Here is a 105,786-nt window from a genome sequence, read left to right as displayed (position 1 = left end):
TGTTGTCTGAAGCAGTTCTAGATGAAAGAGGAGAGGATCAAAGTGTCCTTTCTCCAGTGGATCAGAGACGTCATGCTGAAAATGTGCACACGTCTGCTACAAGCTAAGTTTTGAAAGCAAACACAAAGCTGTAGCATCCATTGACGAAAAGAGATTAGTTCACTTCTCCTGTCCCACGTAATCCGCTTCAAACTCCAAGCCGCGACTCCCAGCTCCAAATCCGCATCGGCACTCCGTGCCAACGCTCCTTTCTTCTCATCGTCGGCTCCTCAAGACCTCCATCCATCCAGCCGCAGACCGTTCAACAGCACCGATCTCTCCGCTGAACAAAGCGGGGCTGTGAAAAATGCTGCCCATTATAGGCGCAAGACACAAGCGCCCCGGGACTGTCCAGCAACGACAGTCAAATGGCGCCGACATTCCTCCAGTCAAAAACAGTGCTGGTATACCCATGCTGCCGAGAAGGTGCAACCACCAAGCACAGAGTCTCCTCCTTGATGAATGTCGTGGCCAAAAAATGCTGAAAAAGGTCCACATCAAGTCCACACGACGTAACAACAAACACAAAGTGACAAAAGAAACACAAGAACAACAAAAAAAGCAAGGCTCATGAGAGCACTTGCTGACGGCTGCCTACTCGGGCGCCATCTTGACTTCAAAGTCAAGTCACTTTTGCATCTTCTTGGTGGGTTGGCGTGGTGTATCCAGGTCCTCCAGTTTTTTCCCACATTCCAAAAACAGGCTTGGGAGCTTAACTGAAGACTCTAAATGGTGAGGGGGGGAGATATTATTATTATCACAGTAGTTGTAGTATTTTTCCCGGTTGTGTTTTTTTTTTCATTTGGGTACACAAAAAGTTAAAACTACATGCTACAGTTTTGAATGGAAACATGAAAGTATGGGCAAAGACAGATGTGATCAAAACAGTAATTCTGATACCCCTTACTGTTTGTCTTTTTAAACATTTCTTCTCCAAAAAAGTAAATGCAGTAAGAGAAATGAATGGAGGGAGATAATGCGGCAGGAGAGGGGACAGAAAAAAAAAACTGACTGCGGAAGAAAAAACATTCTGAAGGGAAATGAAAACTTGAAGGACATATGAAGATACAGTATGCAAAGGAGGAATGAACACAGGGGGAGGAAAAGAACAGAAAGACAATGAAGGTTATACTAATGAGTGGTTAGACTGAGGATGGAGGAAAGTAAAAGTAAAGAGTGCGTGCGAGCGTGTCTGTGTGAGAGAGTGAGACGGTTTGAGACCTTGAGCAGTGTAGTCCCATGCCTTTGTACTGTGTGTTTCAAGACACGCACTTTGAGCAGAGATGATCTAAGAGATGATCTTAACTGTTGTAAATTGTCTGCAAGACTCATTTGTGGAGTGCTTTAAAACACCAATCTGTGACGTGCGCTTCAACACTGTTGTTCATGGCCTAAGCGTTTCAATGCACATTTGTTTTAAATGTGCGAGTGTACATGTTTGTGCGAATGTAATACTTGAATGTATGTATGTGGACATACTCTATAGCCTTATCATCCCAGCTGTGACATAACCTTTCCTCTAATTGACTCTACATACTTGAGCTCTGCCGTTTCTAAGGCCTCGAAAGACATATGATCTCCTCTTGACTCACAGCACGCTCCTAGTAGACCTTCATGCACAACAGGATGCACGTTGTCCTTCAGAAAATGAATTTGAATGCAGCATGTACCAGACAGTGTATAATTTGTAATTCCACCTAAAAATGAATTAAGATGCATGGATAATGTAATAGTGGCTAAATTGAAGGCAACAATGTAATCAGGCTGTTCTATTAGATCGTCATTAAAGTTCCCTTTTTAAAATTACACTGTTTTGCACAATTTCCTTGTCCCGTCTCTCCAACTCTTTTTTTTTGCCAAGGTTATGTTAAATAACTACTGCTGTACAATTGTCAGTTCTGAAACCGTCATTACTTTTTCTTACATGGCATACGTATCTACAACTCTATTCATCTGCCTCTCATTCATTTTAAAATCTATCCTCAGATCATAAGCATTTTAGATCTATCTCAGGTACAGTAAGGCAACAGCAGCGATAGTTTAGACAAAAGGATTATTGCTCTTTTTTTAATGTCCACATACAGCCAACAAATCATCCACTTGGACATAGGGTGGGAAACATAACAGTACCGTATTTTTTGCACTGTAAGGTGCTTCTGAGTATAAGGCGCACCTTCAATGAATGGCCTATTTTTAATCAGTTTTCATATGTAGGGCATTATAAGGCACAGAGAATAGAAACTACAATAGTGGCTGGGGTTGCATAATGCATCCACTAGATGGAGCTACGCTAACGGGAATACAATACATACAGCTTTATTTATATAATTATATTTTGCTATGCTAATGAGGTTGTACTTTAGCACAGATTTATTTAATAAATGCTTGTGAGAAAATCATAAGCACATGTAACTGAGTTTACAGGTGACTAGTTCATAATGTGGTGAGTCAAATAAAATACGCAGCTGTTATTTAGCAACTAGCCACCGTTTTGCCGTCAAATGCATGAGAACTACATGTACAAATTCTGCGCTGGTTAAAGGTCCAGTTCGTGACATAGTCGCTACAACTTTTGCGCCAAAGGTGCTGCTTAATTCCTTTTCATCACGAGCTCGCTCTGTACCTTTTTGTTTGATTTTATTTATTGATTAGATGTTGGAGCGGCACGTTCGCGGGTGTGCTGGTGCCTAGCCCAACTGTCTTTGGGCAGTAGGCGGGGGACACCCTGAACTGGTTGCCAGCCAATCGAAGGGGCTCTCATCAGTGTAAAATATGGGTGAGTATAAAAGTTAATTTTAATCTTTCAAAGTTCAACTCAGTCACTAATTTGAATACATTTTTTTTCCTGTTCATATTGGGACCAAATAAAATATTTTTTTGGTGAAATAGAATCTACGAAATTTAGTGTGTACTTATAAACACTTATTGTGATACAGTAAGGACATTTAGTTGAATTTTTTCATTTTTCATCAAATACAATCTGAATATGGATGTTGGAGGGAAAAGTAACCTATTGTCGCTATTGATGCACAAATAAATCATACATATCCATTCAAACATTGTGAACGAAAGTGTGGGCTGGTCTGAGCTATGAATCGTCAGGGTTGAAAATGACTCCCACTCCGACCCTGATGCATACAAATATGCATGCGGCAGCTTCTACTCTACACAAGCCTGTAGAGAAAGTGAGGGCGGTGACATTCAAAGTGCATCCCAGCTTTCCTCTGATTCACTCAAGGAGCCACTCGATCGCTGTTTAATACTCTCACTGTCCGCACTCACACACACACACACACACACACACACACACACACACACACATACACGCACACACCAACAGGCACCAAACAAACAGCTCTTAGCAGTATGATGTTTAGTTGTAAAATCGCCCCACTGTCTTCAATGTGCGGTCCTGTTTGAGCTCCATCTTGCCTTCCTTGTTTTGCCCATCTAAATGTAGAAACAACATGCTGAAGCATTCAGTGGTTATTCAAAAGCAAAAATGAATTCATGATATGGTCACTGTGCTTAACATTTGTGTTTATTCTCAGTCACGTATGAAACAATAAAAAAATTGTAAGAAAGTACAGAGGTTGGGGAAAATTGTACTGCACTGGGAGGTCGACGCGCTGTATGTGTTTGTGTGTGCTTTTATGGGTTAGAATAAGGTGACCTTGATTAATTTCCCTCTGTAGCTCTGGCTCTAATTCCCGGTTGGGTGGGAATGGTCCCTGAAAGAGTCCCTGTGGAAATCACAGTAGGCAGGAAGGCAGCAGCTATGAGCAACACTGATGAATTATCTATAGCTGGAGATCGAGAGGGGAAGGGTGTGAGGAGATAGTGAGCCATAGAATGGCAGAAGGAGAGAGACGGGATTCGGTAAAATGTTAGGTTGATAGAAAAGGAGGAATGCTAGCAAAAAGCATTCGATAAAGGATGGCATTCTAGAGGGTAAAAAAAAAGAAGTTTTCTTTCCACAGCAGCAAAACAAAACAAAAAACAGTGTAGTTAATTCAGGTAGCACTAGGGACACACAACTGCACCTTTTAGTTCTGAAGTTCGAGAATCAAATCTTTGCTTTGGCTGTCTCGTGTGCAGTTTGTGCTGGTATAGATATTAGGCTCATTCAAGACTCTAAATTGTCCAGGGTGTACCTCACCTCTCACACGAAGTCAGTCGAAAGACTATATTCTATGCAGCCCGTCTAGTCTAAACACAACATTCTAATTAATGTTGCATATGCGGAATATGAGGATGCGGCCGTTTTGCCACTTGCTGTCGACAGAAAACGACATCACAGTTGCGCAGGGCTCAGGTAACAACCACTCATAACTCTGCTTCAGAAAACAAAGTAACGGTACTATAGTGTGGTACTCCCATAATTTTGATCCGAATAACTTATTTTGTGTGTAAAGTATTTCCATCCATCCATTATCTGATCAGCTTATCCTCACAAGGGTCGCAGAGGGTGCTGGAGCCTATCCCAGCTGTCTTCGGGCAGTAGGCGGAGGACACTCTGAACTGGTTGCCAACCAATTACAGGGCACACAGCGACAAACAACCACTTGTGCTCACAATCACACCTTGGCAGGAACTAGAATGTTCCATTAGCCTGCCATACATGTTTTTGGAACATGGAAGAAAACCGTAGTACCTGGAGAAAACCCATGCAGGCACAGGGAGAATAGGCAAACTCCACACTCATGCAAACTCAGGAATCGAACCCTGCACCTCTGCACGGTGAGGCAGAAGTGTTAACCCACCCGGTCACCCCAACATGAAATCAGTAAATAAAATAAAACAAAAAAAGTACAGAGCTGGACTCGAGCTTGTGATGTTAAGGAATTAAGTAGCACCTTCGGAACTACAGCTTGAACCCTGTTCTTTCATCAGGAAAAAAAATGTACATTTGTAAGTGCTGGCAGGCACAAACAAGCCTTAAGGACCCAAGCACGAATGTGATCCGATCCCGCAGCCTTGTGATTATGTGTAGTCCCAGTGATAAAACTATATACTAATTACTCAAAACTGAAGCTCACCTTTTGGTATCTTGTAGTTTTTGTATTTTCCAGATGCAACAAGTACCTGGTTTCATCCATCCATCCATTTTCTGAACCGCTTAATCCTCACCAGGGCCGCGGGGGGTGCTGGAGCCTATCCCAGCCGTCTTCGGGCAGTAGGCGGGGGACACCCTGGATCAGTTGCCAGCCAATCGCAGGGCACACAGAGACGAACAACCATCCACGCTCACAATCACACCTAGGGACAATTTAGAGCGTCCAATAAGCCTGCCATGCATGTTTTTTTTGGAATGTGGGAGGAAACCGCAGCACCCGGAGAAAACCCACGCAGGCCCGGGGAGAACATGCAAACTCCACACAGGGAGGCCGGAGCTGGAATCGAACCCGGTACCGCTGCACTGTGAAGCCGACGTGCTAACCACTGGACTACCGGGCCGCCTACCTGGTTTCAGTGATTTGTTAATGAGAAGTCTCACTATGCATTTCTGTTAATCTTCATCTATTTTACCGTGATGATAGACAATATGTACTGTATGCACATTTTCTTTATTATCTTACATACATTTGTAGTTTCTCACCACTCCCACCAAAGGATTCTAATGTACATCCTTCAATCCATTTTTTAAAATGCTTATCCTGTTTAGGGTCACATGGAACCTGGAGCCCATCCCAGTGGAACTAAGGTAAGAGGTGGGATCCAGCCCGGATTGCTCACCAGTCAATTACAGTGGAATTGTTAATGGTTTATTGAGTGGGAATTTATTCCATGACAGCTGCATGAAAGTCATGCATCTCAATTACTGTGCCATCAACAGCAGTGCAGCACACTAATCCTGTATCAAATCAACGCACTCATTTGCAAGCGACATTACCTTCACAATTTCAGACCTTACATGACAATATCTATTCATATTCAAATATGGCCCAAGGTGATATTTACATATTTTCATATGTAAAACATACATGCCACGTATCCTTGAAATCGTGAGGTTTCTATTCGGTCTTTTATGCATGAAGTAGAAGGGACTGTACTTCAAGTTAGTGTACAGCATGTTTGTAATTGGTGGGTGTAATATGGGAAAGACTTATGTAATGATGTCATTTAACAGTCACTAAGATAGCTAAAATGAATGGATATTACAGAGCCCCAGACATGACAATTGGCGGAGAAAAACTTGGTGCACACGCTTTAACTCTTATGTATACACAAGGAAGTACTTTTGTGGGCACTAAATACTCCAAATTGCGCATGAACTACTCGTATCGCATCGTGTTGCCAGAAAATTCCATGTATCGTTTAAGTATCCCATCGCTGGTAGTGCATCGAGATGTGTATCGAAGCGTCCTCAGTGCTGAGATTCACATCCCTAATACACACACGCGCACGCCATGATGAGAAACAGCCTGTTAACTATCATAGCTCACACGTACCGTTTTAAAGTGCTTGCCAGGGCCCTCCTAGATTCCTATTCTTTGCCCGTGCCCTCGGTGAATTGTAACTCTGAATGAGAATAGTGACGATAAAAGATGGAGCTCTGATCACATCCTGCAATTGCAGACTGCTGAGTGCTAACAACTTCCGGTGATGTAATCACACAACACCGTAAATTCAAGATTTACCTGTTTTATTTTATTTTTAAAATATTTTTTTGTGAAAATGAGACTGATAGGATGATTAGGGTGCAGCGTACATTAACATAAAAAGATATATTACTAACATGTACAAAGACACACAAATGTTTGTTTGTTTTTTCTCCTTGACACTCCTCGGATCTACTTGGGACCTGTCTTAGATCTACCGGTAGATCAGGATCGACGTAATGGGCACCCTTGATTTAGACACTAGGACAATTGCTCAGATGATTGGAATTTTGTGATCTTGTGGAACAAAGACATGACGGTGTTAAGGTTTCTTGAGGACATAAAATATGCTCCTATCTTAGAATCTGAGAAGCGTGACAAGAGACAAGCTTACTGCTCACTTCTTTTTTTCATTAGCTTTTGTAAGTCTGGGCAGTATATGGAGGTCCATGGCTCATCTCTGGACCTCCTTTCTCAGTTTGGACAGTTTCTGCTTCAGAGGATTCCTTCATGAAAGTCATACTTGACCACAAATCCTACACTCCCTTGGTAATGTCCATGGGAATATAGTCCGAAGGCAATAGTATTCAAATTTGATTTATCTTGGTTTTCTACCTTTCTCTTCAACCTCAGCTGCTTGTGTGCTGAGCATAAGCCTTCATGCCACGGATCTCCCCCCAAGTCATGATGAGCCGTACCATGTAAACAGTCCTTTGAGAATTGTACTTTGATTCCAGTCCTAATGTTTAATTAGTGCTGTTTTCTCTGATGGTAATACACTGACCTATATAGATATACTAGCTGGTTCGCCGCCCTCCGGGCGGCTCATCAGCTAGTTCCTGCGGAAGGCTGGTAAGGTGGTGGTTCGCCGCCCTCCGGGCGGCTCATCAGCTAGTTCCTGCAGAAGGCTGGAACTAGCCCACAAAAGTGTTGTTGCTTGGTTGAACTTTTTGTTCATCTTCATTGCTTATCGCGAAAATAAAGAGATGTTTAGCTCTACTAAATAACTAACAATTTCATTGCAATGCTTGTGGGTAGACAACATTTTTTCACTAAGATGCCCGCGCGATCGTAGTGAGCCACTGCCTGAGCGGCGCAGCGGCGCGGTGAAGTAGGTACGTTTTGAAAAGGGACAGACGGAAGGACAGACCGCGTGCGGGACGACGTGCAATATATATATAAGATATATTCCCAGAAATTCTGGTTGTTAAAATTGTCTCAACGGAATCAACCATTGATTTTTTTTTTTTTGAAGCGAAATTAACAAGGTACAAGGGCACTGTTGTGAGGCAACTGCATCTTTTGTTGAAAAGATTGCCTTCGATGTTTGCTGGAGATTTTATTTCCAATTGGGCATCGGGCTCACCCATACCATTTTCCCATCAACTTTAATCCAAGTAGTGAAGAATAATCCACCTCTGCATTCATTTTCTATACTCTTGATTCTGTTCAGGGTTGCTGGAGCCTTCCCCATTGACAGACAACTTTTCACACTTAAATTCAAACCATCACTGTCACGTCCCGTGCCCGCCAGCAGGTGGCGGGCTTTTCCCCCCGCCAACTGCACACCTGTCCGTAATTTCGGGCTGATTATCTGCCTTTATTAAGAGGCTGCGGCAGTCCACTCACTGCCGGAGAATTCCATGCCGTGCCATTGTTCTCTCGTGCTATTTACTCGATTGTAGACTACTCGTTGCCTTCTTGCCTTGCAGCCATCACTGTTGTTATTCGCGTTGCCTCTAAATTGTATACATATATATTACCTAAACAGTACTTCCTCGCACTTTGTTTTTTTTCAGCGAGCGTTTTCGGTTGTTTCCTTATTTCCTGGTCCTTATTTGACCAGCGCTTTTTGTTACCGTTTTCCCTGTCGGGCTCTTTCTGTTAGTCATTAAAGACTCTTTTGTTTTTCTGACAAGATCTTTCCGTGTCTGCTTTACTGGGAATCCACCCCTTTATTTTGTTCTGTACGAGGCGATCTGTTCATCGCCTCGGGCAGAACGTGACAATCACTAAGTGGGAACTGGACATTTGCTGTGTGCACAGAAGTCAGATGTTTGAAACACTTAACCGTCATTGACTCTACAATAAGCAATAAAAGTAAAACAGAGTCAATTGGTTTATATAGCAAGTATTTTGAGATCACAGTAAGCAGAAATGTGACATTTTGACTAAATGCAATTTGCTATGGCTAAGATATGAGCTAAAAATCTATCAGCATGAGTTGAAAAGTCAAACCTCCATTCTATTGAGGCACCCTTCATGTAAGGTACACATGGTCAAGGATGGCTGAACATGTTACTGCAGTGTGTCTTTCTCCCAAAAAAAGTGGCGACGAGATATGCAGCAATGAAGTCCCTGAGGAGCAGACCCCAGTCCGTGTTCCCTTCCACACTGACATTTGCATTGTGTTTGTGTGTTGTTTAAGAAGGCAGTTCTGCCAAACAAATCATGCAAGTGAAAAAGTATTACTTTCATGCAAATACGAGTGTTGTTGTTTTTAAGATATGTATTTTGTCTTACGTTGAAATTGAAGATGGTGTTATGTAAGAAATTCATCAATTACATGAGCCGCTTACCAGATGTACCCACGCCTACGAAACTTGAGTGGAACAATATTGTGTGGCACATGAATATTTCTAGTATTTGCTGTATACAGATATAGCATAGTCTCTGAAAAACAGTTTTCTTGCGGTAAATATGCACAAATAACCTTGTTTGGATCATTATTATGCCTGAAAAAGTGCTCCCCACTGATACCGGGAATCCCAACAAAGTGAACAGACAACCAGTACTAGTACCAATGTGCTGTACAGGTATCTGACTTGAGCAAATGTCGAGGGAATCTTAATTGTTATAATCCAAATTTGTTTTGGTTTCTCTCCATCCCCCGAAAGGAAAGTTGTTAGTCGTGGTTAAAAAAAAAAAAAAAAAAGATTTTCAAGAATGAACTCCTTTAGCCACATTATTGCTGAACCTACAATTGTTGTTTTTGAGATAATCATTCAAAGGTACACTATCTGCAATGCTGCAACATTAGTCAACCCACAAGCACCAAGGCAATTTCATTCTCAGAGATTCTAGTTAGATATATATAATACAATAGTGTCCTCTGGGAACTTCCTTTCCTCAGTTGTCCATGTATATACACATCTCCAGTGCTACACTGCTATCACTCACACTACGCAAGAAATAGTTGTTTTTTTTCCCCACTGTGATCTCGCTGTACATGCTTCCTCATTGACATTTCTGCAGTGTTTTTTTTGTTCAGAGATATCATATCTCTGTTACACAGATGACACCTTGATGTACTCCTTGGAAATGTAAGAATTTATAGTAGCCATTTGTACTTTATGATTGTCCCTTGAGGCCATGCCTTGAAATGTCTTACGTACAGACTCAATATCTGCACTCTTTGACCTTGCCTAATTAATTTACACACAAATTTATCTAGTTCTACCTTCAATCCTTCTATAAATGCCACCATCAATATCCCCAGAAGCCAAAACCTGCCATTGGCCCCCTCAGGCGCCAGGTTAAATCCAGAATCAATGAGAAGATAGCGCAGACACCTATCCGACATTACTTGACCAAGCTCGATTTCAGACCAATGTGTTCACTACCCAGGTAATCTCACGCATGAACGTGCTACAAAACCATAAACGATAGCATAAGATCTGCTAAGTTCTCTTCAACACTCGCTTTAAACTTCCCCCTGTTTCGGGTTGTAAATTCAGTGTTGTCTCTTAGATTTGTTTTTGTTTTAATTTCATTTACCTGCTCCGGTGTTTGCTTGCAAAGCACTTTCCCTTCTTCTCAAACCTGTCTAAGGCTCACTATTCTTTATTAGGTTTGACTTTGTGCCTTAATCCTTTTTTCCTGCTCTTACATTTGTTTTAATCGCGCTTGTTTATTCATTCCTATGGTGCTTTACAAGTTTAAACACTGCTGTTCAAATAAGGTTTCTGCACTTCCATACTGATACCTGATACCAGAAAGTCACATTATTAAGCCACATGGATGGGCCTGGTCACAGTAAGTCTCCAGAAATGCCACATGGTGTTTCAATAGCATGAGTATGATATAGGACAAAACACATTTTGAAGAATGCACAGCACTACAAATCTTAGCCCACCATTAGAGATGCCATTTTAACTATGCCAGGGACCCTAACCTCCAAAATAAAATATACTTGCCTCGCCAAGTACCATCATCGTGACCAATATAAAAATACAGTCAAGGGCCGACATGTCGTCATCAAAAACAAGGCAGAGTTTTTATTCCGAAAATTTAAAATGATTTTGATTGTAAGCCACTGTGACATGATGTCGAGTTTGAACATTAAACCTGTGCTTGACTAAAGGAAAATAAAAATACTGTTCTGAAATAATTAATTGCAATTGAGTTAAATTATTCATTCAATAATCGAAATAAAAATTGTTGAAAGAAAATTTTGACATGAAACAATTCAAAATGATTAAATGTAAACCTATTCCAACAAAGTTACAAGTCTAAGAAAACTGAAATGTTCCGAACCATGTGACGGAATTTAGCGGTTCACACTCAGCGACGAGATGAATGTGGGCGTGAAAGGTCGTTTGTTTCCATATGTGCTCTGCGACTGACTGGTGACCAGTTCTGCCTTCTGCCTGAAGTCAGCCGGGATAGGCTCCAGCAACTCACTGCGACCCTCCTCAGGATAAGCAGTGTTGAAAATAGATTTATGGATTTTACTTTGATACCCCATCCCAATGTGGAATATGAGCCACTGCTGTGTTGAGGTTAATTGAAAGTCAGACAGCAAGAGAGAGTCCCAGACCAATTTTAATATATACGGTAGGGAGATGCAGCATCTGCTGACATAAATAGAAAATCTCTCTAATGAGCAAAACACTCCCATGTATCGTATATGAATAGCTGGCCTGAGCTATTGTCATCTATTGTTACCATCAGCATACTGTATTTTATGACATCTTTATCTCTTGCGATGTCTGAGTAGTAGTCAAACAATATCCCCTGAAGGAAAGCTGGGCTTATAGTAATCAATAGTGAGTCTTCTGCTTCGTGTTTGAAAAGACACTGAGAAGTAGTGGAGTAAAGTCTGAGTGGCTTTGTGATGCTCTTCAAGGAGACTTTGTTGTATTTGTAGTTTGTGTGTGTGTGTGTGTGTGTGTGTGTGTGTGTGTGTGTGTGTGTGTGTGTGTGTGTGTGTGTGTGTGTGTGTGTGTGTGTGTGTCAATGCTGAGAGAGAGCGAGCCCTTTGGTCCCATGACTTGTGATAACACTTTGAAAGACTAAAGTGTCCATGGGGATTTCAATTTTATAACAAGATTTAACAAGATTATAATTTAAACGGCTGTAATAAAAGAATGTTTTCCCAGCCTGCTCCTGCTCCCCCTCCCTTTCTTACTATATCTCTGTCTGATGCTCACCATCCGTCATCGTCACCCCTTATCCCATCCCCACCCCGCATTTTCACTGCCTCAATCCAATTCAACGAGGTTTATTGGCATTAAAATGTGATTTTACCTTCTCCCTGGCTCTCCTTCTACTAAAATTGTCCTGTTAATAATTCTCAGCCATCAGTGCTTCACCAAGGAAGTCTGCAGTGTCCTACTGTATGTATAGGGGGCTACCCAAGCCACGGTCAGCCTCAAGTGAGGCCAGTGCACTCTCTCACATAAATATTCAACTCATTGCCATGTATTCTTTATTACGTTGTCCATGTTCACGAATAAGAAGGGTGAGCTGTACGCTAAGTGATAGCAGGTTGTTACAATCATAGTAGAACGCGAAGGACGCGTGCGATAAATATAACTCAATAAAAAGTGTTGCGGCAGGTTGGCAGTCTTGGAATCGGCTTTTACTGCACAGTGACATCATGTGGACAAAGCCTGGTACTGATTAAGTGCCCAAGATGTATTTTTCCCTTACATCCATCCATTTTCCGAAATGATCCTCACTAGGGTCGCGGGGGGGGGGGGGGGGGTGCTGGAGCCTATCCCAGCCGTCTTCGGACAGTTGCCAGCCAATCACAGGGTACACAGACACCACGCCCACACTCACACCTAGTAGGGACAGAGCGTCTAATCAGCCTGCCATGCATGTTTTTGGAATGTGGGAGGAAACCGGAGCACCCGGAGAAAACCCACGCAGGCCCGGGGAGAACATGCAAACTCCATGGGAGGCCGGAGCTGGAATCGAACCCGGTACCTCTGCACTGTGAAGCCGACGTGCTAACCAATGGACTACCGGGCCTTTTCCCTTACAGTACTGACTAATAAATATTCTTTCCATGACCAATTTTCACCATTCTTCTGTGTGTTTCAAACATTGCTGTGGTGAGTAACTGTAAAAAAAAGAAATCTGGTTCTGAGAAAGTAGAATAGAATAGAAGCAACATTGAGAGGATGCAGTATCTGTTGGGCTGTTGGTTTTTCAACGATGACACAAAACTACAAAGTTATGTAAATGTCGTGTGAGACAATTTTTAAAAATGTGGTTAGGATTCAAATGACAACAATAATAACAACACAACAATCATCATCATAATAACAGAAATACAATTTCCCCTTTTTCTATATACAGTCCACTTGCTTTGGAGTCAAGTGGGACGATGACCAACCCGATCTAGCAAATAAACACTGCATTGCCAATCATCCAGTCATGATTAGCAAAACCTTTTGCTGTTTTGTGACAAAAGTGACAGAAAAACGACTTTTCATTTTTGTAAGCAACCAAATCATGAACTGTCACATTAAAACACAAATTTCCCTCCAAAAGTATTGTAACAATGAGGTCAATTCCTTTATTTTGCTGGAGAATGGAGACTGAATATATTTGTATTTGAGATCAAAAGATTAATATGCTATGTTTAAAAATACACTATTATTTCTATATCTATGTATCTGTAAGTTGAGGGGTTCGCAGGTTTTAAATGGATTGCTCTACGTTTAGAATGGGCAAAAAGGAGAGGACGACTTCGTTTGAACACAGCTCTTTCTCTTTTTATTTTTTCTCTCCTCAACCGCTCCCCGCTAACGCTCCAACCAACACTCCCCCTTCCGGTAACGACCCGCCTTCCTGTTTTTCTTCTCCAATCACATGTAAGCAACCTAAGAATATTTCAGGACGTATTAAACAGAGTATAATTAAGGTAACTAACATAAAAGAATATAATGCATGAATATAAAATGATAATAATTAACAATTTAACAAAAGCTTACATATCTATACCCATCTGTCATATATGGCAAGATTTGTGGTATTTTAAAATGTGAAATGTGACTACTGGGAAAACGTAATACTGTACTGTACCTCCTCATGTATGCACTGAATTAAGGCTCTGAGTTGAGCCCAGAAAAAAAAAATCTCTGGAGCACCAGAGGGCTATATGATGGCACTCTACTGGGATCCCCACCACATAAGGCAATACATAATAAAGAATGTTATCAGTTCCATATTGTTTAGATTTGAATCAGATGCTTGCTGAACAGCTCTGGTACAGAACCGTAGCATCACCAATCCATTATGTCAGATGGTGTTGATTGAGACTGGATCTAATCGAACAAGGGTCAGATGAAAGTCATCCTGCACCAACTTGAACTTTGGCGTGACGAGGATAACATAAGATAAAATATCCTTTATTTGTCCCACACTGTGGCAATTTACAGCCACCAGCAGCAAGAATGTAGGTAGAAAGAAGAAAGAAGAAAAAAAACAACAAACACCGTTCAATTAAGTGCAATATAAACACAAAATGGATAAATCGCAGTGCTATTTACAATTGTCTTTCACATCATTTAATTATTATTATTATTATTGTTATTGGGCGGCCCGGTAGCCCAGTGGTTAGCACGTCGGCTTCACAGTGCAGAGGTACCGGGTTCGATTCCAGCTCCGGCCTCCCTGTGTGGAGTTTGCATGTTCTCCCCGGGCCTGCGTGGGTTTTCTCCGGGTGCTGCGGTTTCCTCCCACATTCCAAAAAAAACATGCATGGCAGGCTTATTGGACGCTCTAAATTGTCCCTAGGTGTGATTGTGAGCGTGGATGGTTGTTCGTCTCTGTGTGCCCTGCGATTGGCTGGCAACTGATCCAGGGTGTCCCCCGCCTACTGCCCGAAGACGGCTGGGATAGGCTCCAGCACCCCCCGCGGCCCTGGTGAGGATTAAGCGGTTCAGAAAATGGATGGATGGATGAAACCAGGTACTTGTTGCATCTGGAAAATACAAAAACTACAAGATACCAAAAGGTGAGCTTCAGTTTTGAGTAATTAGTACATAGTTTTATCACTGGGACTACACATAATCACAAGGCAGCCTTGTTAATGAGAACCACAATGTGAATTTTGTGGGGATGAGTGCAGTGCAGATTGGATTAAAGATGAAAGTGCCTGACAGGTCAAATCAGTTCCGTCTCCAGATCAAATATTATAGTCAATATGATGGCTAACCAGTATGGCAGACGTGTTGGCATACCTCGGAACGAGCCACCTGGCTCAAACTGGTGTCTGCAGCCAAAAGAAAACAAGTCAACTACAGTAATCCCTCGTTTATCAGGGTTAATGGGGACCAAAACCACCCGCGATAAAGGAAAATCCGCGAAGTAGCGTCCAATTAACATAAACAGGTTAAAAAAAAATATATATATATATATATATATATATATATATATATATATATATATATATATATATATATATATATATATATATATTTTTTTTTTTTTCACTTCACAGTGCAGAGGTACCGGGTTCGATTCCAGCTGCGGCCTCCCTGTGTGGAGTTTGCATGTTCTCCCCGGGCCTGCGTGGGTTTTCTCCGGGTGCTCCGGTTTCCTCCCACATTCCAAAAATATGCATGGCAGGCTGATTGAACACTCTAAATTGTCCCTAGGTGTGAGTGTGAGTGTGAATGGTTGTTCGTCTCTGTGTGCCCTGCGATTGGCTGGCAACCGATTCAGGGTGTCCCCCGCCTACTGCCCGGAGACAGCTGAGATAGGCTCCAGCAACCCCCGCGACCCTAGTGAGGATCAAGCGGTTAGGAAGATGAATGAATGAATTATTGTTATTATTATTGTTGTTGTTATTTTTTATTCAGCAGCCTGACAGCCGTCGGTAGGAACGAGATGATTTTCCTCTCGGATTTTCTAGTACTTTTCCAAGACAGAAGTTAGCACTTTTGGCAGAGACGATTCCCTGTATCCAGGAAGTGACGGAGATGACTTCGAGGGGTCGAGACAACCCGAGGGAGGTCGTCAAGTCTCTCCAAAAGAAGTTCGGGAGGAAAAGGAGCCCCGCGTCAGGCTAACGATGGGCAAATACACTCTGCACGGAAATTGAGAGCCTAGTCTTCAAAATAAAAGCACAAGCATGGGTCGTGAGTTAGTCATACCGTAATCACCACGTTTCTGCATGAAAGAAGCTCAGGCATCAGCGGGTTCGTTTCATAATATTCATTCATTCATTTTCCTAACCGCTTGATCCTCACTAGGGTCGCGGGGGGTGCTGGAGCCTATCCCAGCTGTCTCCGGGCAGTAGGCGGGGGACACCCTGAATCGGTTGCCAGCCAATCGCAGGGCACACAGAGACGAACAACCATTCGCACTCACACTCACACATAGGGACAATTTAGAGTGTTCAATCAACCTGCCATGCATATTTTTGGAATGTGGGAGGAAACTGGAGCACCCGGAGAAAACCCACGCAGGCCCGGGGAGAACATGCAAACTCCACACAGGGAGGCCGGAGCTGGAATCGAACCCGGTACCTCTGCACTGTGAAGCCGACGTGCTAACCACTGGACTACCGGGGCGCCTCGTTTCATAATACAACTTCTGGAAAGAGGAGAGGTTCTTTAATTTGGACTGCCCTTCACTTCACCAATTTTCTGTGGCGCTTGTCCTGATTATGGAGAGCTAGAGCTAAGAATGGTCACAAGCCGATTGCAAGGCACGTACTGTACACTGTACTGTAGATTTACAATTCCCATCACCTCCCCTCCGACGCAACCCCACCTATAATGGTATTTCGATATTAGGTATTTGCATTTGATCACATTAACTCCTTTTTCTGTCCACATATTTTAAAATAAATACAGAAGATAGATAAAGTGGACATGACACATACAAGGTCAAGGAAGGACTATTGGAGTGTCACTTTTAATATACAAGTACGGATTTATTGCTTTCCAGCAAGCTGGAGTCAGGTAGAGGTGATGGTCAACTGAACAGGATGAAATGCATGAGGATACAAGTAGAGATTTACAACTGGATGAGACGACAGGAATAAATAAAACAAAATGTTCTAAAAATTCTAATATGAGGGTTATTGTAGCCATTTGTATTTATTGTTTAAAAAATGGGCGCAACAATTACAATACTTTGTTACTGTACTTAACTTATTCTTATGAACCTATCCTTTATTATCTTGTTTTCATCCCTTTTTGCACATTATCTTTTAATTTATCTTGACTGGTGATTGGTTTTTAATGAAATTACTTTAGTTGATTTACTAAGATTTTTGTAACGTCTTTTTGGTACCCTGCCTACTGCCCAAAACAGCTGGCATAGGCTCCGGCACGCCCCGCAACCCTTGCGAGGAGAAGCAGATCAGAAAATGAATGGATGGATAATGTCTTTTTGATTCTCTTTCGTGATGCTTTTAATGTTTTATGTAAAGCACTTTGAATTGTCTTAGACATAATATGTACTCCACAAATAAACTTGCCTTGTCTTGCCTTGCCTAAAGACAATTTTCAAGTATCTGTACTTGACCTGTTTGACTCCTTAAATTTAAAAAAACAGAGATCTGTACTCATCAAGTTCTTTTACAAATAAAGGATATCTTATCTTATCTTAAATGTATCAACAGATTATGACACATACTGTAAAAAAAAGAAGAAGAAAAAAGCAGTCACTGCAGAAATGTTCATTCAGTTGGAGTCCAGAATTTGATTGACGGATTGAGTTTGACAAAAATACTTTTTTTTTTAACTTTTGACTTTCGTGTTTGAATAGATTTAATATTCTGTACATTTGCTTTTTATTTCGGTAGAAGAGTTGAATCAGTACTTTTGCGTCTGCCACATCGTTGAAAGGCGCTTATAAATAAAATGTATTATTATTATTATTATTATTATGCACACGTCGTAATTGTCCCTGTAGTGAGAGTGTGCCACATCTGGTCTTGGCGACGACGTCGTCCGAAAATATTTTAATTTGAAAATATAAAGCGGAAAGTTTGATTGAGTGCGTTTGTGCCTATCCTGGCTAAAAGAAGGTGGTCCTGCCCGACAAACACCGACCTGAAAAACATCCGACGAGGAAAGTTTGCAAAGTCTAATGATAACTTTAAACTTGACAACGTATACGAAGGACGCTGTCAAACGCGGATTTCAGTCAGACCGTTGTTCTGACAGTGTTGAGGAGTTTTGACGCTTTCATTTTGAGGATAGAATTTTAAAAAATCCCAAGTTGAAAATGGAGAGGCCAGCTGAGTGATAGTGGGATGAGGAGGCTGGATTTGGCAAATTTGGGAGTCCTGCCCTGCTGCTAGCATGCTAGTTAGCCTGCTCAACTTCGCCATCGCTATTCAGCACGATTAAAGTGAGAATTCAACTTTTGTTTTTCATGTGACGCCGACGTAGTGTGTGGGATGCCTGAACGGGACACGTTACACTCACCAAGTTGATTGAAATGTTGCGTTTTAATGTATGCTTGGAATTTGAGCATCAGAAGGGCCGGACTGCCCAGTTTAAACTAACTTGTGGACTTCTTCTCACTCAAGTACTCATGACAACGTTTGTAGATAATGTCGTCTCAATTTGTAGGATGTAATCCACGCCATAATGCCATTATAATAAGTACAGTATTTGCATGTAGCTCTCCGAGTAGTATCGCATACATTTGAACGTTTTTATAGAGAAACGCAAAGCAAATTATTCCGCAATCATGTTCTGCCCAATGGTTTGACATTAGGAAAATATTGCGGTGTTTTATTGTCTTTACATTACAACTAATTCGAATTTTAGCACTGCATAAACGGATGGATGCTGAATGTCATAGAACTGATACAATTATGTTTGGTGATGTTGATAAGAGTATTGTGTCCATCTTCACTTCTACAGGTTTGCCTTTGAAGATACTGATTTTGACCTTGCACCCTCTTCCGATGGAGTAAAGTAATGCATACTTTCAGTGGGAACTCTCACCGAAGTTTGCACTTGCCCAAAAGGCAACTCCTCTCAAGTTTAATTTTGGATCCTGCAGGGCGTTGATCCCTCCTATTGTCAGTGGATTTTGTGTCCCAAGCTTCCCTGCTAACCCACACAATTTGATCTGACATGCTCAAACAATTCGGTTGTCTGTTGTAGACTTCAGATATAGTCTTTGGGGACAATGACTGGGTGCAAGTATTTCAACAAAAGTGGTTGATTGTGACATGAATTGATAAGATATTACCTGGAGGGGGGAGACCAACATGTTTGTGATATTGCAGGAATGATATTGTGGACGTTTTGCATTAGTGGATGGATCTGATGCATTCAAGATCAGATCAGACTGCTGATGCCAGCTGATTGGGACTCCAACTCGATTCATGATCCCTCTGTATGAGTCGGGAAGCAGCTTGGACGACGCAGAGTCGGCTGATGCTGTGATGAAGCAGGGCTCTTGGTGGCCTGCGTGGCTGGCTGGGCTGAGTCCCCGAGTTATGTGATGGGGTGCAGGAACAGTAAGGTCCTCCCTGAGCCTCCAGGGGACGTTCAGTTGGACCTGGTCAAAAAGGTCAGTAAAACACATTGTTTAAACCACACTCACCAGACACTCAATTAGGTACAGCTCCACAACCAGTAATAAATGGACACAACTTTTCCTTAAAACTGTCAGAAAATTACAACACACATTGACTATTCATTAGTTTTATTCTGCACTCATGTGGAACTGCATTGCATTGAAATGAGAAGTGCCTCTGAGATGTTAATTTTATTGATGACGCGACTAAAAAAATGGCCACAATAAATACTGTTAATAATAACGAGTTAGCATTGTTATTCAGAGTGACTTTTGACCACATTTCGTTGGTTGACTATGGGGAAATTGTGTACGTTATTTTTAACGTTTTGGGAGGATCGAGAACCTACAGTATATCTGAATATTCTCAGTTCCTGCTTTCATGCCAGCATGGAGAATAAGTGTGTGTGTGTGTGTGTGTGTTTGTTTGTTTGTGCGGGGTGGATATACAGGTTGTGATTTTGTGTTGTCCAAGTTTAATTGTTTTCTTGTTGTGTAAGTACATTGCAAATTTACTTTGAGTTTGTAATCTTTGCACACAAACAATATATACAGTGTACTATACTACACTACAGTATTCATAATGATACAAAGTAATTGAGTGAAGGCGGCCCGGTAGTCCAGTGGTTAGCACGTGGGCTTCACAGTGCAGAGGTACCGGGTTCGATTCCAGCTCCGGCCTCCCTGTGTGGAGTTTGCATGTTCTCCCCGGGCCTGCGTGGGTTTTCTCCGGGTGCTCCGGTTTCCTCCCACATTCCAAAAATATGCATGGCAGGCTGATTGAACACTCTAAATTGTCCCTAGGTGTGAGTGTGAGTGCGAATGGTTGTTTGTTTCTGTGTGCCCTGCGATTGGCTGGCAACCGATTCAGGGTGTCCCCCGCCTACTACCCGGAGACGGCTGGGATAGGCTCCAGCACGCCCCGCGACCCTAGTGAGGATCAAGCGGTTAGGAAGATGAATGAATAATTGAGTGAACAGCACGTTTGCTTGATTAATCCAGTAGTACGCTCCATGTTGCCTCAGTTTCTCTAAAACATTCATTCATTCATTCATTCATTCATATTCCTAACCGCTTGATCCTCACTAGGGTCGCGGGGGGTGCTGGAGCCTATCCCAGCCGTCTCCGGGCAGTAGGCGGGGGACACCCTGAATCGGTTGCCAGCCAATCGCAGGGCACACAGAGACGAACAACCATCCACGCTCACACTCACACCTAGGGACAATTTAGAGTGTTCAATCAACCTGCCACGCATGTTTTTGGAATGTGGGAGGAAACCGGAGCACCCGGAGAAAACCCACGCAGGCCCGGGGAGAACATGCAAACTCCACACAGGGAGGCCGGAGCTGGAATCGAACCCGGTACCTCTGCACTGTGAAGCCGACGTGCTAACCACTGGACTACCGGGCCGCCCTCTCTAAAACATAATTATTGTTATTAGGGATTAATTCCCCATAATGCGCTACACAAGATCAGTACCATAATTTGATTATCAATCTTGTCCATAATTATTGTTTTTGTAGAGGTAAAATTGTTATTGGCTTTCATTACATGGTGCAGTGCTGACAGTGTTCTGAAGTTAATTTGTTTTTGTAACCGTATGGTCACATCTGCAGCACCAATAGTGGAATAAAAATGAAGTTCATTATCACCATTGTTAACCATGCTGAAATTCAATTGTGAGCAATGAGGACGGATTAATAAACCATTATTATGGACTGCATTGCAATTGTCGGAGCTCAAATTGCCTGTGACAGTGTGATGATATTTAAACTGACATAAATGGAAGCTTTCAGACTTTGATGAATTATTAAATGGTTATCCATTATAACTTCAGTCTAACACAGTCTCATAAAAACACACAAACGAAACTAGTGTGGGAGTTTTATTAGTCATATCACATGTAACAAGGGCAGATGAGGGTGATGCACTATATTATGCACGTTACAGTAAACATCAGCATATTCCCGGGTCGGCCTTGAGTTTCACCTATCCCTGCATTTTGAGGGATCGGAGGGGGATCTAGACTCTGGTATTCAGTGGAATCCTCACCCATTTGATTTATTGCTCAAGCCAAAAATGAATACAAGTACTATGCTGGTACCATCCTGTGGCATTTTGGTGCCAAGGAAACAAGGTTCCCACGGGTCCTTCTAGTTAATAAAAACCCATAAAAAAAGAAGTTGTAAAATTATGTTCTTAATTCTCCTTAATTTTCAGGGAAAGCTTCTAAAATCAATAAAAAGCCTTAAAAATTAACCAGTGGTGATCATTTCATTTGTGTGTTTCATTTTCCCCACCGTTCCAATTAATAGTTTTGTCGGAAAATGCGCCTGGCACCCTTCCCCTCAAACCCCGCCGTTGCCCTTTCATTTGGCAGCAATCATATGCACACCAGCTCAGGGATATGTGGCTTTCTGTTCATTATATCCACTGTGAATCCCCTGCTGAATGGAGAGAAGTCCTTAAAAATGGCAAAATTACCCCTCAAAAGTCCTTAAAAGGTCAGTGAATAAAGAGCAAGTGGAAGAGTGGGAACTCTGATCTATGTCAGTGTGAGTTTAGGAGGTTCATTTTGACAAAAGTAGTGCTTGGCTGCCTACGTGTAACATCTTGGTGCCAAGGCATTGTTTAAGTTTCCGAATATCATTTAGACAAAGGAAGTGCTTTTTTTGCCATCTTGTGCCATCAATCAGCAAGTGCAGACCTTTTCAGGAGGACATTAATACTATTATTACGACTTGTGGATTTTTGACATTTGCAGCAGGGTTTGGCCCCGATGACCCTGCTATTCGGGATATGGCTCGAGCCCTCCTGCTAACTTGCTTGGTACCAAGATGCCATAAAATGGCAGCGCATGAAGCTCCTCAATTGACTTTAACATAATTTTTGTGTAAATAATATTGATATGAGATGGCTTTGGCCTGAGCACAAAATGGCAAATGGATGAGTTTTCAGCAAATAACAGAACACAAGTTCTTCCCCGCAAAAGTCTGTGGATTTGCGACTACATGAGTGTTCACTGCAGAATACTCCATCTTGAACAACAGCATGTGTTAGATGTGTTAAATTATTAGATGAAATTAATTTACAGTACCTTAGCAAGCGAATGCGTGCTGGAAAACTGCATATATGTTGATTCTGTTAGGTCACAGCATGTTAATGTCATTTACTAAAAGGGGTCCTTACCTAAATAATGACTCATGACTGAGATGATTTGATGATTTCCATCCCCCCTCATTTTTACTGTATGGTTGTGCTTGATTAACATGGGACTGTCTTCATCTATATATTTTCTTCCAGGTGGATCCACCCTGTCAAACAGACATCTATAAGCACTTCATTCGAGGAGATGGTACGGCCAGCAAGATTGGCGAGGCTGGTGGTGGGGTTGGCGACAAGGCAGGCTCCACCCTCCCATCTCTTTCTCAGGCACAGGCTTCCACTCCTGTCGCTTCCACCCAAACTCCTAAGAACCCATCTGAGGTGTCAGACCCTCAACGGAAAAAGGTGGCCAAATATCGAGCCAAGTTTGACCCACGAGTCACAGCCAAGTACGACATCAAAGCTTTAATAGGTCGGGGGAGTTTTAGCCGGGTTGTCCGTGTGGAGCACAAGAGCACTCGGCAGCCATACGCCATAAAGATGATTGAGACCCGGTACAGGGAAGGAAGGGAGGTCTGCGAGTCCGAACTGTGCGTTCTTCGAAGGGTTCGCCACACCAATATAATCCAGCTCATGGAGGTCTTTGAGACGGCCGAGCGCGTTTACATGGTGATGGAGCTGGCCACCGGAGGAGAACTGTTCGACCGCATCATTGCTCGCGGCTCCTTTACGGAGCGAGATGCCACCCGGGTACTGCAGATGGTGCTGGATGGTGTCAAATATCTCCACACTTTGGGGATCACGCACCGAGACCTGAAACCCGAAAACCTGCTGTACTACCACCCCGGCGCCGACTCGAAGATCATCATCACCGACTTTGGTTTGGCCAATAGCAGGAAGAAGGGAGACGAGTGTCTGATGAAGACCACCTGCGGCACACCTGAGTACATAGCTCCTGAGATCCTGGTGAGGAAGCCCTACACGAATGCTGTCGACATGTGGGCGTTGGGTGTGATCTCATACATCCTGCTGAGTGGAACCATGCCCTTTGAAGATGACAACCGTATGAGGCTATACCGGCAAATCCTCAAGGGAAAGTACAGCTTCTCTGGAGAGGTGAGGAGTCACTAACCAATGTTTCAATATTTGGAGGTGGGGGAGAAATCATTACACTATGTTTGGCAGAAATCGTAACATGGCTCAATGTAGACACATTTCCTTCTGGTATCTGAGGGTGACTCAGTTCACAAGTTGATATTGTTTCAGTCTGTCTGTGTGTATGTGTAAATATTTTGTAAAACACTGGGTTAATGATGAACTATACCCAACCAAACGAAAGATGTGAATTCAGTCTGTGTGGTCTTCGGAGCAGATACACACGTTTGCACAATCTCGTTTAACTGCTCATTCCCTTGATGTTTTAATGTGGGTACTTTATGCTTGTTTGTGATACTACAGAGTAACTCAGGTTTTCCTCTCAACATTACAAATTTATTCTAGTAAAAACAAACCCCCCCCTTAAAATAACATTGCCCATATTGCATTATTCTTGTAGTTTTTCCCAAAAGTGTGGCCTTGAGTACACATTTATATTTTGTAAAATTTCCTGATTTACAGTGTGTATGCATACTACACATTTTTATTGAGTGTTTGGTTTACCGGTAATTATTCAGTTTTTAAATGTTGATTTTATGTTGTCAGTGAGCTCTGCAAAGGCACACTCCAAGTTGACGCTTGTCCTACATGCAGCCTTTCCTGCACGAATGATAGGCCAGAGGTTTTGCAGTTGTTAATGAGAACCACAATGTGAATTTTGTGGGGATGAGTGCAGTGCAGATTGGATTAAAGATGAAAGTGCCTGACAGGTCAAATCAGTTCCGTCTCCAGATCAAATATTATAGTCAATATGATGGCTAACCAGTATGGCAGACGTGTTGGCATACCTCGGAACGAGCCACCTGGCTCAAACTGGTGTCTGCAGCCAAAAGAAAAGTCAACTACAGTAATCCCTCGTTTATCAGGGTTAATGGGGACCAAAACCACCCGCGATAAAGGAAAATCCGCGAAGTAGCGTCCAATTAACATAAACAGGTTAAAAAAAAAATATATATATATATATATATATATATATATATATATATATATATACAGTATATATATTATTTTTTTTTTTTCACTTCACAGTGCAGAGGTACCGGGTTCGATTCCAGCTGCGGCCTCCCTGTGTGGAGTTTGCATGTTCTCCCCGGGCCTGCGTGGGTTTTCTCCGGGTGCTCCGGTTTCCTCCCACATTCCAAAAACATGCATGGCAGGCTTATTGGATGCTCTAAATTGTCCCTAGGTGTGATTGTGAGCGTGGATGGTTGTTCGTCTCTGTGTGCCCTGCGATTGGCTGGCAACTGATCCAGGGTGTCCCCCACCTACTGCCCGAAGACGGCTGGGATAGGCTCCAGCACCCCCCGCGCGACCCTAGTGAGGATTAAGCGGTTCAGAAAATGGATGGATGGATGGATATACAGTATATATATTTTTTTTAATGTTTGAAAAAATCTGCGATGCCCTGAACCCGCGATAAACGAACCACAAAGTAGCGAGGGATCACTGTATATTCAATCTTCAGTTTAGATGTTCAAAGGGTTTGTGGTTTAACAACTTTACTTTGGAAAACGATTAACCTGTTTGCCTCAATTTTTGCTATTGACCACACCGTAACTGAATCATAATTTATGTTTGTGCATTTTCTGCACTGTCAAATTTGAAATAATATTTTGGGAAAAAAGTGATGAAAATTAAGACTTCTTGCGTGCATCGGTCAATTGACAATATAACATAATAATAAATAAATAATAATTGGTGATTTTTTAAAAATTAGTTCAGAACAGATTAGCCTTTTTTTTTGATGACATCTTTTTTTCCTTAAATTGTAAATCAGCAACTCCCCACTAGGTAGTGAAAAAAGACGAATTCTACTTTTATCCAACTTTATAATGGAAGCATAAGAAACTTGAAATGATAGGCTGTGGCTTACATTGTAGTTGTCTTTGACACAAATTTATGTGGTAATATAGTGTAGGTGTATTGTTTTTTTATTTATTCCCAATTTTCCTCCTGCAAATTTGAACACACAGATTAAGAATATGAGCAAATGTGTCCAAAACTTGGCCAGGCACTATGCACAGTATAATGTGTAATCACACAAAGTGCTCCCAGCTAAAGCTTCAAAGTTCCATATAATCTTGGAACCTTTTCCGGTTCTCTTGCAAAATTTCACAGTGACAGCTGTCATTTATGGTGTGAAATTGACGGATGCCATTGGGATCCTTCAAATTATGTTACCGTGCATTTTATCAGACATCTGGAAAACAGCAGAATGGTAAGACATACTGAACATAGATGTACAGTGATACAATGAATACCCAAAACTTAATTTCATCTCTCCACCCACTTTCTACAGTGCTTATCCTTACTTGAATCACGGATGAGCTCGAGCCTATCCTAGCTGACTTTGGGTGAGAATTGGGGTACACCCTGACCTGGTCACCAACCAGTCACAGGCCACATATTGACAAACTACTATTTACACCTATGGACAATTTTACCGTACTCCGCTAACCTAAGAAACATCTTTTTGGAATGTTGGAAGAAACTGGAGCAGCTGGAGAAAATCCATGGAAGCACCGCGAGTTTAGAGCCTGGATTCAAAGCCACAACCTTAGAACTAGGAGGGGATGTGCTAGCCACTGAGCTGTTCTGCAGCCACTTTTCTGTCATGCCACACTCATAAATGTCCTCAGTGTATATTTGTTGCTGTTAGTTGAGTTATACTTCCATTTCAATTAAGCTCATTGCGCCTGTCTTGTTTCCCCAGCCGTGGCCCAGTGTGTCAAACCTTGCCAAAGACTTTGTCGAGCGGATCCTGACGGTGGATCCGAGTGCGCGACTGAGTGCCGGCCAAGCTCTCAAGCACCCCTGGATCGTCAGCATGGCTGCTGCCTCCTCCATGAAAAACCTCCAACGCTGTATATCTCAGAACCTGCTGAAGCGGGCGTCATCTCGTTGCCACAGCACCAAGTCGGCCCAGTCCACACGCTCCAGTCGCTCGACCAAATCCAACAAAGCTCGCCGCGTTCGGGAAAAGGAGCTGCGTGAGTTGAACAGACGCTATCAGCAGCAGTACAATGGCTGAGGCCTAACTTACTGGGGAGACTGAAAAAGCCCAAATACTGTCGCTATTCCTGCCCCCAGAATGAGACTCGGAGAACAAACGGATGGTTCAAAAACCTTGTCAACCAGTAAACTTTGAGAAAGTACCTGCTGCAAGCAAGACTGTAGAATAAATACAAAATGAGAATCACTGAACCCGGAAGGACAAACTTTGCATAGCATTTTTGTTCTCTGAGGTTTTACAACATCATTGTCATCTCTCAGACCATCTGTCCATCTTTATCTTGAACATGATACAGCACTCCTTTTCCTTTGTTCTGTCATTTTGTGTGTCTTGACGTATTTATTTATTAATGTGGATAGTCTTCATTCAGTTGGTCACTGCAATAAATGACCTTCCATGAGGATCTGTTGAACAGAGATCTGGGTAATGATGTTACTTAGGAAAAGGGTCAACATGCCCTTAAACCCTCATAATTGATGACAATTGCTGTGAATTTACGTGCTATTAGTCCTGGAGAGTGGCCATTGGAGACTTGCATAAACATCGGCGCAGCATCCAAAGGCTAAAATGAAGACATGTCTTTCTTCTAAGCTTATCTCATCTTGCCATAATTGCTCTGTTTAGTACTAGTATTTTTAACGCTCCAAAAGATTGTGAATCTGTGATTTTATTTTTATTTTTCTCCATTCTAGCTGAATCCACACAGCCCTGGTCAGTGCCTTACATCGAACAGTGGATTCACAGTTTAAATTTGCGTTCCTTTCTTTTTTTTTAATGGCTTTCAGTTCGCAAGGTTATGTGGCCATTTAACTTATTTTGTTGTCCTTTTATTAGTCACAGCATTGCTGAGAAAAAAAAACATGCAAGTTGCACCTGTCGAATCTAAAGTCAGACCAAAACCAAGAAACCCGCTTAAAAAAATAAAAATAAAACAAAGACACCCACTGCATGGGGTTAGACTTAAGTCTATATTTTTACTAATAGTAAAATTGTAATATTTAACATTTATTGCCAATTAACAAGTAAAGGTATTCCATTGATTTGCTGTTGTCCAATGTTTCCCAAAGGAGGAATTTTCTTCAATGAAAATGTTGCTGTGATCTACAAAGAATTCGAAAGGCTGTTGTGAACTTTTTAACAAATACTGGAACTAAGTTGAGCCATTTTAGCTTACCTCAGTGTTTATGTAAATCTTTGGTTCCAAGAGTTTTCTTGCTTTCTCATTCTGTTGTTAATTGCATTTTCCTTATGCACACCAAGTTGTGTTGTGTTATCCTGTGAAATGTGTTTTGAGTCTTCTGTTTATTTTTTGGGGCGGGGGTCTCTTGTACAATACAGTAATTGAGGCTATTAGTTACCGATATGAATACACTGTCCACACATAGGCAGCTGTTTCGTGCCTCATTTAGCGCATTCTGCACCTCATCATGGAGACCTCCCTCAGAAAACAAGTCTTTCATGTTTTACAAGATTGATTTCTCAGAGAAGATAACAATTTACAACTAGATATAATTTGAAGAGCTTGAGTTAGCTATCGGCATCAAGTTCCTGAGGACATGTATGCTGCTTTATTGAATAACTAAATAAATTCCTTTGTTTTGCAAACTGTCGGCACAACAGTAGTTTCATGTTTTCCATGCACATGTAATTCTGATTTGATATAAATGACAATGCCCTAAATGAAGTTGACAGCACTTACCCAAAACCATTCATTTTTGATATTCTGTACAATGATAAGTTATTGATTCTTCAACCATCAGCTTTTTTGTTCATTTGTCTCAATGAGTCGTATGTGTCAATTAAAAAACATCAACTTAAACGTCACTTGTTGCTTAATACACGTCATTCTGTTTTCTATCCGTAGTGCACCATGCATTATTGTGACTGGTGGAAAATCGCAGGTGTTAAGTGGATATTAACTGCATTTGTTTCCAAATACGAGGCCGTAAACAATTTTCTAATGAATGAACAATACCTCCATGCGATCTATAAAATAAATTAACACAATCTCACAATATGATTTGCAGTACTGTAAACTATCCTAAACCCGCACCTTACACTTTGCAACAGCGCCCACTACTGGACAGCATGCTAAAATGACCGAGACGAGAGGTCCTTGCGTTGCCAGATCCGACACAACAAAATACAGTCTTGTGGTAAAATCCGACACATACATGAGGCGTTGATTAGAATACCGTCAAGATGGGAATATAAGAAAAAGTTATGTTGTATTAGTAAATGTTATATTAGTATGAAGACAAAGTATTAATTTATAACTCCTTTTCAGAACATTTGAACAGGGGTGAGAGAAAATGTCTAAGCGGAAAAATCACTCGGGACCTGGCAACCAATCATGATGAGCCGTCAGTGTCTCCGGTTGTCGGTAATGACTGCTGCGAGCTTTTGTACAAGGGAAGCTTAAACATACAACGAAGACTAAAATTGTTCGTCACCATAAGGAAGGTAGATAATCAAACCACAAAGACAAACGGGATCTACGATACAGAGTTACCTATGTGAGTAACATCGTAATAGTTTCATGGGAAATAAGGTTTCTCGAAAAGACTACTACGCTAGCTAGCATATGCTATACATGTGATTGTCTGCTGGCTCAAAATAACTCTTTGCGCTGCATTAATGGTACACTTCAAATGACGTCATGAGGCAATGCATCGTCCAAGTGGTAGTTAAGCGTCCACCGCTTTTGGAGATGGTTGCAATGTTTACACCGAAACTGATACGGAATTTCCTTTTTGTTTACAGCTTTGTTTTGTTAGATACTCGAGCAAATAGTCTATTTTTCAATCCTATTCGAAATGATTATACTGCTCTCGAACAGTACATACTGTTTATTTCAATAGCGCACTTTATTTTGCACTACTTACAGGATTTTATTATAGACACTGTGTTCGTGTGTTTAGTTTGCTCAGAAGCAAACTATCTTTAGTCAGTGTATTACTAAAGGCATTGGTTATTTTGCCGTGACTGGCGACTCTCCTGCAAGTGGTATTTTGCCGTGAACGGTTTTGATTGGTCATTCGCCAGAGTGAGGAATTATGTGCCTGCCGTGTAATGGCGAATTGACCGTGATTATTATGTTGGCCGTGAATTAGTTCTTTTAGTCTGATGTGGAGGCTGCCGTCCTGATTCCAGCTGTGGCCCCTAGGGCAATGGCAGTGCAGTAATTTTTGTTTGACCAAGGATAACCTCACTTCAACTTTTATTTTGGGAAACTTTAAACCCTTGTACTTTTCTAAATTCCAACCTCATTTAAAAGAAATGAATTGTGCCTCTTTTTATTATTAACCACCGAATAACCTTACCCTTTTATTTTCCTAATAATTTTGCCAATTAATTTTGTGTTTCACCAATAACATTGACATTGTTCAACTGCATGACTGTTAAATTATTCTATGCACATGTGAAACAACACATTTACATCTCCAGACTAGCTGCAGGAGATTTTGAACATGGTAAAAACTTCCATCTATCCATCCATCCATTTTCTAATCAGCTCATCCTCACAAAGTTCGCGGGCTTGTTGCAGCCTATCCCAGCTATGTTCGGGCAGTAGGCCCACACCCTGAAACGGTTGCCAGCCAAACGCAAGGCACACATAGACAAACGCGCATCCGCGCTCACATCACAACTAGGGACAAATTAGAGTGTTCAATTAACCTGGCATGCTTTTCTATAGTATGTTGAAAATGTAAAATACTTATCCCTGTTGTTGTCCCAGGTGTTAAGATGGTACAGCCCAAGTTTGAAGTCAACCAGGTTTACTGTAGATGTGCAAAAGTGGTCAGAGATAGTACATTCAAATACTCAAATACGGCATCATTGGAAGTCACGATGTTGTTCCCAACACATCCGACCACTAAACTGTACCTTTGGCTTTTTGTATCCTTTTTTGTTCTGATGTGTTTTGTACACTGACTTATTCATGCATTGTAACACACAATGTTTTTGTAATACTGTTGAGCTGTAGCTACTGATCAGGAGGGTAGTAGTCACTCTCCCTACAAAGTAGTAGTTAGCTTGAGGTTAAATGCCGTCTTTACGAATTGGTTTGTTGAGATAAGTGGTCCCCAGCCCGAGCAGTGTATCTGAAACGACTTGTCTATTTTTACAACCCTCTAATATTGTTATCTAGGCATACATCCTACCCCAAGCAGGAACTACTGATTGAGCTATCCAATTATTAAAATCACCTACATCCCCGTTTCTCGAAGCAGATGTTGAGCTGCAGATTTTAATTCGAAGGTAATTAAGACTGATCAGGAAGTAGTTTTCCATTGAAAGAAACAAAGGTGGAATCATTTCCTTTCTGTGAGCCGGATGAAGTAAAAAAAAAAAAAAAAGTAAAATCCTAAGGGAATTTCATTCAAGGCTTGAACTTTACATATACGAATTGTTAGTAGCTGTCTATGTGAACGGGGGTCTAAGGGGGCCACCACTTTTCTGGGTTTGGAGGTAGCATTTGTCTCAAAAGGAACGTTTTAAATGGAATTACAGAAGGTGTACTACGTTCGATACACCATAGATGTGTACGTGTCTTGATATGCCATTGTACATGCTTGTACTGTAATATGCTTCTCACCAGGCAACTCACACATGAAGTCTTAGTTGTTCACAATCATGCACCTTACCGAGATATTTGAAGAGCAATAAAACATGACGGGAAACTGCAAGGAAAGTTGTCTCTCATAACATGGGCCTGATCCACAGTGCCGAGCTTAGCGGCTTTGGCCAGTGTGCAAGCATGTATGGAGGCTTTGTGTCTAGGTGGGTGTGTCAGAGTGTGCAGCATTGTCTTCTTTGATGTGTACTTGTCAACCCACTGATGTGTATTTTATGACAGGGCTGGCCTTAGTGCTGCCCAGAGGGAAATGATCCTCTCCCAGAATCGTGTTTTTCTTGTTGCCCAAGTATAGTGTTTTTGTATGCTGTTGATTGGGCTCGACATTGGCACTTACGTAATAGGTCTTGATGTCAAAATGATGACATCATGGGAAAAAGAAAAACAACCATCCATCCATCCATCCATCATCTACCGCTTATCCGGGGCCAGGTCGCGGGGGCAACAGCTTTAGCAGGGAAGCCCAGACTTCCCTCTCCCTAGCTACTTCTTCCAGCTCTCCCCGGGGGATCCCGAGCCGTTCCCAGGCAAGCTGGGTGACATAGTCTCTCCAGCGTGTCCTGGGTCTTCCTCGGGGTCTCCTCCCAGTGGGACATGACCGGAACACCTCACCGGGGAGGCGCTCAGGAGGCATCCGAGTCAGATGCCCAAGCCACCTCATCTGGCTCCTCTCGATGTGGAAGAGAAGCGGCTCGACTCTGAGCCCCTCCCGGATGACTGAGCTTCTCACCTTATCTCTAAGGGAGAGCCCGGACACCCTGCGGAGAAAACTCATTTCAGCCGCTTGTATCCGGGATCTCGTTCTTTCGGTCACGACCCATAGCTCGTGACCATAGGTGAGGGTTGGGACGTAGATCGACCGGTAAATTGAGAGCTTCGCCCTTTGGCTCAGCTCCTTCTTCACCACGACAGACCGATACAACGTCTGCATCACAGCAGACGCTGCACCGATCCGCCTGTCGATCTCCCGCTCCCTCCTACCCCCACTCGTGAACAAGACCCCAAGATACTTGAACTCCTCCACTTGGGGTAAGATCTCCTCCCCGACCCGGAGGGGGCACTCCACCCTTTTCCGACTGAGGACCATGGTTTCAGATTTGGAGGTGCTGATTTTCATCCCAACCGCTTCACACTTGGCTGCGAAACGCTCCAGTGAGAGTTGGAGAGCCCCGTTTGAAGGAGCCAACAGCACCACATCATCTGCAAAAAGCAGGGATGCAATACTGATGCCCCCAAAACGGACCCCCTCAACGCTTCGGCTGCGCCTAGAAATTCTGTCCATAAAGGTTATGAACAGAATCGGCGACAAAGGGCAGCCTTGGCGGAGTCCTACCCCCACTGGAAACGATTCCGACTTACTGCCGGCAATGCGAACCAATTGACATCGGTGGTATAGTGACCGAACAGCCCGTATCAGGGGGTTCGGTACCCCATAATCACGAAGCACCCCCCCACAGAACTCCCCGAGGGACACGGTCAAACACCTTCTCCAAGTCCACAAAACACATGTAGACTGGTTGGGCGAATTCCCACATACCCTCAAGGACCGTGCTAAGGGTGTAGAGCTGGTCCACTGTTCCACGGCCGTGACGAAAACCACACTGCTCCTCCTCAATCTGAGGCTCGACTTCCTCAGAATCAGAATCAGAATCATCTTTATTGGCCAAGTATGTAGAACACACAAGGAATTTGTCTCCGGTATAACACGCTGCACTAGTATCATCGTAAACAACAAAATCATTGAAGCATTTTAGAGTAACCACTAGTTTTGAAGTACCATTTTGTGGTGCAAGAAGAGTGACTGTCAGTGACTGTTTAAGGAGTTAATGGCTAGAGGGAAGAAGCTGTTTAAGTGTCTACTGGATTTTGTGCGCATGGATCTGTAGCGTCTGCCTGAGGGGAGTGGCTGAAAAAGGTGGTGGGCAGGGTGCGGGGGATCCAGGAGGATTTTCCGTGCCCTTGTCTTGATTCTTGCAGTGTACAAGTCCTCAAGAGTGGGTAGGGCGGTGCCAACGATTTTTTCTGCCGTCCTAACTGTCCGTTGAAGTCGGATTTTGTCCTTTTTTGTGGCGGCCCCAAACCAAACCGTGATGGAAGAACACAGGATTGATTCGATGACTGCAGTGTAGAACTGTCGTAGCACCTCCTGTGGCAGGCCATGCTTCCTCAGCAGCCTCAGGAAGTACATCCGCTGCCGGGCCCTTTTCAGGATGGAGATGGTGTTGACTTCCCACTTCATGTCCTGGGAGACTGTGATTCCCAGGAACTTGAAGGTCTCGACGGTTGACACAGGGCAGTTGGATAGTGTGAGGGGCAACTGAGGAGAAGAATGTTTCCTGAAGTCCACGATCATCTCTACAGTTTTGAGCGTGTTCAGCCCGAGGTTGTGTCGGCCGCACCAAAGCTCCAGCTGCTCCACTTGTTGGCGGTACGCAGACTCGTCGCCGTCTTTGATGAGACCGATGACCGTGGTGTCGTCTGCGAACTTTATGAGTTTGACAGCTGGATCTGTTGAGGTGCAATCGTTTGTGTAGAGAGAGAAGAGCAGAGGCGAGAGGACACATCCCTGTGGGGCACCAGTGCTGGTAGTGCGTATTGATGATGTTGTTGCTCCCAGTCTCACCTGTTGTGTCCGTCCCGTCAGGAAGCTGAGGATCCACTGGCAGATCGTAGGGGACACACCGAGGTGGAGTAGTTTGGGGGTGAGGAGTTCCGGGATGATGGTGTTGAACGCAGAGCTGAAATCCACAAACAGAATCCTTGCGTAGGTCCCTGTGCTGTCGAGGTGCTCGAGGATGTAGTGCAGACCTATGTTGACTGCGTCTTCCACAGACCTGTTTGCCCGGTAGGCAAACTGGAGAGGGTCCAGCTGGGGTCCAGTGACGTTCTTTAGGTGATTCAGCACAAGGCGTTCAAAGGACTTCATGACCACAGACGTCAGGGCGACAGGCCTGTAGTCGTTCAGTTCCGATGTTGCCGATTTCTTGGGAACTGGGATGATGGTAGACTGTTTGAAGCAGGATGGGACCTCACACAGCTCCAGGGATCTGTTGAAGATTTGTGTGAAGACGGACCCTCCTCTCCAGCACCCCTGAATAGACCTTACCAGGGAGGCTGAGGAGTGTGATCCATCTGTAGTTGGAACACCCCCTCCGGTCCCCCCTTTTAAAAAGAGGGACTACCACCCCGGTCTGCCAATCCAGAGGCACTCTCCCTGTTGACCACGCGATGTTGCAGAGGCGTGTCAACCAGGACAGCCCCACAACATCCAGAGCCTTGAGGAACTCCGGGCGGATCTCATCCACCCCTGGGGCCTTGCCACCGAGGAGGTTTTTAACCACATCGGTGACTTCAACCACAGAGATAGGAGAGCCCATCTCAGAGTCCCCGGGCTCTGCTTCCTCCAAGGAAGACGTGTTGGTGGAGTTGAGGAGGTCTTCGAAGTACTCTGCCCACCGGTTCACAACGTCCCGAGTCGAAGTCAGCAGCGCCCCATCCCCACTGTACACAGTGTTAGTGGTGCACTGCTTCCCCCTCCTGAGACGTCGGATGGTGGACCAGAATTTCCTCGAAGCCGTCCGGAAGTCGGCTTCCATGGCCTCACCGAACTCTTCCCACGCTCGGGTTTTTGCCTCGGCGACCACCAAAGCTGCGGTCCGCTTGGCCAGTCGATACCCGTCAGCTGCCTCAGGGGTCCCACAGGCCATAAAGGCTCGATAGGACTCCTTCTTCAGCTTGACGGCATCCCTTACTGCTGGTGTCCACCAGCGAGTACGGGGATTGCCGCCACGACAGGCACCAACCACCTTACGGCCACAACTCAGATTGGCCGCCTCAACAATAGAGGCACGGAACATGGTCCACTCGGGCTCAATGTCCCCTGTCTCCCCCGGAACATGGGAAAAGCTCTGTCGGAGGTGGGAGTTGAAACTCCTTCTGACAGGGGATTCCGCCAGACGCTCCCAACAAACCCTCACTATACGTTTGGGTCTGCCAGGACGGACCGGCATCTTCCCCCACCATCGGAGCCTACTCACCACCAGGTGGTGATCAGTTGACAGCTCCGCCCCTCTCTTCACCCGAGTGTCCAGAACATGCGGCCGCAAATCCGATGATACAACTACAAAGTCGTTCATCGAACTGCGGCCTAGGGTGTCCTGGTGCCAAGTGCACATGTGGACACCCTTATGTTTGAACAAGGTGTTCGTTATGGACAATCCGTGACGAGCACAGAAGTCCAATAACAAAACACCACTCGGGTTCTGATCGGGGGGGCCGTTCCTCCCAATCACGCCCCTCCAGGTATCACTGTCATTGCCCACGTGAGCATTCAAGTCCCCCAGCAGAACAAGGGAGTCCCCAGCAGGAGTACTCTCCAGCACACCCTCTAAGGACTCCAAAAAGGGTGGGTATGCTGAGCTGCTGTTTGGTGCATAAGCACAAACAACAGTCAGGACCCGTCCACCCACCCGAAGGCGGAGGGAGGCAACCCTCTCGTCTACCGGTGTGAACCCCAATGTACAGGCACTGAGCCGGGGGGCAATGAGTATGTCCACACCTGCTCTGCGCCTCTCACCGTGAGCAACTCCAGAGTGGAAGAGAGTCCAACCCCTCTCGAGAGAACTGGTACCAGAACCCAGGCTGTGTGTGGAGGCAAGTCCGACTATATCCAGTCGGAAATTCTCTGCCTCACACACCAGCTCGGGCTCCTTCCCTGCCAGAGAGGTGAGATTCCATGTCCCAAGAGCTAGCTTCTGCAGCCGAGGATCGGACCGCCAGGGTCCCCGCCTTTGGCTGCCGCCCAGCTCACATTGCACCCGACCCCTTTGGTCCCTCTCATGGGTGGTGAGCCCATGGGAAGGGGGACCCACGTTGCCTCTTCGGGCTGTGCCCGGCTGGGCCCCATGGGTGTAGGCCCGGCCACCAGGCGCCTGCCAACGAGCCCCACCTCCAGGCCTGGCTCCAGAGGGGGGCCCCGGTGACCCGCGTCCGGGCAAGGGAAACCTAGATCCATTTATTTCACTCATCATTGGGGTCTTTGAGCCGTGCTTTGTCTGGCCCCTCACCTAGAACCTGTTTGCCATGGGTGACCCTGCCAGGGGCATAACGCCCCAGACCAACTTAGCTTCTAGGATCATTGGGACACACAAACCCCTCCGCCACGGTAAGGTGACGACTCACGGAGGGGAAGAAAAACAACCTCAGAAGCAATTTGTTTTCTTTTTGTGTGAGATCTTTCAGCACAGATCTTTCAGCACATTTTGAGGTGCCCAAAAATTGGGTGGAGACTGCTTGATTGACACATCAGCCTAAAGACATCGGTCAAGGGACAATGACCGCTCTTCACTATTGTTTCCTGCCTTTCTGTTGTTTTTGAACATGAATTTGAATTATGAACATCTCCAGCAAATATTCCTAACGGACGCATTGCGGCTGGGTGTAGCAATACACAGAAAAAAGAGCCCGCATAAATTCCACAGGATGAGAAAGTGAAGAAACTATAGACCTATTGAGTGAAACTGACTCAAACTTGGACGCACCGAGCAAGACGAGTGTAATTTTACATTTTAGGTAATCTAACCTAGAGGATGAAGTGTTTTGGTCGGCGTTTGGGAGGAAATGGCTTATTTTAAATGACGGTGAGCGGATGGCTTCCCTTTCCTGTTTAAAATGCGGAGCTGCCTTTAACATCCGTTTGGCTCTTCCAGCTCGATCGTCAGACATCTTATTCCTCCTTCAAACAGATATCATTGTCACAGTACGAGTGCTTCATCTCAGTGTAGCCAGCATGGTTCCAGCTTAGGACTTATCTCCCGACTGCAGGTGTAAAAATGCTTCCTGTCCCCTTGTTTCCGAAAACAGGGACTAAGGGTATGCACCTGCTTTCTCATGTCCACTTCAACCTGGATATTATGGACATTAACAATGAGCACCTACGAGGAAAACATGTCTCAACTCCACATATATACAGTTCGCTCCAAAATAGTCTGTGGGCCATTTGGATATATGTTGTCGTTTAACAACTCAAACTTTACTACCCTGAATTTTCCCACACTGGAAACATTTGCATTAATTTAAAATTTTGTATTTTGTTTTATCAATAACTGCCCACCCAAGCGAATCAGAGATCCCTGTAATACAGCAATAGCTGTTTTAACCAATGAGAAGCGCTGTGCAGTCGGCTATCGCGTATCACAATAATAAAAAACTACAATAAACATACAAGATATACGATACAGCGGACTCGTCGAAAGACGAAATATTATTGAGCGACAAAGAATCTTGCAAAACACCTTCCCATATGCGTGTTTCCCCTGCAAAGAAATCTGTTGTAGTGACATGAACAATAAGACAGGCTCGTTTCGTATATTTTTATTTTTTATAACTTCAGCTTAAGCATTTAAATAGTTTATCGGTTCATTGTTCAGACATGGACTGCGAGAGTTCCACCCTGTTAGACACATTCCTGTATGTACTTCAAAGTGTTAATTATGTTGGCTCCAATCAAGGGGACCCTCCCCTGCCTGCCTAAGGAATCCACCCCAGCAGGACTGAGGAGGCGCAGTGACATCCTGTTGGTAGAATGCTCAATTTCAACCTATATTTGGAATTCCAGGTTCTCTGACTTGGTGCCATTTGTTGTTGAACATATCTCCATATGCCCAATTCTTTTTTTCTCCCCCATCTCACTGTCTTTCTGCCATTTCTCCCTTTCTTTCCTGAGACCCTCTTTTCTTTCTTGTATTCTTTGGCATTCGACTCAGCATGACTTAGTTTTGTTCTTGGTTTTACTGTTTGGTGCTTTCTACCGCCTTTAATACCGATTTGTCTTACAGTTTATTGTGCATGTTAAATTGCTCCATGTACAGCACTTTGTATGCAGCAATGGCTGTTTGAAAGGGCTCTTTAAATACTGTTTACTTGACTTGACTTGACTTTTCGAATCAGCGACACTGCATTCGCACACTTGGTTTATTAGATTAAATTTAGATTAAATTTTAGATTAGATTTTTTAGATTAAATTTTAAACCCCAGATGGTTGTCATGGAACTGAAAAACAGAAGTTACATTTACACCACGGCCCGCGGTCTAAAAGTATTGGAACGGCTTGGTCACTTCCTTCGTTTTTGTTGCATACTGAGGACATTTGGGTTTCAGATCAAAAGATGAATATGAGACAAAAGTTTAAAATCATGCATGCTTGGCTTTAAGGTGTACATTTTATCCCATGTGCAATATGACATATCGCGGAGACGATAGCGATATTACCACATCATTGTTTTTGCGGTCGCATATCGTCATTTGTCATCTGCAGCAAACTGCATGTAATTAATATAAACCCAAGTACAATGACGTTGGAAAGCTGTGTTAAACCTGAATAACGGGAAACAATAATTTGCAAATCATGTCAGTGACATCCATGCGAATGCCTCGACTTTACTGGTGATGCGTCATGCGCAGTTGGTTAAAATGGGTGAATCCAAATAACAAATACTGCTGCTTTGGAAATTAATGAACAAGCAATAGCAAACCCATAACTTAATTTAATAATTTAATGACCATTTACAACATTTTAATATGTCCTATAGGCATGCTGCGTATGCTTTCAAACTATATAAGCATAACACTTTTTATTTTGTGCCTCATCAAAACACAAAGAATAGCAAAACTGCAAATCACATTTTTCTTTGAAGCTTTTCGGTGGATTGAATGGCCGAGACCATCCGGAAAAGCTTTGCTGGGTTGCAAATGTCACCTGCAGCCAGGTAGTCGGCAGGATTGAGGCAAGATACTTATATATGGTATATATGCAGCGATGGCTGTTTGAAAGTGCTCTATAAATACTGTTGACTTGACTTGACTTCAAGATACTGGAGCAACTAGCGATAGCAAGTTTTCCAACAAGCTTCGGCTGGCTGCCATTGCCTTCTAAGCACGTTTGGTTTGGCTTCTTATTTAGTACAACCTCCATCTTGTCTCCTCCATGGCGGTGAATAAGCTACGCTTCTTTCAAACATCATTCTCGCAAAGGCATTGTGCGTAGTAATTAACAGAGGGAAAACTGTAGAAGCCATGCTAATTGCTAAGCTAATGTAATGTCATTGTGAAAGACCGGAATCAGAAATGCTTGGGTGACTGAGTACACTTCAGAAGAGGTCTCCCTGGAACCGCGTTAATGCAGAGCGTATCCAGTTAATGCAGAGCGTATTCAACTTGGATGAGACAAGTAGAAAGCAATTTAATAAATGTCTGGAGAGATAATTAATAGAAAACAATGCTACACACCTAGCTAAACAGGAATTGTTACTGCGTCACCTGTGTCAATCTGGAGGAGTCGCCTAGAACAGGGCACCTCAACCTTTTTTGCCCCACGGACCGGTTTATGTCAGACAATATTTTCAGGGACCGGTATTTAAAGAGTGGCGGAAATAATACAACAAAATAATATTGTATGAGCTGCATGAAAACGGTGGCGTTTTCGAAATATAATATCAATAAACACAACGAGCGTATAATCTGACGTGACACAGACGGATGTAACGGAGAATACGCTAATTTTTCAAAATAAAACATCTTTCGTATTCCGAAATAAATAAAACGGATTTAAGGCAAGTTCTTTCTGTGCGGCCTGGTACCAAATACCCTGCGGACCAGTATCAGTCCGCAGACCGGCGGTTGGGGACCCCTGGCCTAGAAGATGAAAACGTTTAGGAATACAGTACTGAGGAAAAGCTTGAAAAAATATTGCTGAGTAACACTATGTCCATGCATTTGAACATACAGTATGTAGCACAGCACCGATTCTTACAATTTCTTTTTTCATTCTCCGTTGTCCCTATGTGGTATAGAAATGTAGTCAAAAGTTGCACTTAACCTTCTCATTATTGATCTAAACATTAAAAGTTGAGTTAAAAAACACACTGGGGCTCGATTGAGCTGGGACAGCACCAAGGAATTCAGTAATGGCCCATCTGCTTTTGCTGGCCCACTCTTAATAGCTTTATCAAATTGCCAAAGTATTGTATTTTGGCCATGCTTCACTGCAGCTTGACTATTGTTTTCTCATTTCTTTCCAGGTTTAAGTAAAGAAAGGACAGCGTTCATTGATGTCAACTATTCCTTCATCACTTCTCCCACCATCCTCCAATTCTTCCAACTTTCCGGACAAATTATCTCCTCCTTTCTCAGCATGGCAGCTGTGTTTCTACTCTGGCGGTGTCACTGAACTTCATCTTTGCCTACCACCATGGAGAGAAAACGCAGAAAGAAATTATTCTAGCCGCTCAGAACATTTTCATTATGGACTCACTTTTGGAGCTCTGGTCCTGAGATGCTATTTCATTGCCCTGACACAGGTTTTAGCTGCTCAAAACTGAAAACTGCAGCAGAGTTTCATAGAGATACACAAAAGACATGATTTGCGCAGTTTCACAACGCAAAATGCTCCTACTACCAGTGTGGATATCCATGCTTATGGGACTGCTTGCAGGCATCCTGCCTGTGGTGGGGGTGGAGCCATCGCCAGAGGGAAAATCTGGCCCTGGTCAAAGCCCTAACTTGGAGTCTCCCAACTCTAACTGTTCCCATTTCACTCTCAAACTAGAATTCTCCTCCAAGGTGGTGGAGCATGGTAAGAAATAATTGTCATTCTCAAAGCTGGGATTTGACATGTAATTTTTATCAGCAATTATTTTTTTTTGCATTTTTTGCAGACGGTATTTAAGGCAAGGTAACCATGGAAATAATTCAATTAATTTGCCGCTGGCGATACTGAAGCAGTTCACTTTGATGTTTATTTTGAAGCAGATGTGCTTAACATACGTATTTGAATTGTGAATTTGATGACAACCACCACCATGGATATTTTCATATGTCTGTGTCCTATAACAATCTCTCCACATTTTGCATCCAGAGTACATTGTGGCATTCACGGGGTATTTCTCAGCCAAAGCACGCAGCCTGTACATAAGCAGCGCCCTACGGAACGCAAAGGACGGAGCATTGGAGTGGCACATTGTTCCCAGGGAGAACCCAGCTTCTGACTTCCCCAGCGACTTTGATCTGGTCCACATCCGACAAGCTTCACCAAGCAGTCTGCTGACCTTAGAAGACCACCCTTACATCAAAAGGGTCACGCCACAACACAAAGTGTTCCGTTCGCTCAAGTACATTCCTTGTAAGTCCTGCCTTATTGTGCTGCTGGCTTGGAAAATATCAGCTGCTAATGTAAAAAGATTGTATAAAAGTGCTGTAGTACGAATAATTTGTTAGCCAAAAGCTGTTTACCTGCTATATAATCCCTGTTTAAAAAAAACAAACAACTGGACCAAATCTGTTGATGCATTTTCCAGTTAGTGTTACAATAGTACCAAACACACACAAACCTGGGTGTGTAGATTTTGGATGTTGAATGTGTGACTAAATATATGTGTGTGTTGGGGGATGAAACAGAGTCTGTTTGCTCACTCACAGAGGAAAAGGTGAGTACGGGTGGTGGGGCTTGCTGGAACAGCCGGGTGCGCCTTGTTCTCAGCACTGGACAAAACAAATCAGTGTAGGGCGGCCCACCATTTACAGAAGACTAGCATTGCCATTATTTATTTATTGAACTAGTTATTTATAATGAAATGTAGCTTAAGTAGATCTGAAGTATTTTGACATTTGAAAGTCAAAGTATTCATCTCAATAGATCATACGTGGGCAAAGTAATTGAGTGATCATTTTAGCTGCTGTCTGGAATTAGTTATTATTACTATACAGGTATTATTATTTAATGTATTTTTTTAAACGGGTAGTTTTAAGACTAGCGTCATTCTTTGGAAAGTTTTTGCTTAATCTTTTAATATTTTTCTTAATTTTTTTTTTGTCATTGGAGAGATGACTACTCGAGACTGGATAAGCCCTTTGATAAGACGAATGATTAAAGAGACCCACCGTAGCATAAAACACTACCCTGGAGCTCGGCAGTTGTTTGCTAAGTGACCTCGATATGTTATAATTATGACATCGACTTTAACATTGCTGGTCTCTTCAGCTCGACATCACTGGGAAATAGATGCAACGAGATAACTTAAAGGCAAAATTCACATGTAATGATCACTCTGAGCCTGTGGTTAAAAATAATACCTCTATAGAATTAAAATAATGATTCACACTTATATCCACTTGAGGACTAAATTGTTGCCCAATTGTTGCATTTTGTTTCCCCAGCATCAGAAACCGCTGCGCCCTGTAACACTAGCGACAGGATGCAAAAATGGCAGTCATGGCAATCGTCCCGGCCTTTTCGAAGGACAAGTCTGTCACTGGCCTCAGGTTTTTGGCATTCAACTGGCCGCCACTCCAGTCGGCGCCTCCTGCGAGCCATCCCCCGCCATGTAGCCCAGATCCTGCAAGCAGATGTACTCTGGCAGATGGGACACACTGGTAAGCCTCAACAGTTTTGAATCAGAAGGATGCATTATACATGCAAAGCATCCAAATGTAAGGTGCTGAAATAAACATTGCCTGCGTGTGGGTGTGTAGGTTCTGGTGTGAAAGTGGCAGTGTTTGACACTGGTCTGAGTGAGAAACACCCACATTTTAAGAATGTGAAGGAAAGGACCAACTGGACCAATGAGAAGACACTGGATGATGGTGAGCATTACAAAATACCGTATTTTCACGACTATTCGACGCACCGTACGGTTGGGCGCAGTCTCATTAATGGGTGACATTTCTGTATTTTACACATACACAGGACGCACTGTACTAATGGGCGCAGTTTTACAGTGGTAAAACATACGCTTAAACATACGGCATGCATGCATGCTAACACGTTCGCTAACACGTTAGCTTGAGGCATACACTGAAGCTCAAAGCTAAAACAAATTTTTAAAAAGGCAACGAAAGCAGAACTGAGTTCGGGTGTATTTTATTTACAAGGTACTCAGGTTTTTTGCTCAATCATCACTCAGAAAGCCATCAAAGTCGTCATCTTCTGTGTCCGAATTGAACAATTGTGCAAGTATCGGTAATCCATCCAAACCGCCGGGTTCCCTCTCGTTGTCAGAGTCACTCTCGTCGTCATGTGGCTCCACAGAAATGATGCCGGCTTTGCCAAAAGCTCGAACAACTGTACTAGCAGATACATTCGTCCAAGCAGCCACAATCCATTCACAGATTGTGGCGTAACTAGCCAGCCCGGCGCTGCCTCCCACTCTTCGTGAAGCTGTGTTCGCCATCGATCATGCATTTTTCCCATGCCGCTCGCAACTTCACTTTGAACGCCCGGTTGATGCCGATGTCCAGCGGTTGGAATTCATTTTCGGGGGTTCTTGGAAACCAAAACCGAAGTTGTTTTGCAATAACTCACATTTTATACAGGTGCTGGTACCTGCTAGAGGCGTGCCTTTAGCGTCCACTTACACGCCCACCCTTCACTCATTGCCGGACCCGCCCCCTGCGTGCCTGTCCTCACTCAAGTCCACCTCTCTTCATATATTTATATGTGCACGGACACGCTTCACCGATTGGCCGACCTCTTCTCCGCATGCGTGCGTGTCGTCACTCACGTACACATTTTCTCGCTCTCCATAATTTACATATAAGTGCACGGACGCGCTTCACTGATTGGCCGACCTCTTCTCCACACTTCACTGATTGGCCGACCTCTTCTCCGCATGCGTGCGTGTCGTCACTCACGTACACATTTTCTCTCTCTCCATATATTTACATATAAGTGCACGGACGCGCTTCACTGATTGGCCAACCTCTTCTCCGCACTTCACTGATTGGCCGACCTGTTCTCCGCATGCGTGCGTGTCGTCACTCACGTACACATTTTCTCTCTCTCCATATATTTACATATAAGTTCACGGACGCGCTTCACTGATTGGTCGACCTCACTTCCGCCTTTTTTCTATATAAACAGCGTGTCGGTTCTCAGCCAGATTTTGGAACTCAGCTCATATAAAAGACGCTCCGCATTATAAGGCGTCCTGTCCATTTTGGAGAAAATTTTAAACTTTTAATCGCGCCTTATAGTCGTGAAAATACGGTATACTAATATTAATGATGAAGAGGTGCAAATGCATTTTTATTATGATTGTCAATGTAATTTCCTTATAAGCGCATTAGGAATCAATAACGTTTTGACGTGGAAGAAAAAAAATATTGAATCAGGCTTTTTATTGTATTTTTTCAGGCTTGGGTCATGGCACATTTGTAGCTGGAGTGATAGCAAGTATGAGAGAGTGTCAGGGCTTTGCTCCTGACTCAGAGCTGCACATCTTCAGAGTGTTCACAAACAACCAGGTATGTACGATCATAATGGCCAGCACAGAGGCCGACTGGTTTGCACATCCACCTCTATCCGCACAGTTCTGAGGTTGTGGGTTGAAATCCAGGCTCTGGCCTTCTTTTTTGGTGTTTGCTTGTTCTTCCTTTGCCTGCTTTCAATTTCTCCGGATAGTCCTCCCAAATTCTAAAAACATGATTTATAGGTTAATTGAATACTTGAAATTGTCCATAGAAGTGATTGTGAGTGTGAATGGTTGTCTGTCTATATGTGTCCTGCAATTGGTTGGCAACTAGTTCAGGATACCCCTCACTTCTCACTCAGAATCAATTGGTTGAGGCTCCAACACACCTTAGTGGAGATGAGTAATACAGAGAATGAATGAATGGTTGGATGATACTTTAACACCTCTAATTATTCCCATGTCCCCGCGCCTTAACCATCCAGTAGATGCAGTAAGTTTCCAGAGACATAAAATGCAAGGACAAGTGAGTGTGATTAAAAAAAAAAAGTAAATAAATAAAACAAAATTATTTCCCCCTCCACACTTTTTACTGTCCAGGTGTCATACACATCATGGTTCCTGGATGCTTTCAACTATGCCATCCTGAAAAAGATTGATGTTCTCAATCTCAGCATTGGAGGCCCCGATTTCATGGATCACCCTTTTGTTGATAAGGTCAGACAGTCACGTCGTACTTGTTTATCACCTGAAGAACATGTCATCTCAGTATAAATATTCAAGTTGGCAGGGCTCCAGCAGGGTCTTCAAAAGTCTTAAAAGCACCCAATTGCCTTTAAAAGTGTTCCAGGCTAATTGGGTTCAATATTGTCTACGTTATATACTAACCAATTTTATTCACAATAATTATGCCATAAGAAAATTGCATTTTTTAGATGACACTTTCATCAAGCCGTGTTACAGAAAAATACCTGCATCTTTCAAGATAATGTTTTTTATTATTTTTTCAAAGCATCAAAATACAGTACTTCACTCCATGGCTTGCACGATTTTGCAAAATGACATGACCCCCTTACCCACCTCACTTAAACCGTATGGATAACTTGTGAGCTCCTTTTGAAACAGACTATTTAGCACAATAGAAAATTGTTCATCTCTCTAACACTAATGTCTTGGAGTTTGTGGTTGCTGCTGTACAAAAAGCTGATTATCAATATATATTAAAATTGATTAACGTCATGGATGGAATGAAGACAAGGCTACATTGGTCAATGATTTTTGAGGGGAAATGTTTTTGTACATTTTCAGTTGTTTTTTTTTTTCCCTTTGCAGATGAAAATGCACAAGTGAAATGGGCAAATATGTATTTTTTTTTCCATTTAATGACCTGATAATTATGTGTAACTATTTGCCAAGTAATTTTGTATAAATATTCAGGTTGAGCTTCAGTAACATTTTGGATTGGGCAAGAGTTCTGTAATAGTTAAAAAATAAAATAAATGATCAAAAACACAACCGGCCTAATAAATGGCGATGTGGTGTATTTACAAAGGAGGTGAAGGAAGCAGGAGTTTGAGCTACATTACAGGAGTAAGGTGCCTTCTCCTGGAAGATTATCATGACATTACTGTGGACATGAGAGTTTTGGCCCGGACCCTGTAATTTATGATATAATGATTTACTACTTTTAGTACTGAATCGGAAGAGCTCCTTGACAGTCTACTGAAAAATGTTTGTGGTCGTCTTTTTTTCTTGATGCTTTCACTTCAAACATTTAAACTTCAAATCAAATGGACCTAGCAAATTGATCTAATTTGTCAGGGGTTAAACCGTATGAACTGTCATGGAGGCTCTGTGAAGGAGGAGGGGGAGGGAAAGGTAAGCAAGTGGCACAATTCTCACAAAAACTCAGATAAACCTATGATGCAATATATCGAAACATTTTTGGGAGGATTGTTATTTATTTCTTTTTGAATGATTAAAGAAAATTGGGCTCTTGCAGAAAGGGCATGTTTCTCAACTAGAGCAGAAGGGCATGCACTTGAGCACCACTAGGGGTCCACGTGTGCATGTATTTAGAGCAGCTAAATACTGCCTTGGGTGTGGTGATCAAATAATGACGGTTTGTCTCTTTTTCAGTTGAATTGTTTGAATTTAGTTTTTGCTTGATTGCCAGGTTGGCATTGGAAAATTAGAATCTGTTGTCAGTTACCATACCTGGATGAATAAAGGTAGTAGCATACATGAATTCAATAAATTATAACGGCCAAGGATAATGATTGTATCCAAGTCAAATTTTAACCCGAGAACACCTAACATTTTATCTGGGGTTTGTTACCTTTCCAAATCACTGTCAAAGTGCTCATCTTGTTTTTTGACTCATATTGTAGCGCATGAAAGCAGTGTAATATGGTGTGTTTGTAAATGCTGTTTTCCCCATCTTTTTCGATGTACAGGTATGGGAGCTCACTGCCAATAGAGTGATAATGGTCTCAGCAATTGGCAACGATGGACCACTGTATGGGTATGATAGTCACTATATTGAAGAAATCATGCTTCCTTCACACAAAACTGTTTTACGTGGAGAAAAAAAACATTGTTCTTTTATAATCACTGGCAAATGGGGTATAGTGTCAGCAAAAGTTAAAATTTTAGATAAAATTATAAATAACAGACATACCCCACTTTAGATAAAATCCTATGTAACAGACATACCCCACAATAGTCGAAACAGGGATATATAATGGCACTTGTGGCACTAATTAGGAATGTTTGCTGGTCAGTCCCGCCACATGACTTGCAAATAACATGGGCATCCTTTTGTTAGAACGCTCAACAACCCGGCAGACCAGATGGATGTCATTGGAGTGGGAGGCATAGACTTTGAAGACAATATTGCAAGGTTTTCTTCCAGAGGCATGACTACCTGGGTAAGTCTCTGCAGGAGCGCTGTTACTTCCCTAATACAAATCAAATTCCAATGAAATTTGGACATTGTGTTGAACATAAATAAAAAGGGAATACAGTGATTTGCAAATAATGTGGAACTTATATTGAATTGAATACTCTACAAAGATAAGATATTTAACGTTCATTATAAACAATGATAAACTTCATTGTTTTTAGCAAATTTTATTAGTGCAACACATTTGAAAAAAGCTGGGAGAGGGCCATACTTTTGGGAACTGAGGACACTAATTGTTGAAGCTTTATAGGCGGTATTCTTTCCCATTCTTGCTTTGCATAATAGAGTTTTAAGTGAATGAAGCACCAAACTCAATATACTGACATTGGTTTTCTCAAGTGTTGTTAAACCCATGTGGTGACATAATTTATGCATTGATGTTGGGTATTGATGCAGTGCCACCTGAGGAATTGAAGGTCATGAGCATTCAATGTTGGTTTTCGGCCTTGCTGCTTATATGCAGTAATTTCTCCAGGTTCTCTGAACCTTTTGATGATATTATGCTTCACAAATGATGAAATCCCTACAGTCCTTGCAATTGTACGTTGAGGAGCATTGTCCTTAAACTGTTTGACTATTATCCCATGCAGTTGTTCACTAAGCGGTAAACATTGCCCCATCTTTACTTGTGATTGGCTGAGCAATTCAGAAAAGCTACTTTTATACCAAATCATGGCACCCACCTGCTCCCAGTTAGCCTGCTCACTTGTGAGATGTTCCCAACGTGTTTAATGAGCATTCCTCATTCTTTTTTGCCATGTGTCCCAGCCATAAATTACCAATGATCATTATTTGCTAAAAGCAATCAAGTTGATCAGTTTGAACATGAAATATCTTGGCTTTGTGGTATACTCAATTAAATATAGGATGAACATATTTTGCAAATCATTGTGTTTTGTTTTTATTTATGTTTCACACAACGCCCCAACTTCACTGAGAGCAGGTTTGTATATTGTAATTAATATTTTAAAAGTGTCTTGAAAGAAGTTTAGTTTAAACATTTTCACTTTGATTTGGAGTTGGTCAACCACTGTGTCAAAACTTTCTAATTCTTCATTCGCATCCCAGGCATTTGCACACAACACAGTATCACCTCTCATACAACTTGAATCAGTTGCGGCCAACGCAGACATCTTACCTGAGATACAATTACGATTTTGCACTCCAGACTCTTACACTCTGAAGCTGATGTTTGATTAAATGAGGAGGTCAGAGTGAAAAGACTGCACTCAGCCACTCTCCAAATAGACTGCATCAGCTATATTTTCTATTCATGTTCTTTGAAAGTATTTCCCTGCTCCGTCCACTTTCTTTCCTGTCTTGGGATTGTAACTTTTCCTTGATATCCATCCACTGCCAGACACTGTGTTGCAATAACAGACAGTAAGTTTATTCTTTAATTCACAATACTGGAAAAAAATAACAATAATAATAATTCCGAGCAGTGGGTTTTGCTGTCTTGTCTTGAATCTGACTCACATCTCTGTGCAGGAGCTGCCTGGGGGCTACGGCAGAGTGAAGCCCGATATTGTCACCTATGGTTCTGGTGTTCGGGGGTCAGGGATGAAGGAAGGATGCCGATCTCTGTCTGGCACCAGTGTTGCCTCTCCCGTGGTGGCTGGAGCCGTTACACTTTTGGCTAGGTGAAGATCATAAACTGATCCCTGTCGTTAAAACATATGTTTGCGCTTGTTTTGATCTATGCTCATTTAGAAAGTATACATTGTCAGTGAGATAGCTATTAGCATTCTTAGATTTGTAGCCCATCTTTTACAGGTATGGTTAAAAGGTAGGTTGTTCTAATGAAATGTATTTTTTGAATGGTCATTCTTAATGTTTGCAATCAACTAAAATCCAGTAGATCTGGAGGAAAATGGCATCACTATATATATATATATATATATATATATATATAGATATATATATATCTATATATATATATATATAGATATATATATGTATATGTTGAGGAATGGGAGCTGTCAATTTGCTCTTGGCCCTTCCTTGTTTACAGGTTCTTTTATCTCTCTATAAGGTGGAAGAAGACCCAACACCACGTAGTCTATTCTTCAGTTTATCACAATGCAACATGAATCGATTCGGGCTCCTGTGAGTCTCAGATTTCATCAGGAAGCCCCGAGCAACTTCAGTCACACGTACATATAGGCATAGTATGTTAATTAGGGGCGGGCAGTCCTTCCCCTTATGTAAAAATCTGAAACAAAGAAAGTCAAGCAAAGTTCGATCTTGGCATTTTGACAAAGTACAGAGAATATCTGATGGTCCACAAATCTTGAGATTAGGTTTCCTCTTCGAAGGCACTTGACAGCCTTCAGGGACTTTTACGATGTGGGGGACGCAAAAGAAGACGGTCAGGGGACTGTTAATCATCAAGGGGCAATAGGACCCCAACTTCACCCTACACTCTTTGTTTTAACTATTTCAGCAGATGTTCAGGAGAGAAACTAGTGTCAATAGTTCTCATAGCAAGATGAAATTCATTAACAATGTTCTACTACTACTTCTAGCGGAATAATTCCTTAACAAATCCCTCTCTTGATCACAATTAATATTGTGATCACAAAACTACTGTGTCAAACTCCGTCGTCAAAGCGGAACAACCAATTCTGTCTTGTGCAAAGCATCATCAAACAAACTACAGCCGGAAATAACATCTTCAGCGAAGCCTGCCACCAGTGCCCACATTAGTAGAGAAATAGAGACCAAAATAACCAGTATAATCAGGAAGATATGTTATTAGTTCTGGGCCCCCTGAGAACTTTGTCTTGGTTTCACGTCCAGTCGTCCTTCCGAAGGTCACTTTTGAAGTTGGAGACGCTTCTTGGGGCTGACGCATTCCTTCCCGGTAGACAGCATGATGGGTCCTTTGTGTCACTCTGCGTGGTACCATTCATCTCGGCTGGTGCCACTTCCGCTGTAGGACCCCCAGATACAGATGCTCGGGATACGTCTGTGGTTTCATGGGGTGTTCACCCTGGAGTCTCGTCCGCTCCTGAAAATAGGAGACGAGAACACTCAATGACTCCTTGTCTGCTTCATGGGGAATCGTTTGTTGAAGAGCCCCCGGGTCCATGGATTGCCATGGAGCGGGGAACTCCTGGTCACGTCCCATCTTAAAAGGTGTGAGACCCGTGGTGGACTTAACGGTGGACCTCGTGGTGAAAGCGCAAGTGGTAGCGCCTCATCCCAATCTGATTTCTCTGAGGTCATCACCATCTGAGTTTTTGATATAAGCCTCTGATACGTTGGTTCGAGCTTACCTTGAATTGCAGATGAAAAAACCCATGCCTCCCGAATTGGAGTCTTCAATTTAGTTGCCAACAGGACTGGACGTCCATCAATTTCATGCCGATACAAACCAGTCTCATCCCTGGCCACCCGGTTAGTTCTTCTCCTCCGGGATACCCTCTCTTGGTCTGAAATAAGGTTGTTAGTTTGGAAAACATACAATTTCCCATTTTTGATTCCACTTCCATCACTAAAGATCGAGTCGTCTTTTTTTTATCTCGCTATGTTGAATCGATGTTCCTGTGGCAGTTTTTTTTTCATTGTAAAGTTTTGTCTCATGCTGCCGCATATCTGATGCATGCTGAATGTTTTTGTTCAATTGGGTCCAATTGCATGCTGACGAATGTCAAAATTCATCAAAATTAGTCTTTTACTTACCTGTTGTTCACGTTCCTGCCATTCACATTCCCCTTTTCTGAAAAAGAACTACAGAAACAGAACCTTCTTTTTCAGAAACATCTAAGTAAATCAGCTAGACCAGGCTGCACAAAAGAAACCGGCATCGCTGTACCTTCTGATGTGTTCAGTCTCCCCAAAAATATAAAGGCAGTGCACATTGTAATTTTCACATGCGATAGTTTGAAACCGCAAAAAGCCAAACGTCAAAGGAGCCACCACATGGCATCCAAACAACAAATCTTAGATGATGCATTACTATACCGAATAAGCACAACGTCATCCGTAGGTCGGAAAGAGTAGAGTAGCTGTTTAAGCACTTGGATAAAAATTCCAGAAGACAAAATCGAATACGTGGGGCAACCGAGTGTAGTAAAATTTAACTCCAAGGTGAGAGAATGAGAAAATTCCCTATACGATTCTGAAAGTGGTATATGGAAAAAACCTTAGCTAAATCGATTACAAAAAAGGTGTACGAATGAGAATTTTTGGATATTTGAGTAGACGGCAAAAAAGTATGAGGGGCGCGGCCATGTCAGGCCTAGATACCAGTCAATGAGATGAGATCCTCTGACAGGTCCACTCTGGCTGCCATACCCTTCAGGACCTACAATAATTGAGGAGGAGGGAACATTAAATAAATTGCCTTGTGTTTCACCCAACCAGGCCACACGATAAATTTCAATCTCTAGCTTGTCAAAAGCATTGTGCAGTGGGAAGGACCGATCAGCGGATGGTAAGGTCATATGGAGGAAGTCTAAGGAGACCAAAGCCGATACTGTTGGAAGACAGAGTTCAGTGATGGGTCATCGGCTGACTTTAGCAACAGTCAGCCTTGTATCAGCAGGCATTGGGAGCAAGTGTGGTCCAGCATGTTCAAGTTCATGACAGTCTTTCAGTGAGGCCAGCAGTGATCCCGATTGTTGGGGATTCGGGTACCCATGGAGCAGATGGGTATTGTCCATTTGGGGGTGCCGTATCCTGTCATTGTTGTTGGTTTTGCGGAGGAGGAGTCAGAGCTTGTTGATCATAGCCTGATTGATGAACAGGTGGGTGCCGGCGGTGCGGGCATTTCCTTGTCCAATGATTCACATCACCACAAATGAAACGGCCAGCTTGGCTCCCGTGACTTCCTCGTCCACGCCCACCTTCCCGTCTCGAACCTCCCCCGAGCCATGCGTCTCGGCCCTGCCTTGTGGGCAGGTCGTAATGTTGAGGTGGGGCTTGGAGCTGCGGTGGGGGTGTGATCAGCCGTGGTGGAGCCTGTTGAGAGACACTGATTGACATTTGATTAGATCTCCCAAGTTTCTCTTTTTTGCATGCATTACTGGTGGCTCTCTTAGCCTCTTCTATTCGTGGGTTCAAAAAGTTGTTCTGTAGCTTGGATGTTTTCTCAGTCTCTTCCTCGGCTCTCATTCGAGATTGTTGCACATAATATAGGAAATGAGTTCGCCAATTCACGTCATCTGAAGTGGGGAGAGAGTCGGAGAGTTAGTCATCATTTTCTGCACATCATACGGACAACCCCCCAGCACTGCTTGCCTGAACAAAGCTTGATTCAATGGATGACTATTGGGGTCCTGTCCTGTGACAGTCACCCAAGCATCCATACAATTAACCAAATAAGTCATTGGGTGTACCTCAGATAGCAATTCAAACGCCAGTTGTTGTGAAGGACCCAATGTTGTTGGATAAAGGGAACTCAGCGCGTCTGATTTTCTATCATTCAACCTAGTCATTTTGCAAGAGGCTATTCCCTCTAAAAGGTCCATAATCTCTTTGGGTAAATACTTACTCTTAAGCCAGTCTATTGCCCACAACTGTATGTCATTGTCAATTTTAGGCAAATCCAGCAACATTTGCCTTGTCAATTCAGTCTCCTTAGTTACAAAAGTGGTCGCATCCCAAACACTCATGCTTTCATTATCCTGTTTAATTTGCATACATTTTTCTACTTTTACCAATTGTTTATGGACCACCCTGGGCAGATCAGGGGGAAGCTTGGCACACAAGGGATTCGGGTGGGGGCCAGTAAAATGGCTTGAATGCGTTACCCCCCTTCCTGTAGGTTTGTACAGACTTGCCTGTGGAGCCTACACAATGATTAAAGTGCCCCTCTGTTAAGACGTTTATAATTTTTTTTAATTCACTCAATATCTTTAACCCTCACAACAGTGTCTGCGATTGTGATGAATATAGACACATTTTCGTGTGTCTGGTGAGCTCAGGTCTCTCTGCCTGCAGATTGACCATCCGCTCCAATTTCTTCTGCCTTGTCTATGTACAAGTGACCACTCGGCGCTTGTAGTGGGGTCATAATTTTAGCGCTCCTCACCCCATGCGGTGAAGGAGGCATGATCGCTGCCTTGATTATCATAACTTTTTTGGAGTTACTTTGGTTATTATTTTTTTCTTTGTCCAATGTCGAAGGCAGTGGTCAAGCCGCCCATGAAATGCAATATATAGAATAACCTCTACTTGTCAACTTGACCCTCTCTTTTCCCCTCGCATATCAACCACATCATATTATCATCTTAGAAACATCCACCGGCTCCGCTATTTTCGTTATACCGACTCATTAACGCATTCCAAGTCCAGCCTCAAAACACATCTGTTCAGACAGGATTATTCACTCGGACCATAAAGCCATTATCTTTTGGTTGTTGTATTTTTCTTATGTTATTTGATGTTGTTTTTAACATTGTATTCGTGATTTTAACTGCTTGTTGTAAGGTGTCCTTGAGTTCCTAGAAAGACGCCCACAAATAAAATTATTATTATTATTATATTATTATTATAGCTCAAATCGAATACAATTAGTTTTTTTAATCTTGAGATTAGGTTTCCTCTTCGAATGCACTTGACAGCCTTCAGGGACTTTTACGATGTGGGGGACGCAAAAGAAGACGGCCAGGGGACTGTTAATCATCAAGGGGCAATAGGACCCCAACTTCACCCTACACTCTTTGTTTTAACTACTTAAGCAGATGTTCAGGAGAGAAACTAGTGTCAATAGTTCTCATAGCAAGATGAAATTCATTAACAATGTTCTACTACTACTTGTAGCGGAATAATTCGTTAACAATATATATATACCGTATTTTCACGACTATTCGACGCATCGTACTAATGGCCGCAGTCTCATTAATGCGTGACATTTCTGTATTTTACACATACACAGGACGCATCGTACGAATGGCCGCAGTTTTACAGTGGTAAAACATACGCCAGCTTAAACATACAGCATGCATGCGCGCACTCTAACACGTTAGCTTGAAGCATACGGTAGCATGCCAAGACATACTGATAAGATAAAAACACGTTTTTAAAAAGGCAACGAAAGCAGAACTGAGTTCGGGTGTATTTTATTTAGCCATCGTACAATGTTCTCACGTTTTTCGATCAATCATCACCCAGAAATCCATCAAAGTCCTCATCCTCTGTATCAGAAGCAGAGGACTGCACATCTCAGTTGTCATTGAATGCATCACATGCTAGTGTGAGTTGCTATGCATTGTCGAGCGGAAAGAAGGAGTAGCAACAGCAAAGTCAACATTTCTCTCGTGTGAAGCTTTCCCACATTTGAAAGTAAAGAACAAAGCGAAACATGGTGGCAGCGCGTGTGTGTGTAGAAAGAATTGAACAATTGTGCAAGTACCGTAATCCATCAAAAACGCCGCGTTCCCTCTCGTTGTTGCGTATTGTGGCGTAACTCGCCAAGCGCTGCCTCTCACTCTTTGTAAAGTTGTGTTTGCCACCGATCATCCATTGTTCCCATGCCGTTTGCAACTTTACTTTGAACGCCCGGTTGATGCCAATGTCCAGCGGTTGGAGTTCTTTAGTCAAGCCTCCGGGAATAACGGCAAGCTCAGAGTTCATTTGCTTGACTTGTTTTTTTCACCGCTGCTGTGAGATGGGCACGCATGCCAAAAGCATAACCAATGGCTTTAAGTTTGAACTGAGCTTCGTAGGCGTGTCTTTTTGTCGAATTTATTTTCAGGGGTTCTTAGAAACCAAAACCGGAGTTGTTTTGCAACAATGCACATTGCCACACTCTATACAAGTGTTGGTACTGGCTTGAGGCGTCCACTTACACGCCCACCCTTCACCATTGGCGGACTAGCTTGCCTGTCCTCTCTCTCCCTCTCTCTCCCTCTCTCTCTCTCTCTCTCTCTCCCTCTCTCTCTCTCTCTCCCTCTCTCTCTCCCTCTCCCTCTATGTATATATACACGCCCACCCTTCCCTGATTGGCCGACTTCTCTCCGCATGCCTGGCCACAGTCACTTCCGCCTTTTCTCTATATAGACAGCGTGTCGGCTATCAGTCAGAATTTGGAACTCAGCGCATATAAAGGACGCTCCGCACCATAAGGCGTCCTGTCCATTTTGGAGAAAATTTAAGACTTTTAATGGCGCCTTATAGTCGTGAAAATACGGTATATATATATATATATATATATATATATATATATATATAAGGGCTTGAGAAATGTAGTCGGATGGTGACTCAGAGAGGAAAGGTAGTCCGCACTGAAGGGGTCTCACTCCCAGAAGGAACAATAGCAGACATTGAGGACAGCTACAAGTACCTTGGTATACCACAAGCCAATGGCAACCTCGAACTGGCAACAAGGAAAGCGGCTACGGCCATATACCTCCAGCGAGTGAGGCAAGTCCTAAGAAGCCAGCTCAATGGCAAGAATAAGACCCGGGCAATAAACAGCTATGCTCTGCCAGTGATCAGATACCCTGCAGGAATAATAAGGTGGCCAAAGGAAGAGATTCAGACCACGGAGGTTAAGACCCGAAAGCTCCTAACCATACATGGAGGGTTCCATCCCAAATCCAGCACCCTGAGACTGTACGCAAGCCGAAAGGAAGGAGGCCGGGGACTAGTGAGTGTGAGAGCCACTGTCCAGGATGAAACATCCAAGCTCCATGAATACATCAAGGAGAAGGCTCCAACGGATGACGTACTCAGAGAATGTCTCAGACAATGGGGAACAGAAGATGAGGCGCTGGAAGAGGGACCATCATGGGAGGACAAGCCCCTACACGGGATGTACCACCGGACCATAACTGAAGTGGCTGATCTCAAGAAGTCCTATCAGTGGCTAGAGAGGGCTGGCCTGAAGGACAGCACAGAGGCACTCATCCTGGCTGCTCAGGAACAGGCCGTGAGCACCAGAGCCATTGAGGCCCAGATATACCACACCAGACAAGACCCAAGGTGTAGGTTGTGCAAAGAGGCACCTGAGACGATCCAACACATAACTGCAGGGTGTAAGATGCTGGCAGGGAAAGCCTACATGGAACGCCATAACCAGGTGGCTGGCATAGTCTACCGAAACATCTGTGCGGAGTATGGACTGGAAACCCCAAGGTCAAAATGGGAAACACCTCCGAAGGTGGTGGAGAATGACAGAGCGAAGATCCTGTGGGACTTCCAGATCCAGACTGACAAGATGGTAATGGCGAACCAACCAGATATCGTGATCATAGATAAAGGGCAGAGGAAAGCCGTTGTAGTGGATGTAGCGGTCCCAAGTGATGGAAACATCAGGAAGAAGGAACATGAGAAACTCGAGAAATACCAAGGGCTCAGAGAGGAGCTGGAGAGAGCCTGGAAGGTAAAGGTGACAGTCGTGCCTGTGGTGGTCGGAGCACTCGGGGCAGTGACCCCCAAACTAGATGAGTGGTTGCAACAGATCCCGGGAACAACATCGGACATCTCAGTCCAGAAATGTGCAGTGCTGGGAACAGCAAGGATACTGCGCAGAACCCTCAAGCTTCCTGGCCTCTGGTAGAGGACCCGAGCTGAATGAGGGACGGACACCACCCGAGGGGTGAGATGAGGATTTTTTATATATATATATATATATATATATATATATATATATATATATATATATATATATATATATAATATATGTGTGTGTGTATATATATATGTGTGTTTATATATATATATGTGTGTATATATATATATGTGTATATATAACGAATTTTCACGACTATTCGACGGACCGTACCAATGGGCGCAGTCTCATTAATGGGTGACATTTCTGTATTTTACACATATACAGGACGCACCGTACGAATGGCCGCAGTTTTAAAGTGGTAAAACATACGCTTAAACATACGGCATGCATGCATGCTAACACGTTCGCTAACACGTTAGCTTGAAGCACACACTGAAGCTCGAAGCTAAAACACGTTTTTAAAAAGGCAACGAAAGCAGAACTGAGTTCGGGTGTATTTTATTTACAAGGTACTCACGTTTTTTGCTCAAGCATCACTCAGAAAGCCATCAAAGTCGTCATCTTCTGTGTCCGAATTAAACAATTGTGCAAGTATCGGTAATCCATCCAAACCGCCGGGTTCCCCCTCGTTGTCAGAGTCACTCTCGTCGTCATGTGGCTCCACGGAAATGATGCCGGCTTTGACAAAAGCTCGAACAACTGTATTAGCAGCAACGTTCGTCCAAGCAGCTACAATCCATTCACAGATCTTGGCGTAACTAGCCCGGCGCTGCCTCCCACTCTTCGTGAAGCTGTGTTCGCCATCGATCATCCATTTTTCCCATGCCGCTCGCAACTTCACCTTGAACGCCCGGTTGATGCCGATGTCCAGCGGTTGGAGTTCTTTCGTCAAACCTCCGGGAATGACGGCAAGCTCGGAGTTCATTTGCTTGACTTTGTCTTTCACCGCTGGTGTGAGATGGGCACGCATGGAGTCGCAAATCAAGAGTGACGGCGAGGCATGGAAAAAGCCATCCGGTCTCTTAACATACACCTCACTTAGCCACTCTCTCATTTTCTCCTCGTCCATCCAGCCCTTTTGGTTTGCTTTCACGATGACGCCGGCTGGAAACTTTTCTTTCGGCAGCGTCTTTCGCTTGAAAATCACCATAGGTGGCAGTTTCTGTCCGTTAGCATGACAAGCAAGAACGACAGTGAAAGCTGACTTCTCGTGCCCCGTTGTGCGTATCGCAACCGTGCTGGTCCCCTTCTTCTCCACAGTGTGGTTCACCGGGATGTCGAAAGTCAGCGGGACCTCATCCATGTTGGTAATGTGGTTAGGCTGGATGCGTTTGTCGACAATCTTTTTACTGCAGTAGGTGCGGAAAACGGCCAGCTTTTATTTGTAGTCCGCTGGAAGTTGCTGAGCCACGGTCGTCTTCACTCTCATAGATAGATGGCGCCGTTTCATAAAGCGAAAGCACCAAGACGGACCTCCTTGAAAATGTTCAATTTTCAATTCTTCGGCTAACGATTTCGCCCTTAGTCGAATGGTGACCGTGGAGACGCTTCTGCCGGCTGCTCTTTGATCAAGAATCCACAGCTCCAGTTGGTCTTCCAACTCTGGCCACCTCGCCTTATTTCCACGGAAACTGCGCTTGGTCTTTTTGACTTGGCGAAGCTCGTTCTCCTGCTTCCTCCATTTGCGAACCATGGATTCGTTGATATTAAATTCTCTGGCGGCTGCTCGATTCCCATGTTTCACTGCATAACCGATGGCTTGGAGTTTGAATTGCGCTTCGTAGGCGTGTCTCTTTGTGGAACTCATTTTCGGGGGTTCTTGAAAACCAAAACCGAAGTTGTTTTGCAATAATGCACATACTCACATTTTATACATGTGCTGGTACCTGCTAGGGGCGTGCCTTACACGCCCACCCTTCACTCATTGCCGGACCCACCCCCTGCGTGCCTGTCCTCCCTCACGTCCACCTCTCTTCATATATTTACATTTCTCTCTCTCCATAATTTACATATAAGTGCGCGGACGCACTTCACTGATTGGCCGACCGCTTCTCCGCATGCGTGCGTGTCGTCACTCACGTACACATTTTCTCTCTCTCCAAATTTACATATAAGTGCGCGGACGCGCTTCACTGATTGGCCGACCGCTTCTCCGCATGCGTGCGTGTCGTCACTCACGTACACATTTTCTCTCTCTCCAAATTTACATATAAGTGCGCGGACGCGCTTCACTGATTGGCCGACCTCTTCCCCGCACTTCACTGATTGGCCGACCTCACTTCCGCCTTTTCTCTATATAAACAGCGTGTCGGGTCTCAGCCAGATTTTGGAACTCAGCTCATATAAAAGACGCATCGCATTATAAGGCGTCCTGTCCATTTTGGAGAAAATTTTAGACTTTTAATAGCGCCTTATAATCGTGAAAATACGGTATATTGTTTATATATATATAGTGATGCCATTTTCCATATATATATATATTTATATATATATATATATAGTGATGCAATTTTCCTCCAGATCTACTGGATATATATATATATGTGTTTGTGTGAACAAGTATGTATCATCCAATATCTATTGTGAACAATAGTTATGTTTGGGGGATGGGCCTGAACAGCTGATAGCTCTCAATGTCATGGTAATCAGACAGGCAGGGGCAAGGAGAAGAATAGGATGAATATATGAAGAAGCCCTCAAAGAATGTATGGGTCTGATGATGTGGAGGGGGTTGATGAGATACAGAACGGCAAACCTTTTGAGGTAAGGAGCAGGATATTACCAGAAAATAGGATGTGGTGTGTTGTGGGCAGCTCGTGAAGTTGGTCTACGACAAACAGGTGTAATGTGATTTCTGTCAGGGAATCTTGAGGCACTGCCAGCAGCAGATTTTACATGTTAAGAATTTGACACCAAATTAGTCATATTTACCTGTCCTCTGTCCTCCAGCACTGTGCTGAATCGAGAGTTAGTGAACCCAGCCTCCATGAAACAGGCTCTGATCGCCTCAGCCCGCAGGCTGCCAGGAGTCAACATGTTCGAACAGGGTCATGGAAAATTGGACCTGATCAGAGCTTACCAGATCCTCAACAGCTACAGACCTCAGGCCAGGTAACGCCGGCCGCATCAGGTGACCAACTGAAAGGCCTGAATAATAAAAAATAATGTGTCCTTTCTGATGTCAGTCTTTCTCCCAGCTACATTGACCTGACTGAGTGTCCATACATGTGGCCTTATTGCTCTCAGCCCATCTACTATGGAGGAATGCCCACCATTGTGAATGTCACAATTCTTAATGGGATGGGTGTCACTGGCAGGATTCTAGACAAGGTGAACACAATTTTCAATCCATTGCACAAAGCTCTTGTAAACGTACCGTACCTGACCTGGTTTTGCTTCATGATGTGGCCTCTGAATCTGTCCGTCTCTATTTCAGCCTGTTTGGCAGCCCTACCTTCCTCAGAATGGGGACCATATTGATGTGGCCGTCTCATATTCGCCAGTGTTGTGGCCATGGGCCGGCTACCTGGCTGTCTCCATATCTGTTGCCAAGAAAGCTGCATCCTGGGAAGGGATTGCCCAAGGCCATGTTATGGTGACAGTGGCATCCCCTGCAGAGAATGATGTGAGTAAATGTAGCCAAACTTGTTCTTTTTGTCATTACTATGACATGTCTTGTCATTGTGGTCATTTGTAAAAATGGTGAAAGTGTGTCTCTTATATGTAGTTGCACTAATATCTACCCATCACTTGTGTCAGTCCGAGGCGGAAGGGGAACTGACCTCCACAGTGAAACTGCCCATTAAGGTGAAGATCATCCCGACTCCTCCACGCAGTAAAAGGGTGTTGTGGGACCAGTACCACAACCTCCGGTACCCACCTGGCTACTTTCCACGAGATAATCTCCGCATGAAAAATGACCCGCTTGACTGGTATGTGTATATTTAACCAGAGGTTGATATTCTGTCAGAACTGATCAGGCTAGGTTCACACGGCAGAGCGTGATGCCCAATTCAGTTATTTTTTTTTTAAATCCAATTGTTTTCTGTACTCGTTCACATTACAAAAACAAATGTGAATGGAATGCCTCTGTGGTGTGTCATGCGTGCGCACAAAGCACGACATCACGTGGCATTGTTTACGAAGTTAAATATGGTCCAGAGTGTAAGGGCTTTCTTTTTCTCATCATATATCGACAGAGGAGTGATGCGGGAGGAGGTCGAAATAATTTGGGGAAATGAGGCAACGCTTTTTGATCTCTTCATTTCACGGACACATCTACTAAAGCCTCATGTCATGGAGATTTTTACTAAAGATGATGTCACATCATTGCTCCACATTATAAATGAGACATTTGCGTAACTGAATTATTATCACCACTAACATCAACTGCTTCATCTTTCAAATGGGACTAAATTAATGTCAAATGTTAAGTCATTGCTGTTACTCAAAATAATGCACCTTTACAGACAATTATTGTCAGTCGTCTCCCTCCCAAGTATCATGCAGGTCGGATTTGAAAAAAAAATCGGAATTGTACTGTTCGCATTGCATGAAAAAAATCAGATGAGTGTCTCGTATGGGCAAAATAATCAGAAATAAACTGCAGTGTGAACATAGCCTACGATTACCGGTAATTCTCAATCAAGCTCGTAAAATGCTTTGTTTCCACCCAAATCTTGTTTCTAGGAATGGTGACCACATCCACACGAACTTTCGTGACATGTACCAGCACCTGAGAAGCATGGGGTACTTTGTTGAAGTGTTGGGCTCCCCCATCACCTGCTTTGATGCCAGCCAATATGGTAGGAATATAGATTAACATACTTACAGTGGCTATAAACTCATGAGTTTTTTTTTGTGATTTAAAAAAAAAAAGAGTCAGACCAAGGTAGTTCTCAAAACTTCTTCCACCTTTATCCCTTTAGGGACAATGGTTACGACAGTGGACAGCTTATTAGGTTACAGGTTATCCTTATTTATGCAGGAAAGGGTCAACGTTACCCATGGCCTTACAACTCATTTGAAAAGCACACAGCGGTCTTTCATTGTCTGCAATTATTTTGTAGGTAGGTTGGCGGTCGGGAGGATGATTTTGGGGAATGGCGGCTGCATATGTGATTTAGGATGACATATCTTGTATATTTCGTAGCATGCCCCCACGCATTGGTCAGATTTCGTGGGTTGCGATGCATCCTTAGTGTTTTGCATTTTAACAGAGTTGTGTAGACCTTAAACCTGTGGTTAATAAATTCTGTCATTAAAAGGTACTCACCTGAACAAAAACATGAATGCATGATAGACGAGGAAGATGAACCAACAATTACTGAAGTGGGGTCATACCTACCAATCTTTAGCATCTTAAACTGATATTTAAAATGTCTGAAACCATCTCTGAAAAACACTGCGTGCTCATCATCATATCTTGTCACGCCAGTACTGGATCCATTGCTTGGCAGCATCACTAGTGTCTAAGAGGTCTTGATCTGTGCAGGTGGGCCCCAGTTCACAATCCCGAAGAATGTGCTCCATTGTTTGTATTGGGTGGCCACACGGACATTCACTGCTGAGTGAGAGTCCCCATTTATAGGGGTTGTTCCCAGTATTGCCTACTCTGGTTCTTGCTCTATTTAATGTCACACAGTTCTTTCTTAAGAGGGCAGTTCCACTTGGAAGATGTTCGTTTGGGCTTTGGATTGCACCATTTAGTGCATAGCTGTCCCATTTTCTCTATTTTTCGTGCCTGTGGTTTGTTGACTGCTCAGGATCTAAACTTTGGACGGTCATAAAGCTCTTTCTGGACTTCAGTCTTCTTATTGAGTCACTATGACCATAGAGGGGGTGTCTCTACGTATGTGTGGTGGTGCGATGCCCGCCAATCTGTAGAGTGCTGGCAGTGGTGTTGTTTTAGTGTGCCAGTAATTATTCTGCATGTGTTGTTCAGCTCAGGATCTATTTTGTGAGCATGACACGATCTTGCCCATGCTGCTGAGCAATGTTCAGCAGTAGAGTAACATAGTGCTAGGGCTGTTGTTCTCAGAGTTTTAGGATCTGTTCCCAGTTAGAGTTAGCAAGTTTAGCTAAGAGGTTGTTTCTTGTGGCAACTTTTGACTTGAGTTTCCTTACATGATCTGCGAAGGAGAGCGTTCGATCTAATGTGACTCCAAGATAGACGGGATAGTCAACATGCTCAAGTCTCTCATTATTCCAGTGGATGCTTAATTTTCTATTTGCCTGGTGGTTATTTAGGTGGAAAGCGCACACACCTGCGTCTTTCCTGGATTGGCATTAAGTGAGTTTTGTTTATAATACTCTGTTAGATGTTGAAGAGCAGCTGATGGTCTTCTTTCGGTGGTTTCAAATGAGCGCGATTGGGTGGCAATACACAAATCATCGTGTGCGTGCTTACTGCTTTTATAGTGTGTGGTTTACATGAAATGACTCAGTACACCACACAGAAGGACGATTGCAAGCCAAGTCCTCTAAAGTTTAGAGTTTGAACCACTCTCTAGTAGTACCACAACTGACCTGTGAGAGACAGCATGGTGCCATTAGGCACTAGTCCCTAACCACAAGGCTGCTCCCTTCCCGGAGCGTTATCCGACTCCCACCTCTGATGACCTTCGGAAGGGCAATATAAGTAGGACTGGGCGATTATAAGATTGAGAATCATGATCTTAACCCTTAGATGCATATGTGGGTCAAAAATGACCCGGTGAGGTTTTTTTCTTGAAATATATTCGTACTGAAAATTTATTATAATTTCATATTCCGGGTATTCCTCAAAAAACATGTTTTTTATATAATGTCATTCACAATTTTAACTTGCATTTTATACATTTTAAGAAATTTCAATTTTTGTATTGCTACCCAAAGTTTCCATAAATGGGTCAAAAGTGACCCGTGTACATTTTCTATGGAGTCCAATGGGAACCACTGATTCGAATCGACTTTGGCTGTCAGCAATACATTGAATGCGGACTGGGCAGACTATACTATCAGAAATGAACCCCTCAGGAAAATTATTTTACACTGTAAGAGCTGATACGTCTAAGTATTATCTTCATATAAAATTGTTTGTGTGTCGTTCATGACTATGATTTATCTACAAATTGGCCTTCCGCCAGGAAACAGATCATATGGCAGTCTTTCGCTATGTATGGTACCTGTTCTTGGTCAACTGCAGCCAGCAATTCATCCCCAGTGATTGTGTCACTGTCGATGAACAGCTTGTGCCATTCAGGGGAAGGTGCAAGTTTCTACAGTACATGCCAAGCAAGCTTGCCAAGTATGGCCTAAAGATCTTCTGGGTTTGTGATGCACGCATAACCTATGCAATAGATGGTATAGTTTACACGGGGAGACAACCAGGGGAAGACGTTCAGAAGAATCTGGGAGAAAATATTGTCCAGCAGCTGTGTGGTAGATTTAGAAACACCGGTCGCAACATCACCATGGATAACTTTTTCACCAGTGTGCCACTCGCGCAGCATCTCCTGGAGAAGGAGCTCACTATTGTGGGGACTCTGTCAGAACAAGCCAGACATCCCTACTCTGATGAAGCTTTCCAAGACCAGGGAGGTTTACAGCACAGAGTTTGGATTCAATGACAGCCTTACCATGGTCAGCTACGCCAGAAAGAAAGGAAAATCTGTTGTGCTCCTGAGCACGATGCACCACGACAAAGCAGTGGATGAACATAGCAAAGAGAAAAAAACAGAAGTGATCAAATTTTACAAGACAAATGGAGGTGTAGACACCATTGACCAGATGGTTGGCAACTACCCGTGCAAGCGACAAACACAGAGGTGGCCCATGGTGCAATGGTACAACATAATTGACATCGGCACCCTAAATGCCTACACCTTTTTCATGGCTCAGCACCCAGATTTCAAGAGTGGCATCACCAATGCACGACGGCTGTTCCTCAAAGAGCTGTCAAAGGAGCTTGTCACACCACACATGATGAGTCGACTGGAAAGCTGCACCCAAATGCAAATCCCGTTTATTGAAGCAATGAAAAGGTGCGGGGTGACAAAAGCCACCACTAAGACACAGGAAAGAAATACACAGGGCCAACCAAAGTGAAAAAGGTGTCAGATCTGCCCAAGTAACAAAGATCGCAAAGTCAGCAATAGGTGTGGGAAATGCAATGTACCTGTGTGCAATGATCACTGACAGAAAGGAAAAACAGGCAATGCATACAGACAGACAGACACACACGCACACACACACACACACACAAAATGGATGTTCACATTTTTCTATTGCTATTCTGGCTAATTTTTATTTTTCAAAAATGTTAAAAAATTAAAAATAAAGATATTTCAAACATGAAATCATTCCTGTATGGTCCTAAATATATTACAAAATTTTATAGAAGTGATTATTCTTAACTAAAATGACAAAAACGTCATTAAAAAAAGCATTGATTGTATTATGGGTCATTTTTCACCCACCTATGGAAGAGTGTAGGGGCCAGTCACTCATGCATCTAAGGGTTAAGTAACCAGCTGCGAGCTGTAAGCATATTTACTGCATCAGAGGTGGCGGAAATGTGCGCGACCGCAGCCAAACTGAGTCCAGCTTTTCTTTTCAACTTTGGTTTTAGTTGAAGACGTTAACCGAATCCGCCACTCAATGAAAGAAGCAGTAGTAAACACAAAGTAATAGTAAGAAAGACCCAATGTGCAGCTAATTGATGGGTCGCCATGACTGTACGTAAATCTTTTAAAGATTAAGCTAGTTTGACAAGAGCACTTCCTACTCATCGCTTTTGTGGTCGTGGCTCCGGTGCGACGTGAAGGAGGAAGCCGTTGTGCAAGTTTTGTCGTCAAAAGCAAATCAATACAACAAACCTGTTGAATCATTTCAACAAGTAGTAGCCAAGCGATGAAGTGGAAAGCATGAAAATGCAAGCAGTTTAGGCACGAATAACTAGCCGGTAGCCATTGGACAAAAGCAGCGATAAATCGAGTCACCTATAATCGTGCACAATTGCATAACCTCATGGCAAGGTCACTCTTGGAAAAGAGATTTTAAATCTCAATGAGTTTTTACCTGGTTTCATAAAGGAAATGAATGAAGTATCAATGATGTTAAAGCTGCATGTATGATCAACACTTCAAAATTGTTTACATTTTAAGGCATATTTATTATTCCTGAGGAGTCAAGTTTTGGTAGTTCATTGTGTTATTTTATATTTTTCTACATTTCTTATACTGTTGAACGAAAATGTTTTAAATGAATTTAAATAGTTTGAAATGAATTTAATCTTAGTTGTTCGTACCAATGTTTTAAAACTGGCAATTTAAAAGGGATCCTCCACTCACCCTATCCACACCCCTGTCACCGAATGGTTGCTGGTCCACGAAAAGAATGTACTTGTCTAATCCGCTCTGTGACGCAAGAAAGGTTTGGGGGGCCACTGCCAGGGCGCATTCGGATTGGCGAAAAATGCAAAGCGGGAGAAAAAAAATACACACAAGTCGAACTCGTAGCTTACCCGGCAACTCTGTTGTGGTTGCAAACCTTTGTCCCCCATCATTGCTATTGTGATAAATTACTCGTGTGTAGGGATGGATTATTTATCAATTTTGTTGGTTAATTCTAATCGATTTGTCAGAATTTTGTTTTCTTCTTTCAAAGCCTGCCCTGCTGACATGTATTGCTTTCCCTAACCTGGCTGTGACCAGAGAGATGTTAGTTGACAAAAGCTGACTGCCCTTTTGTGACTTGGTCACAAGATTTAACATCTTTTCCAAAAAGGAACTGGTTGACTTTCATTTCCACAAAGAAACTGACAAGTTTTGCGTGTGCCAACAAAGGAGCCGGGTGTATGGCAATCATTGAGTCAATCGCGATGAACATGGCTAAACATTGTGCGCATGTTTTATGTTGAGAGGGAAGAAATTTCATCTGTGCTTTATGTTAAACATACATACAGCACATTTGGACAATAAAGTTGTATTCATTTCACTTATATGTCGCACAACCAGTTATCAGTATTAGGAAAATTTATACTGAGAGATACGACAAATTTGTTGTCGAGCATAAGAGAGCTGTCAGAGTTGATGCCGTTAAGTCTTACGCATGGACCAACCTAGCCGCGTAGTTTGATGTAGTTTAATTTAATATGTTAAATTGTTGAAAATTGGGGGAGCATGAAAGAAAAAGCAAATCCCAGGAATAGAGAATAAAACTAGTTTTAAAAAAATGTAATTGAATTTATAATTTGCTTGCATATAGAAAAATGTAAGCAATGAGGAACTTGTTGATTTAAAAAAATAAAAATAAAAAAGGGGGAGGCCCAACTCAACTTGCAAGACAATTCATACAAATGCTCAACACAATTCTCAGCAAGTGCGTGAATTTCAGCCCCCTTCCTAATTGATTCCATTACACACACATCACAGTCATGGGGTCTGTGGATCGGCTGACTCTGGTGTTGACCACACACCTGGAAGGTTTTGACACAAATAGAAAAGTGATGTCGCTTCAAATATCTGCTACAGCTGGAGACAATGAGGAGAGACAAACAATGCGTGGCTCAATGACTTTTTGCCCAGGCACTTTGCTGATGGTGGACAGCGAGGAGGAGTATTTCCCTGAAGAGATCACCAAGCTCAGGAGGGACATTGACAATGGGCTTTCCCTTATCATTTTCAGCGACTGGTACAACACATCCGTCATGAGGAAGGTCAAATTCTATGACGAAAACACCAGGTACTCACCACTTACATTTCACTCCTGGCCACAACATGGTTGATATTACAGTGACTATACAACGGCGCCTTTCCCCGATGTATTGTGACAGTCTGATTAAACAACATTCACCTTACAGCAAGATTAGCTGTGCTTTGGACACTTTTGAATCGATGCAAAATGGACCACATTGTTAGATTCCAAAGACTTGCTTACGTCTCCTCGTTGCACCATTCATATTCCACCCCAAGCCTTTCTGGCATTGAACGGATTACATACCGTTAAAAATAGGCCTCACAGCTTTGAAGGGATATGCTGAGGAAGCCGTTTTTATGTGAATGGCATTGACTCATTCAAAGGCTGCTCATTTACCAATGGATTTTCTGGCCATTTTAAACATCCTAGCTGTTTTTATTGTGAATTAGTTACATTGATGTTTATTTTTCATTATGAGTATTTCCTCAAAATGAACTCACAAGGCTCTCGGTGAAACTATCCATTTTCACACTGAGTGAGTTGTTTTCAGACTCAGTCAAAATATGTACAACAGTAAGAGCTGTTACTCGGTACCGATTAAGATAAGATATCTTTATTTGTCCTACACAAATAAAGGATATCTTATCTTATCATTTAATGTGTGAATATTGATACACACATCAGAAATTGCTGCTAATTATGTCAACCACACCAGGCAACACATTTTACAAAATGTTTTAATCAGAGATTTGAGTAAATTTTTCTAGATGGTCTTTTTATTTTTGCCCTGATACTGAATCTGCCCTTATATTTTCTGTAGCACTTTTTTTTAATACTATTATTATTATAGTAGTATAACATAGAATACAGCATAGTAATGTATTTAGTAGGAATGTCCCGATCACACTTTTTTGGCACGCCAATCAGTCTTTGATTGTTTTGGTCTCAAATTAATTTAGAAATGTACAAACAAACATGTATATATGGTGCATACATAGGTGGATACATTAGTATATATGTTTAAATTTATACTATACTGGCCACTAAGTCAATGCTAATTGCTTTTTTTAGTTCCCCCACCCTTTTTCCTTTTTTTTTTTTTTTTTGGTAGCATCTAAGTTTGATTATACACATTGAAAAGCTCAAAATGTGTTGGTTAGCCTCAGGCATATTTAATTTTTTAGCCTTGCGAGCCACATCAGGGCCAACATGTGCCCTTGTGAAAGTGCTATATAAATAAAGATGTATTGCCCATCAATTTCAATGTCTTGACTTTTTTTTTTTTTTACTTGCAGGCAATGGTGGATGCCAGACACAGGGGGTGCGAATGTGCCGGCGCTGAATAACCTGATTTCAGTGTGGGGGATGGCTTTTAGTGATGGGCTGTATGAGGGCGACTTCACTCTGGCAGATCATGACAGTAATAAAACACACACACACACATTTCTGTGTCTCGCTCTACCCAGCTGTCCTGCTATGTAGTCTTTTTGGGATGAGGGGGCTTAAAAAACTAAAATAATCTTATTGTCTCTCTCTTGCTATAGTGTACTATGCCTCAGGCTGCAGCATAGCTCGTTTCCCAGAAGATGGAATAGTAATTGCCAAGAACCTAAAGGACCAAGGTATGTATTTGTGCTGTTGTCACATTTTAATGAGGTTGCCTATCAGTGAAGATCAAATTTGTACGTGTGTTTTGTTTTCCAAGGTCTAGAGGTGTTAAAGCAGGAGACTGCAATGGTGGAAAACGTTCCCATCCTCGGACTGTACCAAACACCATCTGATGGAGGGGGGCGTATTGCTCTGTACGGTGATTCAAACTGTATAGATGACAGCCACAGACAAAAAGGTAAGTTTGTATTAGACCTTTTTATTTGCATGTATTTTTAACAATGCACTTTGCTAATCTACCATCGATTATTTTTGTGTGGATCTCAGACTGTTTCTGGCTATTAGACGCTTTACTTCAGTACACATCCTACAGTATGACACCTCCCAGCCTAAGCCACTCCCACAGTAGGACGGCACCTCCCACAGGGACTGACCGCCCGATGCCACAGAGATTAGAGGGTAAGCAGGAGAAATGCAGCTAGTTGTGTACAGGAAAGGCAAATGCTTCAATAAATGATTTAAATAAATAAATAACACAGATGAATAAAGTTGTTCTCTTTCCCCTTTGACAGGAAATCATCTTTATCGCTATTCAAAAGTTCTAGAGGCTCATCTTGGAGACCCAAAGCCCCGCCCCCTACCAGCCTGTCCACATCTCTCCTGGGCTAAACCACAGCCCGTCAATGAGACAGCGCCCAGGTGGGATTGACTCGACTCGAGTGACGTTCATCATTCAGCAACAGTAAAGTCGGACAATTGAGTGATCCGCGAGTGCAGGGGTGGCCAACCAGTCAGAGACGAAGAGCCAATTTTCTTACCGAGTTACTGCAAATAGCCCTTCCTCGCGCACACACACACACACACACACACACACACACACACACACACACACACACACACACGCACACTTTTTGGGCCAAAAATCTACTTTTGAAGCGACCAACTTCTCACAAACGACCCGGTCGCGCACATGCAAGCATACACACGCACGCACACACACGCACGTGCTATGGACTCACGCGGGTGCCCACCAGTGCACTCGCGCACATATGCACGCACACCACGATGATCAACAGTCGGAACGGGCCGAAAATGACTGAAAGCTCAAGATACAAACAAAAAAATTGTTTTTTTTCCCCCACGCATTTCCTCCTCCCACCCCTTGTGGTCGGTCAACTTGGGACCAGTTCGCTGGCTCCCGGTCGATTCTGATCGACGTATTGGGCACCGCTGCCTTAAAACCAGAGGTAATTCGCTGAAGAGCTTAGCACTTAGCGCCGTTGTTTGCACATGAGCAGTGATGCAATCATCTGATTGGTTACCCTCTATGTCAATCAAGTAACGGGATCTATGATCGGCTGACGGAGAACGTTCTGTGAAGTCGGTGCCTTGTTTGAACGGCATTGCCGCTGCCGAGGCGTTTGCGACGCTTGTCGTGTGAGAGCCCGGGATCCGCATGCGGCTCGCGAGCCGCAGGTTAGCCACCCCTGTGCTAGTGTCTTTGTCATTGTACTGTAGATCACATATGACAAGTCCAAGTAGGAACATATAGATATAATGGTCCATGTTCCGCTCGATGCATGTCACCTACAAGTTCAGCAAATGTAAAGAATTCCTGAATGGACTGTTAGCATTTTGCACACTTACGTTTAGAGCAGGTTTGAGCTCAAAATCTGTGTGCCCTTCTCTTGGCTTTCAGTAACCTATGGAAGCACCAGAAGCTTCTTTCTGTGGATCTAGACAAAGTGGTGCTGCCAAATGTGAGGCCATACCGTCCACAGGTTCGACCTCTATCCCCTGGGGAGAGTGGGGCTTGGGACATCCCTGGAGGTGAGCAGTTTTTTTTTTTTTTGTTTTTTTGAGGGGGGGGGGTGCATTGCAGTTACTGTGGAAAACAAAATCATTCTGAACCTGTTGAGATTTTTCGTTCCGATGATGAGAGAGCAGACGTTTGAGGACAGAAAATCCCTGAAAAACAGACTCCAGAAATTATGAAAAGTTTACAAAGAGTGTCGACGTGAAAAACAATCCTGTGACGCCTTGACTAAATGAGTTGAATTTGCATCATGGCTACAATCTTAATTCAAAACACTATTATCTCAAATCATCTTTCTTGACTGATATGCCATTAATCCCCTTCTAGCCTATCTTCTGTCATGGCCACTGATGGGGGAGTATGATACAGTCAACATAGACACAAAAAAAAAAGAATTTCACAATCGACTCAGTAATCTGCACTAATATTAGTCATATTCCTCACATCATAGAGAATACATGCCATGTGTTATAACAACGCCACATAGTCAAGTCAAGTCAAAAGTATTTATAGAGCACTTTCAAACAGCCATCGCTGCATACAAAGTGCGGTACATGGAGCGATTTAACATACACAATAAACAGTAAGTAGAGCGTCGGCTTCACAGTGCAGAGGTACCGGGTTCGATTCCAGCTGCGGCCTCCCTGTGTGGAGTTTGCATGTTCTCCCCGGGCCTGCGTGGGTTTTCTCCGGGTGCTCCGGTTTCCTCCCACATTCCAAAAATATGCATGGCAGGCTGATTGAACACTCTGAATTGTCCCTAGGTGTGAGTGTGAGCGTGGATGGTTGTTCGTCTCTGTGTGCCCTGCGATTGGCTGGCAACCGATTCAGGGTGTCCCCCGCCTACTGCCCGGAGACAACTGGGATAGGCTCCAGCACCCCCCGCGACCCTAGTGAGGATCAAGCGGTACGGAAGATGAATGAATAAAGAGTAAGACGAATCGGTAATAAAGGCGGTAGAAAGCACAAAGCAGTAAAATCAAGAACAAATCTAAGTCATGCTGAGTCGAACGCCAAAGAATACAAGTGAGTTTTGAGGAGGGCTTTAAAGATGGGCAGCGAGGAGGCTTGCCGAATGTTCAGTGGGAGGTCATTCCAGAGAGAGGGACCAGCAACAGAAAAGGCTCGATCCCCTCTGAGCCTCAGTTTAGTTCTTGGTACTTCTAACAAAGACTGGTCCACAGACCTGAGGCGCCGGGCAGGTGTGTAGGGGGGGCAGATGAGCTCAGAGAGGTAAGGTGGCGCGAGATTATTCAGAGATTTGAAAACAAAGAGGAGGATCTTGAAAATAACTCTAAAATGAATGGGGAGCCAGTGAAGGGATGCCAGAGTAGGAGTTATATGCTCCCTCTTACGAGTACCAGTTAAGAGGCGAGCAGCGGCATTCTGGACCAGCTGAAGGCGCTTAATGGAGGACTGGCTGACTCCAAAGTACAGGGCATTGCAGTAATCCAGCCGGGATGTGACAAAGGCATGAATTACTGTCTCAAAGTGTTCATGTGAGAGGAGAGGTTTTATTTTGGCCAGCTGTCTAAGGTGAAAGAAGCTTGATTTAACAACGGCACATAGATGCTATTCGTGAGCCCATTGACAGCATTTTGCATTGCATGAGATAGTTTTAAGCTAGTGGACATTCAAAGTAATGTCATCGTTGCAAGCAACATATAATTGCCTTCTTTTTATTTATTTTTTTGACAAGACATTTATAGTAAACGGGGAGCAGCAATAAACAGTTTGAAGCTTGTTTTTGTTTTTCTTTCTCCATAATATTTAACTGTGCCAACTGCTGCTTGGTTTGCACCGAGTTAAGTTGAGTTGGCTACCACCAAATCTCTACAAAGAAAAGTCTGGACACTCTTGAAATGACTGTACTGCTTCATTATTACTTGGCTTCTTCTTTCTGCCATGGTTATTGTACAGTTGACCTCCGCATACTTGCGGTTCGGCACCCGCGGAGTCACTTTTGTGGATTTGTTTTCTTTGACATTTTTGCAGGAGGGACAAACTTTATAGGCGTGTTCACACGGGACACATTTGCTCCGGCGGTGCACTGATGTATTTTGTTGCGATATATTTTACACCGGAGCAAATTTTGTGGAGCGTTCACACGTACAAAGCCGCTGAGCGTGTCAGCACCGGCACAGTGTCGGCACAGCATCGGTGCAGCGCCACTTGCGTTCACACGGCAGTTTCTGCAGCGGAGCAAAACAACAGAAAACAAATGAGCTGTCCTGTTGGATCTTTTTAAAACTTTTACACAACTCCATCGACTACTGTACAGGCACATCCTTCTCCTTCTCGGTCTGCGTGCCTTCTGCTCGAGAGTGACCGCCCCCGAAAACGTAAATCAACGATGACTTCAATGACATTCGGACAAGCAAACATGTAATGCGCCAAACAGAAAATCAAGAGAGGAAATCACAAAATAAATTATACGGGGGCGGGGGGTTGTGAACACAAAACAAAGCAACAAACTACACAAACAACTCCGGGACAGTCCAGTCTCCTACAAAAGGAAAGATGTTACCAGCCAAGTCTTGTGTCGTTATTAAACAAACACATGACGGAAGTCTGACTGAGCACGAAAGCAATGAATTCTCGCCGTACGTAATCAACTCTTCACGAGCATTTGCTCTGAGGCAAATTTAACCCAGTTGCGTTCACACGTGCAAATTTACATCGGTGCTGCTTCGTAAACGAGCATTTGCTCTGGAGCAAATTTTTAAACCACGTCCCTGAGGTGGTTCAAATTTGCTCCGGTGTAAGCTGTTTTCCGGGGCTACGCCGGAGCTAATTTGCACGTGTGAGCGCTCTATATGTCTTTGTAGGTAATACTATATCGCACTAAACAAACTTTTTTCCACTGAATTTAAATTGCATGATGAAAAATGGGATGTTAGTCTAGTCCCGAGGATGTTGTAGTCGTGGTATCTGAAAATGCTTCCTGTAACATTTGACCGTTTACGTCCACAGGAATAATGCCTGGTCGTTACAATCAAGAAGTGGGCCAGACCATCCCAGTGTTTGCTTTCTTGGGAGCGATGGTCGTCCTGTCCTTTTTCGTGGTCCAGCTCACAAAGGCCAAGAGCAAACCCAAGCGCAGGAAACCCCGCATCAAACGCCCCACATACTTGCAGCAGACAACAAGTGGGAAAAACCCCACGGTTTGACCACATTGGACATGTGGTTGAACAACTGGGTGCGCCTCCGTAATAAGCACATTTCTAAAGGAACAATAACCTTGGATGCGTGGAGCGTAACAGGAGTCCAGTTGTGTCTTGAGGAAGCCTCGACTATAATTTGCATATCACAAGTGTCTTGAATGTGACAACCAGTTTTTGTGCCAGTTGTCCTTCCAAGCTGTCTGTGTACATTTGTGTTGTCATGAACTGCCTTGCAACACACATACAACTGGGTTCACTTCTGGACAGCCGTTTTAACCTTTTCCTCTCTGCTCAAGATTATTTGACCAAATTTGTTTGACTTTTTATATTTATTAAGTTTGTTTATATCTGAACGCAGTCGTACACATGTACACAAACTGTCCCCCCCCAAAATACGCATACACAAAAGAAACACTACATGGATACATAATTGCCATATTGCAACCATTCAAAAGTTGTGCTTTACTCCTGTTTTTTTTTCCTAGTTTAAAATTTTGTACAATCATCTCTCTTTGGATATTCGATTGATCTCCTCAAAAAGCAACAGGAAGAGACTTGTTCAAATATCCTTTATCAATAAATGAAAATGAAGCATCTTGAAACATACTTTGTACTTTACTCCTGGTCAAGTCGCGTTTTAACAGTGGCAGTGCCTGCTGTTGTCTGTCACTCAAACTCTTGTGATGATTCTGTCATGTTTCATGTGTGCAAGAATTGTTGCCTTTGTGGGTATGTACAGTACCTCGAATGCGTGAATTGGTGTTTGTATGAACAAGTTAGTAGACAGTGTAAGAATGATGCCTTGTTTCCTGACGCTCTCTCCATCTTAAATTTCAAGTGTGACCACATTCTCCATAGGGTGAGAAAACTGCCTAAACCTCAATCTCCCTCCAATCCCCCAGCAGCAAGTAAAAAGGGCTGTTCCACTTTCTCATTCATGGGCCATTATCTTTCTGTACTTTGCAGGAGCGGCAGTTGATGCAAAATATGGGATTTTTATCTTGGTTATTTTTGGTGAGTGCGCATCTCTCCAAGGAATAGTTTTCACAACGTAAAACAAGTTGCATATGTCTATCTTAAGCATCTCTGCCATTTTTCTATTAAAATACACAAAAGGTAAAGAATTACAGTTCATTTAGTTTTTCTGTCAGGTAAATTCTGAATAAGGCTTTTTTTTTTAATGTCATGCAAAAGGCTGCAACAAAGTGAGTGCCTTCACAATATTGCCCGATTAGTGACTTTTTTTTTGCCCTGTTTTGTGATGTACAACCCCTCAGTCATTTAAAAAAAAATGTCATGTTTTTTTTAAAAAAAATTTTTAGCAACAAATCTTACAACTTTTTCTGTGGTCACTTGGCAAGATTCTGAAATGACGTCCAAATGAGATGTTCACCTTTCTATGTCACCCCTGGCTATTTTTTATGTTGTTTTTTTTTTAACCCATTCTAACAGAGTTGTGATAACACTATTCAGCAAAATTCAGAACTGATTGTCCAGCTGCATTTTGTTTCCCACGCATCAAAGTGCGGAATAAGTCACATTGGATTTATATATAATCACGGAGGGTCAATACGAGTCCCTCCCCCAACAACAAAAAAAAAAAACTACATAATTATATCAGATTTTGGCAGACATTTCATCTGAATCTAAAGACTAAGAAGGGAAGTTGTGTCACATGAGACAATATCTCCGATAATCAGAGTTTTACCAAAATACTTCCACAAATTGTTTCTCCATTATGGTAGATGATGGAGAAGGAACATTTCAGTTTCTTGCTGCTCGCTTAGTAGAGTCTAGATTGATGAATATCACTTCTCACTCAGTGATTTTGTATTGGTTATTAGATCAAATAAGTGATGCAGGTTGATTTCATCTGAGTTGATGTGCATCTGTGTGCAACAGGTCTGAGCCCTGACTGCTCCTTTGAGCCTAACAGGCCAGGTCAGCCTGTGAATTTGTCACCCGTCCACGGCGGAGAACTAATCTCCCCAGGAACCTTGGGAAAGTGGGAAATGACTCTGAGGCCAGCTAGCTCTTCTAACAAGATTTGGGAAAGCTGGTGGTGAGTGGAGGTCACATGCCCTTTTCGCTCCTAGGTTCCCTGATGTCAGAATGTTCCTGTCTGGCCAATCAGGGCAACCGCTGACAAACTGAACAGGCAGTTGAAAGACACCACGGCGACATGTTGAACATTTCTCCCCGCCAGCGCTTCCCGTTCACTTCCTCCGTTATATGTCGCAGCAGCCAGTACAGCTGACACGAGTTTGTCCACAAGAGGGCCGACCAAACATGCAGAACGTAGCTGGCCCATGGAAGATTAAAAAAATGTGTCATGTGCTCAAGTAAAGATATTTAAATTGTGACCTTACTTAGATCTCGACTTTAATACCTGCAACCCGTGACCACTTAAGCCATTTAGAGACATCCTGTCCAAACCTTAAGATTGCAATTGCAGCATCTTAACCATTTTTCCTGACCCTTTGACTCAAACTGGAATCGGTCAACCAGTATGACTAGGCTTGCCATTGGAAAAAACAAACAAACATATAAACCATGGCCATTAGTGGGCCTGGTCTGTTCGATCTTGTGGGTTTATTTCTATTTTTATAGCAAATTTTATGAGGCACGGATTCCCTTATGGAGTTGAGAGCAAATGTTTCTGACAAATATTTAGCCAATTTAAATGTATGAGTCATTCCTCGACCCTTCTATTTATACTACTGTATCAGAATCTATAAATCATGGGTCCTAATCTTTAAAGTGTAGATTTGGGTCAATTTTTCTTTGTGTGTGTGTGCGTGTGTGTCTGCGTGCGTGTGTGTGCGCGTGCGTGCGTGCGTGCGTGTGTGTGAGTGTGTTTGTGTGTGTGTGTGTGTGTGTGTGTGTGTGTGTGTGTGTGTGTGTGTGTGTGTGTGTGTGTGTGTGTGTGTGTGTGTGGATGCGGATGCGCGCGCGCGCGCTTGCACAAGACTGACTGTTTTATGTTTTTACCGGTTCAGCCTGTCCTGCTGGGCTCTTCTCAGCCACTGTAGCACTGGTAGAGCAAGTTGCTGTCTGCCCTGTTTACTTTGTATTCATGCAGCAATTAGTCATATATAGTCGCCAATGCAGTTGATTGTATTTCGACAGTTTTAACGAAATTATTTTTTATTTCTTTTAATCTAATGATTTTTGTCACAAAGATGATGAAGTCCACAATGTGACTATTACTGCTGCCAAACAGACAAGCCTTTCCAACTTTAACCAAATTGTTCGGAAACGCGCAAGTCAGTATGTCATGGCATTTTGGGGCGGGGGGAAATGCCCCGGGGAAATTATGCATTGCAGCCATAACAATAAATTTAAATTAATGTTTACTTCATTATTTAGCATTTTTCTATAATGCAGGCAAAATGCTAAAATATGGCTTTTTTAAAACTAAGTTTTTAGTATTTAGCCTACATTTCAAACGTATTTGCAGATGTATTTAAACACTTCGGCATGGTGGTTGACTGGTTAGCATGTCGGGCTCACAGTGTCGAGGTGCAGGATAAGATTCCGGCTCCGGCTATGTGGAGTTTGCATGTTCTCACCGTGCCCGTGTGGGGTTTCTCTCGCTTTTGCCAAACAGAAAGGCTATCAGGCTCACCATAGCCGACGCCCAGTCAGCCTTTATTGACTTAAATCCTGTCTGTACAATTTTGTATTGTTTCAGGAAATGTGAATTGAAAACTGCATTTCATTTCTCGTCTTCATATAATTGATGTCGATGTTTTTTTTTCCCAAACTTGATTATAATTTCATGTCCTCTCAACTTTCACTTTTTGGCTTTCTGTGCGTCTGTTTTAGGGTGGGACAAATATGGTTGAATTCCTCCAGCATGCTGAGAGAAGGCTACCTTACAGTTCTTGGGCTTGGGGCTAAAGCGAAAAGTGCCTCACAATCATTTGTGATAGTTGCAGGTCAAGCGCACTGCTTGGGACACTTTAAGATATTTGATGTTTTTGACATTTTGACTCGACCCCAAGCACTATGCATATGCATGGGAGTTTCTCCAAATGGTTGTAGATGTCATCGAGGGACCAGAGTCGAAGCAGTTTTTTTTAGGACAGCCTTACAAAACACTGTTTTGTAAAAATGTATTTCTGCATGTGTTTTTATTGTTCCGTTTTTGATGACCCCCCATGCTGCCCCCCATTAGTGCCTCAAGACTGTTGTTGTTTAGTTTCAGTTGTGCTGTTTTTGCCATACCTGTGTATCGCAAATGTTTTGAACATTTAACTTTTTATTTGGCGCTTTCAATGTGAAAATAAATAATTGGTCAAAGGTTCTACATTTACATTTTGAAATTATATATGTAGACACACTGTGAAAAGTCTGCATATTCATTTGAGGAAAGTATCTGTCGTTTGCGATGTTGTTTTTAAGAAAAATCGAAAGATTAATTTGTAAAGCGGTATTAAAATTAGGATGATGGTTTGAAATAAAAAAATGTAGTTGGAGGTTCATTCTGCCTAAATCTAAGTCCAATATACTTAAAAATAAAAAATACATTATAGTCAATGTAGCATAACTTTGGTAGAATAATTTGAAGAATTATTTCACCACTAAACCTTAATCTGTGTTTCATAATTTAGACATTAGGACCTGAATGATTTTGAGGTGGATTCATAACATTTGTCAGAATAAAATGTTAATATCTGATTAATCACTAACTTATTTGAAACAAATTATGACTTAAATTTGTTGGTTCCTTAACACTTGTAAATAAAATATTAATTAGAAGCAGAACATTGGATTTTTTTTTTTTACAAAGGAGTAAATAGGTCTTTATTTTGTAACGTTAATGTGCAACAATAGCACATAGAATTGGCTGATTTGAAAATGGCTATTTTAATTACGTAATTAACTCAGAGTTGGGTATGAAAAAAAACTGCATTGTTTTGGCCTAATTTCATTGAGTTATTTCACCCTGAAATTTGGGTCAAAATGGAATTACCCCATTTTTTGCATTGTTTTGACCCAATTTGTTCTATTCATTTAACCCCTAAACTGACCTGAAGAACCCAATTTTTTTGTCGGTCCTTTTTTTAAAAACACTAATCGGGTCAAAAGTAACCCAAAATTAGTTCTTTTTTGACCCAGCTGTTTATTAGAGTGTAGGGTCCACCCCTCCTTTTATCCTATCTCTGTTTGGGTGTCAGCGCACTTCACACACTTTCCTCAGCTTGAGTGCTCACATGCTCCTCTCAGTGATCAGGGTCGTGCCCCGGCCACTAGTTCATATGGCTTGAATGCATCGAGCCTTCATCTGTCCCACTGAGAGTTTCTCCTTGGATGAATATGGAGGAGTTGGCCAGAGAGAGCATCAGCCTGCTGGCTTCAACATCAGCCAAACCCCGGGTGGACCCGGCTGGGCCACGGCTCGGCTCCCTGGGGGCCATCGTCATCATGCTCAAGTCCGCCCTGGGCGCCGGGCTACTCAATTTCCCGTGGGCTTTTGAGAGAGCCGGGGGCATCCACAACGCAATTGCCGTGGAGCTGGTTGGTATCAATCAGCTTTATCTGTACATTGAATTGAAAGCCAGACAAGAGCTGTCGCCTATTTTCTTGTTTGATGTCTTTATTGATGTGTTGATAGACCATAATTTCCCAAGGATTAATAGGTTTTACGTTTTTAGACATTTTAAGTTGTTTTTTGTTTTTTTTAAAAACATGATTATGTATCATAGATGTATTCTTTTAATTTTTAAATGGGGGTGTCAAAGTACTGAGACGTCTGTTGTGCACCCACTTATATATCTCCACACAATGTGTAACCAGGAACTTGCATCCGCTCTGAAGTGAACATAATATTGAATTTTCACCTACAAAATTAAAGCCCATTTTATGGAATGATTGACCTGGAATTATTTTATCTCACGGTTACTTTCCCAGTTAGTGTGATTTTAATAACAGCTGCCATTTGGGGGGGGCTTTAGTTTTTTTTCCACACTACATTTTGACATCAGCACAATCTTTATTTTTCCAACTAGGTCTCTCTCGTGTTCCTAGTAAGCGGTTTGATCATCTTGGGCTACTCGTCGTCAATCTGTGGCCAATGCACCTACCAGGCGGTGGTAAAGGAGGTGTGTGGCCCAGCCATCGGTCAGCTGTGTGAAATATGCTTCATTTTTAACCTGTTTATGATCTCCGTGGCCTTCCTTGTCATAGTGGATGACCAGCTGGAGAAATGTGAGTTTTTGCTCTTTATTTTCATTTCTGTTATTTAACTCAGGAGCATCTGCTCATTAACACAATGCATTTCGGTCCAGGAGGATTCAGACATTATTTTTCTCTTTATGCACCACCACATGGTCATTTTATGCAAATTAGAGGGATGCTCATTTTCAGGGTCTTAAAATTCAGAAAGTCGGAGCCCGTGAAAATCATCAAGTAATGACTTGCTTTGCCACACCTGGATTGCAGCCAACATCTGTGTGGTTTTGCAACTTGCTTCCTTGATTGTTGCCTTCAGTAAATGAAACCCGCTATCTTCATTTGGGTCAAGATCGGGGAACTGACTGACCATTGGACACACTCACGTTGAGTAACTAATTCATTTTAGCTCTTAGCATTTGGCTGGATGTGACCATGAAGTACATACACCTCACAATTTATAATGGATCTCGTAACTTGTATGAAATTAAGACCTGTGCACATTAACGATTAACCACCACACTTGCCCACGCCATAATGTTTCTTGAACTATGTTTAACACATGATCTGTTATGCTGTGGCGTTTGAACTGTTTGTTCCTTTTCTTCTCCATACGTTTCTCTTCCCGTCAAACTGTTTTCAACTCAAGACTTCTCCCTCCATCATTCATATGGAAGTAACAAGGGAATGGACCATATGTCCACATCTGGCTACTTAACCTCTTGTCAGTTTTTCCAAAATATTTTGAGCACTTGAAAAGGGAATTACTGTGCAAAATGACTATAATTCCTAAACAGTTAATTACGTTTTTTTGAAAAATAAAAATAAAAATGAACCACTCATAGTTTTATGGATTTTGAATCCATTGTGGAGCAGTGGCAGCTGGTGGAATTCCTGTCAAAATTGAGTAAATGAAATTTTATTTTCATAAATCTAGAACATTATTGAGTCCATGTGTGTGTGTGCTATTTTTTTTTTTTGTTTGTGATAAATTACTGACCAATCAAGAGTTGAAAATGATGTGCTCTCTTTGATAATTCATTCATTCCATCTTTTGATTAGTAGTGGTAGCAGTCTTTTTTTACAGACTGCAACTAGAGGGAATACAACTGCACCTCCTCTATGCTTTATTTCAATTACTGTGTTGTATATTTTAATTGGACGATAGTATTGTAATTAATTCTTTATGACTGTATTTTTGTATCAATTATTGTCTTTTATCATTTATGTTCAACACTTTTTTATAATTGTAGTTGTTGTGCAGCACTCTATAAAGTTGAGTTTTAACTTAATTATGACCTGACATTCAATTTAAGAAAGGCATTTCAACATTTTTTTAAAAGTAAAAAGTAAACGCAAAGTTAGTCCAGCTGTGGCTTGAACTCATGCCAGAAAATCCTTCACTCTTCACTGGCAAAACCGTTGACACAAATCCCTCCACCGAGAGTCACGTTTACGATACTTGATCCAAATAAAGAGCGGTGCCAGCAAGAGTTAGCGCTCATAACTCTACAGGTGCAGTCATCACTGTAGCCCACCTGCCATATTGTTGAGTTTTTCTTTTGATTTCATCGATACCGATAACTTATGTCAATCCATTTTCTATTGCCACATCGTTATATGACCGGGTATACCACAGTCGAAAGTGATCCATGCAACCCACATTGTTATTGACTATGTAATATCAAAATTTGTAAGTAGCTATAGTATCAATACATCAATACTACAATAAAGATATCCCCATCCCTTCTGCCACCTTATAATTATGAACTTGAACCACTTGTTGCCACCTGTGGGTGGTTTGGTATTGCGATGCTTCTTCTCTGAAATAAAATCTGAATCTCATTCAGCATTACATGTCCGACTTTCTTCATTTGTTTGTTGCTCTTGCTCTTTCAGATGGTGCTGAAATGTTCTCGTTTGCTTCTTGTGTCCATTAGTGTGCAGCTCTCTGTATGAGCTGCTCACCGGTTTGCCAGAGTCAGAGAGGCCCTATTACTTCTACACTGACCAACGCTTTGCTCTGGTGCTTCTGTGTGTCTTCCTCATTCTACCTATTTCCACTCCCAAAGAGATCAGCATTCAAAAATACATCAGGTCAGTTTTCCTCTGTGCACTAAAACACTCACACACACACACAGACACACACACACACACACAGCGACACACACACACACACACACGCACGCACACACACACACACACACACACACACACACACACACACACACACACACACACGCTGCCCGAGGAGCGTAAGATGATTTCACATACAATAATATGTATTGTAATTTCTATCCAGTAGCATTTATCCAGACATGGGGTGTCAAATCCAGGTAAACGCAAGGGCCACTTTTCACATGAAGTGGGCTGAAGCAGTAAAATCATACAAGTAACATAAATAACGGGCGGCCCGGTAGTCCAGTGGTTAGCATGTCAACTTCACAGTGCAGAGGTACCGGGTTCAATTCCAGCTCCGACCTCCCTGTGTGGAGTTTCCCCCCCGGGCCTGCGTGGGTTTACTCCGGGTACTCCGGTTTCCTCTCACATTCCAAAGACATGCATGGCAGGCTGATTGAACACTCAAAAAATCGGGATAGATCACTATAGACTCCGGATATAAATCCAACATAAGGGACACCTGTCACTGTTGATCACAACATTCTACTATTTTTAGTTGTAGGGTTTTTTTGTTGTTGTTGTTTTTGTTTTTGTTTTTTTGTGTGTGTTTTTTTTTGGGGATTTTCTTTTTTTCCTCCAAATAGTTTGGTATGTCATTTGTTGGTCCCTATGTTAAAGGGCCGTTACAGCCATGCATGGACGTTGTAATGGAAACTGAACACGGGTGGAAATGAACGACGTCCTCGGTATTCATATGTTCAGATTTGTATGGTCCTATGTGTGGTTGAAATAATAAAAATGCTAGTTACAAAAAAAAAAAAAAATGTCCCTCAGGTGTGAGTGTGTGCGCGGATGGTTGTTTGTCTCTGTGTGCCCTGAGATTGGCTGGCAACCGGTTCAGTTTGTTCCCCCGCCTACTGCCCGAAGACAGCTGGGATAGGCTCCAGCACCCCCCGCGACCCTAATGAGGATTAAGCGGTTCGGAAAGTGAATGAATGAATAACATAAATAACTTTTTTTCCCACTAGGTTTTAATGCAAAGCAAAAAATTACCGGTACATTGAGGAAAAAAAAATATTTCGGATTTATACTTTTGGCTCTGTTTCTTCTTTACATTGCTCCCTCTACCTCATTCGCCTTCTCATGAAATCACAAGTATGCACATAACTGATGGGTCAATTTTTATTATTTTTTCACTTATAAATTCATCCTGTGGACTAGATTAACCCCCCAAGTGGATGGATTTTGGCCTACGGACCATATGGTTGACACTCCTGATCTAGTATTAGTATTACAAACTGTCAAGATAAGGAGGGGACATTTAAAAAATGTGGAATGATGACTAATTAACAATGGTACAAAAAAATCTTTATTCCAATAAGACTCATATTCCAAACAAGAGTTTAAATGACTTATCGACAACATCTGAGAAAGTACCTTGCGAATGAAAGACAGGAGAGAAAAAAATATTACGATTCACTGATTTGGGCATGTTTTTAAGGCAGACATGTATTCTGCAGTCTAGTTAATCTGAGGGGTGTAATGAAAAGATATTCCTAGAGAGTTCACTGTTGCCCTTTCTTTTACATAGTCCCCCCCCCCCCCAAAAAAACATACCTACTGTACGTTACATGAATAGAGCTGTTAGACTTGCTCATAAAAGAAGTTTGAAAGGTTTTAATTCCTGCACCCAAGATTGTTTTACATGTGTGCAGTGCAACGTAGCATATTAAGAAAAACAATACAGAAAAATATATTTTTTCAGATATGGATATTTTGAATTTAATTGAATACATTCGAGCTCACCTGACACAACTGTTTCCGCTATGACTGTTGTATGAATGTCATAATGTAAATTGATAATAATAATACTAGTCATCATCATCATAACAAATAAATGTGTCCCCCTCAGCATTCGCGTTTCTCGATATTTTTACCTGGAGAGGCAAGGAGATGGCAGGGGGTTCAGTTGGAAGGCCAGAGGTTTTAACATAACCACTCTGTAAACCCACCGATGGTTCATTTAATCTGGTCAGGACAATCTGTCCTGGTAAAAGAAGGTGATCAATGTGTTTTACCACGTTTGCATAGTTATTAAAAAGCGATTCAGCATGATGACAGTTGAACTAAATGCAAAAAAGGGTGGTGTTTTTTTGTTTTGTTTTTTGCATGGTTAAGGTAATAGTCCTTTATTTATTATTATATTAGGTAGCTGAGTGGTGAGCACGTTGACTTCACAGTGCAGGGGTCCTGGGTTCAATTCCAGCTCCGGCCTTCCCGTGTCGAATTTGCATGTTCTCCTCGTGCTTGCTTGGGTTTTCTCCGGGTCCTCCGGTTTCCTCTCGCATTCCAAAAACATGCATGGCAGGCTTATTGATCACTCAAAATTGTCCCTAGGTGTGAGCGTGAGCCCGGATGGTTGTTCGTTTCTGTGCGCCCTGCGATTGGCTGGCAACCGATTCAGGGTGTCCCCCGCCTACTGCCCGGAGACAGCTGGGATAGGCTCCAGCACTCCCCGCGACCCTAGTGAGGATTAAGCAGTTTGGAACATGAATGAATGAATGAGTGAATATTATTTGTATGTTCTGGTATCTTAATATAGGCTACTTAGTCGTTGCTTTGGTGTAGTCATATATGATGCCACACATGGATAAAATAAGTGATAGGTTGGCATGACCCATTTAAATACCGTAACCCCGTTCTCACACTCCAATCATCCCGATTTCAATTTTTTTGGGCAGGATGTCTGAATTTGTGTCCCGACTCTTTCCACTTACAGTGTACTGGGAACTCTGGCTGGGACCTATCTGACAATTGCCATCATCATCAAGTACAATATGATGCATTCTGTTCAGGTTCACATAATTCCACTCTACAGCAATGGGTATGTACGTGTATGTTTGGCTATGTGTGCCTGTGTGTGTGTGTGCGTGCGTGTGCGCGGTCACATTTCTAGCTTGAATGGTACCCTGTTTGAGACCCCAAATTGGGTCTCCTTAGCACACTTTTTACTTTGGCATAATATCAATTCGTTTTGACCAAACAGAACATTGCAATTTGCTCTCGTCGATAACCTCCCACTCTGTTTATTCTCCAAATCCTTCAAGACGTCTCACAATGTATTTTATTAGCCTCTTCCTGAGATGCTTGCTCACTTGCTTTCAGCAATTGCAAACAGCCATATGACCGCTACAATTAATTTCAAAACAAACATGCTCTGAATTTTCCATTTGGTGTCAGTTAATTTGAAAAGGAAAATTGCAGAGAGTCTGTGAAGCAATCCAGCAACCATCTTGGCGAGTGGCTAATAAAAAAGCCATGGGCAGAGGTCATAAAGCATCATGCTGCCAAACTTGCCAGGAGCAGTGTGTGACAATTTCAAATTGGTACCCCTCTCTCCTATTCAAGAAAAACATGTTTTATTTCATAACTATATTTCCCATCATTCCTCAAGACCGTTATGCACCACCTCAAACGCTGCATCTCCTGTGCAGAGGATGGCAGAGGGCGCAAATTCCCTGTACAAAGGCTAATGAATGAGACTATATGTTCTGACTCCTAATGCTGTTACACGAAAGAAAACAATTTCCAGTAGCATTTTTTTATTTTTGTGCTTAGTGCGCCAACCTCACAGTACAGAGGTGCAGGGTTCAATTGTGTGGATTTTGCAAGTTCTTGCTGTGCCTATGTGGGTTTTCTTCGGGTACTCCGGTTTCCTCCCACATTGCAAAAACATGCATGGCAGGCTGATTCAACACTCCCAAAGTGTGAGTGTGAGCGCAGATGGTTGTCCAGCTATGTGTGCTATGTGTGAACTAGCTATTGGCTAGTTCAGGCTAGACCACGCCTACTGCCTGAAGACAGCTCGGATAGGTTCCAAGCATGCCCGTGACCCTTGTGAGGATAAAGTGGATCAGAAAAGATGGATGATTGGATAGCGGCCTGTTGCTGTCTCTGCCAGATTGATTGCACTTGCTAGAAACTGACACTGTGTATGTGACTAGTCAGCAAAAAATGACTTGTGTGCAGACAAACTGGACATACATTAGGAGTGTGTGTGTGTGTGTGTGTTTAAATAATAGTAGCAAAGCAAATTTCACTGACCTTCCTTGACACATGTAGCAGGTATCACATTCAAAATTAGCAAAAAAAACGTTCATTTCAATTTGACCATGCGGTATATTCAATTTAATATAGGTTCAAAATGATTAGCAAATAATTGTAATTTGTTTTTATTTGTTTTGCACAACGTCCCAACTACACTGGAATTGGGGGTTGCACAAACTGCAGCAATTGAGAACATTTTGGTATTTTAATGCTTATTTCCTTGGATATCTCCACACAGCCTGTGCCGATTATAACATACACTTATAACAAAATAAATCCTTTGCGATAATGACAAATTTTGCCTGATGCAGTGGACTGTATAGGGACTGAATCAATTGAATTCATTAATCATATTCCTTTGCTATTCTTATAAATATTCCACATATTCTGTATACACATATCACAGAGCAGCATATACTCTCAATGCATTAATGTCATATGCTTTAGGCTGTGTTTTTTGTGCTCTCCACCACATAAATAAAAAAAATGTACCGGTAATATCAAATTTACATTATGTTAATATGTACCACCATTTCCTCTAAAAAGGAAAGGTGAGTGGCCCGGACCAAGATGGCGCCGGGCAATGGCGACATGGTGCTACGCTGTGCAATAATTTGGCTTTTATTTTCTGTTATCTGGACTAAATCGTGTCAGTGTTTTCACTATACTAGGGAGGATTTACTCAAGCATCGATACAGTTCTGGTGAGTTGCCTCACTTTGCCCTAGAAGCTCGTATTTTGATCGAGGAAATCCTGTCCGAGTCTCCAGAACCCAGCCAGTCTACTCGTAGAATACGACCCGTTAGCCGGCGGAGGCGGGGATCGAGAGGGGGTGCGCTGGTGAAACTCCGGAAACGTAATTCCCGTGCCCCTCTACCGAGCATCATGCTGGCAAACGTGCAATCGCTGCGGTACAAGATGGACGAGCTAATCAGCCTCATGGACTCGCGACAGGACTTCAGAACATGTAACGTTTTTTGTATCACCGAAACCTGGTTAGAGTCAAAGATACCCGACGCCGCTGTTACACCCCCCGGATTCGCCTTGTTCAGATTCGATCGTGAATTTGACCAGGTCAACAAAAGCAAGGCCGGTGGTGTGTGCTTTTTGATCAACGAGTCCTGGTGCACCGATACAAAGGTTATTTCTAGGTCGTGTACTCCGGAACTTGAATGCCTCACCATTCGCTGCCGTCCCTTCTATTTACCACGAGAGTTCCCTTCAATTCTACTGACAGTTGTCTACAGCGAACCCAAAGCCGACACCAAGAAGGCAATGAACCAGCTCGCTGACGTCATCGCGAACAATGAGATCGCGAATCCAGGGGCTATTTCTATCATTGCCGGCGACTTTAATCAATGTAATCTCCGTAAAACTCTTCCAAAGTTCTACCAGCACGTGACTTGCCCAACTCGGGGGCCGAATACCCTCGATCACTGCTACACCACGATAAAGGACGCCTATCAGTCACTGCGACGTGCCCCCCTCGGTACCTCTGACCATGCCTGTGTCCACCTCATCCCGACGTACAAATCTCAATTCAAGCGTGAGAAACCATTCAAGAGGACAGTCCGGCAGTGGACGTCCGATGCCATTGATCGACTCCGTGGATGTTTTGAATGCACGGACTGGGATGTGTTCCTAGAAAATGCGACCCTGGATGAGTGTACCGAGGCAGTGACTGATTACGTCACATTCTGCGAGGATTTATGCGTCCCCATCAAGGAAGTGACCGTTTATCCGAATCAGAAACCCTGGTTTGGCGGTGCCCTCAGGCGCGAATCACGTGCTCGTCAAACAGCCTTTCAGTCTGGAGATGCGGCCGCGTACAAAGCATCAAAGTATCGGTTCAAGTCCGCCGTCAAAACCGCCAAACGCGACTACGCCAGGAAACTCGAGGATTCCCTCGAGTCTACAAATAGTCGCGACCGCTGGCGGGGAGTGCGGAAAATAGCGCCGTACAAGTCTGGCGGCAACAAGAACTCGGATCCTGACGACCCAACTCTACCTGATGAGCTGAACAGGTTCTACAGCCGGTTTGAAAAGTCAATGCCAAAGCCTAATACCAGCGATGAACCCGAAGATCCTGATCGTCTGAAGATTTCTACTACTGACACCGTGAAGCAGTTTAAACGCGCAAACGTCCATAAAGCGACGGGTCCCGACAAAGTCTCGAACCGTCTCCTCAAGATGTGCGCACAGCAACTCGGTGGAATCTACACAGAAATCTTCAACTGGTCACTTCGTCTTTGCAAAGTTCCTGCACTTTTCAAAGCATCTGTCATCATTCCCGTACCAAAACGCTCGCCGATAACTACTCTAAACGACTTCCGCCCAGTGGCTCTGACTTCAAATGTAATGAAGTCTTTCGAACGCCTAGTGAAGGATGTTCTCCAGTCGTTACTACCTCGTTCTATGGACCCGTACCAGTTTGCCTACAAGGCGAACCGGTCAGTAGATGACGCTGTGTCTATAGCGCTTGAGAAAGTGTACCGACATCTTGACAAGAGTACTCCGACCTACTGCCGACTTCTTTTCATAGACTTTAGTTCCGCCTTCAACACAATTCTTCCGTCCAAGCTTTTTACAAAACTTCTAAATTTAGGACTTCCGCTGAACTTGTGTCACTGGATTTATGACTTTCTTTGTCTGAGACCGCAGGTTGTTAAAGTCGGCTCCTCAGTGTCCAGTAAACTAATTCTGAGTACAGGCGCTCCACAGGGATGCTGCCTGTCTCCCCTTCTGTATTCCCTGATGACACATGATTGCGTGGCCTCATTTACTGATTGTCACTTCTTTAAATTTGCCGACGACATCACCGTTGCTGGGTTCATTGTGGCCAGTGAGCGCGACTACCGCCGCCAGGTCGACGAACTGGTGATGTGGTGCACCGAGAACAATCTCGAGCTCAATGTCTCGAAGACGAAGGAAGTAATCGTCGACTTCCGTCAGGACAATCCGAAGAAACCCTTGGCTCCTCTGGAGCCGATGGTTATCAACGGCACGGACGTCGAAATCGTTGAAACCTTCAAGTTCCTGGGGATTCACATCTCTAGTGACTTGACCTGGTCGGCGCATGTCGGCCACTGTGTAGCAAAAGCTCAGCAACGCATGTTCTTTCTGCGACGCTTGAGGAGCTTCGGGGTCGGCCAGCGCATTCTGACCAAATTCTACCGGGCGGTGATCGAGAGCGTTTTATCGCTCTCGATCACGGTCTGGTTTGGTCGTGCAACGGTCGACGACCGGCGCTTGCTCGAGCGAGTCGTTAAAACCGCTTCCAGAATTATCGGTCATGATGTAACGTCTTTGGACAAGATCTATGTTCAGCGCTCACTGCGGAGAGCTCATTCAATCACACAAGATGACTCTCATCCTGCTAACGAATTTTTTGAAGAACTTCCATCCGGTAGAAGATACAGATCGATACTTGGTAAAACTAGTCGCCATCGCGAAAGTTTTTTCCCTAATGCAGTCCGTCTTCTGAACAAAGATTTAAGCACAGAGTGTTTTAAGCATTTTAAGCATTGACTAGTCCAGTAATGTAATGTTTGATCCTAGCAATTTATGCATGTGTCCGCACCTGTTGAATTCTGTTATGTGTATACATATATAGCTAATAAATGATGATGATGATTTGGATCTTCTGGGATATTGCTTCTCGACTTGACAGTCACATCGATGCAATTAAGTTGCTTCCCGAAAACATGGCCGCCGTGAGTCTTATTCATAAAACCTGCTTTGAATTGAGACCACGAGGATTAGACAAAATACATCGCCATGCTACGCTCCCTCATAGAATCACTTTGACTGTCCCGACTCGGCGGTTTTCAGCTACACTTAAAAGATGCACTCAATGGTGTCTCTTGATGCCAAAGTATTTGAAATGGTGTCTAATTTCTCTCTTTCTTTATAGAATCAACTCTTGGTCATCCATGTTCAGTGTCATCCCAACCATCTGTTTTGGTTTCCAAGTAAGTATAACCATAGAGATGTTATCTTAGTTTTACTCTTCTTAACTCAAGCCGGAGAGTGAGGTAGACATGAATTATTTATTATTTATTCATATTTATATTGAGTCGCATATGATTATACAAATGTTAGCGTAATAGGGGTCCAATACTACTGTTGAGTCAGGTGGTTGTTCATTGCCTTGTTCACTTTGCTTCTATTTAGTGTATTGTAGCGTGGGTGGTGAGGACCCCAAAAAGCAGACAAGGGGGAGGAGCAGGGTTAACTTGACAAAATGTATTAAACAAAATACTGAGAAAACCAAATCCAGAACAAAAAACAAGAAGAATCCAAAGTAACAAACAAAAACCCATGGCAGGAACAAAACACGAACATGAACAGATTCAGCAACAGTGGTTAGGCCACGAGTCGTTTTAACAGAAGACCTACTAATGACATGATGACCAACAGGTGTGCCACTGTAGGAGGAGCCCTACAGAGCCACCTGTTGGTCCCAAACAAATCAACCGTGACACTTGTTCATATTTCTTTTTGTCAATAGCCGGACTTAGACAAGACCCATACCAAGGCCCTGAGGGACAGGGCTACTTTTGTCTCAGTTAATCGCTTCTCGATCCATCCGTTCATTTTCCGATCCTTTATCCTCATATGTAAAAGAAAATCATCACAATCTTTCATTTGTAAGAAAAAAAAAGTGTATTGTAATTTTACTTTACTGTTTTTTCGTTCAGTCAATGGTTTAAAGTAGGCCCAAATCAAAGTCGTTTATGAAAGACTTTGCAATTTTTCTAAATGTATTTTGCAGTTATGCCAGAATGTGTGTGTTAATGTATGCAAATATATGAACGATGGTGCCCTCCACTCACCTTTTCAGCATCTGAGCTGCTTTGCATTGATTGAATTCCTTCAGAATTCTTGGGGGAAAAAACCCAAACATATCAGCATTTATTGCCAAAGGTCAATCGGAAAATAGGAGTAATAAGTGAAATAATCCAGTTGACATGTTTATGAAAGGATAAGATGTGGGAAATTGAGGAAGGGAATGCAAGGTCTGCGAACTCCAACCCTAAACTTTCTCATCGGTGTGTTTGGCGCCTAAAGGGCACCCCGTTGGCACAGCCTCTGGCAGCTTAACACATCTGAATGAGTTTTTCATATTTACGGTAACATACAGGTCAAGTTGCAGAAAAAAAGATAATCCTGTCATTTCAAAACAGTGCGGAAGTGTGTGCCACGTCCCAAGTTGCCAAGGTAACCACTGACAGATGCAGGCAGGATCTTCGATAGGAAAGGGAGCTCGCAAAAGAATTAGTGCATGTCCTCTCACACAAACGCACAGACTCACCCCCTCAGGGTGAGTGATTGGCGTGGAAAGGTCTAAATGGAGAGCAGATGAGATCATGGAAAGGGTTACTGGCTGTGGCAGGGAAAGGGGAATGAGATTTAAACCAGGTAGATGGCACTGGGGATCAAGCGGGGACAAGAGCCTCTATCTTGGCCCGTGTGATGGTTTAACAGGCTCACCGGTTGGGGCCCAAATCCTTCATTTAACATCAAACTGCAGCTTGCCACAGTGGCAAAGAGATAAAAATAATACAAAGTAATACCCTGACTCTGCTCTGGGAGCATTTGAGAGACAAGAAAAGTCATGTTTGGGGCTCAGTCCGATTCCCACAAGACCTCACTTAGAATTGCCTCATGGATCTTGGCCGGGAAACAGCAAGGGTTAAGAGTGTAAAGTAACCAGTGTGTGTGTGTGTGTGTGTGTGTGTGTGTGTGTGTGTGTGTTTTAATGGCCCAAGTTAGATTCTGTGGATCTCGCACCCCAAAAAATATATATATCGGAATCAAGTACATAAGAAGGAAAATGTTTTCATAAAAAAGAAAATGTTTTCCCAGTGCTCATCATGTTTGTATGTTGTGACTTAGCAATGCACTGTACAGTTGAGGCACAGAATGTTTTTGATGTAAGCTTTGTGAGCCAATGGTGGTGATGCTCAAATTGCACAACACAAAAACACAATTACTCTTTTTATTACTCATTTGGCCACGATCTGACTAAATTGTCAGCTAAAATCCATTTATCAACACAATATTAACTTTACATGGCGGAGACCATGTACCTCACATCATCTTCGGTCAAAATAGTTTGTCGTAAGTGAATTGCAGACAGATTACTTCAATGAATATACGTTAAAAATACTTTTCCCATCAGGCTCACTCATTTACTGGAACAGCTAAACCACTGGGTTAGTTGCATCTCGATATTGTAGACCAGGGATCCCCAACCTTTTTTGTCTCACGGACCAGTTTAATGTCAGACAATATTTTCAGGGACCGGCCTTTGAAGGTCGAAAAATACAACAAAATAATATGATATGACCGGCATGAAAACTGTGGTATTTTCGAAACATAATAATAAACACGAATCAGGACACACTATCTGGCAGCAACACTCTCTGGTTGCTATGGTAATGTTTACACATGCCTTCAAAATAAGAAGAAAAAATACGACTCACCCTCGCCGCATATTATGCAGACTGGGCTTGGTGCGTGGGAATCTCCCGTTGTGATCAATCCGTATTGACACTACCTGTTAAATGTAGCCTTCTTTTTCTTGAAAGTCGTAGGCTTTTCCTCTGTCTCCTGGCTAGGCCTTGCCCCCTTCCCATAGAAACTTTCCAAACACCTTTGTTTTTTACTCATTTTGCTAGCTCCTGGATTTCATTTTAGCGGTAACCTATCACGTGACTGAGAAGCACGCCTTCACCTGCATCAAGACTGACATATTGTAGACGGTTGTAACAGAGGATCCGGTATATTTTTCTAAATAAAACTTATTTCAGATTCTGGAATGAATAAAACGGAAGTAATGTATTCTTTCTGTGCGGCCCGGTACCAAATGACCCACGGACCGGTACCGTTCCGCGGCCCGGGGATTGGGGACCTCTTTTGTAGACTACATAAGTATGCTTTTAAACTCAAGCGCGCTCGGGCTGGGAGTCTCGGGTGTTACTTCATACTGGCTTAATCAATGAGTCAAATACTGTGCAACGCTGGCTTGAATTTAAGGATGTTTTTTTTTTCTCCTGCATTACAGTGTCACGAGGCATCCATCGCCATTTACAGCAGCATGGAGAACCAGCGCCTCACTCACTGGGCCTTTATCTCTGTGGTTACTATGATTATCTGCCTCATCATTTATTCTCTTACAGGTCAGGTATCGGCCTGCTTGCCTCATATGCTAGCTCACTCACAACACCTTTCAAGTCATAAATCAACACCAGACTTGCAGGAGGTTGTATTAAGAAGAAACCAAGTGTGTTTCTTGAAATATGTCTGTTATCAAATCTGACCTTCCGCAAATTTTCCAATAGCCGATACATTTCAACGGCTTTAGTGCCCTGGAAAGATAATGCAATTAAAGTTTGGATGTACTTACAATAATATTGTCAAAGAGACTTACAGGAAGCTATCAAAAGAATTTGAACTGCCATTGTGAACAAAGTTTTTCTTTTTATTTTCTTTCTTTGTGGCGGGGTGTTTTGATCTTGTCGCTTTGCGGGAAAAACACAGGGGCCCCCAATCCACCCGCAGGCAGGAGGAACCAGTGTTCACCTTAAAACGGATGATGGGCCAACTGGCGGTGTCCCCCGGACGGCGGGTTGTGCGTGCCAATTGGCTAGAACAAAAAATGAATTCTTAAATTGCTCATCTGTCTTATTGAGAAAATTAGGTGCATCCAACCCTGTGCCTTTCAAAATGCTCCTCTCAGTCAAAAAAGAAAAAAAGTGAGCCCACGAGCTAGTAAAAATAGTAATAAAATAAACGGATTTGGAGAGCTTCTTTGAAAATTGTGTAGGCCAGAATAAAAACCAACATCTTCTAAGGTGTATTGTTTGCCAGAAGTCTTCATGGTGGAATCCGCATAAATACAATGACTTACGACAAGTGCAAGAACTGGGCCCTGAATGAGCTACATTCTTACTTAATTTGGCTCATCTGTGGATGTAATTCAAAAGGCGTTGCCTTGTTTTTACAATGCTACCAATAATTAGATAATAAAAACGCACAAATCCATTTGTGAGTCATTCTAAAAATTACAGACTGATTATTTGAAATGTTGATCATCTCAAGAATCACCCGGATAACTTCCAAACTTAACAATACCATTGACATTGTTAAATTGATGGTATCTACTGTGACGTGAGGAGCAGAATTTGGACCCAGATGCAGACAGGACACAGGAGTGGCAAAGTAAAAAGTCTTAATATATAACGTAACAGCAGAGAGCAGGGCTGGATGCAATAAGCATGTAAAAAAGCTTGACTTTCTGACAACATTTCACTGAGGGCACAAGGGCCCAACCCCAAACAGTTAGCACCAGTCACAACACCTACAGCCCCATTAAATATCAATAAATTATTTGGGATTGCATCTGCAGTTAAGCAAAGAGACAGTCAATTGTTAGATTGACGTTGTAACAGCAAGCGCTTCAAAATGTTTGCTGTTTCTGTGGCTGCTCGTGGTGCAATGGTCGAATAAGTCCCAATGAGTCTTCTTGATGGAAAAAGAGTGGCTAAAGACTGAAAAACAAAACAAATCACGGTTTTCCCAATCTGCTCAATAAGGACAAAGTCAAAGTTCAAAGACATAGCTCTGAGTAATATTTGAGCTCAAATGTTAAGACTTCATGTGCCACCACGTAACTCTATTTCTTGACATGACCTCTTGTGCTACTATTACAACTATCATGGAGATATATATATATATATATATATATATATATATATATATATATATATATATATATATATATATATATAAATCCTCGTCTCACCCCCCCCTCGGGTGGTGTCCGTCCCTCATTCAGCTCGGGTCCTCTACCAGAGGCCAGGAAGCTTGAGGGTTCTGCGCAGTATCCTTGCTGTTCCAGGCACTGCACATTTCTGGACTGAGATGTCCGATGTTGTTCCTGGGATCTGTGGCAACCACTCATCTAGTTTGGGGGTCACTGCCCCGAGTGCTCCGACCACCACAGGCACGACTGTCACCTTTACCTCCCAGGCTCTCTCCAGCTCCTCTCTGAGCCCTTGGTATTTCTCGAGTTTCTCGTGTTCCTTCTTTCTGATGTTTCCATCATTTGGGACCACTACATCCACTACAACGGCTTTCCTCTGCCCTTTATCTATGATCACGATATCTGGTTGGTTCGCCATTACCATCTTGTCAGTCTGGATCTGGAAGTCCCACAGGATCTTCGCTCTGTCATTCTCAACCACCTTCGGAGGTGTTTCCCATTTTGACCTTGGGGTTTCCGGTCCATACTCCGCACAGATGTTTCAGTAGACTATGCCAGCCACCGGGTTATGGCGTTCCATGTAGGCTTTCCCTGCCAGCATCTTACACCCTGCAGTTATGTGTTGGATCGTCTCAGGTGCCTCTTTGCACAACCTACACCTTGGGTCTTGTCTGGTGTGGTATATCTGGGCCTCAATGGCTCTGGTGCTCAGGGCCTGCTCCTGAGCAGCCAGGATGAGTGCCTCTGTGCTGTCCTTCAGACCAGCCCTCTCTAGCCACTGACAGGATTTCTTGAGATCGGCCACTTTAGTTAAGGTCCGGTGGTACATCCCGTGTAGGGGCTTGTCCTCCCATGATGGTCCATCTTCCAGCGCCTCATAATCTTCTGTTCCCCATTGTCTGAGACATTCTCTGAGTACGTCATCCGTTGGAGCCTTCTCCTTGATGTATTCATGAAGCTTGGATGTTTCATCCTGGACAGTGGCTCTCACACTCACTAGTCCCCGGCCTCCTTCCATTCGGCTTGCGTACAGTCTCAGGGTGCTGGATTTGGGATGGAACCCTCCATGCATAGTTAGGAGCTTTCGGGTCTTAACGCCCATGGTCTGAATCTCTTCCTTTGGCCAACTTATTATTCCTGCAGGGTATCTGATCTTTGGCAGGGCATAGCTGTTTATTGCCCGGGTCTTATTCTTGCCATTGAGTTGGCTTCTTAGGACTTGCCTCACTCCCTGGAGGTATTTGGCCGTAGCCGCTTTCCTTGTTGCCAGTTCGAAGTTGCCATTGGCTTGTGGTATACCGAGGTACTTGTAGCTGTCCTCAATGTCTGCTATTGTTCCTTCAGGGAGTGAGACCCCTTCAGTGCGGACTACCTTTCCTCTCTTAGTCACCATCCGACTACATTTCTCAAGCCCGAATGACATCCCGATGTCGCTGCTGTAGATCCTGGTTGTGTGGATCAGGGAATCTATGTCCCTTTCGCTCTGAGCATACAGCTTTATATCATCCATGTAGAGGAGGTGACTGATCGTAGCTCCATTTCTGAGGCGGTATCCATAGCCTGTCTTGGTGATTACTTGGCTTAGGGGGTTCAGTCCTATGCAGATGAGCAGTGGGGAGAGTGCATCACCTTGGTATATGCCACATTTGATGGACACTTGGGTAAGTGGCTTGCCATTGGTTTCAAGTGTGGTTTTCCACATCCTCATCGAGTTCGCAACGAAGGCTCTTAGGGTCCTGTTCACCTTATACAACTCCAAGCATTCAGTGATCCATGTGTGATCCATAGGCTTTCTTGTAATCAATCCAGACTGTGCACAGGTTGGTACGTCGGGACCTGCAGTCTTGTGCGACTGTTCTGTCAACCAGGAGCTGATGTTTGGCTCCTCTGGTATATTTACCAAGGCCCTTCTGTGCTTCGCTCATGTATTGATCCATGTGTCCACTTATCTTAGCCGCAATGATGCCTGACACGAGCTTCCATGTTGTGGAGAGACAGGTTATTGGCCGATAGTTGGATGGGACTGCACCCTTTGATGGATCCTTCATGATCAGGATCATTCGCCCTTCAGTTAGCCATCCTGGGTGAGTCCCATCCCTCAGCAGCTGGTTCATTTGTGCTGCTAGGCGCTCATGGAGTGCTGTGAGTTTCTTTAGCCAGTCGGTGTGGACCATGTCCGGGCCTGGTGCTGTCCAGTTCTTCATATCTGAGACTCTTTCCTGTATGTCTGCCACTGTTATGGTAACTGGGTTCTGTTCAGGGAGGTTATGTGCAACCTCCTTCTCCCATATGCCTTTCCAGTACCTTTCAGTTTCCAGTCTTGGTGGGTCAGCTCTGTTGTTAGGACCCTGCCACTGAGCGTACATTTTTGCAGGTTGTGTTGCGAACAGCCTGTTTATTCGTCTGGCCTCATTTTCTTTCGTGTACCGCTTTAGGCGGCTGGACAAGGCTTGGAGCCTTTCTTTGGCAGTTTCGAGTGCTTCAGGTATGGTCATCTGGATGTACCTCTCGGGTATCGGCCTTTTCATCACACCAGTGGATCAGAGACATCATGCTGAAAATGTGCACACGTCTGCTACAAGCAAAGTTTTGAAAGCAAACACGAAGCTGTAGCGTCCATTGACGAAAACAGATTAGTTCACTTCTCCTGTCCCACATAATCCGCTTCAAACTCCAAGCCGCGACTCCCAGCTCCAAATCCGCATCGGCACTCCGCGCCAACGCTCCTTTCTTCTCATCGTCGGCTCCTCAAGACCTCCATCCATCCAGCCGCAGACCGTTCAACAGCACCAATCTCTCCGCTGAACAAAGCGGGGCTGTGAAAAATGCTGCCCATTACAGGCGCAAGACACAAGCGCCCCGGGATTGTCCAGCAACGACAGTCAAATGGCGCCGACATTCCTCCAGTCAAAAACAGTGCTGGTATACCCATGCTGCCGAGAAGGCGCAACCACCAAGCACAGAGTCTCCTCCTTGATGAATGTCGTGGCCAAAAAACGCTGAAAAAAGTCCACATCAAGTCCACACGACGTAACAACAAACACAAAGTGACAAAAGAAACACAAGAACAACAAAAAAAGCAAGGCTCATGAGAGCACTTGCTGACGGCTGCCTACTCGGGCGCCATCTTGACTTCCATGGTTGCTCCTATAGCAAAGAGTCTCTAGGATCACTGATGCTGAAGCGTATATCAGCTCATTGGTTTCCATGATCGTTAAGGTAGGGATTGCCCTCAGTGCTGCATTCACACTTTCCATGAGACTTTCAAGTGGTACTTCACATAGCCGTTGTAATCGGTTTCTAGGTTGCCCAGCTTTCATTCTCGCCATGATCTTAGCTTTCAGGTCAGTAGCTGCCTCGCTCATCATCTGCATTCATTGGGGCTTGTCTCCCAATCTCTGGTATGACCTCCACCTCTGATCTGGCGGCCTGGAGCCCTTCACCATGGAACCTGCGTTGTACCTCATCAATCTCAAGTTGTGACAGCAGTTGCCGTTTGTGGATGTTGGAACATTGAGCTACTAGTTGTTTCGTGGTCGACCGTGACTGTGGGTTTCGAAGTAATCATTTAGCCCACATTCTCTGCATGTTACCCCTCTGACTAGGGTTGCTTGAGTAGTAGCATTCCAACAGAGCCATGTTATCGCATCTCGCCCATCTCCGCTTTGTTCCAGTAGGCCATTTTTCATCAAGGTGCTGTGGTTCCCCAACACCTGAGGCAGACCTTGTTTGGCCGGGCGACGTCCGGCATGTCATTCATTTTATTGTCTCTCATCATTGTAAGAGGTAGGCATTAGCGTGAAGGATCTTGCCCAAGGACCCACACAGGATGGTGTTATGTGCTCATTTTTTTGCCCCAAGCGGGATTCGAACCACCGTCTCCCGTATGCCAAACCGATGCCTTGTATGTATGTATGTACGTACGTACAGGGCGGCCCGGTAGTCCAGTGGTTAGCACGTTGGCTTCACAGTGCAGAGGTACCGGAGTTTGTGTGGAGTTTGCGTGTTCTCCCAGGGCCTGCGTGGGTTTTCTCCGGGTGCTCCGGTTTCCTCCCACATTCCAAAAACATGCGTGGCAGGCTGATTGAACACTCGAAATTGTCCCTAGGTGTGAGTGCGAATGGTTGTTTGTTTCTGTGTGCCCTGCGATTGGCTGGCAACCGATTCAGGGTGTCCCCCGGCTACTGTCCGAAGACAGCTGGGATAGGCTCCAGCACCCCCCGCGACCCTAGTGAGGATCAAGCGGCTCGGAAGATGAATGAATGAATGAATGATATATATATATATATATATATATATATATATATATATATATATATATATATATATATATATATATATATATATATATATATACACACACACACGAGGATTTCCTTTTTCTACATATAAAAAGCCTTTCGGCTTGCGTCTTCCAGCGCCTCATCTTCTGTTCCCCATTGTCTGAGAATGAGTATATATATATATCTATACATACGGTATATCTATCTATCTATCTATCTATCTATCTATCTATCTATCTATCTATCTATCTATCTATCTATCTATCTATCTATCTATCTATCTATCTATCTATCTATCTATCTATCTATCTATCTATCTATCTATCTATCTATCTATCTATCTATCTATATATATATATATACCGTATGTATAGATATTTTTAAATGGACCCATATTTTGCCAAAATAGAACATTTCCTTCTGCGCTCCAACATGTTTTGGAGTTCAAATATTCAATGTACAATGTTCTCATTTTCATTTCTTAGCAACGAAGACGTGACCGTTCTATTTTCAGGAGAGTAATGTATTTTCTGCAGGTTATTTACAGCGTACCTATGACATGTCTGCACGGGGTAAACAACAGGGTCTCTGCATTCAAGTTATATTTTCATTTCACCTTCTCACACCACGATATTTGATCCAAATGTCAGAAGGAACTGCGGTAAAAATAGACTGCAAAACACATAATAGTCCCTAAATGTAGCCAGTACATCCTGACAAACAAGCCGAAACCAAACTGCTCATCCACATTAGGTTACTGTACAGAGCTTCAGCTGCATTGTGCTTGTAAGCGACGGTGTAGAAATGCTGTCTTTGTCTGTTGCAGGGGTTTATGGGTACCTGACATTTGGGAAGGACGTGAAGGCCGACATTTTGATGTCATACATGGGCAATGACATTCTGATGCTCATTGCCAGACTCCTCTTTGGAGTCTCTATTATCACCATCTACCCCATCATTCTGTTATTGGGCAGGTTAGAGGCGTTTTTCAATCGTGTCACCATTATTTGGTCGATTTCTCACAATTTGAAAAAAACTACAAATGCAATATTATATCTCCTCTCTAATATCAATGTTTTATGTTCACTCTTCAAATTCCATGTTTTGATGGAATTTTGTTTTTTTTGTACAAACGGTAAGATCAGTGATCCAGGACCCTCTGCTGAGTTGGTGGCGGAGGCGTGGCCGCGTGGTGACGGTCAAGTTTGAAAGTCGCAGTCGGTATACGCTGACGTTCCTGTGGATAACTGCAACACTTCTCATCGCTGCGTTTGTACCAGACATCAGTAAAGTCATCAGTGTCATTGGTGGGATCAGTGCTTTTTTCATCTTTATTTTCCCAGGTAATGCCCTGGTTTTGCGTCCACATTTTCTAACATGTTAAACTATACCCACCAAAATCCTCTCTGTGTTTGACTAGGACTTTGTCTGATGTTTGCCATGCAGACCGAGCCAGTATCTTGTAAAACTAGGTGAGACAATTATTTGTTTATGTTTGGGTGGTTCTGTATCATGTCACATCTGTCCAAGGATTGTCTTGATCGAGCTATCTAAAGGCTTTGGGCTCCGTTTTTGTGACTGGCATAAATCCTCTTACTCTGCGGCTTAGATCCACTACTCGTCATTTTTCAGCTAATTGTAGGCCAGCAGATTTGCGAGAAGGAGGGCTGCAACGCTGTGGGAGTGGTCACATCCGCTTTCAGTCATAAAGGTTCGGCTTGAGTTTCTGATATCAAATTATCACTTGGCCAGGCGCATCTCCAAGACATCTTCTGCTGGCCAGTCTGCCAAATTGGCAAACATACACAAAGCGAGCCTTGCGGCAATATGAAAATCTTTTGCGCCACTGTACAGATGTGCTGCATGAAAGCAGAGCCAATGATCTTCAATAGACTTAATATGTTTGTGAATCAGACCTGCCAAATTGCGTGAATATGGCACCATGCTCAAAAATGTGTCAGACTAAACTATAAATGAATGAAGTTTTATATTCTATTGACTAAGCATGCAAATAAACATCTTTCATCTTTTCTGAATCTTTTTCCTTTACAGAATTGTCCTCACACTTTGGGGAGTGGTCACACTGCTATGTGGGGCCTTCATCTTTGGCCAAAGTACTACTATCACTGTCATGCAGCTCCTCGGGAAGATCTGACATTTAGGATTAGATTGTATTTTGCCAACCCACCAGAGATGTGTTCCTCGAGCCGGTCCTTGGCCTCGAGGACCGGCTTGAGGACCGAGGGGCGGTCCTTGGTCCTCGGCCTTGGCCTCGGAGTCAAGTCCTTGGCCTTGGTCTTGGCCTCGGATTGCCGGTCCACGGACACAATGAGGAATTAGAGCCTCGAAACACTTGAATAAGGACCGCAAAACTCATGAACGAATCTAATAAATTCCATCCAAGGAAACCCATATTGATGGTTTAACTCTGGCGCTTTAAGAGGGGCGGGTCTGCCACTGTCAGGTAACAGTTAGCGCAACTTATAAAGAGCGGCATCACAGTTAGTTTCAATCACGTTTTTTTGCGATCGCGATCGGCACTTTAAATAGCGTGTAAAGCCTTTCTGTAACAGTGGTGTCTTTTTTTCAGTTATTTTTGCACAGTCGTCACGTTTGTGCGGTTGCACTAGAATGTTTGTTTGAACCAAGTAATTTGCGTTATAGCTGGAGTCAATAATGTTGGCAATTCACTTCTGGGTTTGGCCGTTGGGATTTTGAGTCATTTTGCTCGATTCCAGTAATGCTTGCTGAATGCATTCTCATGTTTGGAATAATTAATATGGATAATACATAGTTTAAAATCATGGTTGATTTAATATTTTTTATGATTATTGGGAATTTGAAGGTATTCAATTAATTAATTTAGTATTAGTAGGAGTGGTAATAATAGTAGTACTCAGAGAATGTTTAGAGATCAGCCATCTCGTTACCTCTGCGTCCAGACGCATAATTTTCCCACAGGACGCACAGTTCCAAACAATGTGCGTTTTTGGGACGCAAGGAAATTTCTCAGTCAAAACAAATAAACAAACAAAAAAACTAGTCAAGCCTGAGGATTTCACAGTAACAATCCTTACCGGTAGCGTGTCGTTTCCGTGTTTTTCACGGTACCGAAAAATAATTGAATTATAAAAGTCACCGCACTTGAATTGACTGTGTTATCCACGCGATTTCACTGCGCCTGTATGTGTGTTTGTGATGTGGTGTGGTGTGTGAGTCTGTTTCTTCTAATTTACTTTTGTTTTGTTTTGTTTTCAGTGTTGGGGGGGACACAACAGATGACGTTATGTGCGCATGCGGGTTGTTATTTTAGTCCGCAAACTGAGGAATCGCGCGGATGAAAGTTTAGGATGGCGGCGAAAAAAACTCACCAAGGTCTACTAATTACGATATTTAAGAAATGGGAATGCTTGTCTGATTTTTTGTATGAATCGTCCAAAGGGCGTATCACTAAACTCACCTGTGACGTATGCACAGAACGCGAGAGCGAAATACGACGTGAGGCACGATTACGAGGCAAATTGGTCATTAGATTTGTAGGCTAATTGCTGTGAAAAATATTATGAAACAGTCTTGGTTATTGTATAATTTACTGGTTGTAGCATGGTAACTTTATGAATAAAACATTCGTCACAAGGTGTAGTAATGCTAATGTTAACTGTTGGTAGAACTAATGATGACGTGTGTTAAATTCTTTCGTCAAATTGATCGTAGATTACACATGCATTGTCTTGGGAAGAGGATGTCAAGCCACATCAATACTTACGTGTATTAATGATTACCAGTCAATTAATCTTTGCAGTGTGAGATTGGAAAAAATACTCTGATGATGCCACTGTCACGTCCCGGGTTTGCCAGCAGGGGGCAGGCTTTTCCTGCCAACCGCCGACACACCTGTCACCCATTAAGGACTGATTACACAGGCTTTATCTTTGTGCTCGGGCAGTTGACTTACTGCCGGAGTATTCCACGCCGTGCCAATTCTCTCGATTGCTGTCCTAATCTATTCGTTGCCGTGTAGCCTTGTGGCTGTGATTGCGCGTCGTAAAATCTACTCTTATTAATTCCGATTGTTGCCAACTATATTCCTTGCCATTTTCTCGCAAGCGTTTTCTGTTACTTCCTTTTATTCCTGGTCCTGATTTTGACCAGCGTTTTCTGTTTGTTGCTCCCGGACGGGTATTTTGTGTTTTGTACTAAAACTCATTTGTTCTCGGACCATCTTTTCTTTGTCTGCTATTTCGGGGATCCAACTCCTTATCTTGTTGTGTACGAAGCGATCATTTTATCGCTTCGGGCACAACGTGACAGCCACATGAGTACACCAGTTTTTGATTCATTTATTTTTCGGAATAAACCTGGAGTACACAGCTGCTGATGTAATGTTCATTGTTAATGCATAGATTTCAAACTATGTTTTAAAGTTTCGGAATTCTTGATTATCAATATCAGTCAAAATAGAAAAATGGGTTCCCATGATGAACGTTTACGGAACCCAACATTTGTTATAGTGGTTTCCCATTGGGTAATCCGATGGAACCGAAAAACGGTTACCATGAATTTCCGAAATGCTCAGGCCTGCTTCTGAATTATTTAAATTTTTGCAGCATTTGTTCATCATTGTAAGTATATGTTGTTGTTTGTCAACAGAATTCAGAAAGGAAAAACGCTGGGTAGGGAGTGGGAAAAAAAAAAAAAAAAACTACGCTCGAACTATCCTCTTCTGTGGATAATTTTAAGTCCAGGATAAAAAAAGACCCTAGCACATGAATAAGCATATGACAGTTACAATAAGTCACAAGACATAACAAGGGGGAGGATGAATGCGAAGGGGTGGGGGTGGGGTAACCGCGACGCGGCAGAAAAATGGCCAGCTGCACGGTCACCGTTGCGCTCCGCATTATCGAACCACGTCACGGGGGAAAAAGAATCGGAGTGATGAAGACGGTGATAACAAGGATGTGTATGCGCGTGTGCTTGTCCAGTCGTGTATGTGTATGCGTGTACAGGTCATAGCTGCTTCGTCGAGGTCTGCTCATCATGAAGACAGTCCCGGCTTATCAATCCATGGCCGAGAAGGAGGGGGGTGGTGGTAGGGGCCGTAGACTCCATGCGTATTTCCATCCAGGGGAAAGGCCAGATAGTGTTGTTTGTTTTGGAGAGACGGCCGCCAACAATTCCAGACAGCCTTGAGTCCTTGGTCTGCATCTCCTCACTGGCGCCAATCATTTAGATCCGAAAATTATTTCGCAGCATGGATTCCAACGTCTCCATGGTATCGCGCAGAGTCGCTCCAAAACCGCAAAGTAGCAAAAGTCGCAACAATATTGTGGTTGAGCTCAGTCACTGCTTGAGTCTGAGCGTTGGACATTCGCGCCAAGCCATCCAGAGTAACCGGCAGCCTCTTCACTTCCAAGTCATATGCAAGTTATCATATCTCATATGCAGAAAATACAGGTACTGACAAAGACGTACAGTACCTGTATTTTTTCAGACTGTGAAAACCATTAATAAAGTCTGTGTTTAAGAAAAAATAAAACCACAACCACAGCTCTCATTATTTCAACAAACACAAGGTGCGTCTTTGTCCGTCTCCGTGCCTCCTTTTCTTCTGGTCAACTCGAGAGGCATTCATGAGCACCTCCGAAAAATGCATTGGCATTTCCTTGATCGTAGCTCCAACAGTACGATCAGATGTCAGTCCATCCATCCATCCATCCATCCATCTTCTACTGCTTATCCAAGGCCGGGTCGCGGGGGTAGCAGCTTTTGCAGGGAAGCCCAGTCTTCCCTCTCCCTAGTTACTTCTTCCAACTCTACCCGGGGGATCCCGAGGCGTTCCCAGGCCAGCTGGGTGACATAGTCTCTCCAGCTTTTCCTGGGTTGTCCTCTGGGTCTCTTCCCGGTGGGACATGCCCGGAACACCTCACCAGGGAGGCGTTCAGGAGCCATCCGAATCAGATGCCCAAGCCACCTCATCTGGCTTCTCTCGATGTGGAGGAGAAGCAGATCGACTCTGAGCCCCTCCCGGATGGCCGAGCTTCTC

The 105,786-nt window shown here is 43.1% G+C and overlaps 3 protein-coding genes and 1 long non-coding RNA gene across 4 annotated transcripts; all 4 read left to right on the top strand.

The window, feature by feature from the left end:
* The first annotated feature begins 2,549 nt into the window (after window positions 1–2,549).
* Window positions 2,550–16,067, top strand: LOC127597781 (uncharacterized). Its single transcript, XR_007961744.1, has 3 exons — window positions 2,550–2,815; window positions 5,705–5,743; window positions 15,848–16,067. It is a non-coding gene; the product is annotated as an uncharacterized LOC127597781 (long non-coding RNA).
* A 1,759-nt stretch (window positions 16,068–17,826) lies between these two features.
* pskh1 (protein serine kinase H1) lies at window positions 17,827–28,462 on the top strand. The gene is made up of 4 exons (XM_052060940.1): window positions 17,827–18,245; window positions 18,767–19,424; window positions 22,734–23,651; window positions 26,404–28,462. Exons 2-4 carry the CDS (start codon window positions 19,356–19,358, stop codon window positions 26,719–26,721), a joined length of 1,305 nt encoding a protein of 434 aa, XP_051916900.1. The 5' UTR covers window positions 17,827–18,245; window positions 18,767–19,355; the 3' UTR covers window positions 26,722–28,462.
* A 587-nt stretch (window positions 28,463–29,049) lies between these two features.
* On the top strand, window positions 29,050–74,884 carry mbtps1 (membrane-bound transcription factor peptidase, site 1). The gene is made up of 23 exons (XM_052060826.1): window positions 29,050–29,219; window positions 40,420–40,973; window positions 41,256–41,519; window positions 42,554–42,769; window positions 42,869–42,979; window positions 44,529–44,638; window positions 45,184–45,300; window positions 47,040–47,107; window positions 47,411–47,513; window positions 49,040–49,191; window positions 59,964–60,125; window positions 60,200–60,344; window positions 60,451–60,639; window positions 60,774–60,946; window positions 61,704–61,819; window positions 67,583–67,739; window positions 68,990–69,114; window positions 69,239–69,316; window positions 69,400–69,540; window positions 69,630–69,761; window positions 69,875–70,001; window positions 71,002–71,132; window positions 74,092–74,884. The coding sequence occupies exons 2-23, from the start codon at window positions 40,757–40,759 to the stop codon at window positions 74,286–74,288; spliced, it is 3,231 nt and encodes a 1,076-aa protein (XP_051916786.1). The 5' UTR covers window positions 29,050–29,219; window positions 40,420–40,756; the 3' UTR covers window positions 74,289–74,884.
* A 4,717-nt stretch (window positions 74,885–79,601) lies between these two features.
* slc38a8a (solute carrier family 38 member 8a) lies at window positions 79,602–101,922 on the top strand. Its single transcript, XM_052061090.1, has 10 exons — window positions 79,602–79,805; window positions 80,297–80,495; window positions 82,400–82,556; window positions 85,360–85,464; window positions 90,601–90,658; window positions 93,757–93,871; window positions 100,567–100,714; window positions 100,881–101,083; window positions 101,161–101,212; window positions 101,793–101,922. The coding sequence occupies exons 1-10, from the start codon at window positions 79,605–79,607 to the stop codon at window positions 101,893–101,895; spliced, it is 1,341 nt and encodes a 446-aa protein (XP_051917050.1). The 5' UTR covers window positions 79,602–79,604; the 3' UTR covers window positions 101,896–101,922.
* Window positions 101,923–105,786: the final 3,864 nt, after the last annotated feature.

Source organism: Hippocampus zosterae, chromosome 3, assembly GCF_025434085.1.
Source record: "Hippocampus zosterae strain Florida chromosome 3, ASM2543408v3, whole genome shotgun sequence".
Classification (NCBI taxonomy): Eukaryota; Metazoa; Chordata; class Actinopteri; order Syngnathiformes; family Syngnathidae; genus Hippocampus; species Hippocampus zosterae.
The sequence above is the reverse complement of the archived record's forward strand: the minus strand, read 5'-3'. Positions and strand labels throughout refer to the sequence as shown.

Bases quoted from the DNA above. Each gene is read 5' to 3' on its own strand.
- pskh1 (XM_052060940.1), top strand. From the start codon at position 19,356: ATGGGGTGCAGGAACAGTAAGGTCCTCCCTGAGCCTCCAGGGGACGTT. The intron at 19,425-22,733 runs GTCAGTAAAACA...ATTTTCTTCCAG, and splicing joins AGTTGGACCTGGTCAAAAAG to GTGGATCCACCCTGTCAAAC. The intron at 23,652-26,403 runs GTGAGGAGTCAC...TTGTTTCCCCAG, and splicing joins AGTACAGCTTCTCTGGAGAG to CCGTGGCCCAGTGTGTCAAA.
- mbtps1 (XM_052060826.1), top strand. From the start codon at position 40,757: ATGATTTGCGCAGTTTCACAACGCAAAATGCTCCTACTACCAGTGTGG. The intron at 49,192-59,963 runs GTGAAGATCATA...TCTGTCCTCCAG, and splicing joins GCCGTTACACTTTTGGCTAG to CACTGTGCTGAATCGAGAGT. The intron at 60,126-60,199 runs GTAACGCCGGCC...TTCTGATGTCAG, and splicing joins AGCTACAGACCTCAGGCCAG to TCTTTCTCCCAGCTACATTG.
- slc38a8a (XM_052061090.1), top strand. From the start codon at position 79,605: ATGGAGGAGTTGGCCAGAGAGAGCATCAGCCTGCTGGCTTCAACATCA. The intron at 80,496-82,399 runs GTGAGTTTTTGC...TGTGTCCATTAG, and splicing joins GGATGACCAGCTGGAGAAAT to TGTGCAGCTCTCTGTATGAG. The intron at 101,084-101,160 runs GTAATGCCCTGG...GTGTTTGACTAG, and splicing joins TTTCATCTTTATTTTCCCAG to GACTTTGTCTGATGTTTGCC.